Source organism: Pteronotus mesoamericanus, unplaced genomic scaffold, assembly GCF_021234165.1.
Source record: "Pteronotus mesoamericanus isolate MK-2021 breed Mesoamerican mustached bat unplaced genomic scaffold, CSHL_Meso_final scaffold_21, whole genome shotgun sequence".
Lineage (NCBI taxonomy): Eukaryota > Metazoa > Chordata > Mammalia > Chiroptera > Mormoopidae > Pteronotus > Pteronotus mesoamericanus.
Window position 1 is genome coordinate 25,681,836 of NW_026555310.1, and position 144,179 is coordinate 25,826,014.

The 144,179-nt window shown below is 36.5% G+C and overlaps 1 protein-coding gene across 1 annotated transcript; it reads left to right on the forward strand.

Moving 5' to 3' along the window:
* Nucleotides 1–11,780: 11,780 nt before the first annotated feature.
* On the forward strand, nt 11,781–92,342 carry SLC15A5 (solute carrier family 15 member 5). The gene is made up of 9 exons (XM_054590913.1): nt 11,781–12,141; nt 17,415–17,637; nt 29,014–29,183; nt 37,351–37,565; nt 43,717–43,903; nt 52,646–52,834; nt 61,914–62,045; nt 87,378–87,486; nt 92,195–92,342. Exons 1-9 carry the CDS (start codon nt 11,781–11,783, stop codon nt 92,340–92,342), a joined length of 1,734 nt encoding a protein of 577 aa, XP_054446888.1.
* Nucleotides 92,343–144,179: the final 51,837 nt, after the last annotated feature.

Below are 144,179 nucleotides of genomic sequence, written 5' to 3' on the forward strand. Positions count from 1 at the left end.
GTTAATTATGTGTACTGGGAAACCAGCCAAAAGACCATTATAATAGCCTGAAGGGAATAAAATAAAAAGTTTTAACATGGATCCTTTCATCAGGAACAGAGAATTAGCAGTAGGAGGAAAATTTCATTACAACTGAGGTGTGACTCATTTGTTGGGTGTAGAGTAAAAGAAGGTTCTCCATAAGAGAAACAGATGAGAAACTTTTGAAAAGAGTTAAAGGAAATTCTTTGTTGACCAATGAATGACTTGAATGCATCCATCAATGTAATACTTATAACAGTAAAGTCATATAAACATTCATTCATGTATGCAATTACTCAACAAACAGTTGCTTTATAATCAAGTATTTTGGAGATATAAACAGACAATTACATTGTAAAATGTTAAAACACAGTGTTATAGAAGCATGGACAAAAAACACATCTGTTGTCATGGACTAAACCATGGAGATATCCTCCTAGAGGACAGGAAACCTGAAATAAATTTTGAAATATGAATAAAATGTAACCAACTAGAGAGGACAGAATTGATGAAATAGGAGACTGCACAGGCCAAAGGAAAGAAACTAAGGCCAGAGTTGTGTTGGAAACTACAAGTAGCTCAATGCTGAAGCAGAGAGAGTGTTGAGGGATGAAAAACAGGTAGAGGTCAGATTGTGGGAACTATGGGAGTCTTTGTAATCTGGAAGGGCTTCATTCTGGAGAGTGACACAGTAAATAGAGGACTGTGGCAGATGAATGAAAAAAAAATTGGAATGTCACCAAGCTGGGGAGAGGATAATCAGTAATTATGGCAAGGGCTAATGAGAGCCTGAATAAGGAACACTAATGGTAGGAAAAGCAAAGACAATCTGAAAAATATTTGAAGATAAAAATAGGTGTAGCTGATGAATTATAGGATGTGGAGGATAGTGAAAGAGAAAAAATATCTGAAACCACAGAAGTTGAAATGAAGAAAGGGAAAGGGGATAATGAAAGATAACAACACATAGCCATAGGTCCAGGAAATAAGCTAAAAGAAACCATAATAAAGACATGTAGAAAGGAGGAGACTATCTGAGTAATCCTGTTAAATCACACTATTTCCATGAACAAATGGCCTCATTTTTACTTGGAGTACTCGGTCATGAGCAACCTAGTAACATTTCCAGATCTAATATATTTTTCTGGGTTTTTTGTTTTTTTGTTTTTTTACTATATAATATATATCTGTATGCTACATATAAAAACGTCTAAGCACATTTTGGTTGATTGGATTTGAATCTAAATCAGCTCATATGTCCTGGGCCATGCCTTCGTAAGTCAGATGCCAAGCTGGTTTATAATGCCCTTGCTTAATTAGGCCCATCATTTCCTTCTCTTTTCTTTATTTTTCTGTCAGTGTCGCCAATGGACTGAGACACAACTGAAAGTTTCTATCCAATCTAATCATCCCACAACATAATTCTGATATGAATCAGCATTTTCATTACAGAAAATCTCAATTTTCAGCTCAAGCTACCCATTATAAAGCATTCTATTTCCTGCCATTTAGAATCTCTGACTCATTCAAGTTGACCTGTATGTATGAGTTAGGAAATGATAAAAATCAAAACATAATTCTGGTAGCCATTTGGACAGATGGAACATCAACATGGCTTTTCTGTTCTGATTTTTATTATTCTGCCATGACATATAAAATTTTTTATTCACTTAACAAGCATTCATTGGACGCTATTTTGAGGCCCTTAAATGTTTATGTAAGAAGAAAAAAACAACAAAAATTCCTGCTATTATGGAATTTAATTCAATTACAGGGAAACATTTAATTAAAAGTGTGTGTAGAATAGGGGAGTTACATGTGTAAGTGAATGGATAGATAAACAGATAGATAGATAATGAACTTGGTCAGAGTTAGGGATATTGGACTGAGATGTGGGGTTTGTAGTGTTAAAACTAGGAAAGTCTCATGAAAATCAAAACAAGTGTGAAGCAGAGACACAGTAAACAATTTTAAAGAGGAAGCTTGGGTAGGCCTATTGAGAAGATGGTATCTGAGTAAAGCCTTGATGGAGGTGAAGAAGTTGAAATTGAGTATATTTCAGGAAAATCATCTGAGACAGAGGAAAGAGCGTAGGAAAACGATCTTCCCTGGGCACCTGTTTGGTGTGTATAGACATAGTGAAAATATATATCAGACAGACTATGCCTAAAAGGCAGCAAAATTAAAAGAGCAAGGTTTGAGTCTGGAGAGAAATATTTAACTCCAGGATCTTCTACTTCTTAATGCTCTGATATTAGACCTCTCCAAATCCTCTAGGGGAATAATTATACATTATTAGAAATATTAAAAAACAGTAACTTTAAATAGTGAATGGACAAATCCAGAATCTTCTACTTCTTAATATTCTGATATTGGACCACTCCAAAATCTCTAGAGGAATAATTATATATTGTTAGAAATATAAAAACAGTAGGTTTAAATAGTGAATCAGCAAACCAGAATTTGGGCCCAAAATCTATTGTAGCTCTTCTTTAATACCTTTGAGTCCTTTAGATTTTGCCAATTATAAATAAACCCAAGATGAAGCCAATTAATATAATTTTTCTTCTCTATATTTCTGCATTTTGCATTAATAACAAAATATAGGTGTGGGAAGCATAAAACATTCAATAAATATTTGGTATGACTCTAGTAACCTCAACCTTAATCTGTACCAAGACTAAGTAAACGTTTCACATACACACACACAACCCAGAAACTTCTATTTTCTCATTATTTTGGTTCTTGTTGACAGCCTCTCTGGATAATTCAGTAAAAGGAATCTAGCTGGGAATGACTTTATATGAATTAGTTAGACCTATTGTTTCAGCAAACCATGCAATTGCATTAAATTTCATAATCGTTTTGCATGTTGTGAATAGTTTTTAGCCATTCAGCTAGAGTGAATACATCAAATAAAACCAGATTTACAGAGCTCCAAATCTTTCCTCCCTGGTCATTTTCTACTCAAGGATCTATTTTGGCCTAACATGTACCAAATCACAACAGAAGTCCCTTTCTTTTCATTTTCACCACATCCTAAGCAATCCCTCCAAGGACTTCCTCAGAGTTATCTGCAGATGGGAAAGGCAATTCACAATGCAATAAAATTTATAGCTCATAAAATTATGAATAAGCCAAACGTTAAAAAAGAAAAGTTAAACTAGGTTTAAAATGATTTTTATAATATCAACCACATGAATTGACACAGAAAATGAATTGCAAATGTAAGGGAATGCAACAACTAAATGTTCTGTGCTCTCTGGGTGTTAAATGGAGACTGTCAGCACAGCACAAAAAGATTCAAGAAATCGTCATTGATTTCTCTCAGTAGAGGTAGCCAAAGTAAGGCCCAAAGTAGGTTTTTTAAAAAGCAGATTAACTGGTTTTGATTATAAGGACACAAGCCAAAAATAAAAGGAGGAGAAGGTGTTTAGAAATTAGAGGATGAAGTGAATCAACCCAAATAACCAGTGTGATTATTCTGTTAAAAATAATAAAAATACAAGCCAATAAAGAATTAAAGAATCCAAATTTTACTTCTCCTCAGGAGTGGAAGTTCATTTTAAAAAGAAAAATGAGAACACTTAGCGATATCAGAATAACCTCAATTTTCCACTTCACTTACCTAATTACCATGGGTACCCCTCAGTGACAACATGAGAATCTGGACAGGTGATTGTTGAAAACAGATATGGTAAACATCCAATCCAGAACTGTTGAGTCCCCTATAGAACTGTGTCCTTAGTGATCTTCTTTTCTTACCATACACACTAGTCTTATGTGACATCATCTATTCTATTGGCTTTAGTGATTGTATGTTGATGATTCCCAAGTCAATGTCATTATGGCTCATATTCTTGTGCCCCAGGCCCATATTTCTATCAATATTGGAATGTTTCATGATAACTTCAACCATATGCCTAAATTCATGCTAAATATCTGACCCCAACTTGCTTTTTCTTTGCACTCTCCATCCCAGTTAAACATCTTTCACCCAAATGTGTATGGGGACCTGGGTGAGGGGGATGAAGTCACCTTTTATGCATCTTCCTATCGGCAGTATCCCTGCCCCATTCCAGCCACTCAGGATATTGAAGCATCAGTACCTACCTTTCTCTGTCTATTTCCAGTATCACTTTCGCTCAGGCCATACCTGGCCTTCCGCCTGCTCTGCTCTATATCACTGAAGGCTAACCTCTGGAAATTCTGTTTCAGAAACTCCCTTACCAATTAACTTTTACTTCAATTTGATCAATGAGGGAGGGGAATACAGGTGGAAAATTGAAGGCTTGGAGAATGGGGAGGTTCAGGTTATTCCCAGGAACACAGGAACCCAAATAGTCCTTGTTTATCAGGCTGCAGAGTTTTCCTCATATGTTTATCTGAATAGAATTCACTTTTTCACTTTTTACACAAAACAAATTTCCACTTTCTTCAGGCCCAACTGAAGTATCATCTGAACATCTCCCCGGCTTTGGGGAATCAATCCCTCCTTCTCATAGAGGCATCAATTAACATGCTCTGAGCACTTTGAAAACATCTTCAATAGAGCCCTCAATGTACCAGTGAAATTAGTCCTTCATCAAAAATATCAATATCTTATTTATTATTAAATGACAAAAGTACATTTCATTTCTTTTCTATCTTGACACTTGAACTATTCAGTTCTTCCTTGATCTCCCAGGAAATCCACCCTTATTGACATTCCCATTTCCTTCCCATGTTCCCATATAAGCAATCCTTTCTTCTGTCTTAAATATTGAAATCCTCCCAGATGCCTTGTTTTGCCTTTGTTTTCCTCTCCTCACACTCCTTGAATGGCTTTAACCACTCTTACAGTTTCATCTAAGTAAACAGATAACTCAATCTATAGCTCCAGTGCAGGTTTGTCTCCTCAACTTCAGACATGAATATTCTGGACATCTCTTTCTGCATGCTCCACAGGTTTCTCAAAAGGAATATGTCAAAACTTAGTTCATTATCTCCCTTACCCCTATCTAGTCTCCTACTATAAATCCCCTCCACTAATCTGTGCCTCAGGTAACAACACTGTGAAATTTCTCCAGCCAGAAACCTCGGTGTCAAGAATGCTTTCCCCTACTCTATCACAGGTAATTAGATCAGTTAAAAACTTTTGTAAGTTTTCCCTCTTTAATGACTCACTATTCTGTGCCCTATTTTCTATCCCCATTAAACACATATAAGTAGACTCGCATCACCTATCACCAGATTACTTCTATACTAGTCAATTTCTATGGTCTCCTGTCCATTCTAGAAAATGCTTCTAGAAAAATGTTTCCCATTGTTCACAGAATATAGTTCTTACTCCATTATTCACTGTGGAACACTTCTAACGACTTTCTACTGAGTTCAGAATAAAATCCAAACTCTTTATCACAACACAAAACCCTCCATAATTTAGTCCCATCTAACTCTTCTCTCACCACCCTTCTTTTCATTGTGCTCTAGTACTAACAAAATATCTGCAGTTCCCAAGCTCACTTTTTGGTTTCACACATCATTGACTGTGGCCCACTTCTCACTCTTCCCAGAATACACCTCCCTTCCTTCTTGACCTGGAAAACCCCTTGCTCCTCCTCAACATTTCACTGAGGCATTACCTCCTCCAAAATTATTTTTCTGTACAGTTTCATTATGGTGTACTTCATCTGTTATTCCATAGTGCCCCGAGCGTAATTCTGTAACAATTGTCACTACTTTCTAATTATATTTTTATTTTGGTCTCCACTGTCAGGTGATGAATTCCTTGAAATTCAAATCTGTGTCTTTTTCTCTGGGTCCTTCCTACTTATTAGAGTTTTCTAGTATACAACAAATAAATATTTCTTGAATCAATCAAGTAATCTTATCACAATTATATGCATACATATGGCATATCTAAAATACATAATATACTTATTGGAAGAAATTAAAAGTTAAAGATCAGATATAATTCACCATTGAATCTCTATCATCAAGCAGAGTGCCTGACATACAAATGGTGCTCAATAAATGTTGCATTTTTTTTTATCCTAAATGGTCTAGATTGAGTTGATCTGGTGCCTGAGTTCATGGGAAAATCATGCCAGCCCTCTGTTCTCCTGTCCTCTGCCAAACCTTCAAGTTAGTTAGTCTGTCATTTGAGGACATAAATTGGACAGAGCACAATGACTAGCTTAAAAGGCCTGGTTTTTGTCATCTTGGATTTTACAATCTAAAGATAGATAGATAGATAGATAGATAGATAGATAGATAGATAGATAGATAGATATAGATAGATATAGATAGATGTATTTTTAAGTTTAATATCAGAGTCCATCATATGGATGAGACAGACAGAATCTTATTAAGTCAATAAAATAGTTCACCACTTCCCCTGCCCACCATGGATTCAGAGATAATATTGTTCCCATTCGATTGTGCTGTTTTACAATATAAAAACTTTTCTAAAATCCAAGACAAGAGCTCAGAGATGAGTCAGAAAAAGACACCTCACCCTGAGATAACTCACTCTAATTTCCTCATTAGTGAAAACGACTTCATCATAAAGAATATCTGCCAACAATCTGATATAAAAATGTACATGCATCATGAAAAATAATTGCTGTTCAATTACTACTGAATTATAAAGCCGCCATACAGGTGCAATAATGCAAGAGCTTTAAAAGTATGAAAAACTGCTTAGCTTAAGTAATTACATGTGTTTAAATAAAGTCCCCAGAATAAAATTTGCAGAGTTTGAAGAAACAATGAAATCAAAATCAAAGTGCTATTTATAACCATATTTTTTAAATTTTGTGTTTTTCTTCCTGTATAAATTTTGAAAGGTCAGGGATAATTTTTTAACTCTGGGGTCCCGAGAGAGAGCATAATACAGCTCTTTCTCTGTTTTCTACCTTCCCCTCCTAACATACTGGATCCACAGGGACAGTACTACACATAGAAATCTAGCCATACCATGGTAATTGCAACTTTTAAAATAGTTAAGTCTTACTTATACCCTCTGCATAGTTTGCATGTAAGAAAAGCAAAATTTGTAGGAAGTCAATTCTATTACTACTGTGAAAAGAATGTATTTCTTATAAATTTTCAAGGTCTTTAGGAAGGGAAATTAGAATCAAAGAACTAGAAAAGGTCTTAAATACCATCTAATCTAAAGTCTTTAGTCAGCTGTATAAGAAACTTGAGGACCTAATGTGTTAAGTTCACTGTACAAATTTGTGGAAATTGTAGAACGGAGTCTAAAAGCATTTCCACAATTGTATGCATTTGATTAAGCATAAGTTCTATTGGTCCAGGTCAATTTCTAATTTTCAAGATTCTCAAAATTAAAAGCTCTAAGATAGATTTTTACCCAACTACAATGTTATAAAAATAAAATTCAACTGGCAGCAAAGGGATATACATTTTATTACAAGACAAGCTATTAACTAAGTCAGCTTAAACCAGTCACCTCAACTCTCAGACCTTCCATTGTAAAACACTGTAAAACAAGAGGTTGTCCAAAATGCTTTCCTTCACATCTAAGATTGTGTCATTTTGAAATTAAGGGGCAGTTGGTCTAAAATTATGAATTTTTGAAATCAGGTGCCACATGTGCCCTTTGTATCCAGCATCTCCAATCCTCTATCCCTCTGTGGTAAGATGCCATCCTTAAGGAGCCACCATTCCTTCAAAACCTTTGGCATTCCTTCAATACCTTTACACTGGTCAAGCCCATACTCTAAGCAAATGATTGGTTTAAAAGTGGGGGCCCTGGCTAGTGTGGCTCATGTCTTGTGAACTTATGTCTTTCTTTTTTGAGAATATAATCTAGTGTTAAAGTCACATCCAAATTTTTTAGTTTACCGTAAGGATTTTTTAAAAGGACTTTTTCAAAGAAGTTAAAATTAAAATGGAATCAGATTAGTATTCTGTGATAAACTTCAAAACAACTAAAACACCAATTTTCTTGTTAAAATAAAATCTAATTTTTAAAAAAAATTTATTGTTGTTTTACAGTTTATGTTTAGTATTGGTTATGATCTCCTATCACCTTGTCTGCTTTGCAAAGGAGCAGCATAGTGTCTCCATAAATTCTCATGACATTCAAAGGGTATTCAGTAGAGGTGATTAAATAGTAATGTTCTAAGCTGCCTTGGCCTTGAAAATGTTTAACATTGTTACACAAAAAGTCTGTGGAAGTCATGTTATACCTTTACCCAAAGCAAAAAGTAACTCTTCCCACACACACACAAGAAAGGGAATTTGATTCTCCTCTTTCATCACTTATTGGTTATGTCATAGGTGTCTCAAACTCAATATGTCAAATAGTAAAGTCATCTTATCTTACCCCAAATCTGTTCTTTTGTACTGAATATCATCACTATCCACTGGGGTGTCTACACTAGAAACCTGCCTGTCATCCTTGATGTCCTCCTCATGCCACACATCTAATTAGTCCTAAAAATTCTGCTTCCAATTTTCTTCCAGATCCTGGTACTTCTTTTTTTTTTTTGTCTTACTCATTTTTTTTGTGTGTTGATTATTAAGCTAGTATTCTAAGTGATGCTGGTAGCAAGATAAGTAGCTAAGGATTATTAAGTCTTGTCAATGCCTCTTAACTGGTGCTCATACTTCTGATCTTGAATAGAAAAAAAATGACTTGTTATGAAAGACTTTAGTCCTTTACACCATGCTTTATTGTAGAGATTCAATTTATTTGGACAGGTCCAGCATATAAAAGAGGAATGGCTTCAAGAGCCAATCAAAATCCTATCTTATGAAGCTATTTGTGACCTGGCTTTTTCTTTTCTCTTCAGCTTCATCATTCATTTCTTCCCACATCCCTGGTCTAGGCCTTGTGAATCTGCTCCTGCATTGAACCAGTAAAAACAACTTCTTTAGGTCCTTCAAGAAAAACTCACTCTGTATTTTAAAGAGCATGTTCTCTTTTAAGTATAGTCTCTGCATTCCAAGAACAATAGAGACTTTTCAATTAGAAAAAAAAGTTTGACGCTGTAGTGTGAATTGACATTATGTATTAAGACATCTAAAAACTTTCTTACACTTTAACCCAGTAAAATTGTTTCTGAAATACTAACCTAAAAATATAATATGGGCATAGGGGAAGCTTTATATACATATATTTATTCTAGCATTGTTAATAAAGATTTTTTTTTCTTTTAAATCTAGGTTCATGGTCAAAATTTAAAGAAAGACTGGTTATAACTCATCTGAGACAAAGGTTATCAAAACTGGAGGAATAGTTAAGTAAATAATTTGTCTATTAATGCCACCATAAAAGTTTATATTTACAGAGTTCATAATAGCATGTTTAAGTCCTTATAACATTACCTACAAAAGAAGTAGAAAATGTATAATGCAGTAATTGTATACTTACTGCAATTATACATTTGGAAGTAAATACATATATACATATAGGAAGTAAATTATGTATACAATTACATAATTTAAAACCTACTAAAAACAAATAGTCATGGAGAAAAACACATCGAAGTCAATGCTCCAAAAACTTTCACTGTTTGTTTGTCTCTTTTATATCTTCCGATAGTTTCCAAATTGCATCCATTGCTTCTATAATGGAGGAAAAATATCACTGTATTCAGAGAGGTCAGGAAAGGGAAGGAGAGGGACAGAAAATAAACCCGGGCGTGGGGAGAGTTGCATAAAGCTAAAGTATGTGTTAGTTCCCACTCAAGGTCTCACGCTTGCTGATAAAGATGATGACATTCAATTTTCCCTGCCAAGTGTTCTCAAGTGAACTTGGTATTTGTTTTTTAAGCTCACTCTGAGCTTGGTATTGAAAAATAACTACGGAGAGGTGTTTCCCTTATTGCTTCAACTCTACTCAGCAAATGCTATTACTCTCCCTAACTCTACCACCCCAAAACCACAGGTTCCCACCACCTGTGGCCTATTCTTGGGCAAAGATACAAGAGGAGGCAAGGAACTCAAACATAGTCACCGTCGGGCCCTGGGAGGGGCAGCAAAATTCTGAAAGTGAAATAACATTCCAGAAGTTCCTTGTCAGATGCTGGCTAAACATACCAGCTTGGGGCGGTAGAAAAGCTGTCCCCTACATCTGGGGCTAACGTAAAGTATCACTTAGGGTTTGTAAGCCACAGAAACCAAATGTGGCTAACTTGATCGAATCAAAGTTGACCAGAGGTTGAGTCCTTCATAGAAGGGAAAACTAATCTGCCTCCTGGAGGAAAAAGAACCAAAGAGGCTCTGAATTCTCCACCAGGACCAGTCTTGAGTCTTCTACTCATGATTTAAATTCCTGGGGAGAGAAAGTGTAAGGGCTGTCTTTGCCCCTTTGCTGATGATATCCTTGGCCAGAAGGGAAGTAAATCCCTGATTAATTTCCCCACCCGGATCTCATGTAATAGATGGAATTCATTGCCCAAAACTAGGATGACCACATGTTGGTGTTTGCCCTCGACAGTCCCGATTTATAACTGTTTTTCAAGAATAGCTATAAATAGCATCACTTTTATTCACAAAAGTATCCAAGTTTGGATAATAAATTGTATTATCACTCTACACAAAGGAAAAATAGGGCATTGTTACCAAAGAGGGGGAAGTGATGCTGAGCAGATGAAAATAGCTACCATTACAATGAGACTATTAGCAGGGGTCAAAACAAAGTGTTTTGCTCCCAATGGCTCAGGTCAAAAGATAAGAATCGGAGTCAAAAGCCCTTATCAGTCTTTTCCTTCTGACTCCAACATGAAAATAACATTCCTATCCTCACTCTCTATGTGTTGAATCATTATGACTTTGACCCAATAGTTCCATTGCCTTGTCTTTGTCTGTCCTTGCAGCTAAACCCCTGAATGGTAAAGTGTTCCCTTTTACTGCTGCTTTTTTAGCTTAATTGGTGCCCTCCTGCTTTCCAAAATAGAATGCTAACATCCATTCACCCAGCTGGAGGGTCAGGGTGATACCAGATCCAATATTCCCCAAAGCATGTGTAGGATGGATGCTGTACCCCTGCTGCTGACTAGTAATGAGTCAAATAGCGCCTTTTGATTCTGATTTCCTCCGAGAGGCTGCTGCACGAGCTTGGGGTCAACTTAAAGGAAGAGGGCTTTTGTTTAATATTTTCTCCTTTCATTAGTGCCCTTAAATTACTTTCTTGCAAACTCTGCTTGTTACCTAAATGTACTAGCACTTTTGTTACCTAATTAGCTTTCTTATCAGAATTCCAACCAAAAATAACAAGAAATGTAATAATGATAAGGTATCCTGCCCCCTCAAAACAGATTTCCTTTCATGCTTTATCTCTTGGTACTGTTCTGGCTTGTTTAATTAAAGTATCAGGAATTATTGGACTCAAATTATTTCTTGATCTAGTGCTCAAATTCTCCTGAAAAACTGTTTCTTCTGCCTCAGTATTTAAACCTTTATCAGTGTGAGGCAGATGAGTTTCCACACGTATGCAACTGGATTCAGATAATTCAATATAATTTTGGAGGAAGAGCCTCATTTAGCCTCTGAATAATTATGCAAACAAATCAGATTTGGCTACACTGGGTTACCATGAACCTCTAAATACTTATGTCTTCTCTCCTGTGCTCCCGGATCATTAAAATGAACAACATTCATGTGTGAAAAACCTCATGAAACTTTAGCATAGAATTGTGAAATTCAAACCAAAGATCTTATTTATTTTTTCATTAGAGGGGTAGAAGTAAAAAAAATCACCAAGTTCAAACCACTAACACAAATTGTATTCAAGGAGGGTAGTCATGTCTGTGGTAAGCTTTAAAATAACTGAGGGGAAAACGCCCTTAAATAATAGCATTGAGAAGCAGAAAATCATAAGACATATTGGTCACTACTCTTCATCAGACTCCATGAAAAAAATTCGGGTTGGAATCTGTTTGCTTCTGGTGGAGCTGTGTGAAAGGTTCACTTTCTTCGAAGTCGTCTGCAATATGATCCCTTTTTGCACTGTCAAGCTTGGCTATCACAATTACCAAGCTGCCATTTTGAACTTATGTTTTATTGGAACTTCAATACTGACCCCAGTGTTTGTGGGATGGTTTGCTGATACCTGCGTAGGAAGAAACAAACTGGTATATATTTGCTTACTTCTACATTTTCTGGGTGAGTGTCCTCTTCTGACTGGATTGTTTTGCAACTTAATTGAATAGACTGTTGTTAGAATTTTTAGTTTATATTACTTCTACTTTGCTCTGAAGGTAAAATGCGATCAGTGAAGTAAGAATGTTGTTTCCATTTATTCCATCTTCTGTGTTATTTAAGGAATGCGTGTGTGTGTGTGTGTGTGTGTGTGTGTGTGTGTTGAGGATGTTTTGATACCGTCTGGTTGCACTGATTGTTTTATAATAATTACCTCTTTATATTTCTGTCTTGTGTACTCCTTAGAATGCCTCCTTCTCGACTCCCTTCCTACCTCAAGTCCAAATTCATGACAAATATTAATGTGAAACATGTAGTTCATTAACTTCACAACTAAAATGAAATGTGCTTAAAGGGTTTTTGTAGTTCATGTAGAGTGAGGAATGTTTTTATAGAATGGTTGTCTTTTAATTAGTCATATAGTAATTAAGATTGTATATGAAGATTTTTTTTCTATCATGAAATATGGCTGTATGCTAAAAAATTAATGAATTCAAACACAACACTGTGTTTCTTTACAAAGAGAAAAATAAATATATCTAGAGTTTGGGAGTAAAAAGATTGTAAGAAATGTTAGGGAAATAGCAAGATTGTTTGAGGTATAGAGAGCAAGTTGATAAACAGCCTAGAATTTCAGGCTGAGAAGTTCAAGTTCTTTTTCTAGACAACAAGGAGTCACTGAAGACATGATGAAAACATTTGGGAAATGCTTTTCTTCAATAAACAGGATAGGCAACCACAGTGACATAGAGAGACACCAGAAAAATCTCAGGATGGTGGCCTAGGAGATGGAGAAGTGCCAATTCAGGATAGAAGGTGAAAAAAAATACATAAACACTAGGTAACTAAATAGGGACATAAATATGATGGAAAAACTAAAATAAACTCCAAGCTTCTTAGCTGAGGAACTTTGGAAGGTAGTGTATATGCTGTTCACCAATATGAAGAAGTGCAGCAGAAATGCAGATTTGGGGAAAGAGTGGGAAAGATGAACGAGGAAGGGATGGGGAGCAGATATACAACATGTCACACAGTTTGCAACAGGTGGAAAATTAACACTTACTGAACTGATTAGAGTGTGATACAAGCATGTGTAAGCTTCTTTACTGCTTCCATCCTGGGAGATAAAAACTAAGTCACTGAATAGCAAACGTTCATTCAACCACAATATTTCTCATTGACAACTCTGTCCCAGGCATTGTTCGAGAATCGTGCAGCAGCAGCAGTCCGTTCCTCCAGAGAGCAGAAAGCGGGGTGGCTCAGAGCCCGACTCCCCACAGAGGCCCTGAGGGAGGCCCCAGCGTCTCTCCAGCTTCAGAGGGGTCCAGACGTGGCTTGCCTGGCGGGCGCATCCCTGCCGTCTCTGCCCTGGTGGTCGCTGGGCCTTCCCGGTGTGTCTGTGTCTCCCTCTCTGCCTCTTGCCATCGGGTCGCGAGCCCACCTGGACGATCCAGGGCAATCTCACCCTGAGAGCCTTCTCTTCATGACGCCTGCAGAGAACCGTTTATTCAAATAAGGTCACAGTCTCAGGTTCTGGGTGGACATGCCTTTTAGGGGCCACCATTCAACCCACTACATTACATTCCTAAAAATCTTCCATGGTCATAAAGTAGCGCAGCCCCCCGCCCTCCCCCCGGGTAAAAAAAAAAAAAAAAATGTATCAGAGAAGAAAGCAATTTCTTCTCTGCCCAAGTTGACTTCCTGGTGTAGGGAGAGAAAAAAATAAGGATATGTCAGATATTAATGAGTGTCGTAATGAAAAATATGCTGGGTGATGGACAGGAGGGACTAGACAATGAGAAGGTTGCTAATCTGTATCAAGGAGTGTTTTCTGATAAGGAGACATTTAAGCAAGAACCTGAATGATTCACTCCTAACTTGGTATCAGTTAACATGGTTATTTCTTTTAGTCTAAATTCCTGTGTAAATCATCAGACTAGGACTGAACTTCAAACTTTGTAATTTGGCAAACAAAACACCTAAGTCAAACTCCATGTCCATTCTTTTTTTTTTTTAACTAAAAATTATTTCCTTGTATCCTCCACTCATGCCTGCCATCAATTTTCCAACTAGTCACTAAATATCACAGGTTCTATCAAAAATGTGTCTTCTATATGAGTTGTTCAGAAATGCAGCTTTTTTCCTTGACCATGACAATGGCCCATTTCCTGGGCTGGGCCGCCAGTGTGACCCTGCTGAGGAATGCTAGGAAGTGTCCTATGTTGAGGATGCTTTGATATTATATGGTTGTACTGGTTGTTTCATAAAATTCACCTCTTTATATTTCTGTTTTTTGTACTCCTTTGTTTTTCTTTATTTCATATAGTGTAACCTTCATTTCTTCCTTTATGTCGTTGCCATATTCGATGAGTTCTTTGAGCAACTTAATCAGCACTGTTTTGGTCTCTGCATCTGATAGGTTGGCTGCCTCCATTTCATTTAGTTCTTTTCTGTGGGGTTTCGTTCTAGTCTTTCATTTGGGCCATATTTCTTTGTGTCCCCAATTTGGCAGCCTCCCTGTGCTTGTTTCTGTGTATTTGGTAGAGCTGCTTTGACTCCCTATGAAAGGCACCTGTAATTTGTGTGGGGCGGAGCCTTAGGTAATCGTCTGGTCTGGGCAACCCCCTTCACCACTTTGTGGCTCTGTGTGAAAGAGGGCTTAGAGAGGGGACTGTGCCACAGCCTGTTTTCTGGAGATTTGCCCCAAATTCATCCCTTTTCCAGTCACTTTACCCACTCCCTGTGTGTGACTGGAGCCCTTCCAGGTATTGCCCTGGGGTTGAATCCCAGAGTGGGTACGTTTGCATGCATTTTAAGACTACGTGGGCCCTTGAAGTGAAACTTCCTGAAAATCCTACAGTTTCTTCCACCGCTCCAACCCCCACTGGTTTTTACATCCAGAATTTATGGGGATTTATCTTCCTGGCTCTGGAACTCTGGGCTGTGAGTTTTGTCCTGGGGCTGGGATTGCTGGCTCTCAGGGTGTCCCTCCTGATTTATATCTTCCACATGTGAATGTGGGACAGCCTGTGCCGATTGCACCACCTCCACCACTGCCTCTCTGCAACACCCCATGTCTCCACCTCTCCACCCCATCTCCACGTCTCCACCCCTCTTACTCATCTGTAAGAATGTGGCTTCTTTAAATCCTTGGTTGTCAGCTTCCATACAGCTCCATTTTTCTGACTGTCCTAGGTGTTGTTTTGAGATTCAATTGTAATTCATTTTGTGGTTATGCAAGGAGGCAAAATGTCTCTACCAATACCTCCATCTTGACTGGAAGTCAAGACTTCTGTCTTCATATACAACCACAACCATGCTAAACTTCTTGCCTAGTTTCCTATCTTCCTGATCTTAAATATGCTCTGTTCTATGCCCAGATTGCTCAACCTTACTTTATATTTCCACCACATATCCAACACTTGAACACCCCTGCTCTTCCTTCAGGTCTCTTGTAGTGGTTATTTCATTTCTTTGTGCTCTACCACACTCTGATCCTACCTATATGATTGCATTTACCGCCTCACAATATAATTTTCCACCTGCATGTCTGCCCTGTCTTGGATTCATTAAAATACTCAAAAGAAGAACCAGTGCCCACTCTGTCCTGCCACCTAGCAGGGGATTTGACACATCCAGAGGCTTCATACAAGGCTACCAAGTTCAAGTGTGTTGATTATGCAGTGCACAGTAGCGCACATTATCAATATCATAGATTAGTATTTTTATTACATCAATTTTGTAGCAGATAAAGTTTTGAGTTAATGAAATCAGTATATTAACATGCTATCAAAAGATGGAAATAAAGTATCTTTCTCATACAATGGTACAACTAAAAATGCTTTGTCTAAATAAATGGTTGATATGAGAAGTAATTCCTCTGTCCATCCTCTATGGATAACCTTCGCGTAGCCAGGCCTCGTTTCACCCTTCCAGAGATGAGCATTGAATGCCAGAGGGAGAGAGAGAGAGAACAGCTGATTTCATATCTGTCTAGCTAACCTTGATAGGAAATATTTTAAAGTCAAGAGTTTAAAGGGTCTATCTTCATGACAAATCAATCTGTCACCAAATAACTGTTGTGTGCATATATTCTTCACATTGTGAAAGGCACAGAATTGTTAGAACCATTTTTTGCCTTTAAGGAGTTTGTAGTCTAATTGAGAAAGCTAACCATGTACAATTTATACCAAAAATATGAATGCTAAATGAACAAATTGAATGACTAAAATTAACATATACTAACCATTTTTCACTAATTAAATTAATTTAAAATGGATGATTTGACCACTTGACAACAGGAATTCCAAGAAAAGGAAGATTACATCTGAATTACTTGGTAACATTGAGGAAGTCACTTAACCTCACTAAATGTTCCTTCCTTCCTTCCTTCTTTCCTTCTTTTCTTCCTTTCTTTTAACAAAATTGAAATAAGCAAATTTATTCTCTGACGTCACAAAGTTTTTCCAAGAGTAAATAATATAGTAAATATAAATGTTTTCTCAGGTTATGAAGAGATTATCAAAAGTATGGAAATGAATTGTAATTCCTATTAGATAAGGACAGTCTTCAAGTGTGGCTACTGCAAGGGAACGCTCAACCCTCTGTTGCCACTATCTGTCCTCCTCTCCTTCCGACTTGAGCTGTATCACCCCCCTCACACCCCTCTCTCCAGGCCCCTTAGCCCTGTGCGCTGCAAAGAAGATGCCATCCACTGTGTGAGAGATGAGAGGAAGAAGGGCATTAAGAAGAGAAAGAGAAAGATAAAAGGAAAAGAGAAGCTATGTTCTCCTCTAACTACAATAATATTATTTTTTAAACATTTTACTTAACAAGCTTCTGAGATGTCTGAGATCATGACACTTTTTATCACTCTATTGATTAAGAACAAATAACCCTTGTTAACAGTGGTTTTTCTGGGAATGAGATTATAAGTATCTTTAGTTTCTTACATGATATATTTCTGTGTTATTTTAATTTTGTTAAAATGGGCATGATTTGTATGTACATTCTGAGAAAAAACATAATTCAAGCTTAAGGGGAGAAATGAGGACTCTGGGTCAGTTACAAAAAAAAAAAAAAATCATGCAGTCTCCAGAATGGCAATGGTTAACATATTTTAATAAAACAGTCACATAATGATGCTACTTTCAGAGGAAAAACCTTATTTATCATGTGATTTGGTGATTCCACTGGTTTATGCCATATTTACTCTCCTTTTTTTTCTCTGTCTACAGGCACTTCTTTGTTATCTGTGGCTGCTTTCCCCTCGGGAGATTTCTATATAGGGAGTCACCATATGATCAACAGCATACCGAAAAAGGAGCAGAACAGGCTGTTTTGTGTAGCACTGCTGGCCATCTGCCTTGGCACAGGAGGAATAAGAGCCATCGTTTGCCCACTGGGCGCTTACAGCCTGCAGGAGCATGGATCACAGAAACGAGTGTCTTTTTTTAACTGGTAGGTTGTACTGGTTGGGAGAAAACCAAGGTTTATGACATTCCTCTCCCTTTCATGATTTCTCCTGGTTTGCTCTCTGGTGCCATTCTGATGATAGTAGTTCATTCAGTCTTCATCATTGATTGGGCTAGGTAATTCACAATGTGACCATACCTGGGACAACAATTCAGAGTTGGATACACATTGACACAACTTACCAGCACCTTCTGGAAACACATTGATACAGTTATCCTCTGAGGAAACACGTGTGAGATGGCTTGGCACGTTGAGAAGAATGTGGCTTTGGAGCCAAGCAGGCCTAGGTGGAAGTCTCAGCTCTGTTTAACACAAACTGCCTGACCTTGGTCAAGTCATTTACTCCCTATAAACTTCAGTCTAATCATTTCTAAAGGGTTGCAATAATACTTCTTCTTGGATTTTCTTAGAGATAACAATGTGTCTATTGCCGGCAGAGAATCTAGCACATTGTAGGTGATCAATAAGTGGTAGTTGTTATTATTAGTTATTACTTAGGATTACACCATTTTGGCAGGAATTGTACATTCAGAGGGCACTGCAGAAGGAAGATGGAAAGGACAGAAGTATTGTACAATTTTAAAAAAAGTCAGCCAGTACCTCTGTTTTGCACCTACTTTGCCCCCATCGTCTAAAAGAGTTTGTATTCCCTGAAAACCAAACCACCTTCCTGTGGATCTTTGCCCCTTCCAATGAGTATTTATACAATTTTATGTGGTTTTAAGGGATAAATTTTTATTATCAAATATAAATTTTTTTAAAATTGAAATTCTGATCTTAAGGCAGAACATTTCAGCATTTTTTGGAGAATTTTGTTTTTCTTATTGTTAATCATCAGTGGATGTCAAACAGATCTGAGACACATAGTCTTTTTTTTTTTAAATTAATTTTAGAGAAAGAGAGAAGAAGGGAGAGAGAAACTGTCAATTTTGTTGTTCTACTCATTTATGCCTTCATTGGTTGTTTCTTGTATGTGCCCTAACTGGGGATCAGACCCCAAATTCCGCATGTCAGGACAACACTCTAACCAACTGCGCTACATGGCCAGGCCCATTCAGTCTTCTGTTCACACACTTCAAGTAAAAAACATTGCCAACATTTTTCTAAAAGAATGTGTCTTTCCGATGTTAACGATGGATAATGGTAGCAACAGATAAGGCAATACACAGAGAACATCAGACAAAATGTTTTAAGAAAATTTATATTAAAATAATTAAATGAAAAAATGTTAGCTAAGAAGATGTAGCTATTCAAGGCAGTTTCTCTCTCCCTCTCACTCTCTCTCTTTTTCCTTCTCTATCTCTCTCTCACTCCAATTACATTAATATTACAAAGCACCTAGGCCTATTTTGGATTAAGTCCAAATGTCAGAGAATAATGCAGTTTCGCCAAAGGTGGAAGGGACTCTTCACTTCTTTATAGCAAATTCTGCCTCCTTGACCTGCCCAAAGGAGAAAGAAAAATCCTTCTTTTTTATTCTATTCGGAAGTTTTAATCCTTAATTAGCAACATCATTTTGATTAAATAAGACTCTGGAGGATTAAGACTGGAGAGCAATCAGTTGTTCTGAAAGATAGCTCTGGAGAATTTATTGTACTGTGGTCTTAGTCATTGAGTTGTGTTTAATCAAAGTGACACTTCTCAGTGTTGATTACAAAGGAGACATTATATGAATGAAATATTTCCTTTGGGAAATGGAGGGGACTCTCAACGGTTTTGCGCTTTAGGACTTTGTAAAGGGGGAGGGGGATTGGGGTGAAAATGAGTTTCTGCAGCTGTGAGGAGCCAGACCAAATTTAGGATGAACACACTTCGATTAGGTGGCTTATTCTCTTCTCATTTCATTAAAATCTCTAACAAGAAGAACTATGCAGTATTTTTAAAACCTAAAGGTAAAGCACCTAGAAATGTGTATAAAGAATGGGGGTATTATTCGTTAATGTGGAAAAGGATTATTTGAATAATAAGCTCCTTAAAGGCTGAATCTGGCTGTTTCCATTAAAAAATTTTTTTTTCCAGTTTAAACACTAAACTGCAGGATAACTTTTAGGAACAGCTGCATGTTGTAGTTTATAGAAATGAATGTTCACTATCCCGGTACACACTGGAGGAATTGGTGGCAAGACCAACGGAGGCCCCACTGGGCAGCCAGACAGGTGGCAGCATCCTGGCTCTGTCACTTAGGAGCTTCATAGTCTTCAGCAAGTTCCTTTACCTCTCAGAGACCCAAGCCTCTCATCCACAAAATGGGAACAGCTTGGAGGGCTGTTGTACAGCTTGTATATAAAGTATCCGAGCACATTATAGGTATTCGAATCAGGATAGCTATTACAATCATTATTAAATGACAAATAAGTCATCGGCTAAAATCATTGTCCAAATTCTGAAAAAGAAGGAACCCATTTAAGAGGAGGCTATCCTTCAAATAGGCAGCCCATTCACTCATAATCTATTTCTCTGAGTGAAAAATGCTTCTAGAAATTACATGCCTGGTTAATATAATGAATTTCAATAGTGTCTTTAAAAAACAACATACCACTTGAATTTATAACCACTTGAAGGCCACATCCAGTTCTGTTTTCAGCACAGATGTCAGATGTTCATAGTTACAGGACCTTTAATGGGATATGTCATTGTATCTATACCTCCTAATGCTCCCCACTGATCATGTTAAATGGTGTAGACTGGAAGTTTCAGGCATTGAAAACACCACTTCTGAGTAGAGCTGCCAAATATAGGTGAGTCAAACTACTCCCAGCCAACATCACCATCTGGTACTGGATCTTCCTCAACTATGTACTTCAATGAAAGATTGAAGCGAACCTCCATAAAATCAAGAGGCATAGTAATCTGCCAACATCCTTACACCATTATCAGAATTTGGCTCTTTCAGCATTTTCCAAAATCTGAGTTGTACAAATAAGAGTCACCACACTGGAGATGATCTAGGCAAATAATGTACACCTGTGCAGAATCTTTTTTAATTGAATTTATTGGGGTGACATTGGTTAAAAATTATGTAAGTTTTGGAAGTACAATTCTATAATACAAAGTCGATCTAGAAGGTGTCTAGCAATGCAATATAAAGAATAGAGACATTTATTGAAGAAGATACAAGATACAAAAAACATTGTACATAGGACAATGACATTTCAGTCCTTTTCAAAGTAGGCACCTTGGGACCTCACACAGTTCTCCCAGTCACCATCAGCTGCCACATGATAGTTTCCTGAATCTCATTGACAGTCTGAAATTTCTTCTCTTCCAAAGGAGATTTTAGGTTTGGGAAAAGACAGAAGTCTCAGGCCGAGAAACCTGAGCTCTAGAGGGACTGAGTCACCTGGGTGATTTGATGTTCTGCAAAAAAACTGCAAGAACTGCCCATCACCAGCTGCTGCCTTCTGAATTATCCAAATAGTTTCTGCCGAGGAATTCAAACTTAGCACAAAATTTGATGCAGATTTGTTGTCCTACTTGCTCAGTCATTTTGAATGTGACGGCCACACAGTGCACATGCTCACTCAACAGCGTCTACTGTCCCCACTGACTAGTACAGAAAAGTCATTGTTCACATGTGTGCATTCCAGTCCACTCTCCTTGGCTGCCAATTTACATCAATGTAGAGCAAACCACTCCTTTTTTATTTTTCATTTCCAATGCTCTTTATTTTTTTATTGTTGTTCAACTACAGTTGTCCCCATTCCCCGCCCCCCACTCTCCCCCATCTCACCCACCCCATGTCCTTGTTATATTAGCAATGGCTGGACTTTTTCTGGACAGACCTTGTAAATCATCTGTATTGTGTTTTCACCACCGCAAGCCAAATCCCCTCCCATCACCATTTATCCCCTCTTTACTCTCCCCTACCTCCCCGCTCCCCACTTTCTCTCTGGTAATCATCATACTGTTGTATATGAGGCTTTTGTTGGTTATTCTTTTTTTGCTTAATCTCTTCACTTTTCTCACCGATTCCTCCTACCTCTTACCCTCTGACAGCTGTCTGTTGGTTCTCTGTATCGACGAGTCCGTTTTTATTGTATTTGGCAGAATCTTTTCTGGAAACAAAAAGAAGTTGGATAATTAAGTCTATCCATGACCATCATTTTAAATTCTACCACAATTAAACCTTGTTTCCACAGTTTTTACTTACTTCACCTGTTAATTTACATCACAGCTGCATATCATAGTCTTTTGGCAACTAGTTACCAGAGTGCAATCAAGTGTAATTCCATATGATTTAAAGGGCCAAATAGAATATTGGTGAAGTTCTTGAAAAAGTCTAGAAACTTCATTCCAGAAATTTTGAATATCCAGTACTGAAATTGACCTTACATGATATCTGCCTCATATTAACATGTTCTGATTTTAAAATATATTTACTCAGATATAATATTTTATTTTAGGGAGGCATTAGAGGTAAAATTGTACTATCTCACAGCGTTTTTCCAGAAGCTGTTTTAATATTTACTTGAGTGTTGTTTGAGAGCCTTACCCACAAACTCCTAAATCAGAGTTTTCTGGACAAATGACTAAGGAATGTACATTTTTAGCAAGTGCTTCAGGGTTTTGAAAACATCCTGAGACATAAGGAATGGGGATTCCAAATGTAGTCTAGAGATATCTTTGGAAAGAAATGGCACAAAACACATTGAACACACCTAATGTGTTCCAGACTACACTGGAAATTTTAATAATTCATAGCAATTTTCACATTTTGAAATCTTCCTGATTGAGAAATTCTACATAATCTTTGAGAAAAGAAACAAAATATGAATCTGCATATATTATGCTGTACTGAAGTCATAATTGACAAGGTATACTTCAGCCAACAAAATCAAAGTAATTTGTGGAATAATCTTATTATACTCATTAATACTCAAAATATCCTCTGAGTTGCATAATGAGGAATATCCTATAAATAGCTTTAAAAAAAATCAGTAGGCCTTCCAAAATTCTATTTGCATGGGCTCTTGCCAAGTTTAACAAATGCTCCTTACTCACCCTAATAACGAAGACACCTCCTTCTTTACTTCTGCCAAAATTGTAAGTCCTGAGGAAATACACTCAGAATTTTTCTCCAACATATAACTCCAGAAACCAAAGAGTATGGAAGTGGGGGAAAAAGACTAATTCCTTACATTGTTTTGCTGCTCCTGATGCCCCCTGCTTTTCCTTAAGCTCTGCTTGATAGCTTTTAAGTTTGGTAGGTGCATGAGTAGGGATTTATGTTCATCAGTAAACATGAGGTAGTTCAATGATCTTAAACTCAGAAAATGAGAAAATGATATACATAAACAACTGTTAAAATTGGTATACTGGCAAACACTATTTGAAAGAATATATATACCACTGTGTTCATTGAAGTGTTATTTACAATAGCCAAGATCAGCACCCAAGAGTTTTACTGACTCTCATAGCGTAAGTGCCCGTCAGTGGTGAGTGGACATATACAGAGACAACAGTGTGGTGTTACCCAGAAGGAAAGGGTGGTGGCAGTAGGTGGAGGTGGGCAAAGGAAGAAAATAAGGACGATGTAAAGAGACTTTCCTTGTGCAATGAGCACCCAATGCAGTGCACTAATGATGGTTTGTTGAGTCATACACTTAAAATCTGTATGGTTTTGTGAACCTTGTCACCCCCAATAAATTCAATTAAAAAAGAAAATAATACAATAATTAACAAATAATAATACAAGAATATAAAAGAAAGGAAATGGGCACAAAGAGAGAAAGAGGATGGGAGCGGCGAAAGGAATGAGAGGCAGTGAGAGCAAGGGGGAGAGGGTAAAGCATTTCCCCAAGTTTCTTAATAAAAATATAGCTTTTACTTTAATCTTGCTGTCTATTCACCAAAATCAATGATCTTTCTTTATTACACTGCTGTTTCTTTAACAGCACTCTTGAAAAAAATTTATAGATAAAAAGTAAGAACCGTAAAATTTCCATTTGCTTTTTCTTTCTCCAAATTCATGGCTGCCAGAGCATTCTCTGAAGCATTTCAATGGGCCCATGGTTATGCTAGGAGAAGCGAGGATTGACAACAGCCATTCACCATGAAGTCAGCACCCAAGAGTTTTACTGACTCTCATAACAGTTCAGTTTAATCCCACTGAAGAGCTTCAAATTCTCTAATAAATTACCTAAATATCATTCAATGCAAAATAAAATATTCACTCTGAAATCTTTAAATTGTCCACTGACACTATAAAGATCTTAAAGTTTACTTCTCAGGTTAGGAAAGACCATTTTACACCATTTCTCTTAAAATCAGTTAAAATCAATCTAAAGCATGTCAAAATTGTTCAGTCTAAGAAACGGCAAAATATTTCAATATGTTTTAAAATTATTGCTAAATAAATTAAGGTAAATATTTAAAATAAAAAAATCTCAAAAATATTGGTGACATTTGCAGCAACAAGAATTTTTTTACTTATTTGTATTCAACACCATAAAATCATGAAGACTAAAAATAATTACGTCTTATATATACTCCGAGTTATTTGCAGTTCCCAGTCTGTATTTAAAAGTAGACTAAAGAAACATATTTTTACTGCTGCTTTCAATTTTCCTTAATCACTGGTATTTGTTTTGCTTTAGTGCTTTGCTCTCTGACTTTCTGTGTGAAAGGTGCTTTATATATTCAATTTGCTAGTGAGCTATGAGATGAAAGGATTTTAATGGTAAGTTTGAAGACTGTGGATTTTTATCTCTTTAATTTTTTTACAATTGATATATATACAATTTCACCCTTAATTATCTATAGCTTGTCCTGTTCATGGATCAACAAAGACACACATAAAACATGCCTGTACTAGGTAATTCTTTCAGAAAATTACACAATTAAATAGGTTGGGTGGCATTTGTTCAAATACATTTAGTACTTTATATGAAATCTCTTTCTATACATAGATATTCAGTCTATAATTCTTTGGTTTCTAACCACCTTTCACAAGATTTAAGTCTCAGAATGTTTGTAATTTTTCTTGACCCTCTTTAGAGAATTCAATTTGTATCACCATGTGGTGTACTGAAGAGTCACACAGTGTCCTATTGGATTTTCTCAGCAATACTTAACATTAAAAAAATAATTTCTAAAATTTGAGAGAAATATAGCATTGCTTTCAGCTCCAGCTTCTCTCAATTGCTACAGCCACAACTCAAATGTGCACCTTGCAACCGCATGATAGGATGACCCGAGGCTGAGCCTAGGGCTCTGTCCAGTTGCCTTAGAAAATTCTCACTTCGTACCTCACCTATATACATTGTGTTAAGTTTCTGTTAATGTATTTCAGTAAATCAGTTTCCTCAGCATGGCTGTGTTTGATATGCGATTACTTTCCTAGGTTAATTGTTAAAAATTTGGATTTTTAATGTTGTTCTTTACTTGGTTGTTTGAATTGTTTGAATCAGAGATGCCGTGTTATTCATTAGTCAGTTATTTATTGTCCATTTATTGTGGAACAGAACTTTGCTAGGCCCCATGGAGATATGAATATAAAGAATAAGCTCTTGCTGTCAGGGAGCTTGATGATCTATAAGTGAAAAGACAAAACTGACAAAAGCGAAAACTGGACAGTAAATATTTGCTTTAGAAGTTCAGAGAAAAGAAGTGGAATATTCAAGAGAAAAATGAATGAAGAAAAAGACATTTGATATGGGACTTGGAAAGTGAGACAGGGCAAGTCACAGGCACGGAAATGAGCAGGCACGTTTTTAGGATAGGGCTGAGACTAGTGCAACTGGACACATCTTTCCAAATAGATACCATGTATCTATCTACTTCCCTCTCTTTCCTTTGTTACCACTCTGGTCCAGTTTACACTTAGCTCTCATCCAGACTGTTACAATAGCTTTCTGATTGATCTTCTTATCAAGCCCTATCTGCAATTCATAGAGCTGACACAATAATCTGAGCTTTTTTTCCCATTTAAAATCAGATCATTTCAGTCCCCTGCTTAATTCCCCTCAGATGCTTCCCCGGTGCACTAGAAATAAAATCCAAACTCCTTACCATGAACTTCAAGGACCTAAAAGATCTTAGACTACAGTTAACTGCTTCATCCTCTCCTCTAACATTCTGTTCTTTGTTCACTGTGCCCTAACTGCACTGCTCTTTTTGTTCCTGAAATCAAGATTGAAAAAAATGAACAGCAACTACATGTGTTCTTCATTCAGTCTTTACAAAAATTCTGTGCAGAGGGTATGATCTCTAGTTTAAAGATAAAGACCCAGAATTCCAGAAAGCCTAACATCACAGATCATCTGATCACCAGAGTTATAATTCAAACTCAAGTCTTCTGACAACCATTCCAAAGAGAAAGGACAATATTTATAATTAATGGTATATAAAACATGTTAAGAGGCATGAGTGAAAGGTAATTCAAATGTTAACCCCGAATTAATGAGGAAATGGCAGTGTCATGAAATCTATAACTGGAAAGACCTGGAAGGAAGAACAGAAAAGATACGCAGGCCAGGCAGCCTCTTTTTGAGGCTGCACCAGAATGGGTGGCTTCTACTCATGGCTCTGCAACAACACAGCTGTGAGAACTTGGGTAAGTTTCTAATTCTCACATTGCTTCTTAGAAAAAGAGAAAGAAAATTTTTGTGACCCTGCATTAAGCAGAGATTTCCCAGATACAACACTAAAAGTATGATCCATTAGAGAAAAAAAATAACTGGACTGCATTAAAGTTAAGAATTTGTCCTCTTCAAAGACTCTGTTAAGAGAGTAAAAAGACAAAATACAAGCTGGGAAAAATATTTCTAAGTCACTTACTTGATAAAGCACATATCCAGAATACATAAAGAACTCTTATAACTAAATAATAAGAAAATAACCTATTTTTTTAAATGGACAAAAGATTCAAACAGAAACTTTATCAAAGAAGCTGTACAGATGGCCAAAAGCTCATGAAAAGATACTCAATAACCCAAGCCTTTAGGGAAATGTAAAATAAAATGGCACATCTCTTAAATGGCTAAAATTAAAGACTGACCATACCAAGTATTGCCCAAGATACAGAGGTATTAGAACTCTTATATATAGGTAGTAGTAATATGAAGATGTTGCAATTACTTAAAAACCATTTGGGAATTTTTTTTAAAGTTAGATATACATCTAACATATTATCCTGCTATTCCCCTCTTATGTTTTTACACAAGAGAAAAGAAAGCCTATGTCTATACAAAGACTTGTGTGTGAATGTTCAAAACAGTATTATTTGTAATTAGCCATAAGCTAGAGAAAGTGTCCATCAACAGATAAATAAAATGTGGTATATTTATATAAAAGAATACTCCTTGGGAATAAAAAGGAATCAACAACTAATAAACACAACAACATAGAAGAATCTGAAAATAATTATGTTAAGCAATATAAACCAGCTAAAGAGTACATATTTGATTATTCCACTTACAAAAAAAAACTATCAATTGAAAACTAACCTGTAGTGATAGAAAAAAGATCAGTAGGGAGAGGTTACAAAGGAACATAAGGAGACTTTGGGGAGCAATGGATGTGCTCATTATCCTGAACGTGGTTATCACACATTTTCAAAACTTATCAAATTGTACACTTCAAATACATGCAGTTTACTCTATGTCAGTCATATCAATAAAGCTTTTTTTTAAACATAAGAAAAAACAATGGTAATAAAGACAGTATGGTATTGGCATAAGGATAGATTGGTGGAACAGAACTGAGAATCAAAAGAAAAGATCATATTTTTGTGGTCAATTGATTTTCAACAATGATGCTGAAAAAAATTCAATGGGAAAAGATCATCTTTTTTAATAAATTGTGCTGCAGTAGCTATATATCATATAGAAAAAAGTGACTCACCATACCCTACATTAATTCAAAGTAGATTATTGTTCCTACATAAGATCTCAGACCATAAAACTGTTAAGTCAATAAAGAAAAAAAATCTTGTTGATAATGCCTGCCCTACTTGAACAGAATACTGTGGAAAAATCGCCCAACCTCCTCCAGCCGCATAGTTTCAGCAGAAATCAGTCTCATGTTTTAAATACATGCACTCGAGCAGAAGCAGCCAGGGGCACTGAGTCCCCAGTCTGGGTGCCGATAGTGAGGCCTTCAGAGGAGGTGCTCTTCCATCCCCAGCGGAAGCAGGCAGTGCTTCAAGTCCCCCTGCTGGGGAGTGCCAGCTGGGCACAGCGGGAGCCAAGCCTCCATCCTCAGCCGCTAGTGGAATGAGGGAGGGTAAGGAGGTTGCTCTTTAATTAATTAACAACCTAATTCTGCATCCTCATTTTCTCTCTCCTTCAATTAGAGGATGTACAGGAAATGCCACAGGATGCCTCCCAATGGGTCACACTTTTGACAGACCCATCCCCCTGAATGTGGGAATAACCTAGAATCTGACTCCACCCAATAAAATATGGCAAAGATGACTAGATACCACCTGATGATTATGTTATGTTATATGGCAAAGGCGAAGGGTTTTTGCAATGTAATGAAGGTCTAATCAGTTACTTTTGAGTTACTCAAAGGGAAGATAATCCTGTTAGCCTGGGTGGGCCTGATCTAATCAGGTAAAGGCCTTCAAATTTTGATGACAATGCGTTCATAAAGTTAGTTCTGTTAGTGTTTGCACAACTAAAACATTTATGAAAACTCATAAAACTATATATTTAAATAGGTAAATGTTATTATAGCTCATTTAACCTCAATAATTTTTAAATTCCCTCCTCTGCAATGGGCTTCTCAGAGCAGGATTTAGACCCATTGAAAGACTGAGCGATAGAGATGATTTCCCTACAACCTGCAAATCAGACAACAGAGATTGATATTTATTTGTAATACTATTCCCAAGGAGGAGACACTGAAAGTTTTATTCAAATGACATTCATTCCTTTCCTTTAACGCATAGACTGTGTGTTATCTGACTATGCCTGAGATTTCGCAGGAATAAATAAGAGCCACCTCCCTCACCGTGCAGTGCAGCCTTTCCAGGCTCATTAGTGTATTAAGCTGTGGTTCCTTTAGCTCCACAGCAGGGCTGAGTAGTTGCTGCAGAGACCTTACAACCTGCAAAGCCTAAACAATTTACTGTCAGGTCCTTTACAGAAAGTATTTTTCAACTTCTGCTTTAGACAAAACAGAACACACTCTTTCTACATCTCTTATAACTAGGAATGAAACAAAGCTAATGAAACTGTTTAGACAGCTGGTAAGTATAAACTTATTTAGAAACCTAATAAACAATATTAGCAAAATGGTGTTCCACTAACATGCCACTGCTTTACGGCTCACGTTTTTGTAAAGGCACTAAAATTTGAAGTTGTTATCTGAAGTAACTTAATGGTATTTTTATTTTTGTCTGTCTATGGACCTCAGGTTTTATTGGATCATGAACCTAAATGCAACTGTTGTCTTTCTGGGAATATCTTACATTCAGCACTCAGGGGCTTGGGCCCTGATTTTACTTATTCCTTTTATGTCTACACTTATGGCTCTGATAACTCTTCATATGGTGGATTATAACCTGATATATCAGCCAGAAAAATGTAAGTAAATCACACTTTATATTAACTTTTTCAAGTTTTATGGTTTTCTTGACATATCTCCTCCCTCCCTGATTCCCTGTAACTTTTTCAACTCACAGAATTTGTGGATTCTGCCAGTTATTACACATGGGAGCACCAGAGTCTGCAAGAATATCAACAATTTCTATCTTCTTTTAGTTTTTCCTTGTTAAAATAGTTTTAGTAATGGAATTTTTAAAAATAAACAAAAGTAGGAAAAAATATATATGAACCCCATCTATCTAGCTCTCAGCTTCAGCATTTACCAATTTATCTTCACTCAATTTTTTTCCCATCCCTCCGGGCAATTTTGAGGCAAAAATTAAATATTATAGCATTTAATTTGCATATGTATATATAATGTATATAATATTATGTTATTATAATATAACATTACTTGTTTTTTGTCTTAAACAACAGAAATTTTTCTCAGTCTTGGAGGCTAGAACTCCAAGATCAAGATGTTGTTTTGACACATTTTGATCTAACACCACCAGAAGCTAGATAATTGTTCAAAAGAGTTTTAAAATTTTTCTTGCTGTTTTCTTCTTCATGTTGTAATCCCTGAGAATGTTCATTAAAATTATTATGTTTTAAAATCAGTTGGTACAGTGCTTCTCTGTCTGGTTAAGCCACTAACTTTTTATAAAATTTAGTGCATTTGTTCAGTTTTTCTTAATACTTTGAGGTATTTTTTAATTTTAATTTTGTTTCAAATCATGTAAAATTTATGTCCCAAACATGGTCTATATATTCCTTTAGAAGTTACTTTATATAGTGTTAAAGAATTATCATTCCATTTTTAATTAAAGAAAATACTAAAATTTTATATGTGTGTATATATATCTCTGTGTATATGCATTCCCCCTTCTTATATAAGCAGTAACATGTTAGTCATAGTTTTTCTCATCTTCTTTTTTTCATTTAATACAGCCTAGGAGTTGCTTCTTAACTGTATATGAAAATATTTCCTTCTCCTTTTTATAGCTGCATAGTACTTCATTCTGTGGTAAACCACTGTTTATTTTACCAGTCTTATATCGATGCATATTTGGGTTGTTTCTCTACTTTTGTTGTTAAGTAGGTTCTAATGAATAGCTTGATGTATAGCTCCCTTTGCATTTTCCCCCAGCATGTCTTTAGTGTAGATTCCTGCAAGTAGGATCAAAAAAGTAAATCCATGTATAACTTTGTTATATATTGCCAAATTCTCCTCTACAGTGGTTGTATCATGCTGCATGTTTTCATTAAAACTGTATGAGGCTGTCTATTTCCCCATAGTCTCTCTAGCACAGTACACTGTTGTTTTTCATTTTTGCCAATTTGAGGATGGAAAATAGTATTTTGCTGAAGTATTAATTGGCATTACTCTTATTATGAGGAAAGTTAAATATCTTCTCATTGCTGTAATTTGAGTTTTTTTAAGTGAACTATCTATTCATATATCTAGTCCATTTTTCCTATAGGGTTGTGAACTTTTTCCTTCAATTTTTAAAAGATTTTTATACATTGAAGATATTAAACCCCTGTCTGTGATAACAGTTGCAAATATTATTCCCATTTGTCATGTCTTTTAACTTGGTTTCTTGTGTTATTATCCATATACAAGACTTAATAAGTTTGTTTGCTTCATCTTTTGAGGGGCAATATGGTTATAATAAAATTTATCAATCTTCTCCTTTATTAATTCTAGATTTTGAAGCATGGTGAAAAGTTGTCCTCAATCTCAGATGATAAAGGAATTCATTCATATTTTCTTTTGGTATTCATATTATTTTTTTAACCTTTACATCTCTGACCTATTTGGAAATTTTATTAGAATATGTTTTAAGAGTCAATTTATCTTTTTTACACATGACCATCATCAACCTTATTTACTAAAAAGTCTGTATTTTCTTCACAAATTTGAGATGTCACCTTCAAATATACTGCCATTTACATTTCTGCGGTTTCTATTTTGCTACTTTGATCAATCTATTTATCGATCTTGTTTAATTATGACCTTAATTTCTAACATATTTTATTTTTAGTAGTATTTTCATAACTACCACCCTCTCTACTACTTATCTATACAATTACCACTAATTATAATGCAATGAGTTGTATTTCAAAAATTAAATGCATTCACCAGTGTTATTTCATTTTCACTACATAGCTGTGAGCTATAGGAAGGGCACCATGTATCTTTTTACAGATGATACTTTGCCTCTGCTTCTGTAGCGCCCTGCATATATCTCTAAGACTTTCTCTACCATGTTAATATTGAAATGACCTATTTACAAAAACAATTATAAATCCTATGTCTTATACATACTTGGAATATGGTAAATGCTCAATCAGTGTTTGTTATAGGGAAACATAATGACAATGGATTTTTTTTTAAAGGCTGAGTCTGTATGACACCCAAAACTATTTGTACAGAGGCATGAGTTTTCTATTAAGTCTAATGGATAAATTCAAGGAGGCAGTATGACATGTAGATGTAGATGTTTTCAACTTCTAACATTTGCTGATAACTACGGTTTGATGGGACAGGCATATTACTATATAGTGCCTTTGCTTGTTAAACTGAGTGCAAAACTGAGACATAATTTCATTAAATGACTTACCCAAGACCTCACAGGAATGGCTAAAATAGAACCAAAACCCAATCCTTATTTTCGTAGCCTGATTTTATTACACCACAAACTGAAGCAGGGAAACACAGAAAATAGCACCCACAGAAGCCTCTGGCCCTTTCTCTCAGAACTCTGTTGTTTGTGGATCACAGCTAAACAGTACATGACCTCCTGGTAGTTTGAAATGAGTTTAACATGGAAAAAGATGTCTGAGACATCATCTCTGTCAGCCCAAATAGGAAAAAGAATTTAAATATAAACTTTTATTAAAAGACCACTCTAATGTTTTCTGGAATGTGTAATTATCAAATAATTCTGATTTTTGTGAATATGTATATATAATGCATTCCCATGTATAATGAGCACCCATGTTTTTGCCCAAACTTTCAGGAAAAAAAAGCTTTCCATTTAGTTTTTTAATTCAAGTTTTTATTTATTTATATTTAGAAACACAACCAATTATCATATTCCAGGGTATTATTTTGTATATGGATATTGTTATTGCTTTCTAGAGTTATATTTTTAATACATAAGCATAAATAAAAGAATTAAAAACATTTACATAGATACAGAATTAATACTACCCATGTATAATGTGCATCCTTATTTTTCCCTCAAAAATTTGGGCAAAAAAATGCACATTATACATGGCAAAATATGGTAGATACCTACATACATATATACAATTTTTAGAGTCAAATTTTCTAAATAACTATTTAGTATCAATCCCTTTGCTTTTTAATCTCCTATTTGAAAATATGTTAACCTAAATAAAGCAATACAATTCTTCAAGTTATACAGATCTATGTAATTAACTGCAAGCCTATACTAGTCCATATGTTATATTTTTTCACATGTGATAAGGTAAACTTTCTTTGGACATTTACAAAAAATTTATTAGCTGCAAGTAAAATTATAATAGATAATGTTCATCAGTGATTTACTTTACACAATACTCTATAAAATGAATAGTCTGGAGTTTTTTCCTCTTGTTTTGTTTTGTGTTGTGTTTCCAAGTTGTAAGATTACCCAACTCTGATGAAGTAAAACTCTGTCTTCCCTCTAGCAAAATATATAATCTTTATTTTGGCTTCTTCCTCTCTGATGACTAAATTGGAAATTCCTCAAAGCTGTAATTCAAAGCCATATGTGACCTTAAAGAAATGATTTTTTATGTGCTACCTTTTATTTTAAGGTAACTTTTCAAATGTGGACCATGCATTCCATTATGTTTAGCTGTCAAGCACGGCCTTCATTTGCATTTCTTCCTACTGCTATAATTTTGAGAACTGGCAGGTGACCAAAGAAGAAAAAAATGTGCATCTACCATCCAGAGTGCAATGTAGGCTTTTTTATTATAATTAAGTAGCATAGATATTCAAGATTAGATCAAGGTCAGAGGAGCAGAACATCAGAACCAAGGACTTAAAGGTACAAAGAATAGAAAAATTGCTTTCTAAAGTTTTTTTTAATAGTAATGGTGACAATCTTTAAGTTTTGCAATAAAACATTTTAAATAGCTCATCTGTTTTATTTTAAAACGTGCATGCCTGGTGTGCTTGCACATTAAACAGGAGCTTGAAATCTCAGTTGCATTTTCATTCCAGCTTTTTTTCAACTTCCCATTTCTGCTCCTGGTGCAGAAAAGCAATTTTAGAATTATAATGACAATGGATTTTTTTTAAAGGCTGAGTCTACATGACACCCAAAATTATTTGTACAGAAGCATGAGTTTTCTATTAAGTCTAATGGATTAATCCAAGGAGGCAGTATGATGTGTAGATGTAGATGTTTTCAACTTCTAACATTTGCTGATAACTCTACGGTTTGATGGGACAGGCACATTACTATACAGTGCTTTTGCTTGCCCTCTCCAACTAACTTACTGGCTCCCTCTCAGTCCAACAGATCAATTTAGGTTACTACTTCTCTTTCCCTTTGACTTACAAAGCACATTGTTCTTTATTCTTCCATATTCTTGGCTAAGTTTCCTCGTCCCAGTTGATGCAGAGCCCTAGGATTCATTCTAGAGACCCTGGCTCTTCTCTCCCCACCCTTTTTCCCTCAGTCACCTCTAGCCCCATGGTTTTTAATGCTAACTGCACACCAAGCACTCAATTTCATATTGATTTCTCTTATCACTTTGAAACTCATATATTCAACTTCCTATTCAATATTTTGATTCAGTTATCTATTGGTCCCAAACTTAACCTGACCAAAACTCAACTCTTGATTCTTCCAACTTCAAACTGACTTATTTCTTATATTTTCCATCTCAGTGTAAGTCACCAACACCCAGTTGTTTAAGGGGAAAATAAGTAGCCTTCTTCAATTTTTTCATTTCTTCAACCTTCTTCCACATCAGGAAATTCTATTGATTGTACAAAAATACATCCCATCCTGTTCACTTATCTTCATCGTGACTACTATATGTCCACCTCACCACTACCTCTTGCCTATCTCCCAGCTTCCCCTCTGTTCACTAAAATCCATTATCCATACAGCTACTGAGTTTCAGAGTAAAATTAAAAATATATATATATCATAAGATACCTTTTCTCTGCATGAAACATCTCAATGGTCTCTTATAACACTAAGGATAAAATCTAAGAGCTTCTTACTTTGACCTAAAAACTGGCCCCTGGTCAACTCTTGGACCTCATCTCCTCCTGGTCTTCTCACTGAGCTGCTGCCTCATTGGTCTGTACTGTTCCTGAACCTCTCCCGGCTCATGACATACTTGGCATATGCTTCCTCCAAGGCTTTGTGCTCACTTCCAGTGTATTCAACCTGAAGTTCAATTTTCAACTTTTAAAGTCTCTATGCAAGACCCCACAATGAGTCTCTATCTTATCTGTTTTGTTTTTATTATTGAATTTGGCTAATATTTCCCTGTTTGTTTACTGTCATCTCCACCAGGAAGAAAGCTCAGGGATTTGTAGGTCTTGTTTACTGCTATATTCTTAAGGCCTAGAAAAGTCCCTGGCACACAGTAGTTACTTAATATATATGTTAATGAATAAACAATTACATTCACATTTGTTTGGCATCAATTATAAGCACACACAGTGTTGGCTAAAATGTGAAGCCTCATTCATTCTTAATCATTTCTTGTTCTTAACCATTTTGTGTTTGTTGCTTTATATCACCACATCAGATACAATTTTACTTGTTTAAATATATTCATTTTTCAAAGTGTGTATTCAATTGAAGCCAGTTCTACTCAAAGCCTGACCCATGGAGCAGAGCTGATCAATAAATTGTTTGTTACTGGTATGCAACAAAATAAATACAGAGACTGAGAGGAAACATGAAGTATTTATGAAAAGTTACATTTTATGTCTGTTGAATTTAATAATAAAAATATAAGGACTTATATTTTGTATGTCTTTGTTTCTTATTTAATTCTTTTGGTATTTCATTTTTATTGTATTTCACAAATGTATTCACCATGGTAGTTAAGGATTTTTAGAAAACTTCATCTTTTCACACACCTAGTTTAAGATGCACTAATGTAAGCTATCTTTCTTTAGAAATAGTATGACAGTGGTATTTAATGTTTAATAAAGTTGAAGATATCAATTTATTATGCAAGAAATATTGATATGTTTATACAAAAGAGACATAGTAAGTTTAAAACATACATTCAATAAAGTCCTTAAATTTGAAATATAGGAAGAAAATTGAGGATGATATCTTTGGAAATAGTCTTTCATCTTGCAAATAGTTATCATTTAATAATAAAGCCTATTTTAAAGCATAGAGTAAGTTGGATCAGTGCCAGTAATAACACTGCTACACAGCTCTGTTTTGCAAGAGTTGAGCAGAGAACAGGTTGATAAGATACGGAGACAAGATCATAAGGAAATGTCAGGAAGTTAAGCCTCCTAGCCCAGACCTGTTCAAATTCGGTCTCTAGACTGTTCATCAAGACATTCTCAATTCTCATCTTACTAAAACCTTAAGTAAACTAATTGAAGTAGCTAGGAAAGTCTCATAATAGAGCAGTCCTTCTTGCAATAATAAAGAGCTATCCCTATTACTTTTTTCCTAAGAGATACAAATCTTGGCCACTCACAAGTGTGTCTGGCCCTTTGGTCTTCTCAGTCCCTGGGCTGTTTATTTGTGTTTGGAAATACTGACAAAAAAGAGGCAATGGTGACTGAAAGCCCATCCCCTGTCAGCAGTTACCCAACATATTTCCACTTGACCTGAACACACTTCACCGAGGCCACCAAAGAGCCACTGCTACAAGCATTCCTGGTCACTAACAATTGACTGGATTTGATTCAGTGACTTGGAGGTAAAAGGCTCCATATTCAATTATCAGGCCCCCAGCTTTCTCAATTAATCAAAGACTGACATAATAGGTCTATTACAACTCTTAAAGAAAAGACCAGATCAAATCAATATAATCACTCTTTAACCTTAAAAAAAAATGTTAATATACTTCATTTAAATATAAAACTCAAAACTCTATAGCATTTAAATGAGCTTGATTAGAATGCCTTTCATCTAGAATTTTAGTGTAGGAAACTTGAACATAATTAAAATGGCAACCAAACTATATTTTGAGTTTCTAAAGCAGTCTTCTTTTTAGAAATTCAAACATTTTCCCATTTACCATTTATCCTGAAACTATGATTTGGTATCCATATAATTTGTGGAAGGGTCTTTCTGGTCAAAGGGTTCTCTAAAAAATTTTAACAATCACGATGGCACAACTGAACTGTTAAATAAAGAGGGGTCCCTTATCTGTCATTGTATCAAGAAGTTTTAATGGAGTCAAAAAAAAAAAAAGGTGGAATCTGAATCATAAAAGAAGCAACAATGCTATTGCAAATCATTAGCAGTGAAGACTGCAAACATCTAAAGCAATAAAATGCTTCTGATACTAAAGCGACAGTCATCTAAACCCAGAGGAAACCACTGGAAAAGTCAAAAACCAACTAATCCAATCTGAACTTTTAGTGACACTATCAACATGTATAAAGGCATTTGAAGAGTTCAGAGTTTAACCTTATGTCTGAGATTCAAGGATAAAGTCAAAGCAGAGAACACATTTCCCTTCATCTCCATGTCAAAATAAGAAACCACCTTCTACATGACAAGTAAAGTGAGGATTATTTATATAACACTTTATATTTGAAAAATTGTACCAGTTCTTTGTGTTAAAGCTGTAAAAGAAAGTTCAGGTTGTCTTATTCATTAACAAGTTAAAGTTAGAGACTTCTGAGAGGTTCTAAAATTTTTACTTTGGTGTTTTGTCTCCTTTCTTTCCTTTTTAATATGTTCCCACTGATGTTAGCTTTTTAATGTTTTACATCAACTGTCAAGCATCACCTGGAGCTGGTCACCAGGATGCCAGAGCCCTTGTCAGAGCTTGTTCCTTTGAATTCAACCCATTGGGTGCTAAAGCCTTCTCAGTCACTTGACTGTCCTTTATCCATATAAGTGTCATCTTTCTGACTAACATCTTGGAAAACAGAACAGTTCCTTTACAAATACATAATATCTCCAATTATTTGCAGGTTATTCCCTCCTGACAACCTTTGGGGTGTTTGTTAATGCACTGAAAACATGCTGTCTGCGACATCTTCATGGAGAACTGACAAGCTGGTTAGACCATGCCAAGGAAAAAAACGGTGGCCGCTACAGTGAGCTCCATGTGGAAAACACAAAATTTTTCTTCACTCTTCTCCCTCTCTTCCTTTTTCAGCTTCTTTACAAAATATGCATTATGCAGGTAAGAAAGGGTAATTAATACTACCCCCAAGACCAATAAAATAATTGCATGTTAACAAATAAACACTTTTTTCCATCCCAAAAAGCTCTTCCCATACATTTTTTTCTGATAGTTAAACTGTAAATGCTTCTAATTATTACAGGCTCTAATTTTAAGAGCTAAGTGGGGTCAGGTGGAGGCATTCCTGAGGCATATCTTGGTATGTCGTTTCTCTTGTAGAACTATAAATGTCTTCGAGTAGGTGAGGACAATATTTCAGAGTGCATAGTTATAAGGCATAAGAGCAGTAAACGAAAACATGAGATCTAAGAGCAATTACCCAACCTCCCTTTCGCCAAAGGTTTTGCCTTCCTCCCTCATTAAGCCTTTAAAAACTGGTACTAACAAGTAGTTAAAATGACTGATTTGAGTACCACCCCCACGGTACTCTTAAGTGCTAATGAGCAAGTGATTCTCTCCCTACCCACTCTTAGTTCCTTGATGAATCAGTGCCTATGCCATGGAGCAATCAGAGGAAAAACACTACATCCAAAGTATCCTTTATACTTTAAAGTGATTTAAACAATTTTTGATGCAGTAATGCTCAAAGACTAAATTACTTGTGAAGAAATATTGTTGTAAGTATATTTATTGATTCTGCTATTACAGTTGTCCCAATTTTTCCCCTTTTGCACCCCTCCACCCCTCCCCTGAACTAAGCGGAGTGCCCCCCTTCCCTCCAGCAATCCCACCCCTTAGTTCACGTCCATGGGTCATGCATATAAGTTCTTTGGCTTATCCACTTCCTATACTGTTCTCAACATCCCCCTGTCTATTTTGTACCTACAAATTATGCTTCTTAATCTCAGTACCTTTTCCCTCATTGTCCTTCTTCCCCCTCCCAGCTAATAACCCTCCAAATGATCTCTATATCTATGATTCTAGTTGTTTGCTTAGTTTGTTTTTGTTCTTATTTTTGTTTTTTATATTCAGTTGTTGATAGTTGTGAGTTTGTTGCCATTTTAATGTTCAACGTTTGGATACTCTTCTTTTACTTAAATAAGTTCCTTCAACATTTCATACAATAAGGTGATGATGAACTCCTTTAGCTTTACCTTGTCTAGGAAGCACTTTATCTGCCCTTCAATGTTAAATTATAGCTTTGCTGGATAGAGTAATCTTGGTTGTAGGTCTTGCTTTTCATCACTTTGAATACTTCTAGCCAGTACCTTTTTGACTGTAAAGTTTCTTTTGAGAAATCAGCTGATAGTCTTACAGGAACATCTTTATAAGTAACTCTCTGTTTTCCTCTTGTTGCTTTTAAGATCCTCTCTTTATATTGAACCTTTGGCATTTTAATTATGATGTGTCTTGGTATTGCCCTCTTTGGGTACAACTTGTTTGGGACTCTCTATGCTTCCTAGACTTGTATGTCTAGTTCCTTCTCCAAATTAAGGAAATTTTTCTTTCATTATTTTTTCAAATAAGTTTTCAATTTCTTGCTCTTCTTCTTCTCCTTTTGGCATCCCTATGGTTTGGATATTGGCACTTTTGGAGATGTCTTGGAATCTTCTTATTCTCTCCTCTTTTTTTTGAATTCTTGTTTCCTCATTCTGTTCTGGTTGAATGTTTATTTCTTCCTTATGTTCCAAAACATTGATTTGAACCATAGTTTCCTTCCCTTCACTGCTGGTTCCCTGTGGATTTTACTTCATTTCATTGAGCGTAGCCTTCATTTCTTCCCGTATGCTTTTGGAATACTTAATAAGTTCTCTGAGCATCCTTATCACAGTGTTTTGAACTCTGCATCTGATAGGTTGGCTACCTGTTTCCTTTAGTTCTTTGTCTGGGGTTTTGTTCTGTTCTTTCATTTGGGCCGTATTTCTTTAACATCTCAATTTGGCAGCCCACCTGTGTTTGTTTTTGTGTATTGGGTAGAGATCCTGTGACTTTCTATAAAAGACACCTGTAAATGATGTGGGGCAAAGCCTTAGGTAAATGCCAGGGTGGGGCAGCCCACTTCACTGCTTTGTGGTTCTGTGTGGGCAGAAGGCTCAGAGAGAGGACTTTGCCATTGCCTGTCTTCTGGGTGTTTTCCCAGCACCTGCACCTTTTCCAGTCATTTCACCCACTCCCTGGATGCAACTGGCACTCTTCCAGCTGTTGTCCTGGTGTTGAATCCCAGGATGGGTGGGTTTGAATATATATTTTAAGACCTTGTGGGCCTTTTAAGCACAGTTTCTTGTAAATCCAGCAGTTTATTCCACTGCCCCAACCCCCACTGGTATTTTACAGCTGGAAGTTATGGGGATTTATCTTCCTGGAGCTGGGACTCTGGGCTGTGTGGTTTGGCCTCGGGCTGGGATTGCTTCCTCCCAAGGTGCCCCTCCCAGTTTTCATCCACCACACATGAACCTGGGAGACCCTGTTCTGTCGGCCACAGCCACTGCCTTTCACCACCACCACATGTCATCTTCTCTGCCCTGGCTCCCCATCTCTGCTCCTCCTACCCATCTGGATGAATACGGCTTCTTGAAGTCCTTGGTTTTCTGACTTCCATACAGTTCGATTTCCTGGCAGTTCTGGGTGGGTTTTTTTCGTTTGTTTTGAGGTTAGCTGTGATCCTTCTTATGGCTGTGCAAGGAGGCAAAGCATGTCTACCTACGCCTCCATCTTGACCAATAATCTTGAAGAAATATTATGATCATATAGCAAATGATCACAAAAGTCATTAAAGAAATTTGGGATTTTGTTGCAACCCCAAATTGGAATTTAGATGACTGATGAGTGAGTTGTATTTATATATCATAGACCAACAGAGCTGAAAAGAAACTTGGAGGTTAATTTACCCAACTATCCATTTGTTGAAGAGGAAACTAAGTCTCAGAAGAATTAAGTGATTTTGGAGGGGAGAAGTCATTCACAGAGTTAACAGTAGCAAAAGGAACAGCAGAATATGCCTTCTAACTCTTAATATAATGCTTGTTTCTCTAAACCCAGAACTAGCAAATGGCTTGCAGGCCGTATCCAGCCCATTGTCTTTTTTTGTATGACCTGTGGAATAAGAATGTTTTTACATTTTTATATAGTTGAAAAAAATCAAAAGAAGAAGTATTTTTGTGGCACATGAAAACTATATGAAATTCAAAATTCAAAATCCATAAATAAAGTTTTATTCTAACACAGCCGTTCTTGTTTGCTTGTCATACTATGTTCTACTTATGCATAAAAACAGCAGAATATGGGGGCGGGTGGGGCAGGGAAAAGTGGTGGCAGGAAAATGGAGACAAATGTATTTGAACAATAAAATAAAATAAAATTAAATTAAATTATTCCAACTAGCGCACAAACACACACACACACACACACACACACACACACACACACACACCCCCAGCAGAATAGAGTAGTCGTGGTAGAATGAATATGTGCAAATATTTTCTATCTGATCTTTTAAAGAAAGTTTGTTGATCCTCACTCTAAACAATATGAAATCTAGGCTGATTTAGCATATTCGAACTCCCTCCTGATGCCACAATAGTAGTTGGCACAAAAAACCCAAAATATTGCCCATATATATGATAATTAATATCATAAAAATGTTTTAGAATGAATAAATTAATAGAGTACAAAATTACTAAGTGATTCATAGCTAACCTTGAATTTTCTGTGCAAATAACAAAAATTACTGATTTTTTAATCTTCATATGTAGTGATACCAGATATTTCTTTTGACTGAGCCTTCTCTGAAAAATGTCATATACTTTTTAATTTGATATAAATTACAATAAATTCTGATAAACTAATTTGTAAACATCTCACCAAATCTAGATGCCTCATTTTATTGCAAAGAACTAAAACTAAAACTTAGTGGTAAACTCTAAGTGTCATAGTTTCTGAAAGATGACTTCACAATATCTAATTTAATCCCCACAGCAAGCCTACATAGCTTGAGGTCACCCTATTGGTATGTGGCAGAGAGGCCATCTTAACGCAGGGCTGGCATCAACATCAACACTTTGCTATTACCCACCATGCCTCTCTTGCAGCTGAGTTAAAAAATCCCTGATACAGACTCTATAGGTCCCAAAGTATATACAGTCATGTTCACGAGAAACTACAAAGAAAATTGTTAGAATGTACTTCTCAAGAGAGGCAGAGGGAACTTCCATTGGGATAGACTGGAATTAGATTTTTGCCTCCAGAAGAAATAATCACCAGTATAAAAGAAATCAAAGAACCAAGAATAAAGCATTATAGAATTCCATATTTTAAATTTAGTGGCCATTATTGACCTTCACTTCCAAGACATACATTTAAAATATGTTGACATTAAGGCCAATAATGTTGCCATTTGACATTACTGGCCATTCAAAGGTGAAAATGAATCTCTATTGACAGCAATTATTTCTGAATACTCAGAGGTTTCTCTGAAATAAAAGTATTTAAAATTTTAAAAGGGGATGATTTCAGAACTTGAGGCAGCAGCAGAAATGATTTCAAGCTTTCAAGACACTGGAGCCTTTTTTAGATTAGGCAATATATTAATATTGCTTCACTAAAGATTAATAGTACATTTGCCACATTATTAAGTTAACAGGTTTCTATGTCTGTGATTCATGCTGATAATAACTTTATTTCTATTAACAATAATTCTCATTTGAAATCAGTAACAGAAACTTCCAGGTTTTGCTGGGAGACTTTCAGTCTTACCGTGGTTCTGCTGCCAGCACTTCTTCAAAAAAACATCATTCATTTTCCTCCGATTGGGTGATACGTGCATGATAATTTTTTTGAACTAGGGCAGAACTAGCTAATGTTCCCTTCACTCTTGCCATCCATACCCAACCAAAACAACCTGTGTGTACAACCCCATGGGTCAAATTAAAGACTGGAAGATAAGTAACCATCAGGACATTTTATAGAGATAGAAAAAGATATCATGGAAAATGTGGTCCATTCCTAGGTTTAAGCAGTTAGCATAGCAATAGGCTCGTTTTACAATTGGTGGGCTTGTTAACAGCTGTACTGACCTATGACTTTGATTCTCTCATACCCTCTCTAATTGCATAATTGATAATAGAGAAGGGGTTAGTGAAGGTTTCTAACAAGAAGTTATTCTCTGGATGTTTAAGCAAGGCTGCTCTCCCCGGTGGGTGGGAAGGCAGGAATCTTAAGGTAGTTCACACGCTGTTAAGAAAAACTGGAGAATACGTTCCTCAACGGCAAGGCTGGGGTTGACTCTTTCTCCTGTGTAGTTAGTAGCTTTGTGTGCCACTGAGAATTAAAGAAATGCTCTGTGCTGCAAACAATAATGATAAAGATGTGATTATTCCAACAAAGCTCATAAACGAAGAAAGTGAAGAGAGGTCCCCTTTTCTTTGAAAATGTGAAGAGGCTCCAAGTTAGGGTTGGAGTTTTAGTTAGTATTTGGGTTATTTTAAAAATGAAATTCTGACATGACTTTGAGGGCAGGGAGTGGGATAGAGGATTTTTTTTTTCATTTCTTATCTGCTACTTTATATACAAACCTTTTTCATGTAGTTCTCTTTTTGGTTGTGTAGTACCACATGGTTGATTTTAAAAGACAGTATAGACACAAGTATGTCTTCTTTTTACTCATGTTTCTTGGCTCATGTTAGAAACAAGACCAATATAGGGAGCCCACAAAAAAGCCTCCAACAAATAACGTGTTTCCACCCTGGGTGTCTTGTCTTAAGGAAAAAAAACCCCATGCCATTGAACTAGATGCTATATAAAGGATCTATTCTAGCCCCAACCCTTTTTATTTATTTTTTATCAGAGTTCAAACAGATATCTTCAATACTTTCTACTGTCTTTTGCTTTATTTTTCAAAAAAAAAAAAGCTACATGCAAAATTTAAATTATTTGATATTTTATGTGTCATCCTAAGCAAAAATTAGGGCCACTTTTACTTTTCATAGGAAAATTAAGAAGATAGGTTAGATGACAAAAGATTCCTCTGTAAAGAATTAGTAGGTAAAGCTCCTACTGCACTTTGACAGCTCGTAATTGGGGCCTTGCAGACCTGGGAAACATCCAGACCACCTGTCACAGAGTGCATGCAAAAAACAAGGTATATGCTGCAGGACTCTTTCTCCCAAGTTAAACCACTGTCCTAATGTGTGACTCCCTTGCCCCTCAAACATAGGTTCCTTCAGGGTACTACCTGCAGACCATGAACTCCAACCTCAACTTGGATGGAATTCTTCTGCCAGTTGCAGTAATGAATGTCACCAGCATCCTACCACTATTAATTCTGGCTCCTTGTATGGAATATCTCAGGACGTGCCTATTTCCTGCTAAGAGAGATGGATCATTTCTGGTGGCATGCATTAGTAAGTACAATTTACCATCACAGATGAATTATTTGCAACCTTTTAAAATAAAAATACACTCTACTAAGATCTAAGCTAGAGATGTGCTCTCTAGCAAAGCTGATTTTGACAAATTGGGAAGAAGGTGAATTTGAGAGTGATAACACCCAGCTTCTCAAGTCTCTATGCAGACATCAGTGTCCCATTTTCTTCCCATTCTTTTATACCTCCTCAGTAGGCACACCTAGTAGAAAGACATGGTGAAACTTTCAGTACCACCAAATGACCTACCCTTCTTCAAGTAAGGTGGTCTTCACCCCCAAATCAATGTTGAGTAGGTTCTTAAAAATTAATACAGGTAATGAAACTAAAAAAGTAATATGAGGTTGTACTCCAGAGGCATAAACTTCTGAACCTGTAGCAAAATTTATTAAAAATTATTACTTTGATTAATAGCTTCAGTATAGTACTTTCTCAAATAGTAAGGTATATAACAATAATTTCCAAACATTTTTCTTGCTTTATTGAGATATAATTGACATGTAACATTGTATAAGTTTAAGGTATACAATGTGATAATTTGGTACACATTTTGCCAAATATTTACCAGAGTAAGCTTAATCAACACATCCTTTACCTCCTCGAATGACCATTTTGTTGTTGTTTGTTGTTGTTATGATTGGGAATATTAAAGCTCTACTCTTATTTTTTAGTAAAAAAAAAAAAATAGGATATCTGACTTAGAACACAACTAGTGGACCATAAAGTAACGTTCCTGTGACTAAAATGGGACAGGGGGAGCTGAAGTCCATTCTGATCACACTCCCCTCTACCTCGCTGTGGACCCTGGGGCACTGACAGAGAACAAGAAGACAGGGGCTGGTCCCGTAAAATGAGGCTCAGTCTTAAAGACTGGAGAGCACTGGACCTCAGCCCTACTCTGCCACTGAGGTGCTACTGGGTGACTTTGAAAAGCCACCTAACCTTTCTTGTTTTCTAGTTCTCTCATTATCCTCATTGAGGAACATACCCTAGATAAACCCTGGGAGTTTAAACTTTACCTTAGATAAACTTTGGATCCTTCTGCAAGATTTTTGAAATCACTTAGGATGACTCCAGGGCCTGGATCGTGGTCCTGACACCTACTGAAAGCTCTGTAAACATTGAGTCATCATTTGCAATTGTTTTCTAAACAGAAACAGAAAGCAAAGAGAGTTGGAGACTCTTAAGAATTATCATACAATGGTAACCTGTTATCTTATTGTCTATTTGAGAAATAATTCCATTGAAATAGTCAGGGCCAGGCATTTCAAAGGTCCTCTTTGCTAACCTGTTCTGGCTCTTAATTCCTCTTTTTTAGATTTTTTGGAGACTGTGCAGTCTTCTAGTAACCCATTATTATATTTTTGGGGGTCTCTTTGTTTATAGAAGCTGCACTGCAGTGTGTGTGCGTTTCCTGTTACTAAAGAAGGCCATCAGCAAGATTGCTCCTGACCACATCGCAAATTAGACTTCCTTTTGGAAAGAACGCAGTGACTGAACTTACCTTGGTTTATCTTATCTTGTTGTCTTCAGTTATAAAGGCCTTTAGTACATAAACTTTTCTGATTTATTTTCTAAGTCAAACCCTGACATTATTTATTGTAATAGGTTTAAGCAAACTATAAATATTAATAGGTTTTGACAATCCTTAAATCTTAAAAAGTGTTTGTGTGTGCCAATGTAGAAATCCCAAAACCAGTATTTAGTGAATGTTCAGTATTATTTGTAGATGTACATACCCTCAGCAAGTACACTATTAAAACAGAATGAACACAGGACTAAATAGACACAAATGTATTGCAAAATGCCAAAACTTTTGCAGTCTTGTACAGCATCATGAAAATCCAGTCTGGGCTTCCAATTTGCTTAATTACAAAAAAATTCTTATATTGGCTACTTTATGAAAATATGCTATACAACATGGTTGAATGAATTACTTTAGAAATCCTTCCTGAGAATAAAACATCTTAAATTCACTTTAAATATAAGCAACTTTCTCTTGGACAGTTCTCCAATCTTGCATATTTCAAATCAAATAGTTTCTAAAAGAAACATACAATTTGGGGGGATAGAGGAAAGTTAAAGTTATCTAATATACTGTTTGATATTAATGAATTAAATATTTCCCTTCAAGATTGCTAACAGAGTTGTTGGGCAGCAAAAAACAAACAAACAAAAGAAAAAACCTAGGCTCATTTAAAAATAACTGAACTATGTTCCTTTGAGTACAGAATACTGAATTCAGTTGTTTCTGAACCAGACTTCGTTCATTTGTTCGCTTACATACTTGTTCATTTATCTGCATGATATTTTGCTGTAAAAATATTTAAAACTATGAGGATATGCATCTTTTTTAAGTAGGTGTTTGAGTTAAGTTTTCCATATCCTGCTTATTATTATAAAAGCTTAAGTTTCATCAGGATATATAAGCATAAAACTAGGGTAATTTTTATTGTAATTTATGTAACTGAATTAGTCTAACATTAAAATTTCCTATCACTTTGAACTCAAGTGCCTTAGAAATGTTAGGGAAAGGTGGAGGGATTGAACAAAAAAGGAAGAAAAGAGGAACAACTCATGGACACAGACAACACCGTTGTGATTGCTGGGCAGGGGTCGGGGGAGACGAGTGGCAAGAGGGTTTAGGGCAGATAAATGGTGATGGACGGAGACTTGACTTGGGGTGGTAAACACGCATGTGTGCCTGAAACCTGTGAAGTTTTGTTAACCAGGGTCACCTCAATAAATTCAATTAGAAGGAAAAATATGAGGAATAAGTGTATAAATCATGAACAAACAAATATTTATGAGTTGTTAATTTGAACCTAGGCACCTCCATATACATATCCCATTTAAACTCATGATAAACCAGCATTTGCTAGGTCAAGGGTCTCAAAGATAATGTGTCATTTGAATTCAGCTATTCTAATTCTAAGGTCATTGCATTATTTTTATTTTTTCAGTTCCCACCTGAGGATATGTTTATTGATTTTAGAGAGAGAGGAAGGGAGAGAGAAAGAAGGAAGGAAGGAAGGAAGGAAGGAAGGAAGGAAGGAAGGAAGGAAGGAAGGAAGGGAGGGAGGGAGGGAGGGAGGGAGGGAGGGAGGGAGGAAGGAAGGAAGATGTGAGAGAGAAACAGCAATTGGTTGCTTACCATATGCGCTCCAACAGGGAATTAAACTCCCATGTGTGCCCTGACCAAGGATCAAACCCACAACCTTTTTTTGGTGTGCTGGATGATGCTCCAACCAACAGAGCCACCCAGCCAGGGCTCACTGTGTTGTTGTTGTTGTTATTATTATTACTATTATTCCAACTACCAGCTATACAGAGTTGCTAGGTTAAATAACTTAAATTATCCGTGTTAATTTGGTGTCCTTTCTGTTGTTTCCAAATAAGACCCTGAAGTGAATGAAAAAATTATTTTGTCACCACAATGGGAAACTAGTCCTTAGACTGCCACTCCATATTCAGTCATTCTCCTTCCAGGCGCTGCGATGTCTAAGGAGGCAGACTGTGCAGACAGTGCCACCGCCTCATGTCCGATGTCGCAATCACAGCCCAGGCCAAGAGTGAGGGATGGGGCGCCTCATTCAGTTGGCCAAAGTAAAAATTTAATAAGGGAAAAAATAAACTTACTTCTTTTTATCTATCTTATAAACAATGCAACAAAAGATGGGTTTCTGATTCAAGGGATGCCATTCATCGGTTTAATCACCTGAAGACTACTACTACACCTAAAGAAATCAAGAAGTATATTACAGTAACAGCTACTTTAAAAAGTCTCCAAAACTTCCAGAACTGTGAAAGACAGAGGCTCGATATGCTCAGAGTGTTTTAGCAAGACTCTATTTTTTTCTAACCTTACATATGAGGGGATTTATCTATTTAAAAGTCAACCTTAATTCCCCAAATATTTAGAATCTGATACCATTTTGATTAATCCGTATGTCATAATTGGATATACTTCATTTTAGCCCTTTCCAGTTAAAAAATATTTACATCATGAGTATTTCCTTTCTTTAGCATTAATTAAAATCCTGCAGTATGTGGCATTTAATAGTTAGTGCTGACACACACAAGTATTAATCTGACTAAAATTAGCCTAATTAAGATTGTTATTAAGCCTTACACAAAGCAGAAGTGTACAACACAGTAGGTAGCAATTATCTTGGCTTTTAAATGACATTTAAATTGAAATGTGGATGGAGTACATTCAAATATCTGCCAGACCTTCCTCTTTAAAACAAAAACTTGAAAACTTAAATTCTAACTCTTAAGTCCTTTATGATGTAGGTACAGACAAGATGTTGGTTGGTTTTTACGTAATCAGTAACTTTTACTAGTTCTAATAATTGGCAGTAAAACAACTTTCTTTTTTGGTAGGAATCAAGGTGCTTGACAAACTAAAAATTGAGTCAAGGATCCAATCACCATCACTGAAAATAGTAGTACTTCAGCAAAACAACTTATTCTCTACTATAGTTTCAAAACTGATAGATTTTTCCAGAAAATACCACAGTGTTGCAAATAAACAGTGTTGCATTGCAAATACCTGATGGGAAGAACAATGTGAACCCTAAAAGAAAAAACATGTAATATCTAGTCTGAATAATTCGTTTGTTCAATTGTTCATTTGTTTAAGGAAAACACAATAATATTCTCAGTTTCTTTTTTTTTTTAATCCTCACCCAAGGAGATGCTAATTGATTTTGGAGAGAGAAAGGAAGGGAGGGAGAGAGAGAGAAGAGAGAAATATCGATGTGAGAGGGAAACATTGATTTCTCTCGTATGGCCCTGACTGGAGACTGAACGTGCAACCCAGGCATGCCCCCTGACCAGGAGTCAAACCCGCAACCTTTCGCTTTATGGAATGATGCCCCAAACAACTGAGCCACACTGTCCAGGGCAGGTTCTTATTTTTAAAGTTGATATCAATATTGTAATTATATTTGTGGTAAAGTGGATCATCTAGTACACCATCTAAAGCAAAAATTGATGGCTTATAGATACCTTCATGTATCTGATCTCATGTAAATGAGTTACCTGTTCCATTCTCAGAAATTAAGACCCAAGCTGAATCTCCTGAGATGAGTTTCAGTAGTCTAAAGAGAAACAAAAGACAGAATATGGATAGCATAGTTCAGAGAAATACATCACTAATCGGAGAAACAATAAAAGTAAAAAACATATGCCATTCTAATAGTCGGTAAGAAATACCTTCCACAAAGGCAGCAGATACATAAAACAATAACATTATAGCTGTCTTTGTGAGAGTGGTTTATGGATGTTCTCACATGAGCAAATATCCTGTTCTGGAAAGGTGCCAAAACCATGGATCCAAGGACAATTCCTCAAGAGCTCAATAGAATTTTCATATTATGGTTGTGTTACATATCAAAGACTCATACATCAGACTACCCATAAAAAACCCATACTTTTCTCAGTGAGTAAATTTAGCCAATAACTGAAGAATCTTAACATTTTTATTTTTTTAGTATGAGATTTTGCTTCAGCATGAAATAGCAGGTACAACCTTAATGTTTGAATAAATTCTGACTTTCTTTTCTTTCATTGTGTTCTAATTTGGAAAATTATTACATGGTAGAATAATAGAATAAACTATAAGAGCTTCAATACTCTTATGGACTTGTCTACAACCACACAGCCAATATTAAAACATACATTATTTATCTGAGGATAATATCTCCTTTGGAACCATGTGCTTTATCTTGTAAATACAGGTCCACTAGAGGTTTAAAATGTGTACATTCTGATAAAATGCACTCTGCTTTGGATGAGTTATGATCTCATAGAAGTTAAGAATAAAAATGGAGCGGATTAAATTTAGGTTGGAATCAAACTTTCTTTTGAATTTCAAAAAAGTCATTTTTCACCAGCACCAGAGTGCAGTAGCAAATAAAAAACAAATGTGGTTATCTAGATCCTTCAGGTAAATTATGCTTGGCCTTAAAATGCCTGGGTAAATAAGTTAAATATTTGTGCTTTCCTTGAAATTGTCTGGAGAAATGTCTTTCATTGGATTTTGCTAGATCACTTCTCAGAGGGCTCCATGCTAGAGCAGCACTTCTCAGAATTTAATGTGTACGGAAATCTTCTAGGGCTCTCGTTTAAATGCAGATCTGACTCAGTCCTCCTACAGAGCAGGGTGAGAACCTTCATGGCCAACAATCCCCCCTGGTGATCCCTAGGCTACTCTCAGCGACTACACTCGGTATCAAGGACAGAGGAAGCCAAAAGATTGTTCCCTCACACTTCATACCTATGTGCACACAGCCATAACCCAGATAAAAATACCACAACTTCTTATCAGGTCAGACCTAAAATTCAAGAGTTGGCAATAAAAGCTGATGACTTAAAAACTGCACTCATGGGCCAAATCTAGCCTTCCATTGGCTTTTGTGCCTCCTGCAAGCTAAGAATCTTTTAACTGATGAATGTTAGCAATTGATTTGATGATAAGAGACAATAACTTTGAACAGCAACTAAATGATTGAATTCCATCAAAAAAAAATGTAGAACTTTATTGTATCTCTTGTTACCTAAGTACCTACATGGCTTCGAAATTTGCCTTTGTTCTACAGAACTAAAATGTTTATTACTGGCCTTTTACAGAAAAAAATTTTTTTGCTGGTATCTTGTCTAACCTATTGCCTCTAATGCTATTTCCTGAATAAAATATAAGCCTTTTTGCATAGTACATGTGATAAACAAAAAAAAAGGAGGGAGGGGTGATCATGATTTTTTATCTAGATTACCCTAAATTAGTTAGAATGAGAAGCATCATAGAAAATTGTCATAGACTGACTTTCATCCTTTTTGTACCTCTAACTCAAAAGCAAATTCATTTTCTCCATGTCTGCTGTGGGTTTATTTATATAGTTGCCACTACCATCTTCCCAATCACCTGGACTTGTAGTCAACATTGACATATGCGGCCTCCTTGTTCCTTGCTTCAGATGCTATGGTTTTGTCAGTGGAATCTATTACATCTTGTGTCTGTACCTGTATATTTCCTGGCAGTGGGTGCCCTGATTGTAATTCAAGCCCGCATTATACTTTACCAGATTATTTTTTAACTTCCTATCTTCCATCCTCTAATATCTCCCATTCTGTCAACCAGCACATGGCCTTTAGAGTAGTAATTTTAAATGACAATTCTAATCATTTTACCTGTATCTAATGTTTTCAGACTCCATTATCTTCACAGTAATTTCAAAGTTCCTTAAAAACATACTAAATGCCTCATAATCTGATCCCAATCTATCTTCTCCCGAGATTCCCAATAACTTGAGTTTCTCACCATCCTGAAAATTTTCTAATGTTCACAATTGTGCTTTTGCTCATGTGATTTGTGCTGCTTTTACCTCTTCATATTGAAACTCTTCTCCTTTAAAGCATAAAATGATTCCTCTCACCTCTCCAACCAGAAATAAGTTCTCCTTATATTCCCCAATAGACTATAAGTGTGCAATGACAGAAAACTAAATATTTTTCATCTCATATACCCAAACTGCACCTAGTGTAATGTCTGGCATATAGCAAAAACAAAGTAAATATTAAATTGATATGACATATTGGTTCTGTTTCTGATGAGTCTGTAATGTGCCAAGTAATCTAGATAAATGCAATTATGTAATGAATTTGAGCTTAAAGGTAGATAATATTGAATTCATTTTTTATATGAGTCATATACAAAACCAAAATCTCTACTTCACTATAAACAGGACTTTATGAAACAATATAAAATAATAATAAATACATAATCCCTCAAACTTTGTGTTATTCAGATTTCTTTTTTATTTTTACACCTATTTCTTGGGAACTCAGTAAAGAACAGAATTTATGGATACATTTAAATGCTAAGATAAAATTAAAAAATTAGATCTACCAGTTTCTATATTAACCAAAACAAACACCATTTCAAAACCATTTTAAAGATAACTTTTAAAACCTTATGAAGAAATAATTTCATTTTAAATGCCCCTCAAAAATTTTTTATTATTATGTACCTAAAAAAGTGACCAAAAATTACATATCTTAGGATAAAAGTTAAAAACTATTGTTTTATCTTTTTAAAAAATATTTTATTACTTATTTTTAGAGAGAGGGGAAGGGAAGGAGAAAGAGAGGGAGAGGAACATCAATGTGCAAGATATGCATTGATCAGTTGCCTCTCATGTCCCTAAATGGGGACCTGGACCACAATCCAGGCATGTGCCCTGACAGGGAGTCAAACCAGTGACTTTTCAGTTCACAGGCCAGCGATCAATCCACTGAGCCACACCACCCAGGACTGCTTTATCTTTAATACTAAATGCTACTAATTACTGCAAGGACTGTGTAATAATACCACTACATTACCACCATCTTATTTAAATCTTACAGCCACCTTACAAAGTAAGCATAATTAACCCTATCTTAGAGGTGAAGAAAGTGATATTGAGATTAAATAACTTGCCTGAGACTACATAACCAGTAAATCAGGAAATAGGGAGGCAAGGCAGCCACAGCCCACCAGTGCCTAAGCAAAGGATGGTCATACAACACAATTAGCTGGCACCTGAATATCCTCAGGAAAAAAAAAAAAAAGTTGAGGAAACATTCCCTAGAGTCAATGTTTAACAAAATGCTCTATAGCCACTTACACTGATTCAGGGCTTTTTCTTATTTTTTTTCTTTTTCATTCTTTTCCTTCAGTCTCTGGAAATCTTTCTGCTGCATTGTCTGTGACAGTAGCTGGCTTCTTTGAAATACACAGAAAGCACTTCCCTCAAGTGGAGCAGCCTCTTTCAGGCAAAGTTCTCACCGTTTCCTCGATGCCCTGTTTCCACCTGGTTCTTCAGTACGTTTTACTGGGAGTAGCTGAAACACTGGTCAACCCAGCTGGTGAGTAACAATTCCCTTACCCCATGTTAGAACATACTGAGTCTCCACACGGAACAAATCACCTCAAGCGGCTGGCAATCTATTCACTGCCTGGAAATGTCCCATAATTCAAAACAAGAATATTTATCACCCTCTTTTTTAAATATTTAATTGTTCTTCATTCCTCTATCACATACAGAACAATTATTAATTCTACCTGAAGTTAAATGAAATGAAAGATTTACTAACCTCATTAAAAGCAGTAACCATTGGTCAGATACATAAGAGGAGAAAAGAAACCTTTGCTAAAACCTAGAAGAAAACTCCAATACATGCATATGAAAACTCTTCTCTTCTACCTTCCCTCTTCTCACCTCCCTCCCTCTCACTCATAGCTAAATTCACATATATACTCCCTCCAAAAATGACACTTATAATGTACTTTGGGAGTCTATGAACACACAAATAAAGTGAAAATGTGAGGCAATTTTCCAGATAACTCAGTGTCTTTAAATTAAATTACTCTAAATTAAGTATGATTACTCATGTTTCAGAAGACAGGTTCAAAATAACTTTATTAAATATCAAGAGTTGTCTGCATTGTCTAGATTGCTGTTATTAACTAAACTAGTCACTTTAAAATTCATCAAAATATTTCAGTGACTTCTTGAAATACAGTAATGTGTGTGTATGTGTAAGTATATTTATCAGTGTAATATATTATCTTATATTTCTACCTTCCTTATATTTCCCTGAAGTGAGAGTTCTAATTGTAACTCAAGCCCAATTATACTTTACCAAGATTATTTTTATAACTTCCTATCTTCCTATTTTCAATATCTCTCACATTCTGTTTACTCAGCACACAACCTTTAATCATACTAAATGACAATTCTAATCATTTTGATTATGTCTAAAACTTCAATCACTCTATTATATTCAAAGTTATTTTCAAATTTCTTAACTAGATATATTTAATAAAGATATATATGGATACACACACACACACACACACACACACACACGTATCTATACCAAAGCAATTCATTTAGAAAAGTCAAAATAAATTTAAGTTTGTATAATTATAGTCCTGTGTGTGAGACCTTTTTATAATTTTAAATCATCTCATTGCCTATATTTTGCACAAATTATTTTATGAAATTCTAAGATGTGGATATCATTTGACACTATGAGGAATACTAAAAAAACCAAAGTATAAAAGAATGCCACTATGCAAATGTTTGTCACTGGATATAGTTTCCAGAAAATTGTTAGAAGTAGTCAGCCAAAATCTTGTAGTCTAGATATGAAGAAATGTAGTGAATAAAAGTGATGAGTGAATACAGTCAGAAAATTCCCTGACAACTTAGCAACACTGGGTCAGTACACAAAAGGCAGATCATGTGATATAAATCACTTAATTCACCATTCCCTGATTTACCTTTCAAGAAACTCAGGTCCAATTAAGTCCATTGACTTATCCACTATAGAGGTCATGTGGTAGGGACTGCAAGACTTTGTCTGGATTTCCAGTTTTGTTACTTATTAGAAGTGTGACCTTGAGAATTAATTTAATCTGTAAACTTCACCTTTCTGATCTTTAAAAGGGAAATAATTATAATTCTCCCTTATATCAGAGCGTCAGAGTAAGAATCAATGGGAATGTGAACTACTCTTTGAGAATTAACATAAAATGTGAAAAAGTGTTTAAAATGTAAAATCACAAATTACTCTTCTGGGAGGCAGTACAGCATAATGGTTAGTCTATGGTGTTAAAGTAAGACAGATCTAAATTCAAACCCAGGGAACTTGGCAAAATTATTCTGCATTGCTGAGCCTTTATCATCATCTGTAAAATGAGGAAAGTTGTTGTAGGGACTAAGTAAAATATTTTATGTAAAGGGAAAAGCAGAGTGTCTAGTTTATAGATTACACTAAATAATTAACAGCTATAATGTGCACTGTTATTATTGCTATTATTATCATCATCTTTCACATAAATTAATAGTGCCAGACTCAGACTCAAGTCTTAGGCAAATACCAGGACACTTGATAGTATGGGCAGAATTGTGTCTTTCTCAAATGAGTCTTTCTAGGTTCCTTTTTTCCTCTTATTTATCACCTCCAATCCAACAGCAAGTCTTAGCCTTTACTCTGAAATATAATCAAAACCTGGCCCTGTCTCACTGTCTCTTTTGCTATCTGCCTAGTCTTTAGCCCTAATTCTATTAGAGGCTTCTAACTTGTCCCCTGTGTCCTCTTCTGCTCCATAACTCCATTCTCTTCAAAAGATCTGTCATGTTCTTTTGAATGCATAAGTTCTATCATTTCCCTGCTTAAAACTGTGTAATTGGATTTTGGAGATAAATTCCTTAATTTGGTGAATAAGACTCCACACAATCTAGCCTCTGCATTACTACAACTACATTTTATAACATTCTTCCCCTTGACCACTTCATTAGAAATTTAATGATCTTCATTCTATGTGTCTAAGTGTTCAAAATTATTTTTGCCCCAAAGCCTTTGTCCTTGCTTTTCTCTCTTCCTGGAATCTCTGTTCCTCTGTGTTCAAGTGGCTAGCTTCTTCTCATTGAGTTTTCTCAGAAACCATCTCTTCAAAGAAGCTTCCTTGGCCATGCCGTCACTTTCCAGTCCGTTACCCTGTTCCACTTTTTTTTACAGCATTTATCAGAATTTAAAATTATCTTAATTACCTGTGTGTGTTATATTGCCTGTCTCTCACAATGATAATGTATAGTCTTAAAGTCAAGATTCTTATCTTCCTTGTTCATCCTTTTCTTCTTTTATGTTCTTCCCTCCTGAAAAGTTCATGTATAGGGTACATGATCATAATTACATTTAGTCAAATAAACAAATGAATGAATAATGTCTCTAGCTATCTCTATTTGAGTACAATAAAAATATATTATTCAAGTTACTGACAAGATCCTACATTGATGGCATGAAGCAGGCAGTACGATGGATCACTCCCCAAATTTCAGTGCATATTTCCTACTCTTAAGCCATGCTCTGCATTGGATATGATCTACAAGAAACAAAAAAACAGAAAAATTTTCAAATTATTTCTTAATTATAGCAGTATATAGCCCAACTATTTCATAACTTGTATTTGCTTATGTATTCCAAAAATACTGTATGGTTATCTCCAATATGCCTGACACTACTTTAGGCACTTAAGACATATCAGTTTAAAAAAGATCTGTCACTGTGGAACTTACAGCATGTTAGAAGGTAATGAGTACTATAGAAAAAGAAAAGATAGGGCTGGAGAAAAGAATTAAGAATGCCATGCATGGAAGGTAGCAAGTCATAGCATTTTGAGCAGGATAAACTTCAATGAAGGGTGATATTTGAGCTGAGACTTGAGAAAGTTGAGGGAGTCAGCCACAAGGATGTCTGTAAAGAAAATCATTGCTGGCAGAAGCAGTATATGCAAAGAGGAAATGTGTTTAGCAAGAAAGTGCAAGGGGTCATGTGCAGTTGGAGGAAAGTGAGGAAGGAAAAAAAAAATAGGAAAAGGAGAGTTAGAATAGCCATTATAAAGACTCTGAGTTGGGCTCTGGGTGAAATGATAAAAAGGTATGACATAACTTACACTTTTAAAGAATACCGCTTTGTGTGTGGAGAACACACTAGAGTGAGGAAAAGGATAAATGAGTTGAGACAGTAATCCAGGGAAGACAGACAAATGTCTCAGACCAGGGAAATAGCAGGATACTTGGTAAGATACAGTCAAAGATTATTTTTATTTTGAAGACAGAATCAATAGGGTAGGAGAAAAAGAGGAGTTAATAATGACATCAAAGTTTATGACATGAGCAACTAGAAGGAGGGAGTTGTCATCTATAAAGCAATAAAAGGCTACAGATGGAGTAAGATGAGGAAGAAGATCGTAAGTTTAGTTTTAGACATTTTGAGAATAAAATGTCAAATAGAGATATCAAATAGGGATTGGATGTCCAAGTCTGTAATTTGTTATTGAAATAAAGGATAGATGCAGACTTGAGAGTCATAAGCATATCGATGGTATTTAAAGCGATGGGACTAGTGGAGATCACCAAGGGAGTTAGGGTACATAGGAAGTCTGAGAAGATGGAGAAGCAAATTAAAGAACTAAGCTGTAAGGCACTCCGTCGTGAAGATATTCCAGTGAAGGTGAGAAACTTGCAAAGGAGATAAAAAAGAAGCAACTTAAAGAAGATAGGGTACAAATATGCAATGGGATAATGCTCAGCCATAAGAAATGATGAAATACTGCCATTTGCAATAACCTGGAACGATCTTGAGAATATCATACTAATGAAATAAGTCAGATGGAAAAAGTCAAGAACGACATGTTCTCACTCATATGTGGTATAAAAAACTGAAAGCAATGAATGCATAAACAAGACAAAGAAATGCACAAAAACTCATGATACAAACAATGGTATGGTACTTACCAGAAGGAAAGAGGAGGTGAGGAGGAAGTAGCAAAGGGCAAAGGAGCTCAGATATGTAGTGATGAAAGGAGATTTAACTTTGGGTGGTAAACACACAAGGCAAGGCACAGATCATGGAAATGTACACTTGAAACCTATATAATTTTATTAACCATTGTCACCTCAATAAATTTAATTAAAATGTTTTAAAAAGAAAAATCTTTAGGTCAGAGAGGCTAAGCAATTTTTCCAGATCAAACCATAGTTATGAAACACTTTTGTACATTGCAACTTCACCATAAATATTATTTGAAGTGTGTTTTTCTGTGAGAACAATAAAGAATGTTATCAGTTAGGAAATAAAGAAGTGACTAGTGAGAAAAGAAGAAAACCAAGAATATTATCATAGAGGTCAAATGTAGAAAAGGTATTAAGAAGGAGGGAGCCATCCACCTTGTGAAATGCAGCTGTTAGATCAAACAAGATGAGAACTGAGAATTGACCATTGGATTAAGCAATTTGTGGGTTATTAATGATCTTTGACAAGAGCTTTTTCATGTGGAATACAGGGATGCACAAAAGGCTGCTTAGAATAAATTTAAGAGATTGTAGGAAAAGAAGAATTGGAGACAATTCATTCAAAGGATTTTGCTTCAAAGGCAAACAAAGAAATGGAACAGTAGCTGACAAAGGAATGAGATTAGCAAAGGTTTTTTTGTTTGTTTTTTAAAATTTCTGTTTGTTTTGAAGGAAGGAAAAGTAATGACATCATACAGGGTATTGGTGGGAGTGATTCTATAGAGAGAGGAAATTAATGGTGCCAGGGAGAGGGGAAATACCATAGAAAGAGAGATTGAGATCTAATTTATTAGTTGAGAACTTGGTTTTAAATAGTGGCAAGGGTACTTCATTAACAGCAACAGTTTGGAAGGCAGAGTATGTAAGTTCAGAAATACATGGGTGCATAAATATGGTGTGACGATTCTATGAAAATTCTCTGCCAGCTGATCAGTGAAGTAGGATGCAAAGGTATGAAATTGTCAAGGACAATGGGGGAGTGAACACATTAGTAAGATATAGAATGTTATCAGGGAGCATTAGGAGGCCATTTGAGGTTTATGGACAGGAATTTAAAATGAGTTGGACAACATGGTTATAGATTTTTCTTTGGCCACATAAGGCTGTATGGATATAGGAGCAGAGATGGCAGACAGTGAATTGTTTTGCCAATGAAATTCTTGAAAGCAAGATATAGATGAGAGAATAAGAGGATTGTAAAGGATTCTGATCATAACAATTGACTGTGAGACTTTACTTGGGTAAAAAGAGTAGTGAGGGCATGAGGGCATGAAAGAGGTGAAAATAATGAAAGGAGCAATAGAGGAGAGTTCCTAGAGGAGTACAAGCATTTGGGAATCAAGCTGGGAAGATAGAAGATGGAATACCATCAAAAGGGAGTGTACAAAGTTGAGATGATGAAGTGGTTACAATTACTGGACTAAGGCATGAGTTGTCAAACTTTTACTGAAAAGTGCTAGATAATAAATAATGTTTTGCCCACCAGTCTGTTACAGCTACTCAACTCCGTCATACGCAAACAGTTGTAGATAAAATGAAAAGATGTGGCTGTGTCCCAAAAAATATTACTTATAAATGTGTCAAGCTGGATCTTGCCTGACCATAGTTCACCAACTCCCAGCCTGGGGTACAAGGTTCAGAGTGTGACCCCGGGTATGAATGGCTAAAGTAGAGTAGAGGACAGGAGACTGGACAGGAGGTCAAAGAATGAGAAACCAAGATTTGGCAGAACGGGAGGTTGAAAGGATGATCTCTGTGAATGTTAAAACTACCAAGAATTAAGGCAAGAGTAGCACTGGAGGGCGTGATGGTGAGAAATGAGCTGAGAACTCAATAATGGAGGAAAATGGCTTAAAAATTGGCAGATGATGGCGCAAAAGATAAGTATTCAGTCATATAATCAGAAAATTTGAGATTCAAATCTGAAGCTATTTAGACATGAGAAAGGAATAATGATCTGAAAGTGATAATCAGATAGCGTTCCATTTCCTGGACCATGGTACTTCACATGGTCAAAATAACTTCTTACCAAACACTATATACACATTTGAACTGTTTAAGAACAGTTGGAGTAAAAGTGATTTCTAGCAATGAGTCCCCAGTACCAGGTGCCTCAGGAAGGTGGTTATGGCCCCATAATTTGTAGATTCTGCATATGCTGTGATGGGACATCTTTACAAACACTAGCCAGCCTCCACCTGGAGGCACATTTCAGCTCTCATTGGCAAGAAAAGCAGCTTTTACATACACTTTGAATAATTTTTACTGTGCCTTCATAGTAAAATGAGAATTTTAGAGTAGTGGCAGACTTGTTGATTATATCTATAGCATAATGTGCTAAAAGGAGGATCGTGGAGCGCAAAAAATCAAGTTGATGATCACTAAAGTCAAAAAAGATCAGAACATGCAAGAAGGTGCCTGAATGTGAAGAGCCAAGGACTTGAAAAGCTGAGTCCTATAAAAGGGAACAGGAGGCTTTCAAAACAACTAAAATGACACCAAAGAGAGATTAACCAGCAGGCAGAGGCTGGCAAAGTGTGTTCATGAATTATATACAGCACCAGAAGTTCTAGCAAGAGAAAAGCGTAGGATTAATAATTAACTAGCAGAGTAATAATGGGCTTGTACGTTCCGCTTTTTCTATGTGAAAGAAATCAGCCAACTTAGTCTTCCTGCCCATTGTTTGTCTCCTCATATTTATAGAGAGGAAAGTTCATAAGCCAAATCCTTTTTATAACTGTGAATCCTTTCTCCCAGTGCCTCTCCCGTGTTTTCCTCATGCTCCCCTTTGAATCTTCCTGAAAACACTTGCAGGTTGGCCTCAAGCTCTTTGCTGGTGATCTGCACTGAGTGAGAAAACTGGGGTACCCACAACCCCTGACTGCCAATATTTGAAGCCCTTCTCCAAAGTACTGTATTTATCACCATCATTATCTTTATCTCCAATAAGAATTTGTAGTATTAAGTGCCTGGTTACCACTGACTGCCCTTGGTCTATTGTGCATCCCTTTGCTCTCTGCCCTCCCAGAGTTTAAAACCCAGGAAAGATGTACCCATGCCTTTTCCCACCCTGGGCCCCAGCACTCAGCATGTTTCCTAAGGCATGGGTAGAGACACCTTTCAAAATTTACTGGATTATACATAAAAAGATGTGGAGGACACGCAGAAAGCAAAACAGAAATGTTAGATGAATGCAGGAAGGAACATGAGTACATTTACATTATGGATTAGTAAGTTGGTTAAAAAGAGCTGGACAAATATATTTCCTGGGGTTAAAGTAGAGAGGAGACAAGCTCTCTTTCTTCTTATAGAGAAGGAAAGTAAAGTTTTAGTGTTCACAGTATATCAGTTTTCTATCACCACTTTTTAAAATGAGCTTTAATGTTTATTTATGATCTTTCATTGTGGAAAAATTTGCTAAGCACAAAAGGGCAAGGAGAAGAAAAATTATAAATCCAATGATTCCACCACTCTAAGCTAAAACTGTTCCTGTTATTCAATGTATTCTCTTTTAATTGTCTGCCACTCTGGTGTATCCATGTTCCAGCTTCGACAATTTTTGACTCATGTCCAAACTTGTTTTAGCTCTACCCTTATCGGCTCTCTTTACCCAGTTCCTCCTTGTTGTGTAATGTTGAAGCACATCCCAGATATCATATTATAATAAATATTGCAAATATTTTAGCATATGTGCCTAAGATTGCCATGCATATTTTAATAGGTATGTTAATGTGGTATGTACATAATCCTATATATTTATTTTCATCTATTTCTGATATAAAAATTTATTTTTAATAGAATTTTTATTTTTTATTGAGATATAATGACATATAACATTATATTAGTTTCAGGTGTATGACCTAATGATTAGATATTTGTATACACTGCAAAATAATCACCATAATAAGTCTAGTTACCATAGGTCACCATAGAAAGTTACGAATTTTGATGGGGAGTTTTGTGTGTGTACGATGAGAACTTTTAAGACATATTCTTGGCAACTTTCAAACATGCACTACACAATTACTGGCCATCGTCCTCATGCTGTACATTGTATCCCCATTAGTTATTTATTTTATAACTGAAAGTTTGTACCTCTTAATACCCTGCACCAATTCCACCTCCCCGCTGACACCTTTCCCCTTTGGAAGCCACCATTCTGTTCTCTGTACCTATGAATTGTGTTTTGTTTTTCTGTTTCCACATATAAGTGAAATTGTATACATTTGTCTTTCTCCATCTCACTTATTTTACTTAACATAATACCCTCAAGGTCCATGCAGGTTGTAACAAATGGCAATTTTTCATTCTTTTTCATGACTGAGTAGTATATTGGGACACCCAACAAGAAATTGATCAAATTTTTCTTGTAACTGTACAAGATACATTTTGCCATGTTTTATTTTTTAGACATCTATAAATTTTAGGATCATAATATATCTTGCTGCAGTAATTTAAACAAAGTCCAACCAAAATTTTAACTGTTTCAGTAAACTTTCTTTGAGATATAATCAACACTAATTTGAACAGTATCTATGAAAGTATGTTAGAGTGTTCTAAACTCTGACCTCTTTTTCTCTCAGTTTCTGTAATATCATACAGCTTTGTTCCAAGTACCATCAGAGGAAACTTTATGAATATTTTGACCCTGTTAAATGGATTTGGTTGCTTCATGGCGGCACTGCTGGTGGAGTTGGCATATCTCATCTCAGAAGGTAAAAATAAGTCAAGCTTATGCATGATAAGTTATGCCTAAACTTGTATTCAAGAGAATACCATATAAATTACCACTGATTAATTTAATTTAATTCTTATCTTAAGAGTTATCCTGTTCATAATAATCTTGTTATATCAAATCATGTTCCAGTAAGTGATAATACTATAATTGCATGTTACCTTAGAGGTCATCTAGTCTAACACTGTCTTAAAAACTAGATGTACTAGTATCTGCTTATACCTAGAAAAAAGTCCCTACTTTGAGACATAACCTGAGTCTGCCCATTTGTTGAGAACTATGTTCCGCAAAATAAGCCTAATGTTCTATCCACATAGCAACTCTTCAAACATTTGATATATATTTGGAGAAATAATATGGCACAGGGATAAGAAAGTAGGTTCTGGAGTTTAATCTCGATTGCTTAGCTGTGTACCCTCAGTTTCCATGCCAGTAATGACAATAAATAATTTATTATGTTGTCCTAAGGATTAATGTAATTAATATACATGGTAAGTGCTCAATAAAGATAACTATTATGATCTTATGGATGAACCACCCCAGTTTTGTCACATTGCATGATTACCTGACTTTTTACTGTAAAAGTCACTCCATTCATTAAACAAGCAACAATTTCTCAGTATCTTTCTTAAAATGTGGTGTCCAGGATCAAACACAATGCTCATGATGGATAGATATGCCACTTTGATTAGCCTTCTCTCTCTCTCTCCCTCTCTGAATGCCAACAAGGATTCTGTTGACTTTTCTAGTAGTTGCATCATGCTTATGGTCAATTAAAACCTTAAGATTTATCCTGTTTTTAGCAGCCTCTTTCTATTCAGTTTCACTCATCTTATCACAATTTTTTTCTAATTAAATGCATGAATTTATCTTTATCCTTAATAAATGTCAGCCCATCATCCTAAATAACGCATTTTTAAAACTCGATTCTGTCATCCATTGAGTTACTAACTTTCACTTCTTTACTAACTTTGTGTCATCTGTAAATTTTAGCAAGCAAGTTCCTAGACATCTTCCAGGCAATTGATAAATTGTTGAATTGGACAGAACCAAAAATAGAGCCTACGAAAAATTCTTAAAGACCTCACTGAAAGTTAATGGCAATCAACTAAACTTTCCCTTTTGGATTTAATCAGGCCCCACTTCACTTAACTGCTATATTCAGCCCACACATTTGTCCATCATTCCCTGAACAACATCACAGGACACTGTCTTATATTTTCCTCTGAAGGGGATAGGGCTGTGTTTATGATAGTCCCTTTAGCCATCAGAATAGCATTCATCAAGAAAGGAAATGAAGTTCATTTACATGATTTGGTTCTAGTGACCCCATCCTGACTTATAGTGACTAATTAGGACCCTTAAAAGAGAGGATTCCCTTGACCCTATGCCTGATTTTGGGTCACTCATCATCTCTCTAAGACTGTTTCCTCTTATTTATAAAAGGAAATGCTGCACTTTACTTTTCTCAGAGATGATAAAAAGATAAAACTAAATAAGGCTTTTGAAAAGTTTAATGTCAGAGAATATTTTAAATATAAAATTGTCATATATTATAGTGGTCCATTTGGTTTGAAAGAATCAGTCTATTTAGTCATACAAGCAGACCTGTTTTTTAACAGAGCCGACCATAATGAAACCAACACTATTCACGATTACTATGTGCTTAGGCACCCCACACCCTCCACATTCCATTTAGCACATAGGATATTTTAAACCTTTAAGGATTCATGTCAGCTGAGCATGTGTGTCTGTGTGTGTGTGTGTGTGTGTGTGTATGCGTGCGTGCGCATGTGTGTGAGTGTTAGTGCATGATTGGAAAAGATAATCAGCTATCACAGTCTCCCAGTCTCCAAGCTGCATTAGTCATTTTTAGCACCATGGTGGGGAATGGTGTGAATGCGGTAAATTCAAAAGATTTCTCAAAACTTGACTGTGCAGACAGATAACTGTTAGAGTGACATTTTCAGTACAAGTGAGAAAACTGATCCTTCTGGGATCTCTAACTCCGACTGCTTTAAAGGAGAAGATACGAGACTAAACCCATCCTCCTACACTAATCATTTCAGGAATAGTTTATCTAAAAGTAGCAATGCTAATATAAAGGAGTGAAGAAGTCAGTCAAACTGCTTATTTCAACTATATCCCATTAGCAACCAGATCAATTTTCTCACTTTCCTGAGTTCGAGCTTACTTTTTGAAAAAAATAACAAAATAGCATTCAGTGAAAAATGACATCTCTGTTATGAAGATGCAGATGATTGAAAGATCCAAAACAAAATGTCTAAGGGAAGAAGGATAGTTGGACAGAATCAAGAGGTCAAGGTGTACATCTTTGTGTCCCTGCTAATCGTTCCTCCACAAAATTCTGGAAAGGATCAGGATCATTTTAGATTTAAAAATGTGATCTTTTAAAATTCTCATTTAAATGTCTATGGATACTGAGGCCACCAACAGCCACATCACCATGAATCACCTAGTCTCCCTTGAAATAAGAATTTGCAGTTGCAGTAAAGTTGAAAGGAGAAATATTTATGCACATGGAAAGGTGTTCATTTGGATTCCACAGGGTCATGCTTATTTTTCAAAAAATATGTTTCTTCAAATTCAGATCAAAACCTTGGGTACAACTTTGTGAGGGTTTTGAGATGACAGATTTTTAAACCCAGAGGGAAAAAGAAGTGACCTGCTACCCCATAGTGTATCTTTAGCCAGCCAGTACTCTACTGTCTGTGAACTAGTTCAGTGACAGAGTTTCTGTGGCTGACTAGCCATGCCCCCTACAGCTCCCACAGGCAAACCCTGTTTATGGTCCTCAGTCGGAATTAGACACAGAGTCCTCCTTGTACAATGGGGTTATACATTTCAGAAACAATTTATTCTACACCCTCAGCCTTTGGCTCCACAAAAACTCTTGATGCTAGTCAGAGGCCTTAGGGCTCATAACAATATCAGGGCAGAGCCCAAATTACCCTTTACACTATGGAAAACAACTGCTCATTGTTATTGACTCACTAGAGGTAGAAAGGGCACAACTTTGAGTCAGAAAAACCTGAATGTAAACTCAACTCCTAAAAAACTGTGAGATTTTGAGCACATTATATAACTTTTCTGAGTCTCAGTTTCTTCTTCTCTAGAATTGTATCACTAATAACTTCTAATAATTGAGGACAAAAAGAAATAAATATAAAGTACCAGATAAAAGCACACAAAAAAGGGATTTTTGCTGTCATTGTAATTTGAGTGAAACCACAGCAATTTCCAAGTGAGCAAGGTTTATCTTGGATATGATATTCTGGCATTTTAATAATTCTGCAGAGAAGAGTGTGCTCCATAAATGCAGAGCTCAGTAGTCCTATTGAACTTCAATCTCAGGTCTAGATTGGGATGAGATTAAATAAAGTAGCACTCTGAGATTCTTCTTGGCCTCATGGACTGATGTCATTAGTGGAGCTTCCTTTGTATGGCAAACTTAGAAGTCTAGGTAGAATTAGAATCACATCCATGTTCACACTAAGAGTGCCTGGAAATGTGATTGAAGGATGGGTGACATTTGGCTTGGTGAGCATAGGAGTGAAGTATTTCCTGTAGGGGGCACATATGTCATGGCTTGGAAGTAGAGAATGATGAGGTACGTCAGAAAAACACAAAGATCAGTAACCTGAAAATATTCAGTAAATATTTTCTGAACAGAGAATATGAGGAGAGAATCACATGAAATCAGCCTGGCTTACAGTTATTTATTTAATTTGAAGGTGATAAGAAGTCATAAAGCCATCAGGCTAGTGACACGATCTATTTGGTTTTAAGATCACTGTGGATGCAATGTCATTTGGAAGGGAAAAAGAATGGTTTGGGAGAAGCAAGACGGGTACAAAGGCAGTCACCCAGGCAAATTTAGATAGTGATGAACTAAAGATGAAGTAAGCAGATGGAGAGAAATGAATGGATATAAGCTTGATTTTAAAGGTAGAATCAATAGACCTTAGTGATTGTTTTGATAGAGAGAGGGAGAAATAGGGTACAAGGAAAGGACAGGTGTCAAGAAGACATCCCACATTCTGCCAAGAGAAACTGGGTAGACAAAGCTTCCATTTTCTAAGTGGAGAACATTAGAAGATGACTAGATTTTAAAACTTGTCACCCATTCATATTTTTATTGAATTTATTGGGGTGACATTGGTCATAACATTATATAAGTTTCAGGTGTACAATTCTATAGTACATTCTGTATATTGTATTGTGTCTTCACCACCCTAAGACAAGTCTCCTTCCATCACCATTTATACACTCCATACCCTTTTTTACCTCTCTACACCCCGCTTTCCTCTGGTAATCATCAACCTGTTGTTTGTATCTATGAGAGTTATTATTATTTTTTGCTTAATCCCTTCAGCTTTTCACCCAACCCTACAATACCCCTCCCCTCTGACAGTTGTCAATCTGTTCTCTATCTATGAGTCTGTTCCTATTTTTTATTAGTTTATTTTGTTAATTAGGTTCCACATAGGAGTGAAAATCATATTGTACTTTTTCTTTCTCTGTCTGACTTATTTCACTTAGCATAATACTCTCCAGGTCTGTCCCTGTTGTGAAAATCCTTTTTTATCCACTCATCTACTGATGGACACTTTACCTGCTTCTGAATCTTGCTATGGTAAACAATGATACAATGAATATAGGGGTGCATATATGCTTTAGAATTGGTGCTTTGGATTTCTTCCAATATATTCCTATAAGTGAAATGGCTGGGTAATAAGTCACTTCCATTTTTAATATTTTAAGTAACTCTGCATTGCTTTCTACAGTGGCTGCACCAAACTGCATTACCACCACCAAGAATTCCCTTTTCTTCACAGCCTTGTCAACACTTTGTTGACTTATTGGTGATAGCCATTCTGACAGGTGTGAGGTGATATTTCATTGTGGTTTTAATTTCTATTTCTGTGATAATAAATAACATTGAACATCCTTTCATATGTCTGTTACCATCTGTATGTCCTCTTCAAAGAAGTGCTTATTCAGGTGATTTGCTCATTTTTTAATTGGGTGGTTTGGTTTTTCATGTGTTGAATTTAATAAATTTTGGATATTAAACCCTTATGCAATGTGTCATTGGAAAATATGTTCTCCCATTCAATGGGTTGACTTTTCATTTTGTTGAAGGTTTCATGTAGTCCCATTTGTTTATTTTTTCCTTTGTTTCCCTTGCCCAAGGAGATATATCAGATAAAACATTGCTATGAGAAATGTCAGAAATGTTACTACCTATGTTTTCTTCTAGGACTTTTATAGTGTCAAGTCTAACATTTAAGCCTTTAGTCCATTTTGAGTGTATCTATGTGTATGGTGTAAGAAGGTGGACTAGTTTCATTTTTTTGCACATATCTGTCCAATTTTCCCAATGCTATTTATTGCATAACCATATTTACCACATTGTATGTTTTTGGTTCCTTTGTCAAATATTATTAATTGACTATAAAGGTGTGGGTTTATTTCTGGGTTCCCTATTCTATTTCACTGATCTATATGTCTGTTTTTATGCAGTAAGTATGCTGTTTGATTACTATGGCCTTGTAGCATACTTTTAAATCAGATAGTGTGATTCCCTGAACTTTGTTCTTCTTTCTCAATATTGCTGTGGCTCTTCAGGGTCTTTTGTGGTTCCATATAAATTTTTGGAATATTTGTTCCAATTCTGTAAAATATGACATTGGTATCTTGATAGTAATTGCGTTGAATTTATAGATTGCTTTGGGTAGTATGAACATTTAATAATGTTAATTCTTCCTATCCATGAATATGGTATATGCTTCCACTTATTTGTATCTTCTTCAATTTCTTTCTTCAGTGCCTTATAATTTTCTTAGTATAGTTCATTTATATCCTTGGTTAAAGTTATTCCTAGGTATTTTATTTTTACAATTGCTTTGAAACAATTGTGAATGGGTTTCTTTTCATAGTTTCCCTTTCTGATAGTTCATTATTGGCATATAAAAATACAACTGATGTCTGAATATTTATTTTGTATCCTGCTATTTTATTGAATTCATTTATTAAGTCTAGTAGCTTTTTGGTGGAACTTTTAGGTTTCTCCATATACCATATCATGTCATCTGCAAATGAGTTTTACTCCTTCCTTTTCAGTTTAAATGCCTTTTATTTCTTCTTTTTTTTTCACATTGCTTTGGCTAGGTCTTCCAGTACATTGCTGAATAAGAGCAGTGAAAGAAGACATCCTTGTCTTGTTTTTGATCCTAAGAGAAATGCTTTTAGTTTTTGCCCATTGAGTATGATGTTGGCTGTAGGTTTGTCAGATATGGCCTTTATTACATTGAGGTATGCTCCCTCTACTCCCACTTTGCTGAAGGGTTTTTTAAGTCATAAATGGATTTTATCAAATGCTTTTTCTACATATAGTCATATGATCATATGGTTTTTATCTTGTATTTTATGTGGTGCATCATGTTTATTGATTTATGGATATTGTACCAACCTTGAATCCCTGGAATAAATTCCACTTGATCATGGTGTATGATTTTTTTAAGTGTATTGCTGGATCCAGTTTGCTAATATTTTGTTGAGTATTTTAGCATCCATGTTTATCAGGAATATTGGCCTATAATTTTCTATCCTGCAATGTCTTTTCTGTTTTTGCAATTAGGATAACGCTGGCCTTGTAAAATGAGCTTGAGAGTCTTCTCTTCTCTGGAAGTTTATGGAATAATTTGAGAAAGATAGGTGTTAATTCTTCTTTGAATGTTTCATAAAATTCACCTGTGGAGCTATCCCATCCAGGACTTTTGTTTGTTGGAAGGTTCTTTTATTATTATTATTACTTTAATTTCAATGGTTGTAATCTGTCTATTCAGATTCTCTGATTCTTTCTGTTCAGTTTTGGATGATTGTGTATTTCTAGGAATTTATTCATTTCTTCCAGATTGTCCAATTTGCTGGCATATAGTTGTTCATAATATTTTCTTACAATCCTTAGTATTTCCTTGGTGCCAATTTTTACTTCTACTCTTACATTTCTGATTTTATTTACCTGGGTCCTCTCTCTTTTTTTCTTGAATAATCTAGTCAGAGTTTTTTCTTTTGTGCAAAGAACCAGTTTATGGTATCATTGATCTTCTGTTTTGTTTTTTAGACTCTATTTTGTTTATTTCTGATCTGATCTTTATTATTTCTTTCCTTTCACTCACTTTGCACTGTGTTTGTTGTATTTTTTCAAGACACTTTAAGTGAAAAGCTAGATTGAGTTTTTTGGTTTTTTTTTTATTGTGGTGACACAGGTTAACAATATTACAAAGGTGCCGGGTACACTATTCCACAACACATCATCTGTACACTGTATTGTGAATTCGCTGCCCCAACTAAAGTCCCCATCTATCACCACTTATCCCCCCTATGCCCATCTTCACTCCTCCTCATCCATCCCTCCCAGGAAATCACAACTCTGTTTTTCATTTTCATGATTTTTTTCTTTACATAGGCCTGTATACTAATAATTTCCCTCTTAAGGCTGTTTTCACTGTGTCCCATAGATTTTGGGTTGTTGTGTTCCCATTTTCATTTGTTTCCAGGTATCTTTTGAATTTTTCCTTGATTTCATTGTTAACTCATTTATTGTTTGCTGATATGTTATTTAGCCTCCATGTCTTTGTGTATTTTTCAGCTTTATTTTTCTTGTGATTGATTTTCTTGTGTTCAGAGAAGATGCTTGATATGATTTTAATCTTTTAAGATTATTGAGATTCTTTTTATCTTAACATGTGGTCTCTCCTAGAAACTGTTTCATGCACACTTGAAAAGAATGTATATCCTGTGGTTTTGGGTTGAAGTGCTCTGAAGATACCTATTAAATCCATCAAATCTAATGTATCATTTAAGGTCATAAATGTAAGGTCTTAAAGCCCCTACTATGACTGTATTACCCTCAATCTTTCCCTTTATGCCCATCAAAATTTGTTTTACATATGTAGGTGCTCCAATGTTGGTGCATAAGTGTTTACAAGGGTTATATCTTCTTGTTGGACTGCTCTCTTTACATTATGTAGTGTACTTCTTTGTCTTTTACTATAGCCTTTATTTTAAAGTCTATTTTTTTCAGATATAAGTATTGCTGCTTCAGATTTTTTTCCTTTCTATTTGCATGAGACATCTTTTTCCTTCCTTTACTTTTAGTCTACGTGTATCTTTCATTCTGAGTTGAGTCTCTTGTAGATAGCATATATATGGGTCTTATTTTCTTATCCATTCTGTAAATCCCTAGTTATCAGACTCCTCTTCAGCTCTTCTTCAGTTGGTCATTCAGGATAATTGACCTATAATTTCGTTGTAATTCCAGTTTGGTCCTGGGAGGAGGTGAGTGTAGCTTTCACTTTGCTGCCATCATGCATCTTACCCATTCATTTTTTAATATGTTAAATTTGACATACTTCTTTGACATCCAAATAGAAATATCTAGAGCTCTGGATAAAGATCTGGGTCAGGTATATAAATATGAATCTTTGACACAAAAATAGTATTTGAACCCATGGAAATGAATGAAATTTCCTAGAGAGAATATTAAGAATGAGGAGAAAAAGGAGCCCAGGACCTAGACCTGAGAAACCTCAATGTTAGAGGTTAGATAGAGGAGAAATGGTCTGCCAAAGAATGAAAATTAGCAATCAGAGATGTGGGAGAAATATACTTATGTACATGTGTATGTAGATACATATATTTCACTGAAGACTAAGAGAGGGCTTTTTCAAGCAAGAAGTGAAAAATTGTGTTAAATACCACTGTGAGATCAAATAGAATGAAGAATGAAAAATATTCATAGATTTAGCAGCATTATGATCACTAATAACTTTAGTAAGAGTCACTTCAGTGGTGAGAGGGAAATGAAAACCAAATTGCAGTAGGGAAAAAATATCTAGTAAGTGAGGAAATAAAGGTATTGCATATAAATACCTCTTTTGAAAAACCTGGTTCTGAAGTTTTAAGAGATAAAATGGTGGCTAAATAGGGATGTAAAAAGATTTGCCAGAGTTAAGCAAATAAAAATACAAGATGCTCAGTTACACTGACCTTCAGGTACACAATGAATAATTTTTTTATCTAACTACATTCCGTGAAATATTGTAAACTAACTATAAACAAAAAATTATTTGTGCAATATTCAGGGCATGCTTATCTTAAAAATATAATATACTGTTTTTCTAAAGTTCAAGTGTAACTGTGAATCCTGTATTTTGTCAGTGAAGCTTAGATGTGGGTTCAAGATAGTTTCTTATTTTGAGAGACCTTGAGCATATGTAAGTGATGAAAATATCTGGAGAAGTTGAAAATGCAAGTTAAAGAAGGAAAATTGACTTACCAAAGAATGGATACTTCTTTTCTGTATTGAAACAGAGAGAAAGGAGAGGATGGTGCTGTTGTAAGTAGATGTGTAGTTCTGGTTTTGGAAAGACGTTGGACCCTTCTTTTTAAAGCTCCCAATTTTCTTTGAGAGCAAAAGGGGATTAGAATAAAAAAGAATAGGAAGAACAGAGGAATATAAACGACTTATTGCAAAAGTGAGCAAGGCTGATTTAGAAGAGAAGTGTTAAGACTACTGGCAGTGTTGAAGGTCTGGTTAATGCTGGTGATAATGAAGAGTAATACCAAACTACCTGACACATGATTTTGCCCAGTGATATTCAGGTGCTCAAGGCAGGTATGAAGCTGCCTGGTAGATTTTTAAATGGTCTAAAGGTTATAAGATGCAGGAAGAAAGGTACTAACTCTACTCTTACAGTAATCTGGGGTAAATCTTATAGGTCATTCCTTTCCAAATATTAAAAAGAGAGAGAGAGAGAGAGAGAGAGAGAAAAGTTTCCTTCTCAAATTCTGAAATTAGTAAGTCGACGTCATTAGCTAACTGGAGTTGCAAATAAGAGAATAGACTGTACAAACAAGCAGATATTGGGCAAAATTAGTTCCTGCTATATCCATAATGTGATTTAAATTAAATATTTTCCAATTTAAATAGCTTCACTTAGAGATTGACTTATTAATTCAGTTCACAAGTACATACTGGGTTCCTACTATGTGCAAGTACTGAATTAATACCAAGCCTGATGTTTAATTAACAAGAAGAACCTTATAGAAATAGTTGACACTCAAATTAATATCAGATATATTCATTTGACTAATGCTATTACAATTACAGTTCATAGCTAATGACATTATCGGGCTATTATCACAAAGCATTACCTCTCTTCTAAAACTCATTTCCATGATAATTCATTGAAATCATCATGAGAACACACTATCTTGATGGGTTTTTACCTCCCAGTGCTCTTCAAGGGAAGGAACTCAGTATAAGGAAGCTTATTATCCCAAATATCACCGGTGCCCTTTCTCTGTACAGTTCAGGTGAACAATGCATAGCAATTTCTCGAGAATTTTGAAAGGCATAGTGTCCCTTCCCGGAAACAGCAACTTGACTTTATTTTAATCCACAATTCCCAAGGAATGGAAATGCAAATTAAATCTCCACACAGACATTGTTATGAGAGGAAAATATTGAGCTCCTGCAAATTTGGGACCCAATCTCAGTTCACCCATTTTACTCAATACATATTTATCCCGTCTCCTTTACAAGGCTTTGGGCATACAGCTCAGGCTTTCCGTGCCTCTGTTTCCTCGTCTGTAAACTGAAGGAGATAATCTGAGTACTTATTAGATAAATATGAAAAAATGATAGAAAAGTCAGAGTAGAATATAGTTGTTAAGTATTATTTCCTTCAGGTATCATGAAAATTAATGTGTTTTAAAAATTAACTCAGGTAGGAGAGCTATGAATCTCAAATGAAGCATTTAAATCAGGTTACTGAAAGGAGGAAGGAAAGAAATTAACATTTATTAAGTGTCAGTTATACGCAGACCTTACTATATGCATTTCACAAAGATATTATTTCATTAAATCTTTACAACAGTTCTTTGGTGGTAGATATTTGTAGCCCCATCATATATAGGAGAGGAAAGTGAGCTCAGAAAGTTATATAAGTTGCCTAAATCATACAGCAATGGTGAATTCCTGATACGGAAGCTCTTTTCACTGCCCAGCGTTTATTTCCCGTGGCAGCACAAGCACATCCACCCTGGAGAGTGACTGTTACATCTTTTTAATTGTATAGTTTTTCACTCCCAAGCAAAAAGCAAAGCTGTGTCCAAAATAAAGCAAGTTATAAAATCCATTTCAATTTTATCTCAACAATTTTGGATTATTGATAAATACCAGCACCACGAAAAAATAACTTTAAAAAAAGAAAACTAATGAAGTTCGAAGGAAATAATTGCTTACTATGTCCAACTATTATTTGAAAGATTCCAAGAGTCACATTGGAAGATTTTCAAACTTCCATTACATTCAAAATAAAACAGTAATTAGTAAAAAAGAGGAAGTATTGTTTTTTCCTCTAAAAAGAGATGGCAGAAATCTGCCTTAAATCAAAAGCAATATGCAGTAGCCCTGAAAATAATGACATGTATGCTTGAGGTGAACACACAGTATACTGAAATGAATGAATCTTAGGGTTTGGAATCAACAGTTATTGTTACTTTGTGGTATCATGATTTCCAAAAGAACATTTTAAGATAGTTTCATCAATAGCACAGAACTTCCAAGTTACAGTGTTGAAGCTGTAATTCAGGACTTCAATTGCTGAAGACGAATTGGTTGTGATGGAAAAACATCTTTTTCTGTTGTTTTATAAGAAAATTTAATTTGCCTTTCCCTTCTTAAGAAATGTTTAGGGTGTTTCCAATTTTTCAATGCTATAAATATTTCTAATTACTATAATTCTTTTGTATGATCTTTAAATACATCCCTCATTGTCTCCTTGAAATAAATCCTGGAAATGGGATTACTTTTTCAGAGACAAGTTAGTAAGAAACTAGGAAAACTCCCTGGCAAGTGGAATGAGGAAACTGAGACAAATAGTTGAGCAAATGGCCAGACAGCTGAGCAATTAGTAGCCAACTAATAAATCACAAGACCCTATCCTCCCTAACTGGATATGCAGAAGAGCAAATGGTTTAAATCCTCATAGTCAGGGAGATGGAGAACAAAAACCAGTTAGTCCAGGCTAATCCAAGATGAAGAAAAGAGAATGATGCTAAAACTCATTATACCATCATTATAATGAAAATTAACACCACAAGTAAAAGGGAACTTGAGAGGGACAAAAACTATGACTCTTCTGAAAGGACCATATTCTGAACAAGACCCCTTCCCAACCAGAAGGCAGAGTCTGAATTTAGCACCACAAAGCTTGGAGACAGCCCCTCACCCCCAGAAACACATAAAATCCCAAGAACTAACTGACCGCATGCCCAACTCACTGGAACCACATTAGCCAGAGCTAACTTGTACTTTTTAGAACAAGAAATTGAAATTTGTAATGATATAGACATTTTTATTTTTTTCCATTGACAGAACAGGAATGCTTGATCACATCCTTTGCCCATTTTTCCTTTGGTAGACTTGTATTTGTTTTTTGTTGTGTTTTGTTTTGTTTTTTGCTTTGCTTTAATTTTGGTGGTAGTTATTTACTTTTTAATAATTGTATTATATGTAACAGTTGACATACAATCTTATATTAGTTTCAAGTTTACAACATAGTGATCAGACATTCATATAACTTACAAAGTGATCACCGTGATATCTGATACCGGTGTGATACCATACATAGTTATTGTAATATTATTGGTTATATTCTCTATGCCATACTTTACATTCCCATGGCTATTTTTATAACTAGTAATTTGCACTTCTTGCTCTTCACCTTTTTCACCCATACCCCTAATCCCTCTCCCATGTGGCAACCATCAATTCATTCTCTACAAGCTTATTTCAGTTATGTTTATTCATTTATTTTATTTTTTAGATTCCACATGTAAGTGAAATCATAACGCATTTGTCTTTCTCTGTTTGACATATTTCACTTAGCATAGTACCCTCTAGGTCCATCCATATTATCATAAATGGCAAGATTTCATTATTTTTTATGGTTGAGTAATATTTCATTGTATATTCATATCACTTCTACTTTATCCATTTGTCATCAACGGGCACTTAAGTTGTTTCCCTATCTTGACTATTGTAAATAATGCTGCAATGAACATAGGGGTGCATATATCTTTCTGAATTACTGTTTTGGATTACTTTGGATAAATATCCAGAAATAAAATTGCTGGGTCATATAGTAGTTCTATTTTTAATTTTTTGAGGACCATACTGTTTTCCATAGTGGCTGTACCAATTTGCACTCCCACCAACAATACACAAGGACTCTCTTTTCTCCACATTTCATCACGTGTTTTTTTATTGGTTTACATATTATTTACACATTAAGGATATTGTCATTTAGTCCTATTTATTGCTAATATTTTCCAACTTTTAATTCACCTTTTAATTTTATAGATGAGTTTGTCTTACACAATTTTGCTGACCAGTGTAATAAAATCTATGAACCATTTTCATTGTGATTAATTTTATTACAATTATCTGTCATTGTGGAATTTTAGTAGTTTAATATTTTGAATATATTTTTTCACCCATGTGTACTTTATTTTTGTGTAAAGCGAGGAAAACATTTATTCACTTAATGTAACCAAGTTTTACAACATAATTTGATATATGTTGTAAAAGTTAGATATATGTTGTAAAAGTTAGTAAAAAAGTTAGTTGCAAAAATATTACACAAATATGCACCATATGGAATGAAACCAATTAGTTAATGATGTATACTTTAATATGGTCTTAGCTCTCAGGTGATCTTAAGACTGTTCCAGAGATATCTTTGTCTTACTCCTTTCAGCTGCCACTTGATTTTAACTTAGTATCATCCTATTTTTATTTATTATACTTTGGTGATTTAAATTACATATCAGGTATTCATAATCATACTTCTCCTTATGGTTTAGTCTTCAGTAACAAAGACAATATTTTCTATCTTTTATTTATAAACTAAAAAAATTATATTTCCAGATGAATTTTAGAATGATTTTATCAGTTTTCCCAAATCTTATTTTTAATAAGTAAAACTTGCTAGTTTATTTTAGAAAATAAAACTTTTTACAATATTTAGTGCTTCATCTACATCTATGACATAAGTTTTTTATTTATTCAATGTTTAAAAATTCAAGATTTTCTTCTCTTTGTATAGATCCTGAACATTTGTTGTCAGAGTTATTGTAGGAATTTTATGCTCATTTTCTTTTTGCTGTTGTGAACTGAATCATTTCCCCTCATTACAGCTCACTGAGATAATCACTGTTATATAAGAAGATTATTAATGTTTGTCTTCATCTTGCATTGAACTTTTTAAACTTCCTTAGTAAATTTATGAGAGTATTTTAGTTAATCTTTTAGACTTAGAGCAAAATTATTTAATCTTAAATATAACTTATTATCCATATTTCTAATATTAACTCCTATGTTTTGTGTCATTATTAGGACACAGAACTTCTATAGCAATTTTAATACCAGAAGACTATCACATTTTATCTTGCTCATGATTAAGAGCTCTTATTTTTCTATGAAGCATATTTGTAGATTTATAAAGATAATTTTAAAGGATATTCTTTAGCATAAGAAAATTTCTATTTCTTGTTTTCTGAGATTTAAACAAATCAGGTTAAATATTCTCGAATGCTTCTTAAACAATTCTTGAGATCGCCTTTTGATTTTCTCACTGCTCCTGACATTATAGTATGTTTAATTAATAGATTTTTCAATATTAAATCATCTTTACCTACAAGGAATAAATAATACTTGGTAGCATCAATACTTGATGATCTTTTTGCTACACTCTGGAAAGATTCATTTCTTTCATGAAAATTAAAAGGTACAGTCAGGACCTAATGTCTGTTTTGAAGATAATTCTGTGTAATTTATCCCCACTATTTTTTGCTACTAAGATTTTTTATTTCTTCTTCATTCAGTTTTGGCAAGTAATGTTTTCATAGGTAATTATCCTATTTCTATAATATTTTTGACACTAATATAGAATCACAGCTAAACCCTTTTGTTATGTATTCTAAACAGATTTGTCAAAGGTTTCTGTCGTTACATTTTTTCTGTAATGAATAAGCTCTTAGAACTATGAAATCTAATATACTTTAATATATTGACTCTCTATTCTCATCTTTATTTCCTTTCATTTAATTTCCCTTATACTTGTTTTATTTGTTTTTCTAATTTTTTTGTGTTTAATGTTGAGTCCATTTATTTTCAATCTGTTAAAAAACAAGACTCAATAAGTAAATTTGAATATCTAATTTGTTTTATTCAATGAATCATGAATTCAGGCAGCATCCCATCTAGCAGATAGAAAGAATCTCTATGGAGCTGTTCAGAATGGAAGACTTTCTCAGGGAGAAAGGGGTGAGACAAAAAAGTAGCAAAAGAAAAGAAAGAATTGTTTCAGACAAAGTCACCTTCTTTTGGAGGAAGGGTAGGAGTCTATCATGCAGATTATCTACTTAATACTGGTCAGGAAATTGCTGATTGACTGGTTAAAGGTCAGATTCCTAAGAGAACCACAATTAAGCCTTGGTTTGCAGATCTGGAGCAAATGACTCCACTTTGGGTCTTTGGGGTTTTGTGGTTGTGTGTGTGTGTGTGTGTGTGTGTTTAACAATTCTAACTTTAAAATTACAAATATATGTGCTTTAAATGTAACTCTGAGTAGAACTTATATCTATAACCCTAAAATTTGTAAATGCAATTTCCTCATTTTCATTGTTTTCTAAATACTTTGCAATTGTTTTTATTTCCTCTTTGACCAGCTATAGTTCATACTTGACCATCACAGGTATGAACTGCACTGGTCCACTTATACATGATTTTTTTTTAATAAACACAAGTTGGCCCTTTCTATTCTTTAGTTTTGCATCTGCAGATTCAACAAACTGTAGAGGCAAAACAATATTTTCCACCTGCAATAGGGAATCCAAGGACACAGAGGGCCTACTGTGTGTGTTATTCTATGCCAGTTTGTATAAAGGATTTGAGCATCCATGGATTTTGGTATCTGTGGGGGTCATGGAAACAGTCACCATGGATACCTAGGGCCAACTGTAGTTAAATTTTTGGGGAGTCCAAAAAATTACCTGTCAATTTTTTGTTGCAAAGGAAGTCAGCACCCCTAACTCCCACAATGTTCAGGGGCCAACTGTATTTAGAAGCAGTACCTTCAATTTCTAGGATATTTGGTTTGTTATTAATATTATTGGGTTGGCCCAAAAGTCTGTATGGTTTTTTCGGTAATATAAAAAACACATTTTTCATTTTCACCAATAACTTTATTTATTTGCATATTTTGAGTATGTCAGTTATCTCCCGCATGGTAGAATGTTGATTGTTCCCAATTAATGTCTCGACTTGATCACTATCAACTTCAACGGGGAGCATTGTCCAGAGAAAAATATCCAGCACGAAACTTCACAAACCACTTTTGACAAGTTTGATCAGTCACAGCACCTCCTCCATTCACTACACAAATCTTTTTCTTTGCATTTCAGTTGCATTTTTACCTTTCTTGAAATAATAAAACATAATATGCCAAAAATGTTCCATATTTTCTTTCTTCTTCAATATTTTATATATATTTTATTGATTATGCTATTACAGTTGTCCCATTTTTTCTCCCCTTTATTCCTCTCCACCCTGAACCACCTCACCCCCTAGCATAGCCCCCCTCCTTAGTTCATATCCATGGGTTGTGCACATAAGCTCTTTGGCTTCTCCATTTCCTACACGATTCTTAATCTCCCCCTGCCTATTTTGTACCTACTATTTATGCTGCTCATTCCCTGTATCTTTTCTCCCATTCTTCCCCCTCCCCCTCCCCTCTGTTTTATTGTTCATAGTTTTGATCTTCATTTTCTTAGGTAAGTCCCCTTAACATTTCACATAATAAGGGCTTGGTGTTGATGAACTCTTTTAACTTTCCCTTATCTGGGAATACTTTATCTGCCCTTCCATTCTAAATGATAGCTTTGCTGGATAGAGTAATCTTGGATGTAGGTCCTTGCTTTTCATGACTTTGAAATCTTGCCAACCCCTTCTCACCTGCAAGGCTTCCTTTGAGAAATCAGCTGATGAACTTATGGGAACTCCTTTGTAGGAAACTTTGTCTCATTTTCTCTTGCTACTTTTAAGATTCTCTCCTTATGTTTAATCTTGGATAATGTAATTATAATGTGCCTTGGTGTGTGCTTCCTTGGGTCCAACTTCTTTGGGATTATCTGAGCTTCCTGGATCTCCTGGATCTCCTGGAAGTCTATTTCCTTGGCCAGATTGGGGAAGTTCTCCTTCATTATTTTTCCAAATAAGTTTTCAATTTCTTGTTCTTCCTCTTCTCCTTCTCGCACCCCTATGATTCGGATGTTGGAACATTTCAAGTTGTCCCAGAGGTTCCTAAGCCTCTCATTTTTTTTGAATTCTTGTTTCTTCATTCTGTTCTGGTTAAATGTTTATCTCTTCCTTCTGCTCCCAATCATTGATTTGAGCCCTGGTTTCCTTCCCTTTACTGTTGGTTCCCTATATATTTTTGTTTATTTCACTTTGCATAGCCTTTACTTTTTCCTTCATTTTGCAACCATACTCAACCAATATAGGAAGCATCCAGATTACCGGTGTTTTGAACTGTGTGTCTGATAGGTTGGCTATCTTTTCATCACTTAGTTCTATTTTTGGAGCATTGATCAGTTCTTTCATTTGAGCTATATTTCTTTGTCTCCAGGTACCTGTTACGTTGGGAGGGGCGGATCCTTAGGTATCTGCCAGGGTGGGGCAACCCAGGTCACTGTGTGATGCCCTCTGTTGGGGAGGGATCCAAGAGGGAACAATGTTACTTGCTCAGCTCTCAGCAGGCTTTCCGTCCTTTCCCATGCTACCCACAAGCAAATCGGGCCCTTCTGGTGCTGATTCCTGGGTGGGTGCGTTTGTGTACATTCTAGGACCCCATGGGTCTCTCCAACAGACTTTCCTGTGAGGCTGGGAGTTGCTCTTGCTGCCACAACCCCCACAGGTTTTTACCTCCCCAGGTTCTGAGGCTTTCTTTTCCTGCACTGGAACCCTGGATTGTACAGTCTGTCTCACTCCCTAGCTGTTCCTCTGGTGTATCCACACGCAAATGTGGGACCACCCAGTCTGCCAGCTGCCACCTTGCCATGCATCTTCTCTGACCTGGCTGCCCATCTCCACCCCTTCTACCAGTTTGAATGAATGTTTCTTCTTTAGCTCCTTGATACAGTTTGATTTTCTGGCAGTTCTGGTTATTTTTTGTTTTTTAAATTTGTTGTCCTTCTTTTGGTTGTACAAGGAGGCAAAGTGTATTTACCTAACGCCTCCGTGTTGGCCAGACTCTTCCATCTTCAATGGTAAAATGGCTACACAAAAATTCACCAATTCTGATAATTTTTTTAAATGCATGCTGATATGACAGCTGTCACAATATAATCTAACAAAATTGTTTAGAATGAAGTTAGAGACAACTAAGTGCTGGTAGAGCTCTTTAATGGAAAAAGGCAGAAGAACTTTTTGGCCAACCCAATATTTAAAGCTCTATAAAAGAGTATATTCTCTTTTTGTACTAAACAATGTAATCTTTATTAAACTATTATAAATCATATTACTCTAATTCCCTACATTTTATGTTTTGCTTGTTTTATCAAAACCTGATCCAAGTGTGATATATTCATCAGAATTGTTTAACATGGTTTTGTCCTTGTGTTTCCAACACATTTTGTTATGTTTTCACTACTTACATGTTCTTTGACTTTTCTTCCATTTGGATTATAGTTTTTATCAATATAAAAAGACCCTCAGTGTCCCTAAGACATGGTTTTTCCAACGAATTCACTTTTGCCTAAAATTAGTATTTTCTATTTTGGTTTTGTCATTCCCTTATCTGTTCCTCATTCTATTTATTGTTATTATTAATTATTATTATTATTACCACCTCTGTCATTTTGTTTTAGATGTGTTTTTGGTAAGCAACAGTTATTGGGTTGGCCAAAAGTTATTTTGTTTTTCTCTGTAAGGTGGCTCTAATAGCTCTTAGTTGTCTTTAACTTCATTCTAAATCATTTTGTTAGATTGTATTGTGACAGCTGTCATATCAGCATGCATTTAAAAAAATTATCAAAATTGGTGAATTTTTGTGTAGCCATTTTACTATTGACGATGGAAGAAAATACGGAACATTTTCGGCATATTATGTTTTATTATTTCAAGAAAGGTAAAAACACAACTGAAGTGCAGAAAGAAAAGATTTGTGCAGTGTATGTACGAATGGAGGAGGCGCTGTGACTGATCAAACATGTCAAAAGTGGTTTGTGAAGTTTTGTGCTGGATATTTTTCTCTGGACAATGCTCCCCAGTCAGTAAACCAGTTGAAGTTGATAGCAATCAAATTAAGACATTAATTGAGTATATGTACCATAATTTTTTGATCCAGTCATCTACTGATGGGCATTTAGGTTGCTTCCAACATTTGGCTATTGTAAATTGTGCTGCTATGAACATTGGGGTGCATAGGTTCTTTTGTATTGGCGTTTTGGTGTTCTCAGGGTATAGTCCCAGCAGGGGAATCGCTGGATCAAAAGGCAGTTCCATTTGCAGCTTTCTGAGGAAATTCCACACTGCTTTCCATAGTGGCTGCACCAGTCTGCATTCCCACCAACAGTGGACTAGGGTTCCCTTTTCTCCACAGCCTCGCCAGCACCTGTTGTTTGTGGATCTGTTTATGATGGCCATTCTGACCGGTGTGTGGTGGTACCTCATGGTGGTTTTGATCTGCATTTCTCTGATGGCTAGTGATGCTGAGCATCCTTTCAAATACCTCTGGGCCCTCTGTATCTCCTCCTTAGAAAAGCATCTGCCCAGGTCCTTTGCCCATTTTTTGATTGAATTATGGTACATATACACAATGGAATACTATGCAGCAGAAAGAAAAAAAGAAGTACTAAACTTTGCGACAGCATGGATGGAACTGGAGAGCATCATGCTAAGCGAAATAAGCCAGGGGGCGAAAGACAAATACCATATGATCTCACCTATAAGCGGAACCTAACCAACAATGCAAAGAAGCAAGGAAAATATGACCAGCAACACTGAAAGGAAAAGAAATCAACAGAGACAAGAGGGAAGCGGGGGGCAGGGAAAGGGAAGGGAAGGGGAAAGTCAAGGAACATATAGCAAGGACTCATGGACAAAACCAAAGAAGAGCTGAGGGAGGGAAGGTGGGAGGGGGCAAGGGAAAGAGGTGGGGGGAAGGCAGAGACAAATGTATTTAAAAAGTAAATAAATTAATAAAAAAAAAGACATTAATTAAGAACAATCAATGTTCTACCATAGGGGAGATAACTGACATATTCAAAATATGCAAATCAAAATCAATAAAGTTATTGGTGAAAATGAAAGATGTGTCTTTTATTTTATGGAAAAAACCATATGGACTTTTGGGCCAGCCCAATATAATATGTAGTATAATCAACTTTTTCTTCTTCATATTGGCCTTTTTTCTATTTATTCACCCCCAAAAGAAGAGATTTGCTGAGAGGCAGTATTTACCAACTGAGAATGTGTGTGGATTCTCTTAGCCCTGGTCACTTTCCATATTTTTGCTAAAGCCTTCTGTGAAAGTGCCCCTATTAAAACCCAAGCTACTGCAAGAAGCAGACTACATTAGAGCAACAGCAGCTACCAATATTCTGCCTAGAACCAATATGGGGGCTTCACTGGGGAACAGCGTGAACAAACAGTCTGTAGAAGGCAAGCTTTGTGTTAACAAAACAGTGAGATGACTCTCTGTTTCCTGCAAGAGGATGTGATTGTTGTTTGAGTAACCAAGTGTAGTAGGAAAGTGAAAGCTCTTACATTGAGGACTGACAGGGCAGCTGGTCTGGCTAATAGGGGAACTAGCCCGGGTGCAGAATTTCCCACTGGATGGAAAGCATATCTGATGAGAGCAGGGAAATAAGTTGTTAAGACTCTGGGGCCCTGTGAGGTTCAAAGACATAAAGGTATTATGTAAAATTGTGGGCCTTACAATATAAGGCATAATGTAAGACAGGAATAAAGTATATTCCTCTTTCATATTAGCAACTCTGTGCTGTTTACATAATAGTATCACAACATGGGTAAGTCACCATATGTTTCTCAATCTAATTTCAAAAGCCTCAAACTTGGTGTAAATGATTCTAAGACTTTCACAATAGGTTGAATGTCAATTCTGGGACTTAGGTGGAAATGTTGTTTTAAGTATTTTAGAGGGTATTTGGGGTAAGCTATTTCAAAGTCTGCTGTCCAGACATTTTTAAACTGTTGAGAAGATGCTAAGAAAAGTCATAAAAGCAGTGCAGTTGTAACAGTTGAGGTGAGGGTTCTGCTGAAAGATGCTTCACTTTACCTCTCTGAGCCTTCACCCTTTAACCTGTAAAATACATAAACTACTCTAGATAACCTACAGTCCTTTTGTTTCTAAAATTATCATGATAATTTAAGATAAATAGAAATATTTTATTTAGTATCTATAAGGTCTAATACTCCAGAGTAATCACCTGTTTGCATATCTCCCCTATTAATCTATGAGTTCCTGTTCTTGAGCTTAGAATGTCAATTTCCTGGTACATGAAAATTCCTTCAATGATTTTAAAATGAACAAATAACTACAACTGAACAAGAAATATTTGGGGGACTTCTAAACAAGTCCACATATTTTGTGTGTTACATTGTCTCAATGACCTAAACTTACATTAGTAACTAGCTGGTTATACTATTAAAATATTTAACTAAGTTTCACTGCGAACAACATCACTTATTGATTCTCAGACTCTTTATGTGGCACATTTTCTCATGCTGTAAACCTTCCTATCCATCTCATCTACAGTTTGGAGATTAGTTAGTTCCATTCTAGATCTAAAGTGTTCTCTTTATCTCCTTTTGCAAGGATACTCCTGATTTCACTCAGCTATTAGAAATGTCAGATGAAAAATGGCACAAATGTGAATTACGACAATAAAAGTTTATAAGCTCCTAAAATAAAATTATAGTACCTAAGAGCTGAGTCAACTGACAATGTTAAATGGAACATTTTACAACCAGTCCTGGGATAATGATTAAAAAAAAAAAGGAGCACACAGAACGTGAAGAACTATCTGACAGGAAATGGGCCCAAGATCAAGCTCAGGCTACATGATTTTGGATGAGCCAACTTAAAAGTTAAGATGGGGAGGGGGTAATCTTATGTTTATGGAGCACCTCCTCTGTGTCCAACTGTTGACACCTATTATCTCTTTTACTTCCCATCACAGCTCAGTGAAAGAGGTTTGTTGTCACTTTAGAGAAGGGAAATTGAGGCTAAAGTGGTCAGTTGGACTAATACCCAAGGAAACTTAAGTAATAGACACAATGTTTGACATCAAGTCTTTCTGACTCCATAGCCCATGCTCTTTCTGTAACTTTTTATACCTAATGTTATCTCTTTGCATAGATAGATAATCTTTATATAAATAGAGCAAATTTTAGGTTTTCTAAAGAATATCTCTTCCCAACTTGACGCTAGTGTTTGTTCCATGTTATCAATTCTGGTGATGTCTCTCTTTACCATGTAGTTTTTCATGTAAATTAGCTACACAAAGAATGTTAAATTATCATTAAGTAAGGCAAAAATATAGGGCTAGACCAGAGATCAGCATTAGAAACAAAGCTGAACTCCCAAAAAAATGATATTTAAGAAGGAATATGAGTGTTACCAAGAGTTTGAATAGGTGATATGGCAATCTTTCATTTTATTTTTAAATAACTCCACTCACAAAATGTTTTGTGTAACTTATGAATTTCCACTGCCTTTCTCTAACCTTTCTAGTAAGACATCCTTCTGCCCCCTCCATGCCCGTAATACCAAGTCACCATGCTTCTCATCCGTGCCCACCACAGTGGCCCCAGTGACAGACCCAAGCACACGGGCGTGCCCAGGGGGGCCAGGTGCTGGCTCCCAGCAGGCTAGTATTTGCTGTAATTGCACACTTTCTTAGAAATATTATGCTTTACCTTTAAAGAGCTTACAGAATTTATATTCTTTTCTCTCTTCTGACTTTGTTATACTATAAAGATGGTCTTTTCAATTACTTATTATGGACCAAAATTCATGCTCCAAGAAGAATTAATGTCACGTTAATTCTAAGGCTTTGCAAATTCTGTGCAAACTCCTCTTACTATAGTCAGAGAAACACAGTGATCAAATGATATAATTGTATGACATGCAAAGTGCTGATGTGAAATGAAAAGGGCAGAAATATGATTGGGATGTTAATTCAAGAGTAATAAGAAAATAGGACTGTTTGAATAGGCTTAGCCGGATGGTTTAACTCTTTCTGAAAATGTGTGATATTATCTCAATTTACTTTGGTTTCCACCCCCAACTCCCATTTAAGTACAATTAAATGTTTAGTTTCTACACACACATGCACGTGCACTAAGAGGGTTACAAAATATTCAATAGCCAGATACAGAGGAAAGCATTCAGTGAAACTGCTCCTAAATATCAGATGAAAGCATCATGTCGATATAGCAATAAAACCATAAATTTCTACTGTAATGAAACAGAAATTAATAAAATTGGAAACTAGAACTTACAAAAATAGCTTTAAACTCAATATCACATTTCATTTATAGGTCCAAGACTATGATGGACAAAAGCTAATTTTCATGGTTGATCCATAATAATAGTCATTGAGAAGCTAAATGACAGAGGAGAAACAGCTTTAAATGGGAAGTGGCACAATTAATCACAACTGTCATACTTATGCACTTGCTGACTATCAGCCTTGAACAGAGCATTTAATTCAAATCCCATTTAAAAGTACGCACTGTCAAGGAAGAGGCCAAGAACCATTTTCTAGTTCAGGAAGCAACCCACAACCCACGTGCCAAAGATGGCACTGGAAATCAGGTCTATTGGCATATAGACTGATTGCTCTGGTTCTGCACCTCTCCTCACAACCTATTGTAGGAGCTGTTCCTATGAAAAAAATAAAATGCCAAGAACCTTGACATCTGACTTTTCAAAGACGATCGATTTCTGTTCTCATAATGCATAACATTATTTGGAAATATTCTGCACAGGTAGAACTCCAGTTGAATTTAAGGTCTCTCTATTGTGCTTTTTAAATACCCTTTTAAACATTCTGAAATACTATATATCTGTAATATATACTCAGATCCTGTTGCTGTTTTAAAAGTATTACATAAAAATAAGTGTTGCATATATAATACATATTTCATACAATGTATTAAATCTCAAAACCCACCAAAGAAAAATTAAGTGTGTGTAGAAATAAAGATGGATATATAGATATAGATACTGATATAGATATTGATGTAGATGAAAATAGTTGATGTAGATAGAGACAGAGAGAAAGAGATATAAAGACAGAGATAAAGATATAGAGATTTGGATATGGAATGAGAGAAAGAGAGAGAGTTATAGCAAAGATCCAAAGCAGAAGTCAAAATTTAGGAGCAAAGTAAAAAAAATTACCTTGAATCCTAAATAGTTTCATACATACTTATTTAATAGTTTCATATATACTAGTCCAACAACAGAAGGAAGTATTTAGAAGTATTAAATTGTACTGGCTATGTGAATTTTATAATTTCTTACTTCCCAAAGTGTGTAAGTTATCAAATTGACCCTCCACAATGTATAATTACCATCAGTTCAAAAAATATCTTCCTGTCAACCAGAGATTGCAAGTAATTTGACCGATACTTTGATAAGGTAACACTAGATTTATATAAGTTGTCAAAATAATGTAACATCTGGCATCTACACATATTATCTCACTAACCTTAAAGTTAGCATATGCAACAGACTACCTGGTCATGGTAAATATTTTTCATTCATTTAATATATATTTACTAAACAACCCTTATGTGCCAGCCACTGTTTTACATACTAGAAATGAATAAGACAAAGATCATGCCTGCAAATTAATAGGATAATCAGGGTTGCTTTTACAGTCCAGTTCTTCTGACACCTAAATTGTGTTATGAAAATTAAGTTTTTCTGACCTTGGGGTGTTTTGCTGTCATTTTACTGTTATTTACAGAATTAAATAAATTTTGACGATGAGTTTCAGATGAGCCTTTTTGCTTTGTGGATATTATTGAAGCGAATAAAGCTCTATGAATCGTGGAATGATAAAATATTCTCAGAAACTTACAACTCTGCAGTTGAACAATTACATTTGTTCCAAACAGGCAATTGGTTTCCAAACACATTAAACAAAGGCAATTTAGAAAGCTTCTTCTTCTTGTTGGCATCATTAACGTTGTTGAACATCCTGGGATTCTGGAGTATTTCACAAAGGTAAGTACGTGTGTGGTGAGATGAACAATTTCTGAGTTCATGAAATATTGATCTGGGAACCATCACTGAGCCAACAGGAATCTTGTATGCCATGACTGGACAAATTAGCATATTATACAAATTTAACAGATTATCCAGAGCAAGAAATTCCCATTTAGACTTCACTTTTTTTATCAATCCTTATAACAAAAACAGTGCTTTATTTGATTCTAAAACATTATTTTAAGGCAAACTTTTTTTCTCCATTATATAGTACCACTTTAGAATTAGAAATAACCATATTGGAAATACAAATGAATGAATCATTATCATTAAAAGCAAATATCATTAAATAAATAGCTAGAAATCTAATGATGCTTAAGATTTCGATTCCATTCAGGTCTTTAAATCAGCAGTGACCATTTCAAGGTCAATAACAAACTGGGTAAAATCATTTAGCTAGTCACCCGAGACCATTCAGTGACTTAATATGTTTCACCTACCATTCATCCATTGCCAGTGCACCTCTCTCTCTCTGACATATGCTTGGATGGCTGTGTGCTTTTGAACAAATTGTCTAACATCTCTGAGCCTCTGTCTTCACATACCTAAAAATAAAAACAATAATACAAACCTCTTACAGGCTTTAAGGAGATGAATTTTGATAAAGAACCAAACATAGTATCTATCATAGAGTGGGAACAAAACACACACTCATTTTTCTCACTTCCCTCCATTCATTTGTCTATTTAGTCATATTTATCCCATGCATTGCCACTTCTTCCTTGCCTATATCATTCTTCTATTCATCTAATAAATTTCTTTTGGAACATCAGTCATGTGATAGATACTGCAGTCAACTGGAAGGATACAAAGTCAGAAAGTCAATAATGCATAGTGCCCCATGTGATCCTGCTATCACAGAGTGTGTGGATCAGTATGAGAAAGAGGCAGGAATAATGACAAAATCATACAGATGATATATTGTAGAACTGTACACTTGAAATCTATATATTTTTATTAATGAATGTCATCCCAACAAATTTAATAAAGATAAAATAAATAAAGAGGCAAAAATCAAATGGAAAAGTCTGACTGGCTACATGAATTTTATAATTTCTTACCTTCCAAAGTATGTAAGTTATCAAATTGCCCCTCCACAATGTATAATTTCCCTAAAATTTCTATTTCATTCTTAGATTGAAAATAAAATTAGAAAATGAAAGTCTTGCATAAGGATCCAGCAAAAATGTCCTCAGCTTTGTAGTAAAAATAGAGTCAGCAACAAAAGCTAAAGCTGAAGCAAGACCTTTTTCCCCTCCATCCATGGCCTCCAAACAAGTAACCGGTGCCCATCTGCCAATTCTCACAAACCTGTACTATTCCTCAATTTTTACCTTTTCTCCCGCTGTAAGATTTGACCCCTGTCTTTCTTGAAGAACTTTCAAAGGCTATCATCTAGAGCCAGCCCTGTTGAATTCAGTCCCACAATTTAGCTGTACTAACTTCAGCAAGCTGTTTAACCTTGCTAAACCTTACATTGTTCCTTCATAAAATGGAAACAATAAGAATAGCAATTGTGTCATAAAGTTTTGAGGATGACTAAGTGCTCAGAAAGTTAGCAATATTAATAATATGGCCTCATACTTTGCCTGATACTCTCTTCTTCCTCCTTTTAATTCTTCTTCTAGACTCACGCTGCAGTGTGGCCAATATGACCATGATCACGAGTTGAGTTCAGGTAGAACTAGCATTGGAACCAGAAACTATTAGCTAAGGGATTTACTCACTCATTTAGTCATTCACCCACTCATTCAACTGACATACTTTGCATTGTTCCATGAACTAGAAAAGTATAATTGAAAAAAGGAAAGTACCAGTCTACATGAAGCTAACATTTAGTTCTCAAATTAAAATATATAAGTGTGATTCTTTCTTTGTGGTTGTCAAGCAAATGAGTTACTATAAAGAAATAAGAGATGGTGGAGTGGGATGCAGAGGAGGCAAGAATAAAAATATACAAAGCACCAGAGATTGGAGAAACCAAAGATGAGAAGAGGCTAAATGATATTATAGGGTTTATTTAGAAATGAACCTGATTCTTACTAAATCCTCTTCATCTTCTGTATACTGTCTTTTCTCTTTTTTTGCGGGGTGGGGGGGGAGCACACTTTTTGAAGGAAGGGAAAAAGGAGAGGATGAAACAAGCAAAAAGGAAAAAAATTAATTTTCCATGTGTTGAGCACTGCTGTGTCTTAGGCAGCATGCTAGACACACACATATCTTCATTCAATCTCTACCACCTCTCTGTTACACTGTACTTAAGAAAACTAAAGTGAGAAACTAGATAAATAAATTGAGTGGCCTCACACAACAGAGATTCTGACCCAAGTTTGTGTCTAAAGCCTATATACTTTCTCCTACACTCTGCTGCTTCTAAATTCCATAGACGAGCAGTCTACCCGCTCTCTCTCTCACTCTTTCTCTTCTCTCTCTCTGTCTGTCTCTCTCTTCTCTCTCTTACACACACACACACACACACACACACACACACTGCCTTAACTCTGGTAGGTAGGGAAGAAACCAGTCCCTTCAGTTAAAATAACTATAACCACCACCATCTGTTAATCACTCCACAGGAAAAGAATGGGTGTCACATGTCAGAAGAAAGGAGAGTCTGAAAAATTTGCCTACAGAGATTGAGTAGCTAGAACCAACTATTAGAGCAGAGGCACTCATTGCCTTAAGTATCTGTTGTCCATTGGGATGAAATGGGCCAAGCCAGAAGAGTTAAGCAAGAAACTATATGGAATATTCAAGGTGGAAAAATCAGTGGCTACTGTGAGAAGTGCATGATTACGATTTATTTCTATACGATTGTTATTGTTGAGCACTAACAAACAATAGGTATGCAAAGAAACAGAAGAAAACACAGGTGTCTCAGGGACAGTATTATTGAAACATATTGTTAATGAGTCAGATAGTGTTTGATTGCAATACACATCCAATCACAATCCAATTTTTACCACACCCGAAGGTGTTCAGAACCAGATAACAGTGACACATCTAAGAACAGGGCAGTGCCAAGCTATTCTTGTTCCCAAGACTTTGAGGACAATGGATTAATTATTTTAAAAAAAGCATATTCATCAGTATACAGGTGCCATCAGATCTGTGTTAACACCGGCGTCCACCCTCACCACCAAGTTTATGTTAGCGTGGTGCAATCCTGGTAGAGGTCCTAAAGCCATCCTAATCTTGTCAGGGTCACTGAGTTACCGCCTGAGTACAATTAGGAATTATCTGTAAATGTCAGGCCAGACTTACCTTTTATTTGTACAAAAAAAAAAAAAAAACTCTTTGTATGGAGTCCTCCTCTCAATCAAATCTGAATAGAGCAATGGGGACATATCATACCTGAGGGTTTCCAGGTTGTGGGTAGAGAAAGTATGAAGAAAAAAACTCTTTTTTCTTGCTGAAAAGTATTAGGTAAGCATCTCCATAGTACTTAATACAAATATATAGTCCTTATTAAATGCTAATATTAAAGGGTATTATAGATGTTTCTGGGGAGAGGTGTTTTGTAACAACCCCACTGTCCTTCCAACACTATAAAACACATCTTATCAAGTTGATATCTATTATTGCACTTATTTCATCAATGACACCAGTAATCTTTTGTGCATAACCTGTAACAATCGAAAGCGACATAAGTCAGATACAAATGACCAGTTACGTATGCATATTCTTCTCTTACAGTTCTTTTTTAGCCATGTATTGAGAAAGAAAAGAAGGTAAAATCAGTTTAGGAAACCTTCACAAGTCAAAAACAGATGTCTGATCCTAAAGACATGTATTTGATAGAATTGAACTTATGACCCATATTCATTATGATCATTCAACAAATATACATTGGACATCTGCTATGTACCAGGCACTGGTCAAGGCTCTAGGAATACAGCAGTGAATAAAACCATCTGAAATTCCTATCCTGGAGCTTAGTCAGAAGTGTCCAACAGAACAGCTTGTCTTTAGAGGCAACATGCCATAGGGGGAAAAGGCCAGGAGTCCAAGTAGCAAGTGAGTTCTGATTCCAGACCCCGGCTCTGCCAACTACTATTTACATGAAACCTAAGCAAGTTACCTCACCTCTTAGAACTTGTTTCCCTACCTGTGAGATGGGATGATTCCATCTTTCCAGGACTGTAGTGAGAACTCAGTAAGTCAGGGTGAGTATAGGATTGTACCCTAGCATGGTATTTGGCCCTTACAGGACACTCAGGAAAAGCAGGTTTTTCTTGGGTCAAGGGTGTACATTCTGTTGTAGAAATAAATTCATGTATTTCATCTTCTACAATATTTTCCATACAGTCTCATCACTAAAATTACAAATCCCTACTGCATCTAATAAATCTTTTGTGAGTCCTGGCTGCCATGAAATCTATAACGTGATAGGGTTTCTGACTTCACTGTCGCACTAACAGACTCACTGTGTGTTGTAAAGTAGCGCCATCTAAAGGTCCTTATGAGACACCTTAAGATGCTCTAAAAATCCTTTTGTTGTTTTATAAAGACTGTTCTGGTGAGCAGCGCTCTTAAATAATCATCACTGTTGTGCCTGTATATATGGGCCCATAATAAAAGGTAGACAAGCACAGGAGGAAAGCAAATGATTTATCAAGTCATCTACATCTGGCCCTAAAAAAAGTTTTCTTTCTTTCTTTTTTAGATATTGTAATCTAAATCATTTTAATGCTCAGAACATCAGTGGGAGTAATCTGGAAGAAACACTTCCCCTCCATGAAAAGTCTCTGAAATTTTATGGCAGTACGCAGGAATTTTCTTCAAGTATCGATCTTTGGGAGACAGCCCTATGAAACTATATTTGACTCCACCTGTCTTATGAGAAAAATATTCATTGTTTTCTTCAGCTGAATACTTTATGCATTTTAGTTTGAGCTGATATGTATAAGAATGGCTTTATGAACACTATTTGTGTTCCATATTTACAAAGACTAATTATGACTCCAATAAACTATTATGCTTTTGCATTAATATGCTATGCATTGAAACTAAAAAGTAATTTAAAGTCTAGGTGATTACAACAACAAAGTGACAGTGTCCTATACAGCACAATTTTTTTTACAACTTTTTACTATGGTTTGGCCATTAAAAGCAACGCACATGGCCTGGCAGAAGTAACACCTGCTTGAGTGTGGCTGGTAGGGTAACAATATGGGTGTAATAATTTATACTTTTAATTTGAACATTTTACCTAAAATGTCATATGGTGTGCTTGAGTGTGATATTGTTAATGTTACAGGATTACATGCTTATGATTTTGTAATAAGAAGGGGCAATACTTGTGCCGGACCCTGTATATGGTATATTTTGGAGTTCTAATGTTCCATTAAAATCGAAATAACAGTACGTTATATTCTTCCTTTTAATATATTTATTAAGCCTTTATTATATGCAATTTTGATTGTATGCTATGTTTGAGCAAATAATAAATCTACATATGATTTGATATTGACATTGATATTCTCAGAATTAAAAAGCAGTATTACTAAAATAGAGGACCTTAAAAAAGAGTAAGTACCCACATGGTCAAGAAGTTGTAAAATAAATTTAAGTGATGGAATTACTGAGATTAAAGGAAAGAAAATTAAGGAAGATTAAATGAATGCTGAGAGGAGAGCAAGTCGTCGATTCAAACAGATGCGTAAGGGATCTGCTAACCCAAAAGATATCTTTGGGTCACTATTGCCTCCAATTCAAACACATTTTTCCTGTATAATCAAAATAATGTGGAAACTCATTTTCTTAAAAAGCAAATAAAACTAATGTCTTATATCTTTATAGTAGTGCCTGTCAAAGTTTGGTTGAAGATCACCTGCTTCAGGTGGACTTTCTGGCCCCTACCACAGTCTAACTTAACCCAAATCTCTTTCCAGAAATCAGTGGTTTGAGCAAACACACCCAAATTATTCGTAAGCTCCCGGAAGTGAGCACCACTGCTTTCCAGGATGGTTCGCGTTGGATAGGAGAGGTGGGTCTATCAACTGACTGCAAATGATTCTGCAGTTAAGTGCCCTCCCTTGTGTATACCTAAATTATTTTAGATCTGTATAATAAAAGATTTATTCATCTTGATTAGGTATGATATGCATTTTTAATTGCAAAAGAGCAGCTGTAAAGTGCCAGGTGTTTCTCTTACTCAAACTGTATTTTGTTTGCTGGTTTGTTTTGAGGACAAGTGAAGAAATTGGCTCTTATGGACATAAAGTCTTGCCCTGTAACTTTTACAAATTCTCCTCCTCCTCCTCTTCTTCCTCCTCCTCCTCCTTTGTCTCCTTCTTCTTCTTCACCATTTTTTCTCTGACAAAACAGTGAGGCCAACTCCTGATATGCCTTAGACGCTTTCTTTGCTACAAAAGGTTAAATGCCAAGTCTGCATTTTGAGTTTAATGAACACCCAAAACCTCACGAAAACTTTAAGCACCTCACTTCAGTATACAAGTGAGAAGCTCTAACAGTCTCTTTCACCAGTAAAAAAAGCGTCTGTCTTATTTTGTTGTTCCCCCTCCCCCACTCAAACGTGCCTTCCTCTCTTAATTTTTACATCATAATAGCAAAGGGTGCTTGTTACACTTTCACTCATCCTTAGAGATGAAAAGAGCTCTACAGAATTATAAAGTTGACCCAAAGCAAACACTGAAAAAGCTTAGAATTCTCACGTTGGGGTTGACACTCATGATTAGCTAAATTGCAGTAACTACACATGCTTCCATTCGGAACGGGATGCATTCACGCAGCAGTTTCTTCTCTAGTGCCTAGCAACATTATCATTGAGCACCTGGAATAGTTTAGGCATTAAGTGTAATTGGTTTTGCTTTACATAAATCTGTAGCTTTGTAAATAAGCAGAGCATTTCAGCTTCTATATAACACCAATTAACTTAAAGGGATGCGTTGTTTGCAGAAGCCTGCTGGGTCTGTACTGTATTTCTCCAGTAATATGCTCAGTGGCAGGCAAAGTTCTGTGTCCCTGCAGTGTTCCATTTACTCCCAGCCACTTGGTGCCAAGGGTCTGTACCCAGCCACTCATTCGCTCTATTTTTCAGATGTGAAAGATTGGGAAAATGAAGCTTTCCCTAAAAGCACATTCTGTGTGCTACTTCTGCCCATGAGGGAGACCTGAAAGACAAGGTATTTGAGAACATTTCCTGTGACCCGCAGAGCACAGGTCTGACCCCGTCTGATTCTGTCCACAACTGTCAGAAACATCTCCTTCCTCCTTTTTCTTGTAATTCTGTGACCAATGCAGCCAAAAGTCGCTACACTGGGCCTATATACAAAATCAAGAAAACCGTATTCTTATCAGATGAAAATGTTTCCATCAGAGGGATTCTTTAAATAGCACTCAGAAAACTGGTCCTACAAATTTGCCCAAGCTCTTGTATATTTCTTCTTATTATCTCTTTACTTGGCTTAATCCCTTATCTCTCATATCCCCTTTAGGTAATTTTGATTTATATCATTCATTCCACCCTAGCCAACCTAATTCTCTTGGTTTCTGAAAGTGTTTTATTGACCATCAGATTAATAGTATCACCAAAAAACAGCTCATGATTCCAAAGTTTCCTGTTAATATTGTGTGATTTACAAATCAAAAGAGGGAGAATCACCCCTTCTGAATACTGTCAAGTCTCCTTGTTTAATGAGAGCAGAGCTTCAGTGTTAGTATCCCGAACCAGTCCAGCAATGAGCGAGTACCATCTCCACTGCGAGAGAAGCCAGAGTACAATGACCGGTCACGAGCTTATGAGTAAAGCCTTCAAAAATAATCAACAGCCAAGTGATGACAGCACGCAGGTGCTGCTGAAATTCAGGTCTGCTCGTATCTCCCCCTTACAGTGTACAAGGCGCTGTCACACATATCACATTTGATTAGCACCACCTTCTGGGAGGTAAGTACATTTTGGCATGCCCATTTTGTAAGTGAGAAATTGCAGCTCCAAGATGTTAAATGATCTATGAAGAGTTACAAGGATAGTAGATGCTACAGACAGGACTTGAACCTTGGTCTGTCTTTAAAGTGCCAGCTCCTTCTACAAGCAGCACTCAAAATGTCACCAACACCGGATCATCCCTAACCACTTAGACAAAACACTGTATGCGTCATCCACAAAGAAAGACCATGGGAGTTAGAGACCCCGACAAAATGGTTAACAAAACCAAGCGTCTTTCTAACATCTCTTCACCCTCACTCAGTTTCCCTGTGAAGCTATGCCCTGTCCTCATGTGGACCGTAGCCTGTTGGAAACACCCCACCGAAAAGACACACTCAGCCCGACCCCGTTCTGATGGGCAGGGAAGACATCTCAGGCTCAAAAACATCCTTTTCATCAAAACACCCTGGATATGTGACAATCGATTCCAAAGTGCCTTTAAAATGAACAACTTGAGAAAAACAAATTTTACCCAAGAAATAATGTTAATAATTGTGATGACTCCTGTAGCACTTGCTAAGAGCAAGACACTGCTCTAAGTGTTTTTAGTATATTAGCTCATTTAATGACCACAATAACCCTCTGAGCTAAGTACAATTGTTAACCCCATTTTACAGATAAGAAATATGAAGCATAGAGGAGTTGATAACTTTTTAAAGATTATACAGGCACTATGGACAAAGCTAAAATTTGGACCCAGATAGACTGGCTGCAAAATCCAGGAGTCAGCCCTTCCTACATAACTGCATCTAGTACAGCTGTCACCTGCAATAGATTTTTATGTATTCTCAGGGGGATTACAGGGCAGACAGTGCCTTAGCCCAATAGATTCCAGTCTTCTTCTGTCCCAGCAAACAAGAATATGACTCCTCCCATCCAGTATTTGCTGGATCAAAACAATATTCTTTTTTTTATCGCTGTTCAATTACAGTTGTCTCCATTTTTTTATTCTTAACACCCCTAGGTTGTGCCTCCTCCCTCCCATTTCGTGAATAATTATTGTCTTCTGCTTAAACACAAAGGCATGACTCTAAGGGTAGAATTTCAGTTTCTGTGGGAGTGAGTACATCTGAGAATTGTTTTATGCATACTTTTCCGGTGTTCTTTAAGTCACAATGTAAGCCAACTTTTCCTCAAGTGAAAATCACATTGGATCAAGATGGGAACCTAAGATCTACTAGGCTCGTTACTTCCTTAGCCTCTATGCAGACATTTCCTGGAATTTCTCTGGGCCTGTCCTCCGGTGAGTGTAAAATTGTCAAAGATAATCAAGGATAGTGATGACAAGACTCAGTCTCTCTGTCTCTCCCTCTGTCTCTCTCTAACTCTGTGTGTGTGTGTGTGTGTGTGTGTGTCCACGCGTGTGTCTCTTTCCCTCTCCCTTTCTCTCTGCCTGTGTGTCCCACTAAGGTTGTCTAGAATGAATGCTACTTGACAGCCAAGATCACATCCCAAGGTGCTACATTGTCACTCGTCCACTCAGAGACCATACTAACTATTAAATAATGATAGCACCCAAGCCCTAATCTATCATCCATCTTAGACAGGTTTGAATCCATTTACCAGCTGAGAATCAGGTTGCTTTTAAGCCTGCTAAGCCACAAGTGACCAAACCTCATATAAATATAGTAATGAGTCAATAGCCTATAACAAGCATCTATTACCATGGTAGCAGCTAGTCAGGAGCACATTTCATGACATTTATGCAAAGAGCAGGGGACAGTTCTACTGGGCATAAAAGATGGAGGAAAATTGAATCAATGTGAGGTAGAAATTTGGCAAAAATCAGGGGGAAGACACCATAATATCAAAGACACTGCTAAGAAAGCACACATGTTATCATCACAGACATTTTTCATTTCCCCAAAGCAATCTCTTGAAGCAAAATGATGAAGACAGTGGAGAGTATATACTATATTTTAAAATAAGAGAAAGAGCTCTCTATCAGAAATGCTGGAGAGAAAACATGAGCTTCAAGAGCAAGAGCAGTGAGAGGCCATCTGGAAACACTGACCTCCCATTTTGACATAATGCACTGCACACAGTAGGTGTCTCGATTCCTTCGAATCGATCATGACCCCTTGAACATGCCAGAATGCTTTTTACCATTTTCCCAAGCCTCTCTTAGATGCATTAAACCTTTCTGACCAGGTTCCACTGTGTCTCCAGAAATGCAGACTTTTGTTTCTCGTACATCGTGTGCAGTTCTGCCTTATTTCATTGCAGCCAACCATGCCTGAGCGACAGGAACAAACAAGATGGACAAGTGTGGCAGTGAATGAACCATTTTACTGCAATTAGAAGTTCACGGAGAATAAATTATCCTCTAGTTCAAGCTGTCCAGCAGCAATTCTCATTAATAATAACATTTCAAGAACAGTCTGCTTCCCCCAACTACAGTGAGTGCTAGAAACGTTATCATTTCTCTTTAAACAAGAGTCACATCCCAGACGGTTAGCTCAGATCGACATATGCAGCACACAGAGGGCTTACATTACAAAGAAGCTTGAATGCATAACTGTCCATGAAGTTCACTGGTTAGATGAGCACATGGAAAAAATCCAAGGGCTTTTCTCCTTCCAGCTTTCTCTTCTAATTTATGCTAAATTGTAAACGATTTTTCACATTAATGAGTAAGTCAATTTAAAAGGATACTTTCCTCTCTTCGTGCCTCATTGAGGATATCTCTTTTACTACAGCATCCTTATTTCCTACACATGGCCACAAGGTTATAGAGGATTTGTGGTCATGAAGGCAGAGATTTTTGTGGATATGTCTCCACATTACATATACATATACATATACACATACACATACACATACACATACGCATACACATACATATACATCATATACAGTGAGAGAGAGAATTCCAGCCAGTAGTTGATGCTGGCTATTGGCTAAAGAGCTTCTGTGCCTCTCCATATGGACTTTTTCATATTGACTCTCTACGTGAGCTCCTTCGGGCTTCTTTCAAGCTTGGTGGTTGCCATCCCAGGGCAAGTATCATCCCCCCAAAAGAAATCCAGATAGAAACCCTATTGTCTTTTTTGACCTAGCCTTGAGGGATGCACAGCATCACTTCTGCCTTTTATTTTTTGAGGCAATCAGAAAGTCTGGACTAGATTTAGGGAGAGGGAAAATCATCTCCATGACTGAATAAGAAGGAGCAATATTCTAGGAATTCAGCTGGGACCAGAAATGTGGCTGTGGCATTTTAAGTTCAAAGAGGGACAGATATCTGATAAGCAAAGGGCAGTGGCAAGGGCTCTTCAAGTACCATCAGGAAGTAACATAAGCAAAACAAGAAAAGTGCGAAACAGCACAGCTCGTTCTGAGAGTTGCAAGTCATTTGGCCTTCTGCCTCAAGTAGTTGTTTGGAGCACAAAATTCAAGGACAGAACAATATGATAAACTTTGATCTGTTGCAAACAGATCACTCACTCAAAAAAGTAGAGGATATGTTGGCAGAAACTAGGTAAGAGTAAGCACAGGTTGGTAACAATCTGCAAGTGAATATAGGTAAGAGATCATGAGATCTGAGGTTAGGGTAGCAGTACTATGGATGGGGAAAAGGGGAACAACATAAGAGATTCAGAGGCAAGGTAATAGGAAGAAACCATTTATGTTGAATTTCTACTGTACATTTAATCATCTCATATAACTTTTACTAACCCTATGATCCTGGAATTATTATTATCTTCAGAATTGTCAAATATTTATACTTAAAACAGACTTCAAGGAACATCTAGCCAAATTGTTATTTTATAAATGAAGATACTAGGCCCACAGAAGTGAAGCAACTTGTCCATAGGTAAATACCTATTTAACTGGTATAGCTTCTGGGACTTCCTACTCTCAGTTCCGCTTAGTAGAATATGGAGTCTTCAAAGAATTATTAGAGAAGAAAAGTGCCCATAGTTAAATGCTGGGTTTAACTAACAACTTAGTATGATTTGTTCAGGACTTCACTGAAACTTTAGTATGTACATTGAGAATACTAAAAAAATGTATTTGCTATTCTGAGTTTTCTAAATTCATGTAGCCATATAATCCTTTACTCAGAGAATGCTTCTCAGCCCTGGTGTTCTTTGTTATACCTTGGAAATGCTGATTGTATGGCCACATAAACATAGATGTAAAAATCCTCAACAAAATACTAGCAAACTGAATCCAACAACACATTAAAAGTCTCACTAAAACCAAGTGAGATTTACCCCTGGGATGCAAGGATAGCTCAAAATATGAAAATGAATTAATTTTACATACTATATTAACAGAAAAAAAGATAAAAGTCACCTTATTATCAGAATAGATGCAAAAAAGCATTTGACAAAATTTAACATCCTTTCATGATAAAAATTGTCAACAAAGTAGGAATGGAAAGAAATAACCTCAACACAATAAATAGGCCCAGATATGAAAGGCCCTCAGCTAGCGTTAACTCAATGGTGAAAAACAAAGTTTTTCCTCTAACATCAAGAACAAGGCAAGGATGTCACTCTTTCCACTTCTATTCAACACAGTACTAGAAATCCTACCCATATCTAGTGAACAAGAAAAGAAAAAAAAGGCATCCAAGTAATAAAAGAAGAGGTAAAATTGTAAAATTGTCCTTATTTGCAGATGACAATATCTTAAATGTGGAAAACCCCAAAGCCTCCATTAAAAAACTCCATTATAACTAATAAACAAATTCAATAAATTTGCAGATTACAACATTGACAAGTAAAAATTAGTTGCATTTCTATACACTAAAAACAAACTGTGTGAAAATAAAATTATATAAAGAATCCAGTATACAATAGCAACAAAATAAAATAAAATAAGAATAAACTAAGGAGATGAAAAACTTGTATACTGAAAACTACAAAACATAGGAGTAAATTTTAACACTGACTGTATTTGATAATACTAAGAAATTATTGTTAATTTTTAGATTTAATAGAGGCACTGTGGTTATGTTTTCTTAAAAGACTTATCTTTGGATACCCCCATAGAAATACTGATGGGTATAATGTCATGATATCTCGTATTTGCTTCAAAATAATTTAGGGTGAGGGAAAGTGGTGAGAGTTCAGATCAATCTAACTTGGCTATGAGTTGACAAATGTTTAAGTTGGGATTGTGTGCATAAGAGTTCACTAATCCACCCTCACTATTTTTGTATGTGTTTGAAATATTCCATACCAAAAATTTTTGTTTAAAGTGTGCTCAGTTATAAGGGTATCAATATGTCAGTGACATATGCAATTAGGTTCTTAATAGATGATCCTTGATAACCCAGTGTTTTTTCATCTAATGTCTACAAGATCCACTGTCAAAACTAAGGGAAAGGGAAAAAATATTGAATGTGTATGTTTGCCCCAGTGAAAGAAGATCCAGATTTCAAAACTATAGTTAAATAATCTGCCCCCAATCTAAAATAGAAGATGAACTTTTTTTAATTCCCATCCTTTCAACTGGCCGTGCTGCCTCATTGTGATGGATCCAAGTTAATAAAGAACATATATTGCATGCACATGATGAATTTTTGTCTTGACTCTGAGGCTATATGATAGCTCTCTGTCTTTGGTATCTGATCAAAGGAAAGCATATGTTCAGAGGAAGTCCCAGTCCACTGGTATCTCCCTTGGCTTTTACTCTTCATTCTGAAAAAATATTTAGTTCCTATGTACAGCTGAATTGGATATGGATGAGGTTTAACAAGTGGAAATAATATTCTTCTTATCCCCACATGCCAGTCATAAATAGAATTACTTTAAATGTGCAAACTGAGTTAAGTAGATTAAAGACAGGGTAGCTAGAATGTAATAGGGAAAATAAAAATAAAGCAAAGGAGGGAGGGAGGGAAGAAGAACAAGAAGAAAGGAGAAAGGGAAAGAAGAAGGAAAAGTTGACCCTTCTCAGCAGAATGCAGAACATTTCAATTTAGTAAGTTTGGTGCAGATGTTCTCATAAACCCAGGAAGAGTGGAGCCAATTGCCCATTAAAGATTTACCAGCCATTCTTAATCTTCACTGTGCAAAGTGCCCATTGGAGATTTCCCTGTAGTAGTTGGTGAGGATTACTTTTCCTTTCAAAGTCATTTATGGTCACTGAGGAATCTGAACTCTAAGAAATGGCTTGTTGGTTATATAACCAAAAATTTACATATAATTGCAGACACTGTCAGTTCTCAAGTTGTCCCAAAACACTCTAATAGGACCTTAAACGTGTGCAAAAATAATTTTTTGACCCACTATCTGGAAAGTTAAATAAATAACATCCTAAAACCAGATCGTGTCCCTATGTTTGGGCTCTAACAGGAATGTTTACTTGGGAAAACTCTCTTAAGCCACTATCTCCAGATTTGAAAAGATGTAGCCAGAACCAAAACAATGCTTCTTGTCTTCTGAGAAAACTGAATTAGCAAAACCTGGAAAGCACGAATAACCCTCTGAAATGTTTAAAAAGCCTGACTCAAATAGTTCAATTATTCACATTCATATTATTTCAAAGGTGTGTACTGATTGCTGGTGTATCAAGTTCAATTCTTAACAATACTAAGGCAATGAAGACAGGAAAGACTCCTCATGGGACACAAAATCCAGAGAAAAATCAAGAGGTAGGTCTCATCTAAACTCTAAAGGACAGCTATAATTTAACCAAACAAGGCGGGACATTTGGTGACCTCCTCAAGTAAATACATTGGTATAGGAGGTCCTTGGAGATTTAGAATTACTCTCACAAAGTCTCTTATTAGGGAGCACAACCTCTTCTATCCACTCCCAGCCCTGGATTAGTTTCAAAAAGAGTGAAGAAAAGAATAGAATCCTTGAATAATTTGGGGACTCCAAAGGAAGTAACAACAGACTCCCTACATCCTTTCTGGAACCCTGAGAAACAGCATGTGCATCCATTCAGACAGTAGTCAACAGTATTCAAAGGGGTTCTTTGGTACCAGGCATATCTTTATAGAGCTTTTTCTTTTTTTTTAATGCTACTAAGCAAGGCAGCAGTAGAGCCAGATGTCTTCACGGGATTTCTGGGGCAGAAGTCCCAAGATTCCTCCAAGTCTCCAGCACTCCTAACTACATGGGAGACACACTGACCTTTCCCTTATTCCCTTCTCTTCAGGTTACAGAAGTTATTTCTGAAAGAAAAGTGAGAGTAAGAGAAAGAGAGAACAAGTGCTCCAGTGGACCCTACAGTCACGATGAGGGGTACAGAAGCAAGAAGCAGCATGAAGGACCAAATGGGTGAATTGTGTATCTCAGGAGAAAACAGTGCAGGACAAGCAAAAACCGAGATGTGGTACTATCTCTTCACTATTGCTCCGGGACTCTGAAAACATTACAGCTTAGCTTAGTCCTAGGAAAAAGGAGAAATTATGACCTGATGGAATTTAAACCTGAAATAAAGAAAATGCAGAATTGACTTAGATTGTGTTGTTTATAAGCAGGGAGTAAGGGTGTCTTTGAACTGAATATGTAAAACTAAGTTCTTTTTTAATATAATGAAGACACTTGAAAATACTACAACTTGTATACAAGCTGTGTGTATGTGTTTGTATGTGTTTACAAACAACCAAATGTACTTGAATATTGGACCCTGCAGAAGAGCCACCTTGGGAGGTTCTATTTATGCTGTTGTCATTGTTCAAACTCTTTCTTAAGCCTTCAGCATCATTTTATAAGCCATACAGGAAAATCAATTCCATTACTTTATATTGATTCTCCATGTTTGATTACCAATTATAAAAGAAAACAAGTAAAAAAAAGGAGAGAGAGAATGATTTGCTTAAATCATGGATTTATTCACCAAAGCTTGGCACAAGCCATTTCCAAACTTCAATAAACACATCATGTTTATTAACTCTGTGTAATACTCAAAGAATAAAAGCAATCCCAAAGTTGGTTTAAGCAGTGACTACTGTTTTGTAATGCATGTATTGCCAAGATGACTATTTTGAATGAAAACATTCATTTGGCTAAATTAGTATATTTGTGAAAAACAGGAACCAATCCAAAAAAATAGCCATATTATATTATAGTCATGGATATTTAGGGCAGTGACAAACATCTCAACTTTGATTGAGTGGTCATTTCCCTTGAAATCACATGCTCTCTGTCACTGTCTCAATCTCCAGAATCTTATAATTCTCCACACTTTGGAAAGAGCACTTTCAAGAAAGCACAGCGAAAGTGCTGTCATGCAAAAAGAGAGGAGAGCTTGAGGGAGTCTGGGTCATACGGCCCGCACTGTCTCTCACACAGGTATCTTTGCATTTTTACAAGCATTACTCTTAATCTCATTTTTCATTCCCATCTTGCAACTTTATGCCTTCCTATTGATCTTAGTACTGCTGCTTAGAGACACCAATGAGATATGCTGAGAACATTCAATAAATAAAAAATATCCATCCACCCTGTACGTGATTCCTCTTTAGAAAATTATACAAGTAAAATAGTGTTTTTCTGCTCCCTGTTAGTTCTTGAGACCAAAGTCTATGACGTGGATGTGGAATTGACTCCAGGGATGGGTAGAGGGTGTTCTAAATTTCAAATCTCAATCCTGGTTCTGAAGTCCAATATTGCCTTAGAGAAGTTGCTTTTTATAATAATTGATTACCCCTCACATACTGTAATTGAAGTCACATCTACAAAGATCTGTTTAAATTGTAGCATTTGCGATTTTTCCTGAATGAGAAATGCATTTATTTGCATTACTTTCAGATAGTAAGAAAAAAAGTTGTTTGTAAATGAGAAAACATTGTCCTATGGCACATATTTTGCTACTATGAATTTAGCTGGGAATCTTGGCATATCAGTGCATAATACATTCAAATGATCTTTGTTTTAAAAAATCACAAACAGCATCTGAGAGGTGAAGTTTTAATCAAACAAGCAAGTTAATTCAGAGATTAAAATTATACCGTTCGTTCCTGTACTATAAACAATTAAGGTAAATACCATTGAGTAGTATAGAAAGAAGTCTAGGCATCAGAAGATGTGGATTCTAGTGTTTGCTTCCCAAGCTATCTGGATTTAATTTGACTCCCCCAAGTTCTCTTTTTATTATCTATGAAAATGAAACGGGGGGAGGGGACACCTGACCTCCAGTACCACTGATATTTTCAGAGCTTCAGGCACAAAGTGGGAAGGTATAGTTTCATAAGCACCTGGCTATACTTCTTGGCTACTTTATCAGTCCTTCTTCCCTCACTTCCAAGTTCTTAAGAGCATTAAAGACATTTTGTCATGGAGAGCAGAATACTGAGAAGTGGAGCTGAGAGGCTGCACTTGGGATGCAATATCAAAACAAACAAACAACCTAACCGATGTGATCAGAAAACAGTCATTTTGAATGCCGCCTTGGCCTTTGACAGCACAGCAACACTGCTCAAGCGGAGTCTGAACATTGAGATAAGAAACTTAGTGTAGGATTCCCACCACAAGCTCCTGCTTTGGTTTTCCCAAGGCACCTTTCTTTCATTATTGTTTCATCTTTATATTTATTTTTTAGTGTTTTCAATTCCAGTTCATGTTCAATACCATTCCACATCAGCTTCAGATGCACAGCCAAGTGGCCAGAAAACCACGTACGCCACAGAGTGGTCCCCCGACTCCGCCCCTATACCGCAAGCATCCATCTGGCCCACACGTATACACCACGACTATTGACTCTATTCCCCATCTCTGTGACTATCCTGTAAGTACCAATTTGTACTTCTTACTCTCTTCACCTTTTGCACCCAGTCCCCAAACCATCCGTCCCCAGTGTCTACTCTAAGTCTGTTCTCTTTATCTACGAATGTTTCTATTTTGTTTGTTTGTTTGTTTTGTTTTGTTTAGATTACACATACAAGTGAAATCACATGGTATCTGCCTTTGTCTGACTTCTTTCGCTTAGCATAATACCCTTTGGTCCATCCATGCTGTCACATAAGGTAAGATTTCATTCTTTTTCATGGCCTGGTAGTATTCCACTGTGTACATACAAGTGTACCTTTTTATCCTTTTAAAGTAACCATTTAGAGTTGAGCCCCAATTAAAGTTAGTTACTCCTGCCCCTACCACTTCAGAAGTAATAGGTTCTTGCTACCCTGCTCTCTACCTCCTCCTCATTCATGACCTGGGACGAAAGACTGCCCTTCCCTGAGCTCTCTGCACCCAGCGATCCTGGCCCAGCCCACCTCATTCCTGGGATCTCTAATAAATCTTGTGACTTGACTTCCTTTGAGTGAGTATACTGAAACTGCACCTGCAAGCACAATGACCCAGGTGTTTTCACTTCTCCCAAATGGGAGTTCGGATTCTATGGGAGCTGCCTGCCAACCCCATTCAGGCAGTTTGTGACTCCTCAGTCAAGCACGTCATAATCTGCGCACTCTTAATACACCAGCTCCAGGCCTTCCAATACACTTAACATTAAAAAAGAGGAGCAATAGATTAGCTCATGCCATTGAAAAGTCTAGCTATGGACTGAATTTTATTGCCTCAAAATTCATATGTTCAAGCCTTATCCCCCAGTATCTCAGAATGTGACTGGCTATGGAGATTGGGACTTTAAAGAGATGATTAAGGTTAAATCCGGTCATAGGGGTGGGCCCTAATGCACTCTAACTCGTGTCCTTATAAAAAGAGGAAATTTGGACACATATGGAGACACCAGAGGTGCACATGGACAGAGAGGTGACCATGTGAGGCAGCAGAGGGTGAGGGGGAATCTTCAAGCCAAGAAGAGAGGCCTTAGAGGAAACCAGTCCTGAAAGCACCTTGATCTTGGACTTTTAGCCTCCAGAAAATAAATTTCTGTTGCTTAAGTAACACACTCTGGTAGGTGTTTTGTTATAGCAGCCCTAGCAAATAATATGAGTCCCTTGCAGGGCTGAATATATTATTTCCAAACTGCAGTGAAAAATGAAAATGTGGTGCCCCTGCTTCAAAAAGCAGGAGAAAAATTGCCACTAAACACACTGAAACATTAGGCTTTTTTTCCCCCTTCTTCTCTAGCCTTCCTCTAATTGATCATGGTGGTTTTATTGTTTGGGTGTTTTGAATATTTTTGTTTTATTTTTTGTCAGTTAAGTGATTCCAAGATAAAGAAAATTAAAATGTTAAATTATTAGCCTAAAGGTTACCGTTCATTTCTATATTGTACAATGCTGATTTTAAATGTAAATGTAGGAACATTTAACTCACACGTGCAGGATCAGCAATATCGCACAATTAGAATTTTGTAGCCTGTGCATGCATGTACATCATTCTTATCAGGACAATGGAAATGCTGCAGAAACCAACTTCACTGTTTTTATTTCACTTCTTGATATACACACATTCTACCAACACTCACTACCCTAGTTTTATTGATGAGCAGGGAAGGAGTGAAAGGAAAAGGAAATAACGTTGTCCTTTCTTTCCCTTTTCTTCAGTCATAACTTTCAGTGTAAGTGGTTGACTAATCCGGGGAAGTTACACACAAGTTAAGAGGTGATCTGACAGGGTGCTTTGGCCATCTGTGTTTTTTAGAATGCCACCGCCTTCCTCTGGCATTCAAAGTCCATTCCAATTCAAAGGGGAAGCCTGGCCCCTCAGGGCTGTCAGCAGCCCTGCTCACTCAGTCATAAGCATGACAAGCTCACCCTGTTCTTGCTTTGAGTCTCACTGAACCTCTACACATTGCGGGGCCCACTAGAATTCTGTGCTTTTGGTTCATTGTGAATGCTATTTGCAGAAGGGGTGGCAAGAAATGGCATGCACTCCTATGCACACACATACTCTATTGTCTCATTGAACTTCACTTACAAACCACAAAAATAAAATGTATTAAGATTTTCAAGACTGCAACAACTGAGCATTAAACCAAATACAGGGTCCTTCTGGCACAGGGCCTTCGGCATCCGCACAGGGCTTACACCCATGAAACCAGTCCTGGTCCCTTGATAAGACGTTATGGAAAATTCATGATTACATCAGGACTCCATGTCTCTTTCCCTTATTATCTGTCTCTACTTACCTTCATGTTCCAGAATATTGCATTTCAATGCTTCTTTTAGCATTTTCCCTGCATTATTACCATTAGCATCATATATTTACCATCAAATTATCATAGACCCCAAAATACCATTTCTATTTCTAACTTTTATGAAAGAATTGCTTTCAAAAATTGCAGTATCTATCATTGCAGCTGTTTCAGCTGTGTTCTATTCAGACTTCCCATGAGATTTTACTTCTGACCAAGTGGATCCTCAGATGTGGGACAAGAGGTGGTCAGAGAGAGGAGGTTGAGGTATTAGAGGTAGAGGAGGGAGTGCGAAAACGAGGTCACATGTTTGTCCAACTCACCACTGGACCTGTGATTGTTGGAGCACCTGCTCTACTCAAAGTCTTACCCTGGGGGGCCTCCCAAGTTCTCTTGGCAAAGCCTTCTCCACCCCACGTGGGGCACCAGTTACTGTTTCCCGCCTCCCCCAACCCACGCAAACACATGCTCCTTAAAAAGCCACTCAAGAGGCTCTCACTGGCACAGCTGCAGCATGTACTCCCAATGAGGCCACCAACTGTAAGGGTCCTGCTTCCCAGCATGCCCAAGACCACCCAACTCAGGTATCACCACTACCAGACAACCCTATTGGAGCCTTTAGGTATCGTGACAGCTCCTGACATTTTTATTCTGTTAGAACCTTTAGAGTCTATATTCTCAAGCTTTCAATTTGCTGAAGTCACACTTTGGTGCCTTACCAAAGAGCTTGCCCATTTTACACTCTGTTCTGTCACACAGATACCAAAGCAGAGTAGGCAGGCACTTTTAGGTTTTTTGGTGATGTCAGTGGAGACAGGCAAATAGGAAAAATAGACACCATTATGTATTCAAAACCCTTTCTACCACCACAGCTAGTAGTAGAGCAAGCTTGGGTGCCCAGAACTCTCTTCTCCAAGAATTTCTTCCCTGGACAGAGAATACACAGAGTTGACAGGTCTATTGTGGAAATAGGCTCCTGATGAATGATCTGACTGGCTTGGTTTTCCCAAAAGGAGATGTGTCCAACTATCTCCAGTGACAGCATCTTAGACTCAAAATTGGAACTCATTAGCAGTAATTCAATTCTAATGATGAATTTGAGCAGAAAAAGGTCTGAGCTTGAAGATTTAGTTCAGAATTGGGAATTACAGGGATATTAATTAAATAAATGTTGCTATATTTCTCACAGAAACTTCTAGCATAAAAAGTTTTGGACTCAAGTTTTATAGAAACTTTGCTCTGAATGGGAACTTAAATGTCATCTAGTACAATGCTTCTTCTTGGCATGTGAAGAAACATTTTTTCAGCTAAGTGAGTGGCAAACCTAGAACTAGAATCCAGATAATTTTTTCTTTTTTTCTCCTAATGGAAAAACCTCAAGAACAGGGCAGAGATTACTGACAATCTCAGAGCTTAGCCATGAGCCACATTTGTCCTGGAGTATGGAAAACTTGCCTTCATACAATCCAGATCACTTCTTATTCTATACTCTCATAAGAAATATTAGAGAGGAACTGTCAAAATACTGCACATATTGATTGGCATCTGCTCCCTAGGTCAATATAACAAAGCCAAAGTTTCACATCTTATTTTCCATAGCAAGTATCTTGGCCCCTCCAGTTTTTTCCACTGAATTTTTCTCATCTACGATCCATCTAAAAGGAATGTTCTCGTCTAAATAACTTCCTCTCTCACACTTACTCTATTTCCTGAAAACTAAGATATAACTCTAGAAAGCTGATAAACTCACATCTCTAAGTTTTACAACTCTTTCTGATGCTGACCTCACCTCCAAATGAGGTTCTCCAGAGGTATAGAAGAGGTTTCACAGAACAGAAAACAGTAAAAGTTTAGGTCATTTTAATAATAGAGAAACTGCAGAAAAGTTAAGTAGGAGTCACACAAAGACACTCTAGGGACATGACTGAGAGATACATGTGATCTTGTCCTCAGGCTATTAAAAAGAACCTATACATTATTTAGAGAATAGTCTTGCTGACCCTTTGCTCTCTATAATTAGGTAGAGATCAGATTCCCTTCAGAGATGTGCGTGTGTACGTATGTGCATGTACATGTTTGGTTCACAGGATTTAGCCCAAATAGATAGTTTGCTATTTAAAACAAATCTGATGCTTCTTGAAAACTATCTCAATAATCTGATTCAGTTCTGCCCCCTTCTTTTCCATTCATGTGACAAAACTAGGACCCACAAGACTAGTCTCCTAGGTCACTACCAAGAGTGATTTAGTTGTCAGCCTTTGTACTAAAACAGCCTATTTGGATCTCAATTAGTGTTAATTATTATCTAATTATTATAGGGATTCCATTACCCAAGTGAGGAAATGCCTCCCCTGATAAAATCTGTGCTATAAAAAAAGAAATTTAAATTTGCCTGCTTACAAAGCAAACATCCAAATTTTAAGTGAGCATAATACTTGACCTATGAATAGGGTAAATGTTAAGACTCAGCATAATGGAAGTGTATCCCCATATTGCCAAGTCATGAAGAGTCAATGGGAGTGCTGGTAGGAGTATCTCTATAAGTAAAAGATCAGTTGCCATTGGCATCTGGCATAGCACTGTAGTACAGAAGTCCATGCTATTGTTAAAGGAACAGCCCAGAAGGAAAGGAGTGGTGTCTCCCTTGTCCCTACCCCTGCCAATCCTCACTAAGTGCCTACTTCACCAGATCTGCCCCTAGTCTCCAACCGGGTTTCTGCTGACATTTCCTCTAGCACAGGGTTTCTCAACACTATTGATATCTTAGACAGTATAATTCTTTAAGCGGCTGCCCTGTGCATTGTAGGGTTGTTTTTGCAGCATCCCTGGCCTCTTCCCACTAAATTCCAGTAGCACCCACTAGTTGATACAACCAAGTCATTTTGAGATATTACCAAATGCTTCCAGAGAAAGAGGGTGCAAAACTGCTCCGTTGAGAACCACTCATCTAGGTCACAGAAAGTGGGATCAGAAAAAGGTCACAGGTGAGCTGGCTCTGACAGGATGACTGTTAACCTTTATGGTGGCTCAGTAGCCTCACAGAATTTGTTTGGGGATTTTTTTTTTTTTACCTGGTACACAAATATCTCAAGTACATATAGACAAAATTTTACTTTGGATACCCCCTCAAGCCCAAGAATTAATTTATATTCTAAGGCATTTGTTCCTTTATGTCAGCATGAACTTTTTTTAAAGATTTCATTTATATATTTTTAGAGGGAAGGGAAGGGAGGGAGAAAAAGAAGATAAGAGACATTCATGAGCGAGAGAAAGAGAAACATTGATTGGTTGCCTCTCGCACGCCCCCAACCGAGGACCTGACCCACAACTAGTCATGTGCCCTGACTGGGAATTGAAACAGCAGCTTTTTGGTTTGCAGAACGGTGCCCAACCCATTGAGCCACACCAGTCAGGGCAAAATTTTTCATATAAGAGTTTTCCAAGACGCAAAACAAAATCAAAATTAAAAAAACAAATACTGAAAATGTAGAAGTTCAAATACAGACAAGTTTACAAAATAGAGACATTTTAAAATAACTGCAGTCTAGTCACAAAATAGCCTGGCACATTTTAAGGGCTCACAAGCTCTACTTCCTTGTTGTTGTTCCAAATAACCTCATTCCATTGCCTCATTTTCCAGCTCCACCTGCATCTCCTTTCTTTCCCAGAAAAGCACTGAATTGGAAATGCAGTAATAGCTAACTTTTATCTAGCACTTACTAACAGCCAGGCGCTCACTGTTCTGAGCAATTTTACTAATATTTGTTCATGTTATTCGCACAATAACTCTGTGGGATAAGTACCATTATCATTCCCATTTTATAGACAGGAAACAGAGGCACTAAGAGAGTAAGTGATTTTCCCAAAATCACATGGCTCATAAGTGTCAGAACCAAGAGTCAAACCTAGACAGCCTGGTCCCAGTGTGCCTGTTCTTGGCCCCCCTGCCCCTCCACACTATGTGAGGTCCGCAGCCCTAAGTGGATAGTAGTTTCTAACAGTGAAAGTTTTCATACATCTCTCAGGATGTGTGATAATAGCTGTCAATACCACAGACACTTAACTTTATTTCCTCCCTGTCGCCTTGTCCCCCTCAGTTTCCCTGTCTCTGCTCCCTCTCTTCCTTTAGAAGGAAGGTAAAGTTTTGTTTTCTCATAGCATCCTGATTGGTCTCCAGTAAATTCAAATAATTCAGGCATTCTTTTGCCATTGTTTCTCAAAGTTTGGCCCAAGAACCATCTGAGGATGTATCACGAGTATATTGATACTTATTAAAAAGGAGAATTCATGGGTTTCACCATAGAACCACAGAATTAAAATCTCTGAGGATGATGCCCAAGGCTGTTCTAAACACAAAATTTTAAACTCAATTTAGACTTCGTGATTGGTTAGCTTAGCTAATTAGAGTGAATTAGTTATAGTTCAATTCTCAGACATAAAGATCAACTTTATCTGGCAGTTCTACTCCTGCCCTTTCCTTATTTATTCATTGGTCTCAAACTACAAACAGCTAGACATCATGGGAATATGGAGAAATAGTCTGCATAGATGAAGTCAAGCTTATTACCCAAACTGGAAAACTAATTTTGAGCGCGTCATTTTTATTCACAATGGGCAATATGTTTTCTATTGGCATTTCTTGAATGGAGCAAACATGCCTAACTTATAATCAAGAAACAGTATTAGTTTCCAAAAACAGAAACCTTCAGTGAGACATACCCCAGTTCTGAGTTAACTCATGTCTGTGTCTGAGGTCCAAAGATCTTAAAGACAGCAGAGCCTGTAATTTACTGCACACAGCATCTTGCATGGTTACATTGTGGGTGGAGTCTTTTTACAAAATATGGTCAATAAAAGCTCTCAATGGACTAGCCAAAGCCAATTTACAAGAGTTGAACCTCAGCCATGGACCCTGATTAGTATGATTTCCTCATCCACCCAATTCCTGAACTTCCAAACCTCCTTGCAGTTTTGATTCATTCTCAACCAAGCCAAAGCAAATAAAAGTTTTGAATCTTACTTTCACTCAACAGTATCTCTGAATCTGAATTAACTTTTATTTAAACTGCCAATGCCAGAGTCTTATCTGATTTTATTTATTTTTATTTTTTTGCTAAACTATATAGAAACATTGGTGCTATTGTAGAGAATACATGACCTAAAAAAAGGAGTCAGCTTCCTCCTCTGAGAAATACTAATTAGTGGCCTGACAGTCAATGCTTGGAAGTGAGCACCCGCACCCCCGACCCTGCCCCCTTACGCACCCCCCCTCCCCCGCCTAGGCGATGGGCTCCAGTACCATTTTCCCAGCAGGAACTGTGTGCCTGGCCTGCTCCTTAGTTACAAGCAAGTTTTATTGTTTTTCCCTAAATGAAAATAAAATAGTCTGGTGGTAGAATGGAATTAGAGAAACAAAACTTCATTTGGGAGCTTGATTGAAACTGTTTAGGGAGGATATTTACTAATTTTTCCATATTTTCTGTTTCAGACCAAAGTTCCAGAACAAATGACACGAATACCACTGCTCTTTGTCCTCTCCAACTGACTTCCGCACAGCCGTGCGGCCCATGGTGCAGTCACTTTTCCGCAGCTTTGCAGCATATGCAGTGCTTCAGCTTCTCATCAGTAAAGAAACTCATTGCATTTGCACTCTCCTTCCCTCTTTGCAAAATCCTAAGAGTTAGTTAAGCATAGCCCTTTACTTTTAAGAGGGTTCCATTTCCTGAAGTTTGTTTTTGTTTGTTCGTGTTTTGTTTTCTTTTGTCATGCTTTGTTTTTCGGTGAAGCATTCAGTAGCCATGCATAATTCCCCCCCTCGGAAAACCTCCTCCTTCCCAAGAAAAGAAAGAGCTGATATAGTTAAATAAGTTTTCATTAACTCTTAGATAATAGAATATATTATGAGTAAAACTAAATCTTTCTATTTTCCATTTTAACTAGGCCAAAGATTTTTGAAGATTTAAAATACTTTTTAAACTTTTAATTGCCTCCCAAATTCCTAGTATATTTGACATTTTTTTCTGTAACAACTATGTCTTAGGCTCTTTCATATAGATAGAATATCACTTAAGCTTTTTGACAAAACTGACAGTACTGCTATCCTTATTTTACAAACAAGGGCCTGAGGTTCTAGAAAATAAAAGATGCTTGTCCAATGTCACAGAGCAAGTAAGTAATAGAAATAAAATTCAACTCCTGACCTCCTAACTCTAAGTTCAATATTCAGTCAATTGTCCTATAGATATTACCTGGATATATACAACTGCTGAGAATAAATAAGTGATCAAAATTCAGAGCTTCTACCATGCTGAAGAATCTCGTAGACTTTATGCTCTTCACTCTCTGTAGCAGTTTTGCATGTATTTTGCAAGGCTGCCACACTCTCGTCTTCTCATTCTTCCCAATTCTTCCCAATTCATATTTGGTTCACCTGCAGAAATTATAATAGCCATAGCCTCAGCCATACTTCCTTTTTAGAGATTTTTAGAAAACTAGTATTTGGAGAGGATTATTGAACTAAATATGCAAAGACACAGAGTGATATGCCCCAAAGAATTCCTTCCAGTGAACTCAGTCTCCAAGTCACCCATTTCTAGCATCCTGCAGTTGCCGGGGATGGTCAATGCTGTTAAGCAAACCAGAACTTGTACAGAATCTCTCTAAAGGTTCCCTGCAAATTGCATTGTTTTTATAACTGCCAGTTAAGTGATGCCTCTGCTGCATTTGAGGAAGAGTGGGGACATCCAGTGGTCATGGAGGTTGATAACAACTGAAATATCACTGCAATGATATGTTATGATTTGAGATAAAATCTTGTGCTACACAGGGTCTTAAAACAATTTTGATTTTGATAACTTTTAAATTATTGTAAACAGGATCCTTTGGCAGGTAGAATACTTGTGTTTAGAGTTCAATTGGCAAGTGAATCCCCCCTCGAAATCACATTTTTGAATGACTGAGTCAGTCACTGCTCAAAATGATCTACCACATTAAACCAAAGTACATGACGACATTAACTTCTTCATTTAAAAAAAAAAACTGAACATAATAAACAGTTTGACTCAGCCCATTTATATGGATGACCTTCTGGCCTCAGGGTGCGACTGGTACACCAATATTGAAAGGAATCATCTTTTTGACAATACAGGGAAAAGTGAAAAACGTTGAGGGGTCAAGAGGTCTCGTTGACCAGCTAGTGCAAGTTGGGAATTAAAATCTTTCAGTGAGGAAAGACCACATTCGCCTCAAATGCAAAGCTCATGCACACAGCTCATCTAATGATTCTTTTAGAATATATTTCCTCTCTGAGGTCTGCCATCTCTGTTTTGTAGTAACACAATGTCATATTTTAGGGCTGCCGCGGACTGAGGATCAAGAGGCCAGTGTTCCAGCTCTGACTTTCTCACTCATTACCCATCTGACCCCATGTTAGTCAGCACACACTTCAAGCTCAGCTTTCTCATCTGTAAACTGAGTAAATCAGAAAACTTCCAAGGGCCTGTCATCATAAGACATTCTCTCATCCCATTTCCTTGTTTGTAATTTATCTGTTTGTCTAGTGCTATGACTGTACAAAAGTCACCTGACACCTTGAGGTCTTTGTAGGAGATCCTCTCTTCCTAAAAGAAAGAATCACAGAAGTTTAATTAGCAGAAAGAACCTCCGAACTTAGGAAATTATTTACCAACATTTAGGCTAGATGATATATGGTGCAGAAACGCCTTGAATAGACCCTCCTCTAAACTCCCAAAGTACTTTATGATCTATCTCTCCGACCTCCGGGGACATGCCAAAAAGAGGGAGATGAAACAAGAACCCAGGAATCCTGCATTCTCACTCTCTGCTCTAAACAATAATCATAATGATTTCTGAAAAAAGCAAAGAAAAATGAGCAGTGCTGCTGCTCACGCCATGGTTCTCAACAGTTTGCCACGAAATGCATTTGAAGATCTTTCTTATTTCTCTCCTGCCAACCCCGGAATAGGAGGCAGATCAGCAGTGAGGGACATCACAGAAATTTGCTTTCTCTGCCTTAAGAAGAGCCATTCTATTTCTTGCCCGAAGTTTAACTTGATTATGCATTCATTAAAGAGGAGCGATGGCGATGATTAAACAAAAACATCTTTAAAATGCAGAGTTCATTTCAGCCCATTTGGTTTTGTTACACACAAATTGGATTTGCATTACATCCCGCACAGCAGGTACTCCACTTGAAATCAAAGACAGATGCTTTTATGGGATTAAAAAGAAAACCTAGGGGGAGGGGGAGAGGGCTAGAGATTGAGATATTTTGCATTTCGGTAATAATGGTTCCAAAACGAAATAGTGATCATATTGCTGCTTTATCCATGTGAGTGTTTGGGCTATAATTAAAAGGAAACAAGAAGCCCCATCATAACTTGAATCGTTGTCAAAGAAGAACATGTAATTTGCAGGGGGGAAAAGTGACTTTTCCCATAAATGTCTAATAATACCTTAGCATATTTGAAATTTAATCATAAGTGGTTTAGAATTAAACCATTTGAATTATTGCTGAAACATTTCAAGTGGTGACATTAAATGCTTTGTTTTAAATTAGCCGTTAATTCAAGTCTTCTCTGGAGCTGCTGTGAGAGTTTAACTCCTTGTCTGTAAACAGAAGTCCCTGGTTCTCACACCATGTAATTAATCTTCATTCCTCTAGAACACTCACATTGCTGGCTATTTACTCGGATAACTTTTGTTAAATTATTCTGCACACTATAATTTTATAATTGATATCATCGGCTGTTAAACAATTTTTCTATATTTATCTACTTGTTGGACATCTTTTGGGAACACTAAGTAAAAATAGATTGACAGAGCCTGCATATGCCTCACCTTTCCATTACTTCCAAGAAACTTTGTACAGTGAATATTGTTAATTGCTTACAATGTGTTGCAGAGGGTTTACTCTGTAACAGGGTTATATTAACATTTCTCATCTATTTAATGATTGCATCTTATGGTAGATTGCACCAATGGCTCCAGTTATTGGCCTCCCTGTATCTTGCTCATTGCAATGTAAATTTGCAGATCTTCCCATGAAGAAGTGGAATCTGTTTCTCCATTTCTTGAATCTGAGGTAGGCTTGTGATTTGCTTCTGTCAATGGGGTTTGGTGAAAAAAATTATATGCCAGTTCTAAGCCTATATATTCAGCCCTTTCTCTTTAATCCCTGATTCTGCAATGAGAACAAACCTGGCTAGCCTGAGGGAAAATAAGAGATATGTGGCCCAGTCGCTCCATAAGTACTGCCAACATCTAACCTACCCCCAGGTGCATAGCTGCGTAGCTGAGATAAAGCTGACCCAGACCAGGAGAACTGGCTGGCTGAGTCCAAGACAAAAACTCATTGATTTAGAAGGTGCTTGGTTACACAGCAATGGGTAATAATGATACAAGTCCAGGACACATTTTTTAAGTAATATTTAATTTGGACTTTAAATGATGAGTATGATTTTTTGATGTTTACCACAATGCTATGTCATGGTATGTATTCTATAAAAATTTATTAATTTATAGTTGAGTGGATATTTATCTACTTTAGACTCTTGATCAATACATTATAATAAAATCTCATAGCATGTGACTATGCCCTTCATACTTTTGTAAAATTCTTGGGTGGGGGTGATAAAAAAAGGCATGATGTCTTACTCTTTTTCTTACTGAGATTATCGTCCATGAAAAGTGACCCAGAAACATGGATAAAGTGTTTGTTGGATAGAAAAACCAGACTCTTCTGCAAGTGGTTTAGATAGCCTGAAAACTCATCTGATATCACACCTTGATGACATTTCAAAATCTTAATGGAATGCAATTTCACATTCAAGCATGGATATCATTTTCCAGTGATCTGCAACCTTTAAAAAGAAAGATGTTTCCCAATATGCTGAATCTACTGAAACACAGGATTGGAATAAATTTTAGAGATTATCTTGCCCAGCCTCAACCTCATACAGAAATCTCCACCTCAATTTCCCAAAAAGGTAATAATTGTAATTAGTAGCTAACATTTAATGTACATTTACTAAGTTAGATCCTGTTCTAAGTACCATCTATGTATCAGTCCTTCACAATAATAGTGTCCAAAGTCATGTACCTAGTACATGGCAGAGATGGAATTCAAACTCTAGAGTCTACTCTCTCAGCTGTGAAATGGTTCATCACTGTTAACAACTAGAGCCATTCATTGAAGACTGAGCTGCCTTGTGGTGAAGTAAGTTCTTTCCCTCCCCTAGAAATCTTTACAGCCTCCCCATTCCCTATCTCACTATTTCAATACAGAGGCTAGGCATCATTGCAGCCTAAGATAGCAACTGGTTTTCATATTGTGGCTGGTTGGTGTATGGTTAATTGATTCAATACTTTTAGTAGGAAAATTAACTCTAAAACCTTACACATTGAATTAATAGAACCACAAATATTTCTCAAGCCATTCTATAAACGTGTCATAAATCCTTGTCCTTTACTTAAGTATAAGGTCCCAGTTAGTGCTTGGAAAGGCATATGAATCAAGTCCATTACCAAATTCAAGAAAATTTCAGTGTTAGCCTATCATAAGCCTACAGAATACAGATGATGATATAAATTCATTACTTGATTTTTCTCAATTAGTTCCCTTCCAAGTTATCCAGAATCTGCCTAACAGAAATGTCCAGCATAACCTCTCACTGCTGGTCCACTCCCAAGTCTCTACCTCTACTTTGGTGATATATCTGTACCTGAAGTCATGATACCTTTTCTCTAGTATGGATAAGGCACTGATGAACAGCAGAGAGTGTCTTCCAGATGCTTCAAAATGAAGCACCTGAAATACCAACAATCTTTCCTCTTGCTGATATCAACCAACCCTCACTGAAGAACTTAAGTAATTGTTATGCTAAAAAATATCTGCGTCTTCAGTTGTGTGGGGTTTTGTTTATTTTACTTCCAAAGTTTTTGTCAATAAGCTGCTGGAACTTAGTCTCTTATTGGAACTTAGTCTTAAGTCTCTTAATGACAATAGTAAGAGTAGATTAAAAATACTTGACTCTTGAACAGGATGGATTTGATCTGTGCTGGTCCAATTACATGCAGACTTTTTTCAATAAATATACAGTCAGTCCTTCGTATACTTGGGTTTCACATCTGAAATTCAACACTTGTGGATAGAAAATAATATTGTACATGGATGGTTGGGAGTCCTTGGGTGTGAGGAGTCTACTCTGTGCACTAGGTTTTTATATAATATATACTCTTTTTGTCTGTTTTTTCCCTCAGTAATACATTTTGAGTATAATCAATATTACTATATCGGTAGTTCATTCCTTCTTATTGCTGAGTACTATCCCATTGTGTGGCTACAACACAGTTTGTTTATTCATTCACCTGTGGACAGATATTTGAATTGTTTCCAGTTTAGGGCCATTACCAAAAAAAAGGCTGTTATGAGCATTTTTGTACATATCTTTTACTAGACATAGTTTTTATTTCTCTTGGCTATATACCTAGGAGAAGAACTGGTGAGTGTATGCTAAGTATATATTTAATTTTATAAGAAACTGTCAAACTGTTTTCCAAAGTGATTGTACTATTCTACATTCTCACCAGCATAATAAAAAGTTTCATTTTCTTTTCTTGTTCCATGTCCTCACCAACATTAGATATTGTCATTCTCTTTCCTTTTTAACCATTCTAGTGGGTGTAAAGTAGTATTCATCTTGTTTTCTATTTGAATTTCCCTAATAAACAATGATGTTCAGCATTGTTTCATGTATTTACTGACCATGACACAACTTCTGTTCAAATATTTTGCTCATTTTGGAGGGCGGTTTGTCCCTTAGAAAGTTGTGAAAATATTTGACCTATTCTAAATTCTACTTCTTTATTCAATATTGCAAATATTTTTCCTCAATTTGCTGCTTTCCTTTTCATTTACTCAATGGGGTCTTTTGAGGAGCAGAAGCTTTTAATTTTGTTGGAATCCAATTTAACAACTGTTTTTTTGTATTTTTTTTATAGTCTAAGGAATCTTTGTCTATTAGGATGTTAAAAATTCTTTTGCTATATTTTCTTCTAGGTGTTTTAGAGTTTTATCACATCTTTATATCTATGATCCATCTCCAGTTTATTTTAGCATATTCTCTAAAGTAGGGATAGAGATTCATTTTTCTCCCATACAATTTGTCAGTTTTTTAAATGTCCATTAAAAAGGTTGTCTTTTCCCCATTTGGATTACCCTAGCACCTTTGCTGAAAATCAATTGACAATATGTCCATCTATTCTAGTCCATTAATCTATATGACTATCATTATGCCAATTTCACACTGAACTGATTAAGATAGTTTTATATTTAGTCTTGAAGGCAGGTGGCATACATTCTTCATCTTCTTTCACTTTTTCAAAATTGTTTTGTCTATTCCACATCCTTTGCCTCTCCTTATAAGTTTAGAATCAACTCATCATTTTCTATAAATATTGTACTCACACCAAGATTTTTATTGACATTAGTGTAATTCTGTATATCAATTCATGAAGAATTATTCTTAACTATATTAAACATTCCAATCTACAGGTATGATATATCCTTCCTTGTATGCAGGTTTTCTTTAATTTCTCTATTTGTTCTTTTGATGCACACTGTATAGGTCTTGCACATATTTCTGCAAATACCCTCTGAGTATTTCAGTAATTATTAACTACATTTTTAAAACGGGAGAACAAGATGATCAGAAAGATTATGTAGTTCATCCAAGGTCACAGAGCTAGCAAGTGGCTGAGCCAAGATTTGAATCTGGAAGTGACTGAATTCGAAGACTACCTTCTTAACTACTAGGCCAGCTATTGTCAGAGCAAAGATAGGCAGATGGAGTTGAACCAAGTAGGATGCTTTTTCAAATCTTACATGCTACCCTACTGGACATTTTGGTACCTCATGGGAGAGAGGATTAGTGGGCCTGGAAAGCTTAAAACGCTCCCAAAGTGTTTCTGTTAGAGCCTGCTGGTTGAGAACTGCTGAGTAAGACTTTTTTGCAGTCATCAGTCGTGGCATGGTTAATATCAGTTGGCCACAATTTAAAGCCCTTGCTACCTGGTTTCTAAAAAGATCAGGCCAGGAAAGAAAGGGTTTGGCATGATAACAAGAGCCAGACAGATCTTATAATACCAGATGCAGCTTTATAGACAACAAAAATGGATGTTGTTTCTATATTTTCTTCACACCTAAGCTTCCATTCTGTGAATAAATTTATAGTCTAGTCATTAAAGATGAGACATACAAATTAATCTTAAATGCAAGTAATGTTTTACAGTCCAACACGTAGTTGTCTTTCTTTGCTTCTTCTACTTCAACATATTATGTCTTCCTTTCTCTCTCTCTCCTTCCTTTAATAAATTGAAAATTTAGCTTTGAAATACTAAGTTTGAGGAATGGAGAAGCAAGCAAAGAAAAAAATGGACTAACGTATTTCAGAGTAAATGTGCCATGTACTATGTTTATAGAAAAGAGGATCACGGTCGCAGGCAACATGGCAGCACAGAGCGGTGCTCAGCGACTTCCCCGCCTGCCCTGGGGCTTGCCACGGTGTGCTGGCTGCGGGGTACACCATTGAAAAGAAAAGGGCTCACTAGTGAAAGCTGTGTTACCTGTCACAGAGGGAAGGAATGGCTAACAGTTCACAAATAAACTATTTGAATGAAAAGCAAACTTTTAATAGATATTATTTATTATGATATTAATAACTGCTAAAATTTATTTATCCAGTCTACTGGGCACAAACACTGCCTCTGGAGCTACAGGGAATAAAAAGGAAGAAAAGGGTCAGGTTTACTTCTCACTTTCTGTTTTTTTTCTCTCTTTTTCTTTTTATGTATTTACTTCCCTCAAGGAATTTTCACTTCCTAAGAAAGAAAGTGTAAAAGACAATTCAAGGCATCTTGTAGCAATTTCTGTTCCCCAAGTCTCCTCTGCACAGCCCCTGACACCCTGGCACCCTGACATAGAGAGGCAGGCATCTTATGTGAAGTAGCAGGGGACTTGGATTTACAGGAACTGGGTCAGTATGGCCTAGACATTTGATATACCTGAATGCATGCCTCTGCCTAAACAGTAAAATAAAAACACACTTTACAAGTTTTTCACGAGTACTAACAAAGATAATGGAGGGTGCTCAGGAAATTGTCAACATAAAGTTACTGGTGCTGATGGTGGCAGCAGCAGTAGTAATAGTGTCATAATTATCATCTGTCATCTGACCCACTGCCTATATGCCCACCTCAGTTCAATTACTCCTGGCTTTACATACTTTTACAGCAAACATGGTACCTTTTTATCAACAGACTCATCCAGGTCCTCACCTCCTATTCAGTGGCGCTCCAGATATTGTCAGAATACCATAAGCAAGATTCGGATGCCTGCGTGGTGACTGCTGGGGCCATTCATAGCCTTGGAGCCAGCTTACCTTGTTTTTAGACTTAGAACCCTGTACCTTCTGTTACAACAGCTTGGGATCTGTGCCAGTCACAAATCACAACACTTCCAGTCCTCTTCAGCCTGCCCATCTCTCGAGGCCTGTCCTGACCTCCGATTGTCATCATCGCTGTAGTTTCCCCCAGGGCCTCGAGCACCCTGCCATGACCAGCACTCCTGATTTACCCATTCTGGAAAGGCTGTACTGTTCTATGCCAGACAGAGCCACTTCCTTTTAAAAGGTGAACTACAATGTAGAATGTGTGAATCTTATTTGTAATAATAACTGACATCTAAAAAGAATTTTTGATTACAATAATCATCTAATTCACATCCATCCAAATCATGACCTTGAAAGAGAGACACTATTTCATCCTCACAGTGAGAAAATTAAGACTGGAAAAATTAAGTGAATTTCCCAATATCAAACTAGTAAACCTAAGTTAAAACATAAAACCAGGTCTTCCGATTCCATCACCCATGAGTTTATCATGCCCAAACATGTATTTGGTCAAATAATCCCTTATTTGCCAACTTGATCAAAACATACATTAATTTATTCATTCAACAAAACTTTAGTGAGTAACCCTATGCTAAAAATACCTTTTCCCTCAAAGATACTCACTTTCTAGCCAGAATACAATCTTGTAAACACATGAGCAGTGTTTTATTCTGCTTGGGATTATCAGCTCCTGACATAGCATCTGGTATACAGCATATATTTTTAAAAATATTAAATATTTTTATTTTTAGAGGGGGGAAGGGAATGGAAAGAGAGGGAGGCAAACATAGATGTGTAAGAGACACATCAATCGGTTGCTTGTTGCACACCCCCAGCCAGGAACCTGGCCCGCAAGCCAGGCATGTGTCCTGACTGGAAATCAAACCGGCAGTCTTTCAGTTTGCAGGAGGGTGCCCAGCCCACTGAGCCACACCAGGCAGGGCTGGTACAGAGCATATTTACTGAATTCATTAATTAATTAATGGTATATGAATGAATACCTTAAAAATTAAATTACTTTTTAAGATAAATGCTAACACAATGAGAAATTACTCTGAAAGAACACAAAGTGCTATATAAATTTTAAGCGTTACAACTGCATTCAGTTTTAGGTGGAATTTTAATTTCTATTAGAATGCCAGAGTAAATTCTTAAATAATCTTACTAATTTCTTTTTTATCCTATTTAACATTATTTTCTTCATATTCAGCATACCATCAGTAAGAAGACTGTTTTAAGTTCCTACTTCAAGAGTTTTTTAATCCTCTGACCTGATTGCAATCACTTCAGCAAATTCACCCACACCCTAATTCTGTCATTGCCAAAATTCCCAGAAGGAAGAGGAGGAGCTCTCTCTGGGGACTTGGCACAAATCCTTATAATACGCTCATCACATTTTATTGTAATTATCTGTTGTTATGTCATTTTCCCCCTAGGTTCAATCCATGCCACTTGATACGTCACCTACCAAAAGTTTTCAAGATTTCAAAACACAACTCACAATTTTTTAAGTAAAATTTTCTGCTTAAATAATTAACCCCAAATAAAGTTCCTTTATATTTAGAAAATATTTAACCACACTTAGACGATTTAGTTCAGTCTCCTTAACACATGCCTTTCACTAAAGTTTTAAATCAATATGTAAGATTATAAAATGAATATTCAGTTTTTGAAACACATACAAGCTAATGTGGGAGCACAGTTCTGAAGCAGAAGGTCCTCTGTTTCCTGCTGATGGCAATGCTGCCCAGGCTAATACATTTCATCAGTTATTACTAACTTATTAGATTTTTTAAAAAGAAAAAAAACAGAGTTGTGTAGCTAAGAATTTCATGAGGCACTTCCAGACAGAAGTCAGGGACCTTTTGCTGATATTTTATGTAAGATAAACCTAAAGTAGCTTCTTTTAGTTTAAGAAAAATATTTGAAGGTTAGGTAAAATCATTCTTTTAATGACAGAGGGTCAGTGCTTCAGATTCATTTTCTTAAGTGTTAAACTTGCTTATCATTTTATGTGGTACCTGTGTACACATGCTTAGAGACTCCACATTTTGTTAGAATCTGATCCTACCAATTCCTCAGACAGAGAAGTACCAGCAGTATTTTAGAAGCTCAGTATCTGAAGTAGTTAAAGTAGTTGTTGGGCAGATCTGTTACTGAGACTCTTGAAAGGCCAAGATTTTTCTGCTCTATGTAAATATTCCACAGCAGATGTTTTGTATATGCTGTGTACAAGCACAAGTAGACATTTGGATTTGCTTCAAGCTTAAGAGAGGGACAAGACCAGAAACAGTATTTGATGCCCATGACTCTCAGACTTAAGCTAAACAAAAGTAGATAGTTAATTTTAAGTAAAGCTTGGAACAAAATATTATATAAATAGGATAGTATGTGGCATTGATTGTTTAACTATGTGCTACCTATGTACTATCCTTTATACAAATGCTAAAACCAGCCCATCTTTTCAGTTCATTATTCCCCAAAATTATTTTCAAAAAAATAATTCCAGGCAATGATGTTTAGAAAGTTAATTTTAATGGTAAATGCAATAGAAGTAAAAGGCTCACAAACAAGTTAAAGGGAAAATTTGTAAAAGGAATATTCTGTCAGAAGAATTCCAGCCATATTGGCAATAGCTCAGTGACAGCGGTTACTCTGATAGTCTACTGTCGAAGGCAGAGCTGCTGCGAAATGACTGACACATTTCATCAAAGCTTCCACTCAGCTGCCTTAGCCAACTGTCGCTGGTAAATGACTTAATCTTTGCTAAACTTTTATGCAGGAAAAGCAGAGTAGTTGACATGCACCCACATATAGACCTGAAACTCTAATGAGATCATTTGACATTCTGATTGATACAAAATCTACATTGTGTTTTGACTTGCCTGCCACCATTGATATGGTGTTATTTCCAGTTTGAAAGGTTCAAAAGTGATAGTTATTTTACAATACATCCCAACTGTAACTGAGAAAGAAGAAATGTGGAAATCAATGAGTTAATTGTCAGTTATTTGTAACAAGGTAAATTTTTAATTGCATTTCATAGGTATTATTTTTATGCTTAGTGAAAGTAATTGGTTAGAAGGACAGAGGGACATAAATATTTTATGTAATCTCCTAAAAATAAAGAGTTGTGTGGGTTCTTTCATGAATGTGTATTTATATGCCTTAGGTTGAGGGAATTTATTTGTGAATGTTGAAATGAAAGTTAATACCAGTTGCAACATCTGCCTACGTCTATTGTGGATCTGCCGTGGCCATCCTAAGATACCTATAGCTTTACCAGGATTTTGGACTGGTTTGTATTTTACGGTAAACCCACACTTTCAGAAAGTAGTAGTATGGCATTTTTCTACTTAGTGTCAATCTTTCCTACAAACCTTTGTGAGTAAGAGTAAGAACCAAAATGAATTCTGGTGCCTCCACTACACTGCATTGGTAAGTCAGGTAAATCCTCTTTACACATTTACACATGGGGTGGGTAGACAGGTCTGGCATTTGCATTCACACACATTCCTCCATTTCCATCATTGCTTGAAAAAGATAAATTGCTATTACCAGGAGAATTAAGAGGAAAAATGTTTGGCTTATGTCATCCAAGGCTTCTTTACCAGGGGAAGTTGGCCTAAGCTTGCTTGTCACCCAACATACTAAGGCTTTATGACCAAAGGCAACAACCTCCAAATTGCACTCTGCCAATCACTGCTTTCCCTTCCACTTTTTAAGATGTCAGGCCATCTGTTTCTGATTCTCTACAATAGGTTCTGCACATTGGGTCTGTGTGTGTGTGTGTGTGTGTGTGTGTGTCTGTCTATCTGTCTGTCTCTCTATCTCTCTCCCTCCCAGTCTCTCTCTCTTTCAGTCTTAAAAACTGATTTTCTTTTAACTAGGAAATTTTATCTTGCCAGCAATCAGAGCTCAAACACAGACATACACATTTCAGTTAAAACTCTTAATACGTAAAATTTGAATTGCTTCTAAATTTGGCAAAATGCCTTGCTTTTTCCAAATTCATAAGACAGATGAGACACAAGAGTGAGATAAAGATACCGTTCTGATATTTCAAATGCCATATTGATAAAGTCATTATTTGTGCCAATAAGGCTCACTGTCATCTAATTTTAACCTGCTTCTATGTTGATTATGCTTAAATTTTGTCCCTTCTTTCTTTTGATATATGTTCTTCATTTAATAGAATCTAAGATTGTGAAAAACTGAAACTTTCAGACAACTAAGTGCCTATTAGGTTCAAAACACTATACTTTTTGTCCTGGGTGGAGGTGGAGGAATATAAAAATATGAACTAGGTATGCCAGACACATAATATGGGTTCAATAAAATGTATAAAAAATGGATAAGAGGAAGAAAAGGATAACAAGCATCTAACAATTCATTCTATGTAAGAAAATACACACTTTATCCCACCATTCTCCTCTACCTTCCTCATAGCAGATGTTATTACCTAATATTGTCTTGATTACTTCTGTGTTTATTGTCTTTCTCCTTGGCTACAAAGTAAGAACGATGAAAGCAGCAAACTTGTTGGACTTATTCACAATTGTGAACAAGTATTTTTGTTAGAATGGGTGAAATGGCAAAGAAAAGTGAAATCAAAGAAAAATGAAAGAGTTTTCTGATCTTAGAAAGTGAGAATACTTTTTTACTTTCCACATTAGCCCCCAGTGAAAAGCCTTTCTTCTAGAATCTTTACTCCTACCATAATGAGGAAATCTGCTCTGAATGTACATTGCTCATCTAGTAGTCAACATTATCACCTGACATCTATATACACTAAAGTGTACTCACTACCATAGCAGCATTATAGCCAAGATATAGTAACAACCTAAATGTCCGTCAATAGATGAATGGATAAATAAGATGTGTACGTATATATATACACACAAGTACACACAAATACAAATAGAATATTTCTCAGCCATATAAAAGATGAAATCTTGACACTTGTGACAACATGGATGGATCTTGAGGGCATTATGCTAAGTGAGATAAGTCCAAGACAAATACTATATAATTCCACCCATGTGGAATTTTAAAAATGAACAAACGAAACAGAAACAAACTCATAGATGCAACAAAAGATTGGTGGTTACCAGAGTGGTGGGGGATGGGTGGAAGGCAAAAATGGGTAAAGAGGGTCAATTGTATAGATGGATGGAAACTAGACCTTTGTTGGTGTGCACTCTGAAGTGTATACAAATAGCGAGTTATAATGCTGATTGCTTTTCTTTGGACTTCCCCTAGAAGGTAAGTGATACTATCCCTATGCTTCCTTTTTAGTCCTACTTCTAGACCTACCCCTTCCTTCCATTTCATGTTTATTTGGGTTTTTCTTTCATTTAATTCTTCTTCATTTAGCCTACAAAAGTTCTTCTACGCCTTCCTGAAAGCAGTTCTTACAACTGCTTTCTTGGAGTCTTAACTCCCTTATTTCCTCCTTTGTTATATGATTTTTTTTTCATACAGTTATGATTTACCACAAACAGTAAGCTATTTCCTCCTAGGAAAACTGGTTGCTTCAGAGAACACACTGTTAAAATAATGGAAAGTTCATAGCTGATTATTGTATTTAATGATAAATCAGATACTCGTATAAAAGTCTTTACTCCTCTTTGCAATTAGGTGTAACAGTTAGGAGAGTGCGTATCACTCACCAGTTATTCTTTAAAATCCGTCCTTTATTTGCTGGTGGTGTAATTGGCTCTTAATTTTATATTGCATAAGTAGATTAAAAAGAGGCAGCTTCCCCTTAAGAGATCTGATGAATGGGTTTTAAAAAAGCTGAGAAAGAAATTAAAGCCACATTGTCTGTACCCCAAATAAGTCTGGGGTTCCCTACAGACAATAAACAACTTCAAACCAGACTTGAGCTAGTACCCAGAACAGTGTTCCTGATTTTGCAAATTCATTAATTACCACCTTGTTTGTAGTAGCATGGTGAAGAATAACTGTTATTGTTATTTTTTCACTTAAATAAGATCCTGAAAGTTGTCATTTTATAAAAAATATTGCCATAGGGCAGGCCCCTACTAAGAAATGGAAGATGTGTGCAATTCACACATCCCTGTGAAATGCAAGTGCCTGTGAACTCTGGACAAGCTATAATTACCCACAGTCAGAGCTGGCTGTCAGTTACTAGTATGAGTTTAGTGGGGAAAAAGGTTTCAGTACTGAGATCGTGTCCTGTGTGGTCTCTAGCAGACACCTGGAATTCCCCTATTAAATGTTTATGTGTTTAGGTCAATGATTCTCAAGAGGGTGGGAGGAGGGAAAGATGGAGGCAATGAAGAAGAAGAGAATATGAGAATTTTCATGGAATTTGGAAAACATATCTAATACTTCACTGTTTGGTTCTACAATTACTGGAACTAAATCTCTTGGTTTTTAGCTAAGAAGCTTAGAAAATAAAGTAGGAAAACACTGAAGGATGCCTGAGTTTTGCAATGTTGAATCATAATAGGTTAGGTGGAAATTTGCTTTCTCCATGGTCCTTATTAATAGAGGGTGGAGGGATTGAGCAAAAAGGAAAAAGGATTCATGGATGTGGACAGTGGCGTGGTGAATTGCTGGGGAGAGAGGCGTATAAGGGGGCTAAATGGTAACAGAAAAAAAAACATACCATAAAGATTAAATTTTTAAAAATACCAGTACATAGAAGTGCCTTAGTGGAAATTATTTCATCCACTTTACTCTCTTCAACAGGATACATTTAGTAGAGCTTTATGATGATTTTGAAAAGAAGCATAACAAGATCAGATTTACTCATACCTAGAACCTCCCCCCACCCCTCTTTGGTCCATCCCGTGGGTCCTGCAGTACATTCCAGGGCCCTGGCAAACGGTTGTGCAGGTCACGCCCTGCATATCTCCAAAGAGTGTTATTCACATGGACTGCAGCATATGGTGGCCCTGAATCTTACATTTTGCTGACTCTCACTTCCTTTTTCCTCACCTCTCTCCATTTCCAGATAAGATTCCACTCCGGCATACAGTCTCCACTTTCTTGCACCCCACCCTCTACTTTGGGTTCACCTGGTTGCACCAATTACTAAGTTACTGCCTCTCAGTTCCAAACCCACCCTTCTCTGCCCTGCTTTGAGACACCAGAGCTGGACTTTGCAGACATTTCTCTGCCTACCTACCACTCCAAGAGGGTGCTGGAGAGAGGCTGTGGAACCGGAGGAGGAAGAGGCACTTTTCTTCTTCTGGCCGTGTGTCTATCCTGTGGGGCAAGCAGACCACTAACGGCACTCATCATGGTGACACAGTTCACCAGCAAGCATCACCATTTAGCACACAACTCCTACAGCAGCCGTGAGACCTGAACCTCAGTCACGTGTGGCCCTCCTCCAAGTTTCTAGGTCCTTCCTTATTCACTTTTCCTTTAGTTAGGGAACTGGAAAGTGCTCTCTGCAGTTGTAACCTTTGTGTGCCTCACAATTCTTTTACCCTCTTTTGGTAGTTGGCCATTATTCACATAAGTATTATTGATAGTAAACTTTCCTTGTTCTAGTTCTTGGTGTAGTTTCTGTCTTCTGACTGGACCCTGACTGAAACACCTGATTAAACCCTAGTGCTGGTTAAATTGACTCTGTCTTCTCTGCCCCCAGACTTTCAAAGCTGAACAGGCTGAAGGAAACATTTAATTCTTCTCTCTCACTCTAAATCCATAACCACAGATATTAAGCAATAATTCTATATTTGCTATCTGTATTCACTCTCCTAATCGTCTAGGTGACAATTCCACGTCTTCTCATCTCTCCTAAATCTTCCAATAGTGCTTTCATGGTCCTCACTTTTAGCTGATGACCCTGTTCCCAATATCATTGATAAAGTAGAAACCATCAGAATACTGTCATGTCTATTAACTTACTTGCATCCACATATTTTCATTTACCCTACCCTATCCTGTTACAATGGACGAACTGACTGTGTTCCTATTTAAGACCAATATCTACATTGGAACGTGAGTTGCATCTCCTTGGGACACTCCAACAATTATCTTTCCCTATGATTGCTGATATCGTCTCTTTCTCTACTGGGTCATTCCTATCAACAAAAACCTTGTTTTAATATCTCGCATTTTAAATAACCTGTCTCATGTTCCCACAGTCTTCTACATATTACCAGACAATTTCACCACTCCCCTTTATATTCAAACTCCTCTGAAATTTGTCCATAGTTGTTCTTTATTTCTTCTGCTCCATTCCCTCTTCAACTCACTCAAATAAGTAAGGGAACCCCAGACTTATTTGGGGTAACAGACAGAACTTCATTTTACTTTCAAAGTAAAATGAAAAAGCTGTGTCAAGGTCACCAGTGGTATCCAAGTTGCTGGTCCTTGTCAGTTTCAAAGTTAATTGAAATATCAGCAACATTTTGCATAGTTTACCACTTACTCCTTCTTGAAATACTGCCTTCTCTTGCCCTCAAGCAAACTTCATCCTTAGATCACTCCCTATTTCTTTGGCCACCTCTTCTCAATCTTCTTTGTTCATTTCTTCTTATCTTGGACTATTTGAACAAATACAAGGCCCTCAGTGTTGCCCAAGCAAAAAGCAGACTACAAACGTGTCACAGTCCTCAAAGAAGTACCTCAATATTTTCCTGGAGGAAAAGGAACAGAGAATTCTTCCCAGAAGGTAGAACCAGGGTCTAATCAAAGAATTTCAATGACAAAAAATGGGATTTAAGCAATTCCTATCTAGCAGGATTCATCACTTCATGGCCCAGTGCTGTTTTTGTTTCTAACTGGAAGTTTTTAATGTGGTTATCCTGTCCCTACTCCAGGACTGTGTATGTATAGGGTGTGTCTGTTGCACTGGGAGTATTCAGCTTGTCTTTTAGCTTTTAGATCTCAAGAGTACATCTAGGTCTGATGGAGAAAATCGCTTATTACCTAGAGATTCTGGGCTCTGATGTAGATCCAAAAAACTTGTAGGGACTTTGGGTTGTCTTTCTTCAGGAGAGAATGAACGTATATTTTCTATATAAGAAGCGTGCACAGGTGTTTGGTGGACAAAGGGGCAGACGTGGCAGAAATAATCAGCTCCTCAGTATATTCTGTTCTCCTCTTCTCCTATAGTAATAAGATTGGAGCCTGGCACATGACTAGCCAACTTCACTACATCTCCCAGTCTCCCTCCACTCATGTGAGGAAGTTCTTTATAATGGAATACAAACCACTACTGTGACAGAACCTTTCAGAGACTGAGCTTCACACCTTCATGCTTCCTCCTTCCCAGGAGTCTTATTCTTGAAACACAGAAATAAGGCTTTGACAGTGCAGATGAGGACAACAGTTTAAACTTGGTAAAGGAGAGTTGAAAAAACTTGAGCCCTTGACTAATTGGATGGAGTAGAGATGTCCATCAATTTGGAACTCAGTTTATTCTAACAAAAATAAAACTTCATTCCATTTGAGCCATTATATTTGGTGGTTTCTTTGTTATAAAGCAAGCATTACTCTTGTGTTAGTCTGCTAGAGCTATCATAACATAGTACAATGGAATCTCAGTTCTTGACCTTAATTCATTCCAGAAAGCTATTCAAGAATGGAATCACCTTTGTTTGTCTCCCGAGAGACATATCCTGTGAGGCAAGCAGACTGCTATGTATGAACATGACTGATCATACAGGTATCAGCATGAAAGGGTTGTCCGGTAGAGAATAGAGACCTGAAGTTTTGTTAGACAGCTGAGATATCTTTTTCCCATGAACAGTGTAGTCAAGAACTGAATTGTTCAAGAACGAAAAGGTTCAAGAACCAAGGTCTGACTATATTATGCACTGAGTAGTTAAACCCTAGAAATGTATTTTCTCACAGTTATGGACACCTGAAGTCCAAGATCAAGATATCATCAGGATTGCTGCTTTCTGGTCGCTGCTATTCCTGGCTTGATGGCAGCCTTTTTGCCATGTCCACATATGGACTTTCCTCTGTGCCCATGTAGAAAAGTGGTCCCTGATGCCACTTCCTTCCTCTTCCTAGTCTTTAGAGCCTCACTCGCAGGCCCTCATTTAACCTTAACTACCTCTTTGAAGGCCCTACCTCCAAGTCCAGTCACATTAGAGTTAGGGCTTCAATGTACGTATTTGGAGGAACACAAATTAACAATTAAATCTAGAACAATATTAAAACTATAATCTGTTTTCCACAGAGTTTTCAGGCTGTTTCCTTTAAAACAACAGTCAAATTAACTCAATATTTGATTGGAAACTCTCCAATGGCTTCTTATCTCACCCCATAAAAGCCAAAACCTTATAATGCCCTCCCTTGAGCTAACCTCACTCTAACTCCATTTTAGCCCCTCTGATCTCACCCTCTGACATTATGCTCCCTCCTCCCTCCACTCCAGCAACAAGAGATTCCTTGTTATGCTTCACACACACTCCACATACTCTCACTTCTACACTTTCTGCTCTTCCATATACTTAATCTCATTTTACCCCAACAACTACATTGTTGGCTCCCTCATTTTATTAAAGTGTTTGGTCAAATATTATTTTATTAAAAACTTTTTCATGACTATCCTACAGCAATTCCCTACTCCCAGTTATCCTTCTTCCCCTTACCTGTTTTACTTACCCTTTTTCAGTTATCATTTCTCTCTTGCCACTAAAATATAATCTTTATAAGGGAGGGATTTTTATTTTGTTCACTGTTGTATCCTCAGCATCTTAAAACACACCTGGCACATCATATGTTTGAAATTTGGATACATGAAAAATTATTTTAATGAAGAAATGAATATTCAAATGCATACCCTTTACAAGATTGTTTGATAAATTGACAGAAAAAAGTCAACAGTGGGAGGGGGAATAAGTTACAGCTTGGATGATTAGTTGATGATGATAATATAGCAAATCAAGATAGAGAACACAGTGAGTGAAACAAGACTAGAGACAATGAGTTCAATATTAAGTGTAATAAGTTTGAATACCAGTAGAAATTTAAATGTAGTTTGAGTCTAGGACTCTTCTGGGGAAAGATATGAGTAGCATCTATCAGCATGTGACTGTATTTGAAGCTTCGGAAGTAGATGCTCTCCCTCAGAGAAAGTATGTCACACAAAGAAGACCAAGAAAAGGCCTTAAGAAACTCCAACTATTTACTGACATTGGTGACAGATTAATGGTGCTCCTTGTGTCTGAAAATATCTCTATTTTAGATCTAACTCTGACTGAAACCTAGATAATGTTCTACATTAGACAAGATCCTGGTAAGCTGATGCTAGGATCTCAGTTTTCATGATGGCTTCAAAGCAAAAAGGAAAAATGTATCACATGAAATTACAGAATTTTATGCATGTATTACTTTTGAGACTAACAGTCTATTTCCCAGAAATGAGCTTTCTATTTTCAAGGGCTGTAAGGAAAGGTGATTGTCTTCCAATTGCTTCCATGAGTCACAGGGCACTAGGTCTTTCAATGAAAAACTTAGTTTGAAATTTCTTATTCCAGTTAAGTGTGTCTTTAGTCTTTGGGGGGGAGTTGGGCTTTGTGGTCTCTTCAAGAAACATGCAGAACTGAGTAATAACTGCATGTTCTTTTGGCCACAAAGCATCCACTGCTCCCCTTATGGTGCCAGGGTCTTCCCCATTTCCTTTGTTTAACCTCCCTTCTCCATTCTCCTAGTATGGAATTCTGGTGTAGTTGACATCACCCTCCAGTGCTGGACATAGGCATGTAACTCAAAATGCACAAGAAGAAAATTCCATCCTCTTGGACACAGCGAATAATTTGAAGTTGACCCTAGGACCATAGCTGTGCTGATTAGATAGCCACAAGACTTGTGTCTAGACTATTCAGTGAAAGGAGTTCTACTTCTCTGTGAGGCATGAACCTTGGAGGATGTAGGGCTGAAGCTGCAAGTTTTCCACTTGCTCTCAAAAAAGCTATGAATGAAGTCAATAGAAAAGGCAGGATGAAGAGACAATGGGAGAATTAGTCCCTATTGCATCATTTTAGTCCCTGAATCATGGCATATCTGCAGTTACTTCTAGCCTGACATTTTGCACTTCCCTAGCCAATAAACTCTTTTTTTTTTTAACTGCTTAAGCAAATTTAAATTGGGTTTTCTTTCATCTGTAAATCAAAGAGTCTAATACAGAGAATATGGTTGGAGTTATTCTAGCCCTAGGAAGAAAATTCCAGATGACAATCTGCAAATGATCTGTGGAGAGACAAAATCTTTGCATTGTTCCCATAGCCTCAACTCTGTGAGGGATACCCATGAACTCTGACTCTGGCTCTCAGTTTCCTTAGGGTTGAGTTGATGAAAGTTCATTTTACTGTTTTAAGGTACAACTAGCACTTTTAAATCTGCCCCTACCTGGTAAAGGCAAAGTTCATCCAACTCTCACAATTCCAGGGAGTACAAGATCAGGATTTCCTTAGAGACTGCAATATAATTTGAATCAGATTGTCTAGCTATATTCTGTTCCTTTTTTTTTTAGCAACTAAAATTCTGTCTGTTTAATTTGAACTGAAGAACAGAGGGATAAATAAAACCACTAGAAAGTGGAAGAGCTAGACCCCAAACCCAGGCAATCAGCCCTCTGCATCTGTCTTTTTTTTTTTTTTTGCATTTTTATTTTATTTTATTTTTTATTGTTGTTCTATTACAGTTGTCCCAGTTTCCCCACATTGTTCTCCCCTTCCCTGCTCTCCACCCCCACAGCGATTCCCCTGTTGGGTGATTCTGCTCCTTGTAATAAGTGATGGCTATGAATGATGCTGCGGCAGTTCCAAGACCTGGGTTTATTTATGTAAACCTAATAAACTTGGCCCCAGGTTTCCTGCCCTCTAGCTGGGGGGTTAGATTAGTGTCATAATCAATTTATCAAAGATCTGGGGCCAAAGGGACTTTGATCTTAATATTATCCTCCTTCAGACTCCTCCCAGTTAAGCAGAATCTTAACTAAATATATTGATTAAATAGGCTTTTAAAATAAATCTATTATCTTTTTTCACAGATCAATGAATAGCAGGTCAACTGATATTTTACTATATGCTCATGGCAAACTACTGGAAGAGATAACTTTTTGTTTGTTTGTTTTTGGTTTTTTGAAGGAAATAGGAGCTGGCACTGCCTACATAAACCTTGTTCTTTTCATCCTCTGACAAGGATTCCCAAAGGAAGAACCTGTGGGACATTATCTATCCCAGCAGGAAAACAAAGAAAAGCTCATCCTGCTTTTGAGGTTTATCACTTTTAAAATATTGCTATTATGATGATAAGCCCTTTTGAGATTGACTTTTTAGTTTCATGGATATCCTGATAGTGTTCAAATCAGAAGCAAAACAAAGTCACCTTTGGATTTCCTTTTTTTGTGAAATGCACTTCACTGAAAACTGAACATCTCATTAACGGGGAAAGAAGAGACTGACAAGGTAGCCTGGCGTTTAGCCCTGAAGTCCGGATAGAGAACAGTAGTCTCCCTAACACAGGCTGCCCAGCTGTAGCGTGCCCTCAGACACAGGACCCCAGCATGGCCTCCGGGTGCTGGTGCTGCATCTTCCTCCATGCCCGCTCTCTAGAAGAATACATGTGATAGCTCAGCCAGCTGAGAAAATATTTTATCTTTGAACCCTCATGACCAATTTGCAATTAAGAGATAATGCTTCTGGGGGAGTTTTATTTATTGTTGCTATTGGAATATGAGTGGGATGTTCCTAGCCTTTCCCAAGAGGCATTCAGCAGAGTCAAAGTAGACTTCTTACATATTCAACAAGTAATTGTTGGAAACCCACAACGGTACAGGCATTCATTAGCCATCATCCTCATGAGAGAACATCTAAAGTAGTATTATTGGCTGAATATTATTTATCACTTATAAAGTCTATTCTGGTCTTGACATGAGAGAAGTTTGCTTTGCCCTATTCCCTTATAGCCCAGTTATAAGGTTTTCATGTGATTTGTGAATGCCTGTGGCATAGGATCTGAGTGGAGAGTTCACAAGTGAAAAATTGAACAATAAAAAAATTAAAAACCATATACAAATTTTCATCCTTATAACTAATAAAATATCAAACTTTAAATATCAATGATATAAAACCCAATTCATTCTTCACAGGAAAAAATCTAAATCCTTCCTAATACCTTTGGAATTCTTCAAAATTACTTATGGTTCTTTCTAAACCTTATTCCACTTTTGCTCCATGAGTTCAGCACATTGGATGAAGCATTTTGTCATTTCATAAACCTGTCCTTTTGGCAAACAATGTGCCATAGACAAGGACCATATCCCCTTTCCTTACTCTTCAAAGATTTAAATCTGACCAAAGATTCACAAAGATTCAAACTGACCAAAGATTTATGCTGACAGAGAGGTAATGAGTCACCATTTCTCTAAGCCCTACTTCCTTTAAAGACTGCATTGCCCCCTGAAATTCAGGATCCCTACCCTAAAACTCAACCTACCTCCTGCTTCTTCACCCTTACCCCCCCCACCTCTGCCCCCAATCTCCTACCTGCAACAAAACTCAACTTCCCTCATTTTTTCTTGGAGTTTTTCACCCCCTACTTGGTTCAAGGTATTGTGAGTCAAGTATGTTTTCTCCTTAATAATAAATTTATTTTCTGTGTCCCACCTTCAGCACAGAAAAAAAAAGACTGACAGAAACTTTGATATTTTTTTGCATTTCACTTCTGTCACTCTACAAACTTCTTTGAAAAGAACAAAATAGTTTAGATTGTTGTTTTTTCATTATTTTGAACTATTCCACCTCCTTTAGAAAGCAGAAACATTGGCTTTAGGGAACATTTTTTTTCTCTTTGTAAAATTAAATTCAGATTTTCACAATAATAATACTTAATGCCAGTGAGGGTAAAGTGAGACAGACACATTCACACTTAACTAGGTGTGCAGATTGATAAACATTTGCTGGAGAGAAATATGAAAAGAATATTAAAGTCAAGGCATTTTAAAGAATCCATAATTTTGAGTTTAGTAATTCCAATTCTGGAAATTTATGCTAGAAATCAGAATTTATGAATTGCCTTATATGTAAGGATGTCCCTTGCATTATTGTTTATAACAAGAGATTAAAAAGTTCAATGATAAGAGAATAATTGAACAAATCATGGTATATTCATACAAAATGCAGCCATTAAGAACTGGGATTTTTGAAGAAATTTTAAAGCATAGAAAAATGTGTTATTCTTATTACTAGACTTACTCTCTCTAAAAACATGATTAAGTGACTAATTCATATATATACTTCCCAAAGTTACAGCACAGTGTAAGGCTTATCATGTGATATGTGCACAAAAATTTGTTCAATGATGAATAAATAAATGAATAAAAAAGCAAATTTTGGCTTTGTTAACTTCCTTCTCTTTTCCTCTAATCTTTTATAATTCTACACGAATTCTCTTTCAGAGTATACAATTTAGATAAGAAGACAAGATAAACGCATATAACAATAGTGAACAAAAAAAGACTCCACAGTGAAATATTACTGACTTCACTGAAGCACTCGTTTCCGGTTCTGCATGTAAGGATCTTGGAAGTCATCATTTCCTCCTCACAACAGACTGAAACACCAGCAACTCTTCCGGAATCTGCAAGAGTGGGGAGGACACAAGGCACACTACTGCTCCCAATACTGGAAAGACAGGGCATAGAGGGAGTCACGGTTTCCCAGAGCAGAGATTCACAAGTAGAAGCCACATGGGAACTAGAGCCAGGATAGGAAAACCTGAACTCTGATTGAAGTATTGCCGGAGGCTCAGTGCAGGTAACTCTGAGAATTATAATGTCCTGAATTAGATCCATACTATGGGAAGATGGAGGACAAGAAATCATAAATGTCCTCGTGAAAACTCATAAACCCACCTCCACTGCTTGGATAAACAGACCCAAGTATACCAGCTACTAACCTTTCAAGAGTTATATAGTATTCATAATCAAAGGATAGCACATCTTTCCAAAATTGCAATAAATATCTTCCACCCATACTCCTACTCCCTCCAACAGTTTGAGGAGACTAACATAGTTATATATTCCATGAGAATTCAGATTTATACCTGCAAGCCTACCCGAAGACTTTTTTGTTCAGCTGCTAGTTTGATACCAAAATTCCAACAAAGCCCAATACTTATAAAAATACAAAGTTAAATATCTTCTAAAATAATACTTTAATGAAGAAAAATTTCAATAGTTGAAGCTGCCTATTATAAGGCAAGATTAAAATAAAAGCCAGATACTGTATATCTGTTTATACACCACAGCCCTTTGGAGGGTCATAAACTATAATGATAACCAATCATTTTGTGCTCACCACCCCTCAGAACCAATTTTTGCTCTTGGGGGCAATATCATCCCCACTGAGAATGACTGTTCTGCACCATTATGATGGAGAAAAATTGTTAAGTGCTATGCTCTTAAAATGCAACACTAGATCTGTAGGATTATCTTTATACATAAGATTCATGACATATGTAAAAGGCAGCACATTATTTTCGTAAGCATTTGATTCAATCAGTTTTCCCCCTAAAATGGTTTCTGTGTCTTTGAAACTTAAGGAAGGGGGGAGGGTGGTGAGAAGTAAAATTTAAAAAGAGAACAAAACTTTGACAACAGAAAAACCAACAAATGATTAAATTAGAGATAAAATTCACCATCTATTCTAGCGCTCCTGACATGCCTTTGATAGATTGCTATTGGCAATTCTATACATAGTGGCTTGCATTTCTCTCTTTGTCCCCCTCCCCCATTCTCTCTCAATCATTCATTCTGTGTATAACACATACAGCCACATATCTATATCACTGAGAAAGGATCAATCATTTTTTCCCTATGCTGCTGAGACATACAATATTTATCACAGGTTATAGAAAAGAAGAAAAGAAAACCTAAGAATGTTCCCTTCAGCTGTATTTCTGTTGTGGACCCAGGAGCGTCCCAGTCCTTCTCATTTTGCTTATTTGTCAGCTCAGTCCAGAACAATCTGTAGTGCAACAAGGCTGATAAAGTTAGGTACCCAATGGTCACTGGAAAGAAAAACAGACCTGGTTACTGGTGATCTTCCTCACTATATTAAAGCACAACTCCCATTAGGCAAACTCCCTTCCATTTCTTTAAACCTCTCAATACCTTGTAAATCAAATATTTATCAACTGAGAACCTCTTTCCTCACTGTCTGATGTTTTAGCTTTGACAAAGTTGGACACTAGCCAGTTGGTGAAGAAACCTGTGAAAGGAAATCAGCCACAGAAAAAAAGAAAACTCTATTTCATTTTTATTTCACAGGAACAAACTGCCAACAACACCCTCACCCCTCCACATGCCTTTTTTTTTCTTTGAGCTTGCCCTTGTGAAAAATGCTTACCTGGAATGAGCAGGCCTGGCCACTGATTTAGTCAACAAATAATTACTAGACGCTCATCAGCTGAGGCCATATGTCTTTGGGTCTTTGGGTTCTTGTAATGCATATTAAAAAGTTGCTGATTGGCTATTAAGGTAGAAATTGTGACTAACATATAATGCATAGAAGAATGTGCATAAGACACAGTGACTTACAAAGGTAGATCAGAATCACTGTATTCTAAAGGAGAATAGACAAAGCTGTTTATAGGATGCTTTCGGAAGGATACAAGCCCTGAGCCCTGACTTAAAACAGGAAAAGAAATCCATATGGTGAGTGGGCAGAGAGAGGTGACAAGTCTAGATGAAAGCACAATTGGCATCTTCCCAGGAAAAGTAATTGCTTCAACAAAATTACCATGTAGATGAACCACATTTAAAGTGTCAGAAACGCTTTCAGGACTGTTCTACAATAAGCATATAGACCACGGCCTAAAGTAATACTTTCAATGATAATCTACAAAATATTTTTGATTGAGAAACAAATATCATAAATAATCTTGCATTCACTGTAGTTACTGGCTTATTGATATTAAAAGGACATACTCAACATACTAAGAATATATATCTCATTGTCCAGGATCAAAGTGTATTCTCTATTTTGTTCTAAACCCTGGTACACAACAGAATAATGAGTGGCAATTTCCAGACATATACAGTCCCAGGACCCACCACTGGAGTTCTGAGCCAATAGATCCAGAGGGAGATGCAGGTCATCAGTGCTTTTCAAAAATCCTGCAGACGATTCTGCATTGCCTACAATCGTAAACTATAGCTCAGCAGAGTTTGCTGTTACAACCAAGTTCCACAGTAACTGGATTCAGGTAATTACATGTGCAAGTTTACACACTGCTTTGAAGACTGGTTCTTTAGCTTACCGTACATATTTCATTTTCAGAATCCACATTCCCACTTGGCAGAAATTGTGACCACTCCACTCACAGATACAGCAGCTAATGATTTCTGTATAAATGCATTAGTCCTTTCCACGTAACACTGAGAACTCTTATGCGAACTGAATATGCAACACTTATTTGCAAAAACCTAATGGCAGTCACATGACCAAGAATTTTAGGCAAAAATGTTGCTGGTTTACTTCAAGGGGTATGTGTGTATGTGTGCATGTAACCAAAGAAAAAAAGAGAGAAGATAGAGTTCTGATCCCAGCTCCCATATCAAGGGCCCACAGAGATCAGGCAACTTGCTGGGCCCTAGGCACTGGGTGATTCAGCAGCGGCCTTGTCTCCAAGAGTTTTAAGCGGACCAGAAAAGGCAGGAAATGAGAGAGGAAGTGTACAGCATATCAACTCGTATGGTAAGTGATGGGAAGAAATCAATTGGGTACAGTAACAGGGTAAGGACGAAGAGCCTTCCCAGAGAGAACAATCAGAGAAGGCCCTTTTAAAGTGGTAAACTTTAACATTTAAGCTTTCAGCTAAGACATGAAGGATAAGAAGGAATAGCCCTTTAAAGAACAAGGGGAAACACTTGAGGCATGCGAGGAAACCTGGGGCTAGAAAGAGCTTAACCATCCTGGGCCATCTGTAAAATGAGGGAATTGACCCACATAGTTTCAAATGATACATCCTGCTCTAAAATTCTATACAGAACAGACTCAAGTAATTAGTGGGTAAGTAAGAAAATGAAAAGCATTAAGCTAAGCATTTTATTCTAATCTGGTAGACGTACTAAAGTTAGAAATGGAAAAGATGTTTGTCTAATTCCAATTCCACCAACTGGTTAAATGACCCAGAAATAAGGTTACACACCCTTTCATATTAGTATAACCAGGAACCTCTACTCACAGATCATCTGTATGACACTTCTTGAAAACATCACTTTAAAATGGAAAGCTTAATGGACAAAAATACATAAATGGATAATGTAATAAGAAGGCAGGAATCAATTATTTTCATTAGTCAAGAAGACAGAAAAAGAACTAATGGCTTTTAAGCTGTGGTAGGGAAAACTTGGGTTAAATAGAGCAGAACCTTGCTAATTCTCACTTCAATAATTTCCAAACCCTATAATTTCTAGAAAGAAAACTGGTAGTATTAGTTATATTTCAATAAACATGCATATTGCACAAGGTAGACAGAGAACTCTCATGAATTACTTTTCATTACTCTCCAAAATACGCTGCAAGAACGTCTGCTAGGTCGAGTCTCATGTAATATTACTAATAAAGTAAGTTCTTTGTCAAAAGCAACCAGCTAAATATAAATTTGATTATGGCAGTCTCCTGTCCTTATAGAACTTGCCCTCTCAGTTGAGCTCTTATTCTGAAAGTCAATAAATCATCAGGGGGTTTTCTATATAGCAGCGTGAATTAAAAATCAGACATCAAAGCCTCCTTTTTCTACCAGCAAGGATAAGGTTTGTTTCATAAAAATTTTCATTATATTTATTTTATATTGATACATGCATCACATAGAAAGATGAAAACTGTCCTACGATGTCATCTTTTCTATAAATTCAGAACACAAAGAAAAGCGTTACTTAAAATAAAAGAAAAAAATAAAGCAAAAAGTAAATAACGTCCTTTACGTTTTAGCATTTCAGAAGCTATCCATTTGTCCTCTTAGGAAGTTCATGGCTCTGCTTGGGCATGGGCCTGTGGTTATTCTGCACTGGATCAGTGGCCCTCAGGCAAGTCCTTCGCCACACACTGATGGGCTGCAAACCCTCCGGTGACACATCAGCAATTAGCGATCCAAATGTGAAATGCATCTGTTTTAAAGCTGAGGATATATACTGCTGTGCAACAGGTACCGTTTTGTCAGCTAGCATGCCATAGGGAGGGCTACAATTTGCTGCAAGTAAAGAAGCAAAAAGCATAACATGACAGCAAAGCAGGTAATGCCAAATGTACTAATAATATCAACCAACATTTACTGGCAATCACTACGTGTCAGGAAATAATTTATTACTTCTTTTTGGGGAAGGGGAAATAAAAACGGTTTCTACTTTCCTTCTTTTATTAAACCACATGTTTCTATAAATAACTCAGAAAAGTCTGTTATTTTATAAGTGCCTTCATACAAATATCAAGGCTTTATTATATCTTTTAATCTTCACAATAACCCTTAAGGGAGGTACTGTTATTACACTTGTTTTCAAGATCAGGAAACAGAGACTCATACAGATTAAGTAATTTACTCAATTCCAAAGAGGAGGTGGTAGAACTGAAATTTGAACCCAGGCATTCTTACTCCAAAGCCTAATCTCTTAATGTATACACTCTAATTCAAGCTATTAACACATAAGAATATTTTTGTGATGTTAAACCCTATCTACTTGTTACTCTTTCATTATTCCCAACACAAAGACATCTTTCTCCCCCCTATTAAATCCATGCCTCGAGAACTCTAGTCATAGAGTCCCTTCCAAACTAAAAGGAACATACACTTTCTCCCATGGTGATCTGACAATAGGCTTATTGTCCTAAGGTAGAAGGCCCATTTGACACAGGGAAAAATCATCCATTTTTTTCAGTCCAACAGACTATGGAAAGAATTTGGAAGACAGAGGTATAAAAGAAAGGCAGATACCAGAGTCCTTTTTTATTTCTTTCACCTAACCCTTCTCAGGACCTTGAAGAAGTAGAGGTTAGGTGCAGGAAAAGATGGAGAAACCTTCAGTTAGAGATGTGAGAGACTAAGAGACTCTGGGAAGAAGCTGACTTATGCATTCATTACCTCTTATCTGTGAGTGGCTACAGTAATGTAATCTCAACGGCCCAACATATCAGACAGAGGGAAAGCCGGAATCCAGCTCCCTGATGATGGGGATGGGATTGAGAAATTGGACCACAAATTTGCCACATGCTCCCAAAGGAACACTAGAAAATTAGTGGAGTCTCAACCAAGCAGAAGAGAATAGATGATGAGTTTCAACAGCATCACACTTCAGTGGAGGATATTATCAGAACAATCGGAAAAGCTGTACTTTAACACTCAGGCCTACAAACAACTCAGAACAGCCACTCCTCAGCAGAGAACAGCAAGATGCAAAACCTACAGTCAGAAAAGAAATTGCCTTCCTTAGTGTACTTCAATGCTATCTTAAAGAAAAGATGGTTATTATGATTAGGATTATGTCCTTTCTAAAAAGGTATGTTGAATCCCTAACCCCTAGTACTTCAGAATGTGATCTTATTTGGAAGTAAGATCATTCCAGAGATAATTAAACGAGGCCACATTAGACCAGGGTGGGCTCCTAATCCAGTATGACTGGTCTTTTATAAGAAGACAGCCATGTGAAGACAGAAAAACAGGGAGAACACCATGTGATGATGAAGAAAGCGATTGGAGTTATACAGCCTCAAGCCAAGGAACACCAAAGATTGCTAGTACACTACCAGAAGTTAGGAATAGGATGGGAAGGAGTCTCCTAAAAGTCTCAGACTGGAGTGTGGTTCTTGCCAATGTCTCAATTTTGAGTTTCTGGTCTCCAGAACTTGAGACAATAAATCTCTGTGTTTTAAGTCACCCAGGTTGTGGTATATTGTTATAGAGGCCCTGGAAAATTCATATAATGGTCACAGAGATGGAATTCCAAAACTGAGCATTTTATTTGTGTCATCTACACAGAGGTCAATTAGCATAAAGAGACTAAACACTAGACTAAAATATAGCTAGGTTTTTTTCCTCCCCCTATACAGTAGGTGGGAGGTTGTGAGAAGATCAGATCTATTGAAAATTTAAGAATTTACATTTTCTTTGCATATCTGACTATGGTGTGTGTATATTTGTGATCTCATGCCATGTGATTACTCAAATTATCAGAACTTTTGCTTCATAAATAAGAAAATATGGTCAGGGCAATAAAAAGCCCT

Excerpts from the sequence above, each read along its gene's own strand:
- SLC15A5 (XM_054590913.1), top strand. The coding sequence starts at position 11,781 with ATGTCTGTGGTAAGCTTTAAAATAACTGAGGGGAAAACGCCCTTAAAT. Across the intron at positions 29,184-37,350 it reads GATATATCAGCCAGAAAAAT|GTTATTCCCTCCTGACAACC; the intron begins GTAAGTAAATCA and ends AATTATTTGCAG. Across the intron at positions 37,566-43,716 it reads ACAAAATATGCATTATGCAG|GTTCCTTCAGGGTACTACCT; the intron begins GTAAGAAAGGGT and ends CCTCAAACATAG.